We start from the raw sequence: 103,057 nt of genomic DNA, 5'->3' as shown, positions 1-103,057 counted from the left end.
AAATGTGATGTCCACAAATAAACGTAACGTCAAAATGGACCGTGAATGCCATCATAAAATAAACAATGCCATCATAAAATAAACAATACCATTCCCAGTCCCAGTCTGATCTTGTACCTAACTGATGACTGATTCCATGAACACGACACATTATTCCACAGTTGAACCATTCGTTGTTTCCTACACTGACAGACATTAAGACAATTTCGTTTCCATTCTTCTGAGAAGCCAGAGTGGCTGTTTTCAGTATTTAGGAATTTAGTACATTTCTCTTGGTTAAGTCCAGACAGCGAGTTGAACATACCCGTCTGTTATCGAAGCCTGGGGATATATTCCACCACGGCCATGTAGTCTATATCTACTGACGAGATATTCTGTTGTATCTTCTCTCGTGTTGTTATTATTTACAGTTTTTATTATGTTCATTGCATATGTGTTTGCAAACGCTACGTGTTTGCAAAAATATGTAAATTTTCTCAAGAAATAAATAATATTAAATGAATTTTCGGTGTACTTCCATTTACAAAGACATGACAAAGGGGGACAACTCCGCAAAGCCAAAGGGGGACAACTCTACACAGCGAATTGCGGCGCCACAGGATTGCTTCAGAAAGAGGCCACTACACACACCACTCGTTGCTTACAGAATAAATGTAAGCAGTTATCCAGGATCCTAAATATTCATATTTTCAGTTTTCAGTCATTAGAGTTTTTTTGTTTGTTGTTTAAAGCCGCACTCAGCAATATTCCAGCTATATGACGGCATTCTGTGAATAATCGATGCTGTGTCGGACAATCACATAAATGACAGCGTGAACATCGATCTACACATTTGGGATACGATGACATGCATTAACCAAGTCAGCGAGTCTGACCACCCGATCCCGTTAGTCGCCTCTTACGACAAGCATTGTCGCCTTTTACAGCAAGAATGGGTTGCTGAAGACCTATTCTACCCCGGATCTTCACGGGTCGAGTGAGTGAGTGTCATGTTATTGTGGAGGAAAGGCCGAACAAGCACACACACCACCCCGAAAATATACACAGACCATCCAGAACACACACACACACACACAACCACGCACGCACGCACAATCACATCTCACATTTACGGGTCAATTTTGTGCGGCGTTAAACAACAAACTTACAAGCAAAGCAAAAGGTACAAAATTTCATAATACGAGCCAATACAATTTTATTCTCAATAAATCGTATTTACGATACAAAAACATACTTAAAATGAACCGATGTTCACTTGCATCAGGACACCGGAGTTCAAGTTACTGATCATGATAAGAAATCGTCTGTCTGCAGCTAATCTGCTTGCTCGGCGACCACGTGTTGTACACCGTTATAGACAAACATCCAGTCTCTGAAATGAACATATCGTACCGAAAAAAATAGTTGTTAAGTTATCTCAATAGAAATTTAATAAAAAGGAGCCCAGAGACTCTTGCAGAAATCTAGACTTGCCAAACATTATAGACTTGCAAGGGCTGTATTTGATATATTTGTATCAGGGTCTGTAAGACTGACTAACACGGTGAGTAAATCGACACATCCTAGCCAGACGCCAATGGTGTTTAGAACGTAGAAACGAGGTGATCGCCGATGGCTTTGTGTCAGGTGAGGCCAGATTCAATGTGGGCTTTCTGGATAGGGAGAGAGAGAACAGTTTATTTTCGTGTCGAATGTTTTTTAACATTATTTTGCCAAAGTTGGCACTTTTTGATGAAATAAAATGATCCGGTCAAGCTGGCCTGTGAGACACGTCCATTAAAAAAGATATAAATGCATAAATAAAAAGTGAACGTGAGGCCTCGTAATAAACGTCACCCTAACAACAACGTACGACAACATGAAAGATTTTGGGCGAGATCAATGTGACTGCCAGAACGCCACTGTATATTCTCCGACCCGTGAAGTTCCGGGACTTCACCAATCCATGCTTGCCAAAAAAGGCGACAACGCTTGTCGTAAGAGGCTATTAACGGGATCGGGTGGTCAGTCTCACTGACTTGGTTGATGCATGTCATCGTAACCCAATTGTATAGATCGATGCTCGTGGCGTCAACCACTGGATTGTCTGGTCCTGATTCGATTATTTACAGACCGCCGTCAAATAGCTGGAACATTGCTGAGTGCAGCGTTAAGCAGGTGAGGTGAAATGGGGTTTAACGTCGCGTCCAAGATTATTGCACAAGATTATTGCATACAATATGCTGGCGCCAATAGTTGAGCCGTTTGCGCGTCATGCTGGTCCAAGTTTTGTCTTTCAAGACGATAACGCTCGTGCCCACCGCGGACGTATCTAACTGACTACCTACAGCAGCAAAATATCACCCGAATTCAATGGCCAATCATGCGCCCTTTTCCTGCAACATGATCGGAAGACGTGCACGCCGACGTCAAAGGCCAGGCCCTACGTTAGCTGAGCCAGCAGGGCGCTGCAAGAGAGGGCAAGTCATTTCTCAAACTGTCATAGGGAGATTCGAACGTGCCACGCCGTATATACGAGTGAGTGAGTGAGTTGGGTTTAACGCCGCTTTTTAACAGTATTCCAGTTATATCGTGTCTGGTTAATGTGGGAGGAAAGCCCGAAGTGATGCAGGTGTCTCAGACGTTTTAATTACCACTTCGGTGAAACCCACGTGCACGGGTATGGTGCTGACAAACCTAGAAACATAATAGGGGCGAACCTGGATTCGAACCCATGATCATAGGTTTCTGGCCAAGGGACGCAGCTCTGCATAGCTAATCGCGGCGCCTAAAACGACCGGGCCCTCTTCACCGTGGACATTGTTCTAGGTAACATAATATGACACAACATTATAAATAAAAGTTTTCAAAGATTATACAAATATTTTAAAATATTTAATTGCTATTTTTTAAACCGTTGTATTATGCGTCGCCGTAGCCGACGTTGAACATTACACGTCCTGACGTGGAGTTCCGGTTGATCTTCAGCAACCCATGCTTGTCGAAAGAGGCGTCATCCCGGATCGGGTTGTCAGGCCCGCTGACCCATTCAACGCAACCCAATTGCGTCGATAGATATTCATGTCTGTTGGTGCATGGGTGATCTGGTCCAGACTCTATAATTTACAGACCGCCGTCACATAGCTGTAATATTGCTGAGTGCGGCGTTAAACAACAAACAAACAAACTATAACATTTGCGCAAATCACATGATGCGGGTTCTAGCGTCGCTGGCGACACGTTTTCTGAAAATTAATTATTCACTTAACTGTCAAAATATAAAAAATAAAATAATTGAAATATGGGTTTAATGTAAAGATGAATAGTTCACAAACAAATGTGTCCACGCTTGTAAATAAAAGACGGTTTAAATGGATGTTAAGAACAAGGCAGATGACTTTGCATTGAAAAGTGCCTGATTTTATGACCGCTTCACCCCGCAAATTTAGACGTTGCAAACCGGGAAAGCTTCGGCAGTCAGGGCTATATTAAGGCGATATTTAGCAGTACGTGCAGCGTACGGACATTACCAGCACGAACTGGATGAAAACAAACGTGCAGATGTAGTATTTAAAGCGCTATTAGCCAGGTTCACTGCTAAATATAACCGCACGAAGTCACCTGACTGCCGCTCCTTACCCCGATTGTAATCACGTGATGAAAACTCGATGATGTTTATCGCAAGCAAAACGGATATTTCGTGAAAAGCGCACTTTGCAACGTTTGACATGACTGTAAGTAATATCCCTTATCGATGGAATGGCTTGTTTTCACGAACACGTGCAGCTATCGTCGTTAATTAATCATCGCGATAATTCGTGATTCTATCTCAGTGACGAGGACTAAATGCTTGTCGTAAGAGGCGACTAGCGGGGTCGGATTGTCGGATTGTCGGGCTCGCTGACTTGGTTTGACGCATGTCATCATATCCCAACTGCATAGATCGATGCTCATAATGTCAACCACTGGGTTGTCTGGCGGCGTCATACAAACTATTGAAATCGTTTATATATTAAAGACCAATGCCAAATAAACCCGAATCGGGATTCGAACCCACGCTCATAGGTTTCTGCCGTCCCCAAGGGACGCAACTCGGCAAAGCGACGACTGCGCTACCTATGTGCCTGTGTATTACAGCGAAACATGAACATCTTCCAAATAAAAATATATCTAAAGTACACAGAAAATAACCCCTTTGGTCACTACAGTATAGGGGCCGAGAGGGGACATCGCTTTCTCGCTTTCAATTGCGGGAAAGAAAGCGAGAATGCGAAAACACGAGACGAGAAGGCGATAGCATGAGACGTAAAAAATCTGGTTTCCGGCTCCCTATGCGCCTCGTCAACTTGCGCCAACTATTATTTCTCTCACATATTGTGCACAAGACAAGAAAGCGATAATAGCGATATAGTAATTTTACGTGCGCATCAGAGCAGTGGAAATCGAGAAACATGAAAAGCAACGAATATTCATCCCCGGAGTCAGGCACGTAGGAGGAGCATACATACGTACGGATTATTTGCTGCTAGATCGTAGTTATCGCCGGATACAGGATGCGTGTGTTTGTGGACGATTCTGATTCAATGCCATTGATGATAAGAGACGATGGGACATGGAGATAGGATATGAATTCTGTCTACCCCAACACCCCGCGTAAAGTTCAAATTTGAATACATGAGTACGCATGACAACACATCCTCGATTACCCAGGGTATATAATACAACCGGGGCCCATTCGCAGTCACAGCTTCATTTTGAGTCCGATCAGAAAGGCTCGACGCTACAGCAGTCCAATACAAATAAGTTAATGATTAAGATCAGTTTTGTGCCGTGTTAGTGTTAAAAGAGTGATTGAGATGGTGACTGAAACGAAGCTAGGGTTGCGAACGGGGCCAGGGTATACCCGTGAAGATCCAAGTTCAGCAACCCATGCTTGTCGTAAGAGGCGACTAACGGGATCGAGAAGTAAGGCTCGCTGACTTGGATGATGCATGTCATCGCATCGGTGCTCATGATGTCAATCACTGGATTGTGTAGTCCAGACTCGATTGTTTACAGACTGTCATATACCTGGAATATTGCTGAGTGGGGCGTTAAACAACAAACAAACAAAACTTAACAACATTATATAGATATAATACTCTGAAACACTGAGACAACACTGTTTAGGATTATAACTTCGATGTGTCTGTAACATACGCCCCACACGATGAATACAGGGGCGCCTGTTGAAATAAGGCCAACCTGTGGTCCTCATGCTCCAGTCTTGTAAAACGAAGAAGAAAAATATCGAATGACTATGAATTATTTTAATATCACGGTCAACTGACTAATGACCCACAGCCTCATATATGTGAAATATTTGGAGGGCACTGCAGAGTGCACTCTCAATAAATCCCTGACATACGAAAGACAAAGGTCTAAACTGTCCCCATGTGCATATCAAAGTCTGGACAGTGTGTTCAGGCCCATTGGGTTACTGTTTATGCCCGTGCTTTTTTTAACTGTAGACACCACAAATCCACCACAAATCAGCCCAGATCCACCTTCAAGTAGGTCCAGATCCATCCACATGTAGGTCAAGATCCACCTTCATGTACGCCCAGATCCACCTTCAAGAAGGTTCAGATCCATCTACATATAGGTCCAGATCCATCCACATGTAGGTCCAGATCCACCTTCAAGTAGGTCAAGATCCATCCACATGTAGGTCCAGATCCACCTTCAAGTAGGTCCAGATCCATCCACATGTAGGTCCAGATCCACCTTCAAGTAGGTTCAGATCCATCCACAAGTAGGTCCAGGTCCATCCACATGTAGGTCCAGATCCACCTTCAAGTAGGTCCAGATCCATCCACATGTAGGTCCAGATCCACCTTCAGGTAGGCCCATATCCCTCCACATGTAGGTCCAGATCCACCACAAGAAGGCCCAGGTCCATCCACATGTAGGTCCAGATCCACCTTCAAGTAGGTTCAGATCCATCCACATGTAGGTCCAGATCCACCGTCAGGTAGGTCCAGATCCATCCAAATGTAGGTCAAGATCCATCCACATGTAGGTCCAGATCCATTCACATGTAGGTCCAGATCCACCACAAATAAGCCCAGATCCACCTTCAAGTAGGTCCAGATCCATCCACATGTAGGTCCAGATCCATCCACATATAGGTCCAGATCCACCTTCAAGTAGGTTCAGATCCATCCACAAGTAGGTCCAGGTCCATCCACATGTAGGTCCAGATCCACCTTCAAGTAGGTCCAGATCCATCCACATGTAGGTCCAGATCCACCTTCAGGTAGGCCCATATCCCTCCACATGTAGGTCCAGATCCACCACAAGAAGGCCCAGGTCCATCCACATGTAGGTCCAGATCCACCTTCAAGTAGGTTCAGATCCATCCACATGTAGGTCCAGATCCACCGTCAGGTAGGTCCAGATCCATCCAAATGTAGGTCAAGATCCATCCACATGTAGGTCCAGATCCATTCACATGTAGGTCCAGATCCACCACAAATAAGCCCAGATCCACCTTCAAGTAGGTCCAGATCCATCCACCTGTAGGTCCAGATCCACCACAAATAAGCCCAGATCCACCTTCAAGTAGGTCCAGATCCATCCACATGTAGGTCCAGATCCACCTTCAAGTAGGTCCAGATCCATCCACAGGTAGGTCCAGATCCATCAACGTGTAGGTCCAGATCCACCACATGTAGGTCCAGATCCATCCACGTGTAGGTCCAGATCCACAAGGTCAAGATATGCACAAACTAGGTCTGCTTGGGGATACAGCAAGTTGGAAAGTGTAGAATGCATGCATCTAACTCCACGCAACTACAATCGAAAGTCAAACATGAGTGTTGTGGGTAGAAAAAAAATATAAAATTGCCCCAATACACACCCCATATAAAATCTATATATAGTATAACACTGATCAAGACTGTACGTTGATAGGTATATACAGTATCACCGCGCCAACATGTTCACGTATCAGCGCAGAGAGCGGACCTTCAACCCCGTACCACAGATTACAATCGAAGCTCCACATTTTTAGCGGGCCCTGGCTAGACGTGTTCCAACATGGTAATGAATGTGCTTTATGCATGCGAGATAAGTTTAGAACATGCTATACGGCTTAGCGTTAGATCAAATCACCAGCCAGTATACCTGGTGTGTGTAGTGTGAATTATCTATTGGACCAACTGGGTAAATGTTTGTTTCAGAGTTGACCTAAATATGTGCGTTTTCTAGGTCAGATGACGAGTTACGGTCACCGCTTGACCCAGATGTAGAAAGATAGATGGCTTTCCCGTTATAAGCACAGGACCATGTGACTAATATTCTATACTTACCAAATCGCATTTGCGAATTTGCGAATTTCAGAAAATGTTTATTTTGCAGATTTTTTTTAATCTGGTGTTACTAATTTCTTCTCATCCCTAATAATCTTGGAGTGAGTGAGTGTGAGTGCGTTGGGTTTAACGCCGCTTTTAACAGTATTCCAGTTATATCACGGCGTGTCAGCTTACTGTGGGAGGAAAGCCCGTTTACCACTTCGGTGAAACCCACGAGCACGGGAATGGTTCTGACAAACCTAGAAACATAATCGAGGCGAACCGGGATTAGAACGAAACAATTCATAAAATTATAATTAAAATTGTTGATTATTCTTTTTATAAAAAACGTGAGTGGTGTGTACATTTTCATGTATGATTCTTCCTTTCAAAACACGTTAAAAGTATTTATAGTTACGACTTGATACATGTTGATATGTGTTTGTTTGACACCGCACTCTGGAATATTCCAGGTACGTGACGGCAGTCCGTAAATAATCGAGTCTGGACCAGACAATCCAGTGATTGACATAATGAGCATCGATCTAGGCAGTTGGGATGCGATGACATGCATCAACCAAGTCTCCGTGTCTGACCACCTGATCCCGTTAGTCGCATCTTACGACAAGTAAGGGTTGCTGAAGACCAATTCTGACCCGGACCTTCACGGGTACTACTTAATATATAACATCATTGGCCTCAACAATCTCGACCGTAATTGATCTGCCCGTTGATTTGTTTAAGCTTTACTGTTTGGGGCCTTGCCGTCGTTCCTAGTCCTTTCACAGAACCCGGATTATTGAGGTTGGTTGGTTTGTTGTTTAAAGCCGCACTCAGCAATATTCCTGCTATATGACGGCGGTCTGTAAATTATCGAGTCTAGACCAGACAATCCAGTGATTAATATCATGAGCCTCGTTCCACGCAATTTGGATCGAAGACATGTATCAACCAAGTCAGCGAGCCTGACCACCCGATCCCGTTAGTCGCCTCTCACGCCAAGGATAGTCACCTTTTACGGCAAGCATGAGTTGCTGAAGACCTATTCTACCCCGGAATCTTCACAGGTCGATTATAGAGGTGATGTTGAGACATGCATGCACGTGTTTGTGTGGCTGCTTGTATTCGTCCAGACATAACTGTTACATAGTGCTAGACCCGTGAAGATACGGGGTAGAATAGGTCTTCAGCAACCCATGCTTGCCGTAAAATGCGATTATGCTTGTCGTAAGAGGCGACTAACGGGGTTGGGTAGTCAGGCTCGCTGACTTGGTTGATGCACTTCATCGTATCCCAATTGCGTTGATCGATGTTCAAGATGTCAATCACTGGATTGTCTGCTGAGTTCGGCGTTAAAGAACAAACAAACACATCATAGTGCTAGCCCACTGCCTTAGACATTTCGGCTGATCTGTCCCTCTTTGGGACTCCTGTGTGTGAGTAGGATAAGCGTATCTATTGTGAGTTTGAGTATTGATTGGATTTCATTTTTCATTTTTAGAAATTGATAGAATTTCTTTGACTGCTCTGTTTATATACGTTCGAGTAGCTGTCCATCTCTCAGAATAGACTTAGTTTGGCCTTCGCTATTGCCTCTCTTGGCTTTTGGAGATCTACGACAGAAAGCGGATCTAACTGCAATTCTTGTTTAACCGAGCCCGGGCTGGGGCGTGGTCTTGACCATCTTCCCGAGGCAAGGGAGTTAACGGACTATATATGTCCAGTTTCCACCCTTGCCGAACTAGGCTGGAACTATGGTGTTATAAAATGGCTGGATTAACGAGTCTATGCATAGTTCAATCAAAATCGCGTAACGAAATCGACATCCGGTTCCCATACTGCAGTGCAGATTTCGGTCGATTGTAGGATTTGCAAAGCATGTGTACCGTCAACATGCCGTCAACAGAAATATTCCAAATCTTTTCATGTTTTTAATCAAGGTGGTCGCATGATTTGATGCACTTCGCAAAGTAAGACCCATTTTGATACAGTATATATCTTGATTATCGATCAGATCGTCTTGACTGGGCGCCGCCATTTTGTTTGAAGCAAATGTAAGTGATATGTGAGGTGGAATCCGATTTGCCAATAGGAGGGACATAAAAGGGACATAAAAGGGACATAACTCGTAATAGCCACTGGTGGCGCTAGGATCGAGCCCAGAAATTGCAGCCTAGTCAGGCAAGGCTCGAAACTGGACTTTTTCAATCAGTTAACTCCCTTGCCTCGGGAAGATAGGTCTTAACATTCAAGTATCAAGTGAGCAATGGATTCAGGGTGATTGCAAGATGGACATACCTTGTCTTAGTGCTTTTTGAGCCGTGTCTCAGACGTGAGATGGCTACTTAAACTACCCTTTCATTTGAGTATGAATATGGCTTGTTGTGGATGTTGGGTTGATATGAAATCATGGACCTCATTTTATAGTCTTAAAAGTACTTGAAGCATAACACATTGACGTCGGAATTCTGGACTGGCTGAAACATACAATGTGTCCTTTAATTACAATTTTGATTGCTTGAAATAGATAAGGTAATTAACAAACAGGAATTAGATTGGACAGGCTGAAATTAGTTTTTATAGGATGTGTGACCGTGACACGATTATAATTGCGTTAATTACGTCAGTTTAATTATAGTTTCTTTTTACAGCTGTTGTCTGGATGTCTGATGAGGTTTTAGAACAGGTGTCACGTGACCGTGACACGATGATAATTGCGTTAATTACGTCAGATTAATGATAGTTTCTTTTTACAGCTGCTGTCTGGATGTCTGATGAGGTTTAAGAGCAGGTGTCACGTGACCGTGACACGATGATAATTGCGTTAATTACATAGTCTGGATGTCCATACAATGATCAGTTAGTAATCCACAGCTAAAGAAAATAACAGAATGGACTTTAAAGTAGACACTGCCGATAGCATATGGTTGATGTTAATTAGCTTTGCAAGGTGAGCTATCGTCAGCTGGGCCTTGACATGATCGGTAATAAATATTGGACATTTCAATATAAGTAACTGCAAATAATTAATTACATGATAGATATGGCAAGTATGTACAAAATATATACATAAATGTGAAGTATTTATTAATATATTGAGCAATGTCACAGAAGCCTCGGGTGATTACAAGCTTTGTCCTCATAAGCAAATGATGAGGGTTCAAAGTTGTTCACACAAGAATATTATAATGTTCATATGATGTTCGTGGTATGATATATTGGTGACACGTACACGAATAAATTGTTGGTGTCCGTGGTCACCTAGCTTGGGAGTCTGTTATGTATATTTGACTGTTGTCGGATGAAGAATACTGTACAAACCGTGATGTGATATAAAAACAGTAGCTGAATAAGGATTGAGTGAGTGAGTTGAGTTTAACGCCGCTTTTAACATTATTCCAGTTATATTACAGCATGTCAGCTTAATGTGGGAGGAAAGCCCGAAGTGATTCAGGTCTCAGACGTTTACCACTTCGGTGAAACCCACGAGCACGGTTGTGGTGCTGACAAACCTAGAAACATAATCTGGCCAATCGGGATTCGAAACCACATTCATATCTGGCTTGCCCCAGGATTGCGACACGGCACATCGAACTGTGGCGCCTTAGACGACTGGGCCACCACGGAAACATAAACCCGGGGGGTGGAGATGGTGTCGATAAGGGAAATTATGACCCACGGTAGGGTGACAACATAGATCCATGGGGGTCCATCCGGGTGCTGCTGCAAGGGGGATGGCGTCTATCATTGCCTACAGTGCACATTGCCATACAGTTTTATCCAATAAAAATCACGCACCGGCGATTTTTGTATATTTTGCCGATATCCCTCTCTGGCTGTTCGTTCATTCCGTTCTTGTTCGTTCTTGGCCTTGGCTTTCATGGTGGTTCGGCGTGCGGGACAGCTTTCGGCGTCATCAAAATCCGACCGCGTCGGTGGTGTAGTTGATAGAGCGTCTGCACGGAGAGCGGAAGGTCGGTGGTTCTATCCCGGCCGCGTCATACAAAAGTACGTTAAACGATGGTAAATGTTACTATTGGACGGATTGTATGATGTGTCTGAGAGGGGTATCCATGGAAACTGCAGCATGGTATCTCAGTGAGCTAAACACTATGGAACCAGCATAAATCCATGCACACACATGTACCTGCACGTCATTATGAAAGAGCGATAATCTTGAAATACGACGTTAAACCCCGTCCGTTTCCGAGACGTTTCATAACAGAGACATGCCTTTCCCAAATGTTGTGTAACAACAAACAAGGTTTATACCTACAGTAGTCCTTTGTTGTAAACCCAGTTACGTAACGTAAGGCAATTGGCTGCAGGTCGTATTAAAACTGTCAGGGACCGTGTCAAAGCGAGAAGAGGGTTTGGATTTCTTAAACGCTCGAGGCGTGAAAATAATTGCTTGAATGGACATGAACGAACCTACACGAACTTGAACAATTCTTCAATGTAGGAACAGAGATACATTGTAAACAAATAACATATAACAACCTCAAACAACGTGGTTTAAATGCCCGCAAAACAGCATGATTCGCATTCAAGATGACAAAATGGTATTCGTTTCAGACTAACTCGGATATGCTGTGGAATTCTAAACAAAGGTTCAGAAGACTTTTGATAAGACCCCCACCCCAAGATCAAAGTTGACATGTTTGGGCGTTACGTAATGGCTCTCACATCTGGACAATGGCCGAAATTGCTCATTGTATGGTAAGTTTAATCAGTGTAATTGTCCTCAACCAGTGCTCTCAAAACTGGTCGGTTTACAAGGATCGAGACGAACAACTGTGTGTGTCATGCATGTAAAACATCGTAAAACTCAAACCACACGCATGTCATCAAACAACGTAAAACTCGAACAACCATGTAAACAAACAACGTAAAGCTCGAACAACACGCGTATAATCAAACAGAATAAAACTGGAACAACACACATATAATCAAACAACGTAATGCTCGAACAACCATGTAAACAAACAACGTAAAACTTGAACTACACACACATAATCAAACAACATCAAACAACACGCATATAATCAAATAACGTAAAACTCGAACAACCATGTGAACAAACAACGTAAAACTCGAATAACCGTGAAAAGAATGTAAAAGAACGTACAGACATGTGAGTCTTATCAATACCAGTGTGTGTGAAATAATCAATACCAGTGTGTGTGAAATAATCAATACCAGTGTGTGTGTGTGTGTGTGTGTGTGTGTGTGCGTGCGTGCGTGCGTGGGTGTCTGTTTGTGTTGTGTGTGGGTTTTTTGACAATGCGGATGATGGCATATTTTTGTTAGGATTTTAACAATATTTCTTTTCTCGAATATAATAAAAAGATTGTGATCTTTTTTCTCATCTAATATAATAATACACCATAACCTGTCATTTATAACTTTGGATAAAGTGGATAAGTTATTACACTTAGAAACAGTCTTTTTTCATAGTTCATTTTTGGAGATGTTAATTACACAGAATTAAGTGATACAATTTTACTGGTCAACAGGTATGCAGTTCTCCTTTGCCTTCAATAGAACAAGAATTGTGGCCATATCTATTGAGAATAAACCTGGCGGTGTTATTAGCAATCAGAAATATATCATCCTTTTAGATTTTAAATCTTTATCGAATAACGATTGAGATCATTTTGGTGCGTTAATGAGTCGAGGAGGATAGGAAAGAAACGGGTTTGATTACATCAGCAAGAATCCGGAACCAGATCGGGTTAGTTTATTTATATAGGGGAGTGAATTTCTTTTGTCCGGAGCTACTTTTATATTCTGAAAAATAACATTACAATTTATTCAAATGCTACAAATATTACGACTTAAAGTTATAACATACACCACATCCAGTTTTAACCGATGAGCAACATTCACCGAATCACACAAATGATATGTCTAATAATTGAGCTAACACCCTTTCACAGAAAATGAAATCGTCCTATGACCTCTAAGTGACGTCACAGGTCTTTCATAAGGCAGCCATCGTTGTAGCCAGTTTACCGGTATTTCGTCTAGGCTGTTTGAGGACATACATGTGAGTTTTTATTAAATCCGTCCCATTTTCGTTAGCTCAGGTTAAATACTTGTGTGTTTTAAAAAATGACGGTCATGTTTTAACGGGTTTTTTTTAGACCTATGTGAAGTAAATCTGAAGATATCTCGAAATTTCGTCGAACGCTGCCTGTTGTCTTCTGTTCAATGACAAAACTGACAGACCGGCTATTTTCGGAAATTTCGTTATTACTATTCGTTTGAATACATTATTTTAATTGTAAATTACTTACAATAGAGAAATTATGTCATATTTGGATGTTTGTTTCGTTAATATATGTATACGTGACAGCTTTTAGAGAAGGTCACGTGGGTGTTTGCAAGGTCATGAATGAACCACGTGTGAATTTGCGTAAAATACGTAGTATTTGCTGTCAAAGATGTGTACTTAACCGTCTAGGGTTGAATACAGCTTGAGTTACGGCGTTGTGGAAAGCAGAAGCCATTTGTTGGATTAAGTCATGTCGATTTTAATTCAACAATAGGCCACATCATTGTGAGCTAAGCCTACCCGGAAGATAAGTGTATGCATAGAGTGTGGGTCGACCAGTCCACAGAAGTGACTGGAGAGGCCCAACAAAGCCACACAGCTACAGAAACCAATCCAAATTCGCTAGCAAGATTTAACCGTTCGAGCATACTGGCATGATACTTTTTGAGTCCATGATCTCTGCAATATTGTTACTAAGTTGTTCAGATGTTATTTGTCTGACGTTTTGCTAAATTATTAGATACTTGTAATAAAAGTTTTCATAAGTAAGTGTCATTTTCAGTCACCGAAGTTATATGAAACATGTTTGTTGAAATGTGATCCCAATTCATGTGATGTCACTGACGATTTTGATATTCAATTTTGTGGTTTAATCATATTGAATCTACAAAAGAAAGCAGGGTCAGTTTTGGTTTATTTTGAGCTTTATCCCAAGCTTTATTCCCATATGCGGTTTCAAATAGCCATGCTTCATGTGCCGCTTTAATTACAAGCATCAAACAAATATGTCGGACATGAATGAGGTATGAGGAAACTGGTAGAGGTGTGATGATTCATCTAAGAAGGTCATGTACCAATACTTTTTTGTAAAGTATAAATGTCAACATGGTCAAGGGGTTTTAGCCATAATGTTAGAAGTTAAAGGTTTAGGGGTCCTTAGATTCAAATACAAACCGCAAGGACCCACCCACCCATCAATTTCAAACACCAAATACAAATTGATACGTATATTTGAGGATAGCATGAAAAATTTGTAAACATTGATGTTTTCTGCTGGTATGCGTCATTGTGCTGTATCATACCTGATTTGTCAGGCTGTGTGTGGTATTGCGGCAAGGTGAATCATTACAGCCCTAGATAAGGATCGGGTGGAGTTTCCCTGACAACTTTAACATTAATAGCAGTATTTTGTTGCCTACATTATTCTCATTAAAAACAATTTATTTTGAATTTTCAGTTTAGAAAATGGCAGATGTACCAGCTGGAAATGCAGAGAAGGGGAAGAAGATTTTTGTTCAGAGGTGTGCCCAGTGCCACGTTGTAGAGAAAGGGGGAAAGCACAAGACTGGCCCCTGCTTGAATGGGCTTATTGGACGCAAGACCGGACAGGCAGCAGGGTTCTCCTACACAGATGCTAACAAGAGCAAAGGTGACCTTGAAACTGCCTCTATCTACATCTCCTTTCATGTATTAAGTCATGATCAAGTTGAATTTCACAATATTACCACTCTGTGCCAAAAACTTTTGAGTCTACTGACTCGAACTTTGGTATTAGCATGATTACTAGCTTGCTTAACAGACCTAACAAAAATGTACTGGATTCCAGCTTCGGATTAGTGCCAAAAGTTCCAGATTGTTATACTGTTATATTCAAACTTTATTGTAACTGCTTAAACTTAAATTAAACCCTGGAAATTTAACATTGTAATCTAGATTATTCCAACTATTTGTATTCAATTGTTGATACATGTAGTACAATATAGTTAAAACCACAATGACATGTCATCCAAATTGTTGAATTGTAATCAATGTACGTGCATGTAGAAAGAATGTGAACAAAAAGCTGGAGTTTGGTTTCAATTGATTGCAGAAGCCTTTCCTTTTTCTTTGTAAATCATGCTAAGTGTGCTTGTAAATCATACTAAGTATACATGTAAATCATACTAAGTGTATTTTCATTTTGTTTTGCAGGTATCACCTGGTCCAAGACTACCCTGTTCGAATACTTAGAAAACCCCAAGAAATACATCCCTGGAACAAAAATGATTTTCGCTGGACTCAAGAAGAAGCAAGAGCGTGCCGATCTTATTGCGTACCTGGAGGAGTCGACAAAGTGATAATGTCAACTCTAGGAAATTATGAACTGTACAGTCTTATATCAATTTGCAACTAGTGTGTCCGCGGATGAACTGGTGAACATGTCTTATCTCTATCATTTTAACCCCGCAAAAGGAGGCTGTGCCCCAATTTTGTGGACTTTAGAGCATTGGTTTTCATTAGCTGTCATACTTAAATTTTAACTCTCTTGATTTTTAAGTTATTGCCAAGTGGCAGATATAGAGCGAACAGGTGTGAATGTTTGTTGCAAAAAAAATATTAAACCAGATCAACATTTTAAAACTGATTTTGGTTGTTTTTCAAGCTAACAGAAAATTTAAACCTGGTCAAATTAAGTTTCTGCTTTTTATCCAGAACATATTACACTATGCTGCATAGAGAGGGATAGACACCATTGGTCATACCCAACAGGTGCATAGCTTATTGCGGACAAGTGGTTTACGTAAAACTAGTCCTGCCAGATTCTCACTAGTCTCAGACGAGTAGCACCATGCAATACCACAGCATGCCAATGAGACATGTACTAAAAGTGCATAATTAACTTTATCTCGAAATCAGAAAAGATGTGTTTTTGTGATCAAGTCCATCTCCAAACACATCTTATGAAGACATTGTTTGATTATTTCATGGTGAAATAACCAGGCCCTGATTTCTTAAGTCATAAAACAGAACACTTTTCTTTTTTTTAATTTACTGACAAAAACATCATGGCAACACAGGTACTGTTTTTGATCTTAGACAATACCTCAAAAAAGTATGGAGCTGCAAGATTAAGTAAACGAGTTAAGTTTGATGTTTCATGTGAAAATTTTCCTTAAAGTCTCTACTTGGCATGATCAGTAGCGGGTATGACCCCCACGTGCCTGGATGACGCATTCCACCCCAAGTCTCATGCCTCCAGTCAGACGTTGGATCTGTTAATTGGTCAACAACCACTCCTGATGCAATGCTGCTTCCGGTTGGCATAAACCTTGTACAGGAGGATCTCGTGCCTGTACGTGCCGCCCCAGAATATCCCAAACATGTTCAAGGGTGTTCAAATCTGGGCTCATTGCTGGCCAGGGTAGAGTTGTTGTTGCATTGGCCCTCATGTAATCCATGCGAACGATGAGGCCTGGCATTGTTATCCACGTACTGAGGATGCTTGTCAAAATGAGGAAGGACGACTGGCCTCAAAACGTCCCGAATGTACTGAGCCCCTGTTAAGTTACCCCTTATGGCGTCCAAATCCAGCCTGCAACCAAGAGAGATACACCCCCAAACAATTACTGAGTCCCCGCCGTATGCAACAGTCGGTGTAATGTTCCTGGGGGTGTAGGCCGTGTTCCGGTGCCTTCAAACTTTCGTTCTTCCATCAGTGACGTGGAGCAGAAAGCAACTTCGTCTGACCAATGGATCCATCTCCAAGTTCTCAGATTCCAGTTCTGTCGCACAATACACCATGCTAAACGAGCAGCTTTGTGGTGATCTCAACAAGGGATGCTTTATGACTCATCTAGCCCTCAGTCCTCCTTTCAGCAGGTTCCTGACGGTTCTGGTGCTGAAACGATGATTGGGCAACTACAGCTGTTTCAGACGAGTACTTGTTAAAAAGAGTTTTGGCGTATGAGACGAAGGAGGTCCCTGTCTTCGCGAAATGTCGTCACAGGAGGTCCCCCGGATCGACTAAATGGCTTCCGATAGTGTGATGATACCCCAAATTCCGACCAATGGCATTACAAGACATTCCTGCGTTATGCATGCCGTTATTTGCCATCTGGTGGCGTTTGATAATCGCCCTGTGCCATGGTCACACAATGTCATGGAATAACTGTTTAAAACCAAGCTTAAGAAAGCAATTTTAACGTTTGGATATATTGCTTTTAGAGATACTCGAGGGTAGCATGCTGCAGGGGCATACCATGCATGGCACGTGAGCTTTCATCATGCATGACTGTTTACACCATCTCGAGAAAACATTCTTCCCGACTGTTACAAATATTGCGACCAAACAATAATGAAATATATTAGGGTATGCCTAACTTTTTTCTTTGTGTGTATATATGCATGGTCACACAAATAGTCCTGGTGATTCAGAAACATAAAGGTATCCATCTCAATAAGAGGACGTCGTCAGATTTATCTGCTTCATGGTAGGTGGAGTTCAAATGACATTCACCACAATCAAAGATTGAATTTAGATTTTGGTCTTGGTTTTAGTCATGTTGCACACACATTCTTATTTTAAAGCGAATGAGAGTGCATGCTGCAGTCTGAAAAATGTTAATGACTTTCAGAGCCAAGAAATCTTTTTCTCAATCATAAATTTTAAAAACATGCCATTTAGCTTTGTGAAATGGGATTACCCAGTTCATGTTAATTAAATCCTGTTTGATCAATATTTATTGGAACAACTTTGATTTAGTTTTTCCCATATTCTGCAAATCAGGCAAGGTTCAATTATGACTGGAGCATGTGGTGTCCTCCACTGTATCATGACATCAATGCTATCCAGGGTGACATGTAAACTGTATATTAAACACCACTGGTTCCAAATTATTTTTCTGGACATCCACTACTAAATATTAAGACCCGCAAAACCTGAAAACAGAATGTTTATCTCCTGGATGGCACCAATTTATCTGAGAGAGTCTGTGGCGCACTCAGAGATATGTGTTGTCTCTCCCATCATGCCACCAGTTTCAAAAAGGGTTGGGATAAAATAAACTTAATGTTTTTCACTTGGTGTAGTTAATGACTTAATTCAAACCAATGTTGTGGTACCTATGCCGTGTTGAGGACTTGGGTGCTAAATCTGTTGTGGTTTGGGGGCACGGGTGGCCCAGTCGTCTAAGGCGCCGCGATTCGCTGTGCAGAGTTGCCCCTTGGGCATGCCAGAAACCTATGATTTTGGGTTCGAGTCCCGGTTCGCCGCGATCATGTTTCTAGGTTTGTCAGCACCATACCCGTGCTCATGGGTTTCACCGAAGTGGTAAACGTCTGAGACCTGCATCATTTCGGGCTTTCCTCCCACATTAAGCTGTTATAACTGGAATACTGTTAAAAGCGGTGTTAAAGTCAGTCAGTCAGTCAGTCAGTGTTGTGGTTTAGTCTGAACCCCTCCCAAAACTTTCGTTGGATTAATGCAAGAACCCTATGCATTCTTCCCTTCAGAATGTTCAGCAATATAGGTTTCAAAGTTCACATGCCTGACAGAACAGAAGGTATTCCTGCAATGTCACTTTAGTGGCAGGGCTCAAGAAGAATTTGACATCATTTATCAACTTTCAAGAAAAAGAGGCTGGGCAAGTTTATATTCACAAGCATCAACTGGACACTCCACTGCAACTGTTCCTTGAGTTTTGCAATGCATCATTTGTGGGTTTTTTTCTGTATAAGCCCACATGGCTAATGAAACCTTTGGTTGATTTCTCTGCACTCTGCTGAGCATATGCCTGTAGGTATTTCAGGGTTGAATGGAGATCCCGAATCATGTGAATGATTACGTGGTCTTGTCATTAGCAAATGTTGCTGTCACATTGTATAACAGACACCCCCGGAGGACATCTGGACCTTGAGGCACCAGCTGTATGTTCTGTAATCACAATGATGGTCTCCATTAAATGATGACAAATCTACTGGCTACTTTCACCGCCTCTGTGGCCTAGTGGATAGAGCATTTGCCTGGAGAACCTGGTTGTCCCAAAAGATGTTAAAAGATGGTACTTGTTACCCTGTCTGGCCTTCGGCTTGGAGGGGGATAAAACAAGGACTTATCACCCAGTCAGTATCATGTATTTGAGTGGCGTATCCATGTCAAACTGCAGCATGGCATTTCAGTAGGCTAGCACTATAAAACCTGCATAAGTCCGGTCTAGTACAAGCACACACACCAATATACATGGTATATGGTCTCTGTAAATATGAAAAACATAGGATGTTTAAGCTTTTTATTTTTTGCCATTTATATACACAATGAGAAAACAATAGAATCATTTTGTACCTATCACGTAATACACTGTCAACAACAGTTTTACACAAATATTTACACCTCCATAAACCTGACTGAACAGTCACAGCGCCAAGACTGTTCTGTTGACGAACTTGATCCACACACCAATCTCAGTGCTATGACTGTCCAGTGGAATAGCAACTATGTTGCACAAAAATAAAATATAGCTTTAAAAAATGTATGATAGTGTGTTCTTTTACCCAACTAATGTTTGTTTATTTGGTGTTTAACGCCGCACCTAGGAATATTCCAGCTGCATGACGGCTATCTGTAAATAATCAAGTCTGGACCAGACAATCCAGTGATTAAAAACATCATGAACATCGATCCATGCAATTAGGATGCGATGACATTCAATGACAAAGTCAGTGAGCCTGACCAACCGATCCCGTTAGTTGTCGCCTTTTACGGCAAGTTAAGCATGGGTTGCTGAAGACCTTTAGAAAATTCTATCCCAGATCTTCACGGGATGATGCTGCTTTTAATGATAAGATACACAATGTCAGCCAGCAATGACAAGGCCTAAAACAAATGAAATACAACTATGACCAGGCCAAATGTGATTGAATGACACAGACAAAATTAACCAGTTGTGTGAATGAGACAACCAGCAACAACCTTTGTCCGCCAGCGACATGGAACATCGAGAATTACATGAAAAAATGACCCAAATTAAATATAGGAATACATATATTGACTGAAGCATCAAGTATTGATACACAAGGCTGGTTTATTCTGACAGGGCCAACACCTTGTAACATCTGTACCTTTGACACTCCATACCGACTGACAGACAAATGACTAGTTCATGCACTGAAACTTAAATACAACAGAGATCCAGGTAAGCTACATATTTGCGTAAAAGAATCAAAATGTATCACAACTACCCTATTCATTTTAAGTTTTGTCTGTTGTTACACTCCACACAGAGCTATATGATGGTGGTCTGTAAATAAGTCTGGAGTCTGGACCAGACAATCCAGTAATTGACATTATGAGGATCAATCTACGCAATTGGGATTGATGACATGCATCAACCTAGTCAGCAAGTCTGACCACACGATCCCCTTAGTCACGTTGTGACAAGCATAGTTGTCTTTTTACTTAAGGGCGGGTTGCTGAAGACCTATTCTAACCTGGATCTTCACAGGTTTTCATTTTAAGTAGTTTGCTTAGAACTCTTAAAAAACAACAACAGTATAACACTGTGTACTTACCCATTGTAAAATGTATCCTTTTCAACTATTCAAAGAAAACTATCAATACTCAATGTATAACACGTGAGCAAATACACATGGGCTAAAATGGTACCTGGAGCCCTGCTACAACAGTTAATTTGTACAATATAGAATATTGAAACTGACATCATTCCACAATTACCACATCAAAATTATCCTCCATTCAATTTCACACATCCTTGTTATCATCCATGCGTTATTGCGTTATATACAGATGGAGCAAACATTCCGACATGATGCAGGCCCTCTCATGCCATAACTGATGGCCCTCTCATGCCATAACTGATGGCCCTCTCATGCCATAACTGATGGCCGATGGCCCTCTCATGCCATAACTGATGAACATGCACTATCCACTCCTCCAAATTAAAGATGACACAATCTCATGTCATCATCATGATAAATATTCAGTAACATGTTCAGCATAACCTTTTATCATCAGGGTACTCAACTATCCTAAGGCCGTTTTTTCAGTTTGGTTTACAGATTCCCCCCCAAAAATAATCAGTTTGGTAGAAATAGAAAAGAGAAAAATATAATAATTATGACATGAGTAAGTTTTTACGCAGCTTTTAGCAATAATCAGGCAATATAGCAGTGGGGGACACCAGAAATGGGCTTCATACATTGTGCCCATGTGGGGAATCGAACCTGGGCCATTAATGTGACGATGGCTTTAACCACTAGGCTACCCTACAGCCCCAATTATGACATGACAGTGCAAGGTACCCGGAGGTGGTTGAGTTACTACCCTCACTGCCAACATTGCATTGTCATCACTGCAGAAGTGAGGAAGTTCTGATGGGAAACTCATCTTGTTACCATGTTGCAAGATTCCATCATTTATTAATTTCATATAAACATATTTCACGGTGGTGGTGACAAAAATATTTTTCAAAAAATGATTTTATGAATAACAAAATAATTATTTATATTTCACCTCCGTATTCCCAGTATTGTGGCCGGCGCACCTGTAAACCAAGGCCTAACTTCCTTAGACATCCCCTTCACAATAGTTTTCTCCACATCCTGCCTATCTCACTTTGATGGATAATCGCTGGACTTCCTCATCGTAGGATCAGGGAAGTCACTCATCTCACATAGGAGGGGGTGGTGGCGGTTTCGGAGGTTCGTAATTTGGAAGAGGGGGTTGAAAGTTGTAAAATGTGTTCCCTGAGTTGTAATCTGGCTGCCCAGTGCCCCGAGGGGCATGGCTGGGGTAAGACATTACAGACCCCTGGGGGTACAGGGCACTAGCCTGAGGGTACAGAGCACTAGCGTGGGTGGCAGGGGCCGAACTGTAATCCATGAATTGTGTGGAATCTTTGGGGGTGCTGTCCGAAGTCAGATTGAACATTCCAGAGGTGTTCGTCTTTGAGGGAGCAGGAAGAAAAGATGCAGCTGCCAAGGGGCTACTTTGGGATACACCATGGGATACGTTCTGTTCAGGCGGTGGAACACCTCGAAATAAGTTCTGGTCTGGTGATGGTACACCTTGAAATATGTTCTGGTTTGGAGGTGGAACACCTTGAAATATGTTCTGGTCTGGTGATGGTACACCTTGAAATATGTTCTGATTTGGAAGTGGAACACCTTGAAATATGTTCTGGTCTGGTGATGGTACACCTTGAAACATGTTCTGATTTGGAGGTGGAACACCTTGAAATATGTTCTGGTCTTGTGGTGGAACACCTTGAAACAGATTCTGATTTAAAGGTGGAACACCTTGAAGTATGTTCTGGTTTGGTGGTGGAACACCTTGAAACAGGTTCTGATTTGGTGCTGGAACATCTTGAAGGTCACTGTGTGGTGAGTTTGTGCTGACTGCTGGTCGCTTGCCTAGTTTGAAAGAAGCAGACCTTTGTGTAATCTGAAAAACAGAAATAAACTATATTTAGTAATAGGACAACAAACACCACCACCACCAACAGAAACAGGCACTCCAACAACACATTCTTCAGCGGATCCTAAAACTCAGAAGAACACACATTTTTTACATTTACATCATAATTAATCATTCAATATCATAATTAATCACTCAATACCAGACAGAATTCCCTAAAATAACACATAAGGTATCATGACATTTATTAAACTCCAGCCATGTCATTCCATTGTTCTACACAAGGTTCTCTCCTTTGAGCAAGTACTTGTTCTCAATCAAGCTGAAAGCCATGAGCAGCTTTGAATATACATAGGGAGGCTTTCCTTTCTCTGTAAGACCTACTTTGGGGTTTACAGTTTTCAAGTAAGACCTAACATTTTAGTTTGAATCATAAATACGACCTGCTTTGAGGTTTCATTTTTGAACTATGTCAATTAATTTGCATTTGATGTTGATTTTGGATTGTTTAATTTCCAGCTCAACAACTGTGTATGAAAGTAGCATTAGCAGATAAACAATATGTGTTTTCATGGCAACCATTTTGCCAAGCCGAAGTACAAATATGGGACTGGAAAAAAATGAAAAGTATTCATACACAGTGAAAAGTCAGTTATCAGATTACAACACAAATTCCTTTTACAATGTGTCATAATGTAACTCTGGCACACATTCCCTTCCATACAAAGCAGAGTGAGTGAGTGAGTATGGTTTTACGCCGCTTTTAGCAATATTCCAGCAATATCACGGCGGGGGACACCAGAAATGGGCTTCACACATTGTACCAATGTCAGGAATCGAACCGGGGTCTTCGGCGTGACGAGCGAACGCTTTAACCACTAGGCTACCCGACCGTGGTCTAAATGATCATGATCTAAAATGCGGATGCAACTTTCAGTTGATTGGTTGTTTTACGCCTCACTCAGCAATATTCCAGCTATATGATGGCGGCCTGTAAATAATCGAGTCTGGACCAGACAATCAAGCATCGATCCACACATTTGGGATCGATGACATGCTTCAACCAAGTCAGCGAGCCTGACCACCCGATCCTGTTAGTCGCCTCTTTCGACAAGCATGGGTTGCTGAAGACCAACTCTACCCTGGAATCTTCACGGGATGGTTTGTAAAGGTAAACATTATTTCCGACACTGGTACAAAGACACCTACATTGATGGCACTGGGGCTGTGTGATGATGATGCCGAGCCAGGAGAGCTGACTTGCATCTGTCCCTGGGGGGTCAATTTCTGGACAGACTTGATCATCTCACTGACCTCTCCGGCGTTGCTACGGAGGCGGAAGGACAGCAGAGCCTGGGTCAAGGCGTTGGACACCTGGAGTGCCACAGCAGCCTCATCTTCTGTGGAGATCATTGAGCTGGACTGAAACAAAGAGACAAGGAGACATGATAGATATGCTGTGAGAAATCTTGAGATGAAGATAAGGTCATCTTCGATTATGAAGGGTGATATATTTTTTAGTATGATAAACACCCTGGACACAGGGTTTTGGAAGCAACAGCACCAGTTCCAACTCTCTTATCGCTAACTTCACACAGAATTTCTCTCACTCTTGAGCTTGAAATCAACAACCAATCAAACAAGAGTTAATAATTCCTCTAGAAAGCTTCCTCTATTGCATCACTGCCATAAATCCTGCACTAAATCACATTATAGAATTGTCGACTAAATACAGCATTTAAAGCTGTGGTGTAACAGAGCAGGATATTTGCAGGAATGATGGCTCTTCTGAATAAGAGTTTGGTACTTAATCATAAACTCAAAATTCCAGGCTGTTCTCAGGCTAATCAATGTATTGAGGACCTTTTTAAGGTACTATTACACATAAGGACCTTTCAAAATGAGCCTCAATATTCAGGGTTATTGTGCCTATTAATGATGTACTGATGAGTTATCATTGGGATGTGTGACCACCTACCAGAGTTTGCAGCATTTCTCCAATCTGACCACCAACTGCTGCTGTAGCGTCACCCATCTGGAACAACACATTAGAATTAAAAGCAACATCTTTGGCAAGCATGTAACAAGTTATGATGAGACCAACCTATTGATATTCAGTTGAAGGGGTCGGGTGGGGGTTATGACCTTGAAAATAAGGTCAAGGTCACCATTATCAACATGGTTCGCTAACAACAATTATGTGCAGACTGAGCCTGAAACTAAGTCTCCTGCTGTTGTCCTGGTAACAGCAAACCAGATTAAGTCTACAGCAAACGTTTAGAGCCAATCTCATTGAAATCAGATCTTAGTTCTCGCTACCACTAAACAAAGATCTGAGGACATCCCATTACGGGTCACGCCAGACCGACCTTGCGCGAACTCTGACCGACCAATGGATTGACCAATCAGAAGGGAGCTTTCTCGTGCTTTACGGCACGAATTTCAATTTGGCGACTACGCTTCGAAACATATTTTGACAAATTTTCGATTACTAATTTGAAACCTGAACAAAAGAACATTCGGGAATGGCTGATAGATGATCTAGATGGTATGGATTCAGTCATTAAACCCGTAACTATCATTCGGAATACCCCGTGTAATGCATTTCAAGGTAGAAATCACATTCCGACTGTCACTTTCATAATCTGGTAAGTGACGCTCTGATTAGTCGGATGAAAGGTCGTTCTGATGCGCCCCTTATAGGATGTCTTCAGATCTTAGTTCAGCGGTCTGATTTTAATAAGATTGGTTTAGAGCAAAAACTAAAACTAAAACTAAAACTAAAAAGGCGTTTACACTACCAAGTTAAATCAAAATTATACTATTCATAAAAATTCAAGATGTTGTGTAAACAATGCCTTACTTTATGCCTAGCTCATACCGGGTGACTTTGACCTTACATGTCCCCAAGTCACATGTCATAAGCAGGTGGTTGTGGAAACCAATTGCGACGACAGAATTCAACCTTCAGGGAACATAAAGCAGTCCCCTTAACAGAAGACTGTTAAAATAGGCAGCCTGCTTGAACCATATGGCCCGAGAGCAAAGCAATAATATTTTCACACTTATTACATCGAATGGAGAGCGGAAGGTTTGTGGTTCGATCCCATCTGCATCATACCAAATACGGAAAAAGATCATACTTGTCGTCAGCCTGTCTGGTGCTCAGCATTAAGGAAATAAAACAAGGCCTGGTTGGATCAGAGTCAGTATACTGTGTCTCAGTGGATTATTGAAATTAAACAGCACAATGGTATCTGAGTGGGTTGCATTATAACATCGGCATTGGTCTGGGCTAGTACAAGTGTGCACTCACATGCATACACTCAATCACACAAACATACTTCACTACACTATAGGTGCAATACTCTTGAACGCGCCGTTCAACCTCATTTCACCTCACCTAGTACTGGTACATCTAACACACAGTACAGTACAGTACATCTAGCACAGAGTACAGTACAGTCAATCTAGCACACAGTACAGTCAATCTAGCACACAGTACAGTCAATCTAGCACACAGTACAGTACATCTAGCACACAGTACAGTACATCTAGAACACAGTACAGTACATCTAACACAGAGTACAGTACATCTCGCACACAGTACAGTACATCTAGCACACAGTACAGTACATCTAGCACACAGTACAGTACATCTAGCACACTGTACAGTACATCTAGCACACAGTACAGTACATCTAACACAGTACAGTACATCTAGCACACAGTACAGTACATCTAGCACACAATACAGTACATCTAACACACAGTACAGTACATCTAGCACAGTACAGTACATCTAACACACAGTACAGTACATCTAGCACACAGTACAGTACATCTAGCACACAGTACAGTACATCTCTCACACAGTACAGTCCATCTAACACACAGTACAGTACATCTCGCACACAGTACAGTACATCTAGCACACAGTACAGTACGTCAAGCACACAGTACAGTACATCTAGCACACAGTACAGTACATCTAGCACACAGTACAGTACATCTCGCACACAGTACAGTCCATCTAACACACAGTACAGTACGTCAAGCACACAGTACAGTACATCTAGCACACAGTACAGTACATCTAGCACAGTACAGTACATCTAGCACACAGTACAGTACATCTAACACACAGTACAGTCCATCTAGCACACAGTACAGTACATCTAACACACAGTACAGTACATCTAGCACACAGTACAGTACATCTAACACACAGTACAGTACATCTAGCACACAGTACAGTACATCTAACACACAGTACAGTACATCTAGCACAGTACAGTACATCTCGCACACAGTACAGTACGTCAAGCACACAGTACAGTACATCTAGCACACAATACAGTACATCTAGCACACAGTACAGTACATCTCGCACACAGTACAGTACATCTAGCACACAGTACAGTACGTCAAGCACACAGTACAGTACATCTAGCACACAGTACAGTACATCTAGCACACAGTACAGTACATCTCGCACACAGTACAGTCCATCTAACACACAGTACAGTACGTCAAGCACACAGTACAGTACATCTAGCACACAGTACAGTACATCTAGCACACAGTACAGTACATCTAACACACAGTACAGTACATCTAGCACACAGTACAGTACATCTAGCACAGTACAGTACATCTAGCACACAGTACAGTACATCTAACACACAGTACAGTCCATCTAGCACACAGTACAGTACATCTAACACACAGTACAGTACATCTAGCACACAGTACAGTCCATCTAGCACAGTACAGTACATCTAGCACACAGTACAGTACGTCAAGCACACAGTACAGTACATGTAGCACACAGTACAGTACATCTAGCACACAGTACAGTAGATCTCGCACACAGTACAGTACATCTAACACACAGTACAGTACGTCAAGCACACAGTACAGTACATCTAGCACACAGTACAGTACATCTAGCACACAGTACAGTACATCTAACACACAGTACAGTACATCTAGCACACAGTACAGTCCATCTAGCACAGTACAGTACATCTAGCACACAGTACAGTACATCTAACACACAGTACAGTCCATCTAGCACACAGTACAGTACATCTAGCACACAGTACAGTACATCTAGCACACAGTACAGTACATCTAACACACAGTACAGTACATCTAGCACACAGTACAGTACATCTAACACAGTACAGTACATCTAGCACACAGTACAGTACATCTAGCACACAGTACAGTACATCTAGCACACAGTACAGTACATCTAACACACAGTACAGTACATCTAGCACACAGTACAGTACATCTAACACAGTACAGTACATCTAGCACACAGTACAGTACATCTAGCACACAGTACAGTACATCTAGCACAGTACAGTACATCTAGCACACAGTACAGTCCATCTAGCACAGTACAGTACATCTAGCACACAGTACAGTCCATCTAGCACAGTACAGTACATCTAGCACACAGTACAGTCCATCTAGCACAGTACAGTACATCTAACACACAGTACAGTACATCTAGCACACAGTACAGTACATCTAGCACACAGTACAGTACATCTAACACACAGTACAGTACATCTAGCACACAGTACAGTAGATCTAGCACACAGTACAGTCCATCTAGCACAAATAAGTACATCTAGCCCACAGTACAGTACATCTAACACAGAGTACAGTACATCTAGCACACAGTACAGTACATCTAGCACAGTACAGTACATCTAGCACACTGTACAGTACATCTAGCACACAGTACAGTACATCTAGCACACAGTACAGTACATCTAGCACACAGTACAGTACATCTAGCACACAGTACAGTCCATCTAGCACAGTACAGTACATCTAGCACACTGTACTGTACATCTAGCACACAGTACAGTACATCTAGCACACAGTACAGTACATCTAACACACAGTACAGTACATCTAGCACACAGTACAGTACATCTAGCACACAGTACAGTCCATCTAGCACAAATAAGTACATCTAGCACACAGTACAGTACATCTAGCACACAGTACAGTCCATCTAGCACAGTACAGTACATCTAGCACACTGTACAGTACATCTAGCACACAGTACAGTACATCTAGCACACAGTACAGTCAATCTAGCACACAGTACAGTACATCTAGCACACAGTACAGTCAATCTAGCACACAGTACAGTACATCTAGCACACAGTACAGTCCATCTAGCACACAGTACAGTCCATCTAGCACACAGTACAGTACATCTAGCACACAGTACAGTCAATCTAGCACACAGTACAGTCCATCTAGCACACAGTACAGTCAATCTAGCACACAGTACAGTCCATCTAGCACACAGTACAGTCAATCTAGCACACAGTACAGTACATCTAGCACACAGTACAGTACATCTAGCACACAGTACAGTACATCTAGCACACAGTACAGTACATCTAGCACACAGTACAGGACACTTACCCCTGGAGCTGCCTGGGTGACATCAGCAGCAGACTGTGGCTGATCCATCCTCATCAGCTTCTCCTCAGCCTTTGGAATTGCTCTGTAAAAATAACATTATTCAGATTTCTTCACTTAATCAAAAAACATTGGCTGTCAGAGAAACAAAATGCAAGTCATTTTTTTTTTATCACACTCTAACTTATTTTGATGAGTGAGTGAGTGAGTATGGTTTTACGCCGCTTTTAGCAATATTCCAGCAATATCACGGCGGGGGACACCAGAAATGGGCTTCACATATTGTACCCATGTCGGGAATTGAACCCGGGTCTTCGGCGTGACAAGCGAACGCATTAAGCACTAGGCTACCCGACCGCCCCCTTATATTGATGAATGAACTGTACTTTCTACATAATGTGAAAAATAATGCACACATTCCTTTAACCTTTTGAACTTGTAATTCTTAAAAAAAAAGGAACCTTTTTTCACATTTTATTCACACTCAATACCATCAAAAAGAGTGGCTACCCATTATCAATAATTCACAGGTATGCACTAGGCTCCTCCATCACCCCAGGAATTCATTGGACCATATGTGATGTCGTCTCTATTTTTAACCAATGAATTAAGCAACATCCTTGTTCCAGCAAGAGAGCAACCGATGGATACACAGACCAATGAACACTCACACGAACAGAGAGATGTGTGCACATCGAGTGTAACATGTACAAAACCTTTTGGTATCTGCTCTACACACTGCATCAAGTCTTACTTCTTTAGCTGCCTGAATTAAGACACACGTCACCACCACAACACAAATCAGCCCAATGTATTCACGGGTGATGGAGGAGATTAGTGTGTACAAACCTGTGAAATATTGACAATGGCGGTTATCATATCATTATGATTGAAGCAATATGTATCATCATCATCATACCTCTGAAGCTTATCCCTGGATAGTGGATAGTGCCCCTGTTCCTCTCTCCGTGGATAGTGCTCATGTTCCTCTGTCTGTGGATGGTGCCCATGTTCCTCTGTTTGTGGATGGCGCCCCTGTTCCTCTCTCCGTGGATAGTGCTCATGTTCCTCTGTTCGTGGATGGTGTCCATGTTCCTCTCTCCGTGGATGGTGCCCATGTTCCTCTCTCCAGGGATGGTGCCCATGTTCCTCTGTTCGTGGATGGTACCCATGTTCCTCTCTCCGTGGACGGTGCCCATGTTCCTCTGTTTGTGGATAGTGCCCCTGTTCCTCTGTTCGTGGATAGTGCCCCTGTACCTCTGTTTGTGGATAGTGCCCCTGTTCCTCTCCCCGTTGATAGTCCCCCTGTTTGTCTGTCTGTGGATGGTGCCCATATTCCACTGTCCGTGGATGGTGCCCCTGTTCCTCTGTCTGTGGATAGTGCCCCTGTTTCTCAGTCTGTGGATGGCGCCCTTGTTCCCCTCTCAGTGGATAGTGCCCCTGTTCCTCTGTCCATGGATGGTGCCCATGTTCCTCTGTCCGTGGATGGTGCCCATATTCCACTGTCCGTGGATTGCATCCCTGTTCCTCTGTCCATGGATAGTGCTCCTGTTTCTCAGTCCGTGGATGGTGCCCATGTTCCTCTCTCAGTGGGAAGTGCCCCTGTTCCTCTGTCCGTGGATGGTGCCCATGTTCCTCTGTCCGTGGATGGTGCCCATGTTCCACTGTCCGTGGATAGCGCCCTTGTTCCACTGTCCGTGGATGGCGCCCTTGTTCCTCTCTCCTTGGATATTGCTCATGTTCCTCTCTCCGTGGATGGTGCCCATGTTCCTCTGTCTGTGGATGGTGCTGTTGTTTGTCTGTTCGATGATAGCTACCTTTGTCATCATAACGGGGGTAGTTTCCTTGGTCCTCTTGAGGATAGTGCCCATATTCCTCTCTCTGTGGATGGTACCGATGTTTGTTTGTTTGAGCGTAGTTACCTTGGTCATCAAGCTGTTGATAATGACCTTGACTGTCAGTCTGTGCGTAATGACCTTGGTCATCAGTCTCGTGATCATGACCTTGGTCGTCAGTTTCTTGATAGCAGCTTGGGTCATCATCTGGTGCATAACTACGTTGATACTGATAGTATGGATCAGTTGAATATGGGTCAGGGTCATACTGTCTGGACTTTTCTTGGTAGCTGCTGTCAGTCCCTTCCCTGTTAAGAAAAGGCAGTCATGCTAAAAAAACACAAAATTTGTTCCCTTCATAAAGAGCAAAAACCATCAAAGAGAAAAAAAATTAAAGCAATTAATCAAAAGTTTGGACAAATTAGCAGACATACATTTTACTTCTTGATATCATCTGATAAATAGCATGTGACCTGTCTTCAAAGATTGAGTGAACAGCCATGACGGAGCTGTCAGTATTAAAAATGCCAAGGCAACAACAAGGCATTCACGGTGGGAACACAAGTTGAAATTACTCATGAATTTGCTCAGATCACAAACAAATCAGCCCCATAATAACAGAAATCATTTGAAAAAATGTTACCCTACGCAGTTTTCCCATTGTGCAAACCCAATTTTGACAATGAAAAGCTCTAAAAAACATGTTCAATAGACTGTTTTCGACGAAGTTTTAGCATACTAGCGTATGGGGTCTTTCTCTCTCTAATGTTTTTTTTCCTATTAATGAGTCAAGGAAAGCAGCATAAGGCTTGGTAAATCTGAGTACCATCCTTGTGCCTCTTCTGCAGCTCCTCCAGAGAACATCTTCCGTGCTCTATCTTCTGCATCTCCCCCAAACCTCCTGGCAGTGATGTTAACCTGATGCCTCAGTCTCATCTTCAGCTGTTCTGACACTCCTGCAGAGTACACACCAAGTGGGACATTTATCACTCAACAGATTAAACTCTAGATATGTTAGATCTCAGAGTCAACCCGCTGTAAACAGTACTATGAGTCTAGTGTTACAGGTGAAGGTCGGTGAGGTAAAATGGAGTTTAACTGCACTTATATAGTAACCTGCATGATTGTATGTGTATGGCTGATATTTTGCTGGTCTGGACTTTTACAGTGTTAGCCCACTAAGATACCATGCTGCAGTTTAACATGGATACCCCACTCAGACACAGTATACTGACTCCGAGCTGACCAGTCCTTGTTTTAGCCCTTCAATGCCAAGTGCCAGGCAGGGTAAAAACAAGTACAATCTTTTAATGTGTTTTGGAGTGATGTGGCTGGGGATCAAATCCCAATGAAATCATCTTCAGGACTTCATTCCACATAAGCTGACTGTTATCAATACACCACTGGATTGTATACATTGTTACACCATCACTTGTGAATACATGATCACTATCATTAACCAGTGAATCTAGCCAGAGTTCTAGCGGGAGGGAAAGTACTGGGTGCTCAGACCAATGAACACTTCACACCAATTACATTGCACAAACCACAGTACTTCTCGTTCAACATGTGATACTTGTGACCATCTACTCTAAACATTGCTTGAATGCAAGGCAACGGTAGGGTTTGCTCAAACTTCATGCACAGAGTAGGGCCCATTTGACATCCATGGGTTACAGACTCATTGCATAACTTGACATACAATAGAAATAAGTCACTATAGCACCAAATACCGGCTCTATATTGTCAGTGTTATTTTTTTTTTTATGTTTAACGGCACACTCTGCAATATTCTTGCTATATGATGGTAATTTGTAAATAATCAGGACTGGACCAGACAATCCAGGGATTGACATTATGACCATTGGTAGACACAACTGAGATACGATGACATGCGATCAACCAAACATCAGCACCTGATCCATTTTGTCCCCACTTATGGCAAGCATAGGTTGCTGGGGACGTTCATTCTAACCCAGAATCCCCAGGGTTTCCACGTGTATATTCATGGGTGATTGAGGACGCAGTGGACAGTATTGATTATGTGAGCTGACATGATATGCTATAACTTAAATAGTGTTAGAAGCATCACAACACACAAGTGAGTGAGTGAGTGAGAATGGTTTTACGCGGCTTTTAGCAATATCCCAGCAATATCACGGCGGGGGACACCAGAAATGGGCTTCACAATTTGTACCCATGTCGGGAATCGAACCAAGGTCTTCCGCGTGACGAGCGAACGCTTTAACCACTAGGCTACCCGACCGCCCCCACAACACACAAAACTAAACCACAGCTGACAGTATGAAAAGTGAACATTTGTTTGTTTGATTAACCCTTCACTCAGCATTAATCCAGCTATATGACGACAGTCTATAAATAATCTAGTCTAGACCAGACAATCCAATTATTAACATCGATCTATGCAATTGGGAAACGATGAATTGCATCAACCAAGTCAGCAAGTCTGTCCACCTTATCTCATTGGTCACACGGATATTGCATCCTCTTCAGTTGGCTTGCACGTCAGCAGCGTTCAAAATACCTGCCTGCCCGACCGTCCGAGACGGGTTGATTTAAACTCGGGCTGCCAGATTTTCAAATCCCCCTGCCCGACGGTCGGGTTATATTTCATAGGTGAAAATATTCTAAATATTTCCCGATGATAAGCAATAATTCACATGTAAAGATGAATGATAAAATGTAACCAAAAAGAAACCCCGTTAGCTTTTAGACAACCTAACATTTAGCGATGCGCTTATGCTACAAGCAATCAGTTTCCATATTTTCAATTAAATTATCCTGAGAAACATATGATTATAGTGGGCAGGCAGGTTTTGGTCAGGGCTGGCAAGTATTTCAGCTAGCCAGTCCTGTGGTCTGGCTGAAATTTTTAGGAGTTTCATACCCTGACGTCAGGCATTGAGGACCTTATATACCCTGGAGCTCTGATAAGGCCAGCATCACACAAGATCAGATACGTACCTGTGTCTTGTGCTGGACGCACATCATGTTTTGATGGACCTCCATATCCAGGTCTGTGGAAGACAAAATATGTATTGGATTAATGTATTCCATGAAATGTCCGACCATTTGAAAACAGTGAGACATGTGAATGAAGAAATTCTCATAAGTAATTCAATTAAGTTTATCACCATGACCATGGTCATCTGTATATAAACAGTCTTGTCAGACCAAACCAGTGGTTGAAAGCATGAGCAGCAGTAGCCACAGGACTATAATTGTCACCTCATTTGTACAGTATTTATAGAAGGGTGTGGAAAATCAGTGTCTGACTTGCCGGCCTTCTTACATGTGATCGTGTGTAGTAGTGGGACGATACATCCATGCTTTGATAACAAGATACCATCACACTCGCACACTAAGTAAAAAGTATTGATTCTTACTTAAATCTATTCATTAAAGGGCAAGTTCACATGGAAATTAACCTATTTTTCTTGTACTTTTTCCACATTAAAAGTGTTAACCTAGAAGTGTCATAGACAAAAATATAAAAATATCACAATTAATTAACATATTTTTCGCATTAAAACGATTTATATTTTTCACATTTACCAAGTGTTCTATTTCCACAACAAAAACACCATGGCTTATGCCCCTTGCAATATGACGTCATTGGTGCCAATTGATAAACATTATGACGTCATCATGCTTTGTTAGAGCCGATTCACGTGGTGTAGGTCTAGGTGTGTGATTCTAGCGTCTCAGATGCCAGCCAGCATAGTGTTATGCTGAGTCACCACTGCGCCGGAGTGTGTCGTAGGCCATGTTGTTTTACCGCAAACTGGTACTTGATATCTTTTGCGTTGAGAATAGACAGGGTCCCAGTTGAATTGGCACCAATTACGTCATAATCTAAGGGGGATAACTCAGGCCTGTTAAGCTCGAAAAACAAAGGCCTCATAACGGCATATCATTTTCACACTATTGTGAGCTTCCTACTTTCACTGTGAAAAAAATGAGTGTATATTTTCAAACACAGATACTAATTAATTCTAAAATTGCGTTTTGTTTAGAAAAAGAAAGAAAGTGATTTTTGCGTGTACACTTCCCCTTTAATCAATGTTACACCAAACACTAATTACTAGTGAAAATGAGTAGTGATACTGATGCCATACTTGACACTGCCTACTGTAAATCGTCAGTGTGCCAGGTATTTGGTCATCCTGTCTATGAAAAAGATGGCTTCACACCATAGATTAGACCACATGCAAGTATCAGGATACGTATCGGATCATGAGCCGGATACGTATCAGATCGCACAGTTGATTTAACATCCCAACCCTAATTGTGCAACAAACAAAATCAGTTCCATTTGTCTGTGGACAACTTTATCACTTAACAGAACCGAGTCACCTCTTATGACCAGCAGAGACGGTTGTGGAGCAACTCCATCCTCAAATCCACAATGGCTGAATTTTTATTTGAATACACCTGTCATATCTTCCACATATTTCTATACATAACTTTCTTTAGTTTCAATCTCTGGGTTAACCCGTAAAAAGTTGCTAACAAATGTTTCAAGCACACAATGGTCAATATTGGCCAAACAATATCTACCTTAACTGACAAAATTCTATACAAAACTATTTCAACAAATATTTTACATGCTGATATAATCATACACCATATATAATAATATGATATAGTCATATTCACCTTGAAGATTTGTCTGTGTAACCTAGGCCTTGATCTGAATGACCTTCAGAAAAGGGGGGATGCTGAGGAGGGTGTTGTGAAGGTTCTGTAGTACAAAAACATAACATGTATCAGGTGTGAGCCATCTCTATCAATCAGCATAGCCAGCAGTGTTCCCGCTGGCTTTTGAAACTGCCAGTCCTGGTGGAGCGGCAACTCTAAATATTACAAGCTGAACAAGCTGAAAAATATACTTATATAGATATTGCCAATGTCTTGTTCAACAAAAAATATTTATAAGGTACTCAGATCTTAGAATTAGCCAATTTGTTTACAAACAAGTTACAAGCCTGGTCAGTTGTTTTGTAGAATTTTCCTATTCGGAATATTCTATAAGTAATACGTTACCACTGTTATACCGAGGCTGTTGTCTCCCACAACTGCTGCTATAGCGAAATCTACCACAGAGATCTCAATTACCTCATGCAGCACGTGCGTAGCCACCTAGCTGCCATGTGACACCCTTCACTCTTGTCTCCTGCGAGAGCAAGTGCTCGGGGGATGGACGGGCGGGCAGCAGCCCAGTGGTAACGTATTACTTATAGAATATTCCGAATAGGAAAATTCTACAAATTACATTAAGTAATACGTTACCACTGTTATACCGAGGCTGACTACCACAGTAGGCGGTGGGGAGCACCTACAACCCGAATCCTGACTGCTAGCGTTCCTTCCGACCAGCGGAAGTAAACACCAAGGCGGAAGCACTCGATGCGCATGCACCTAGCTAGGCGTTACCCTATAGGAATACCAAAGCACTGTCAAGCGCATACCGTAAGGCTCAATCGTCATTGCCAAAACGATTGGTGACTCCAAACGGCCCCACTGGATAGGTATTTCATCGCCGCAGCGGATGAGAACACTGTATCCGCGTGAGCTTAATCTTAGATCAGGTTAAACAGTCGAAAAGAGGGAAATTAATTTCATTCAGACCGTATATCCCAGAGCAAGCCTACTTAAAGTATGCATTAGGCGCGTGACCTAATTCCAGTATTTGTAAGCATGCATCACAAGGTTGGGATACACGACAGACAATTAAAGACATAATTGTCAAAATACAAATAAGGACAAAGCACACAAAAAGCCGCCCTCACCTGTGGTGTGAGTGCGCTGGTTTGCGGGACCCCAACTCCTGTACCCACGGCAGTGGGAACAATGGAGTCGACCCAGATTGACCACCGTGCAAGGTCAGACGCCTGAGGAGTTCGGAATTGCGCTGGGCACACCCCTTAGGTGCCCGCTTGCGCCGCGATCCGCGGGCCAAGACGGTGCACACTCTCCACGACGGCATCAGCGACCTGTTTGAGGTAATGATTGGCAAAAACCGAGTCAGAACGCCAGTAACAACCTCGTAATATTCTGCGAACAGAGATATTCGAGTGTAGGGCAAATGTTGCCGCTAGCGCCCTGATCTTGTGCGGGTTTGACCCCGCTACCGGTAACCCCCGAGACCGGTACGCCAGATTGATGACAGAACGAAGCCACAACGCAATCGAGTTGTGAGTTATGTCAACCGTGCGATTAGGGTTACACGATATGAACAGACGGTCACGCCCTTGTCTACGTTCATTCGAAGCCTTAAGATAATACTTAAGGGCCCTAACCGGACACAGCGCTCTGTCCTCAGTATCAGCAGGATGTAAGATTTCTTTGAGTGATCTTACAGTGAATTCTCTCTCCGTTTGCCCGACTCTCTGATTCTTGGCGACGAAGCCCATGAGCAGGCCCAGGCGGACCGCACCTTCGTCACCCCTATCGAATCGTACCTTGGCGACATCGAGTGCATGAATTTCGGATACACGTGCCGCCGTGGCAAAGGAGAGGAGAAATGCTGTTTTCCAAGTCACATGCCGGAACGAAGCACTATGCAAGGGTTCATACGGAGCTTCCGTAAGTGATTGCAACACTAGGGAAAGATCCCAGGCCGGTGCCCGAAGGCGGCCCCTCTTAAGATCGTGCTGTTTGAAACCCTTGATAATACCCCGTATCTTTGGAGAGACTGGTACCCATAGCAACGTCCCGTACCGTAGCAACGGACGAGACATAGTTGGCAATGGAACCCCCGGAGAGTTTCCGGGTCTCTCGCAAGTGAGACATGAAACGAGCAATATCCTGCACAGATACCTTATCTGGCGAATGAATGTGATGTTTACAACACCACTTCGTGAAAATAACCCAACGTGCATTATACACCTTCTGGGTAGAATCACGATGCATACTAACGTATGCCCGAGACGCCCGGCGAGAAAAAACTTTACTCCTCAGACGCTCGGTGACAACATCCACGCGTGCAGATTGAACTGCCCTGCGTTTGGATGAAGCTGACGGGTGTGAGGGTGGATCAAGAGATCCGGTCTCACAGGCAGTGGAAGTGGCGACTGCGTGACCTGGGTCAGCAAGTCGGGGTACCACGATCTGTTCGGCCACATGGGCGCGATCAGTAACATTCGACAGCGAACTCCTCGGAGCCGGCTTAGAATGTGTGGTATCAACGCTGTCGGCGGGTAAGCATAAGCGACCAAGCCCGTCCAGTCTAACGCGAGAGCATCGTGATCGATGGCCCTCGGGTCCGGGACTGGTGATACAAACAACGGGAGTTGATTGCTGAACCGCGTTGCGAACAGGTCGACCATCGGACGACCCAAACGTTCGCACAGCCACTGAAACACTACTGGGTTCAGCATCCACTCTGTGGGGCTCGGATCCTGAGGCCTCGATAGAGCATCGGCCAGTACGTTCCGCACACCTGGGATGTGACGGGCGCGTATCTGGCACGGGACACTGTCCACCAGAGCGTAAAACTCGAACGTGAGATCGAGTAGCGAGTGACTGTGGGTTCCCCCCAGTTTGTTCACATAGGACACTACCGTCGTGTTGTCGGTCGCCAGCATGAGCCGGGCGTCGACGAGACGATGCTTCCAGTGATTGACTGCGTTGATCACTGCCTTGAACTCGAGACAAGTGATGTGAAGACATAGTTCGTCTACGCACCACAGCCCCGAGCTCACCTCCCCCTTTAGATGGGCGCCCCAGGCCACTAGAGAGGCGTCTGTATACAGGGTCAACGTGGCCCGGTAGGGACGCATAGAGACTCCTGATAAGACAATGTAAGGGACCGTCCACCACTCCAGATGCGGTCGGAGCCGATCCGGGAGGGCGACGGTCGCACAGTTCACCTCCGTTGCTAACAACTGGATTAAAAACCGTTGCAGCGGGCGGAGTTGGAGACGACCCCGTGCGGTGCAGTCCTGGGCTGATACAAGTAGCCCTAACAGCTGTTCCCAAAAGTGAACAGTCTGTTGCACCGCTAAGACTTTGGCAATCATCGCCTGAATTTTGTGCCACCGGTCTGGGGGGACAAAGAGGCGATGGGACACCGTGTTGAACCGACCTCCGATGAACAGAAAGTTCTGAGAAGGGGTTAACTCGCTCTTGGGGAGATTGATAATCCACCCAAATTGCTCCAAGAGCCGACGTGCAAAATCGAGATGGCGTGACAGGGTGTCCGTCATTCGATTTGCTACTAGCGAGTCGTCCAGGTACGCGAAGTACCGGACACCCCTCCTGTGGAGGAACCCCACTATGGGGGTGGTTAACCGGGTGAACAGCCAGGGAGCGGACGTGTGAATCATTCTGAGTTCGGCACTGTCCTACTTGGGAACGAGAAATATCCTGGAGTAAAACCCCGGTGTTATTTCTGGTAGAGCTAACTCCCGTACTGCCCCTTCTCCACCAACCTGCCGATGGCATCGGCGAGGATGGGAAGATCGGTTTCCGAATCGAAACCTGCCAACGGGGCAACGGTGAGCGGCGGATTCGCTTTGAGATCAAGCCGATAGCCGTACCGAATCGTGTTGACCACCCACGGGTCGTCGAACACTTGTTCCCAATTCTCCCAGTAAGTCTGGAGTCTGGCTCCCACTGGGGAAGGAGAGGGGGCCCTGACAGGTTCGCCTAAGGGCCAACCGAAGTTGGCGCTGTCGGCATACGAACCCCTCCAATGAGAGTCACCTGGAGGGGCCCTTGCCGTCCGCCGACGACTTGGGCTTCCCCCAGTTCCCCGTCTTCCCGCGAAAAGGCAGCTGATTGCCCATACCGGAGCCCTCAGGGCGGGGCTACTTCCCAGAGGAAGAAGAACCCGACCCCTTAGACCTACAGGCCGCAGCAGCCTGGGGCGCACTCCGGTTAGGAGCAGCACCCAGGCGCCTATGCAGGGACCCAACAAGAGCAAGTGTGTGCCGAGAGTCCTCGGCAACGTACTCCAGGGAAGCATTTAAACTGAGCAGGCAGTTGTAAATGCGCTGGTCACGGTAAGTGTCTCCGTGAGACATGGAGTGCCGAGCGAGGGTGTCCAGCTGGTGCAAGGTAGCTTGCTTTACCGTAGCAGCCGGTGGGGCACGGACACCCAACCGCTCAACATGGGCCTCCGCAGTAGGACCAGCCTCGGGAAAGGCAAGGTCATGTACCGGGAATAAACCCTTTCTCCACGACGTCGGAGGCAACGGGAGACCCCGACCGGAGGCCGCCGCGAAGGCGTTCTCCAAGGAAGGCTTGAAACCGCGCAGCAAGGTCGATGCGGGGAAAGCCGTGTCGGAAGACTCATCGTATACCTCGGAGGAACCCACAGTCGTGGATTCCCCGCGGTACCGGCCGGGGCATGTCCTCAAAGAGGTCATAAACCATGGCCACGCGGTCCTAAACCGATAGCGGGAGCAACGGTTCGGGGGAAGGACCGGTGACCACGGGAGCCGCCGCCGTACCGGTGGACCCCGCGTCCGACCCCGCGGCCACCGAAGTGGCCGGGGACGGAACAGCCAGCGGCCTATCCTGAGATAAGGCCGCCAGCTTGGAGTCCACAAGTTATGCAAGTAATGCAGCGACGGAATCCCCGGACAGCACACGGGCCGCCAAGAGATCCGCCGCTTTACCGGTGGACCCCGCGTCCGACCCCGCGGCCACCGAAGAGGCCGGGGACGGAACAGCCAGCGGCCTATCTTGGGATAAGGCCGCCAGCTTGGAGTCCACAAGTTTCGACAACAATGCGGCGACGGAATCCCCAGACAGCCCGAGGGCCGCAAGGGGATCCGCCGCAGCCGAGGAGGTGGTACCCGCACGGGGACCCCGACCGGACGAACCGGCCACCACAGTGGTGGAGACGGACTTTACGTACAGCCGGTACCGCTCAAACTCCGCAGGCCCCAGACCTTCGCACAGGATGCACCGGGTGTCCCCGCAAGGAACCCTGCACCGCGGGCAACGATCGTGGGGATCCCGGGACGACAAAAACTTTCTGCACACCCCACAACTCCGAGGAGCAGGGGTAGAGGGGGTGGATACTGGGGACATTTCCATGTCAGACATTGATTGTTTGCTATAAACAAAGAACAAAACATGGTTACAACGCACGCACCACAATGATTCACAAACGAACATTTTCACAAGAAAATAAACGAGCAATGTGAACATATAACATACACATATAACTTTTATTAAAGAAATAAGTTATGTTAACACCCAAAACATACAAGAACAGGGGAAACGTAAAACACAACGTGCATACGCGAACCCCGCAAGTATATAGAAAAAAGGGCGGGAAAAATTTTCCGTTTGGCGGGAAAATTATAACCAAGCGTAGCTACCGCAACGACCCATAAAAGCACAGTTTATTAGAGAATAAACTATAATAAATATCACCAAATCTTCAAGGAACGCTTCAGCAGGAGAAAACACGTCTTGCTAAGCAGACGAAGGAGACAAGAGTGAAGGGTGTCACATGGCAGCTAGGTGGCTACGCACGTGCTGCATGAGGTAATTGAGATCTCTGTGGTAGATTTCGCTATAGCAGCAGTTGTGGGAGACAGCAGCCTCGGTATAACAGTGGTAACGTATTACTTAATGTAATATGCAAAGTAGTTTGTGGCAGTGGTCAATGTCATACTGTGTCGGATTGTGCTACACACTGGCAACATATGACATTAGTGTGCTGGGATACATATTTCATGAGTGCACTTAAATAAAATAAATCACCCACACATCCTTTTTCCACCTTTTCATAGTTTGAAATCTTTGTTAGGCATTTAGAAGTTGGGTGAACATGAATACATGACACTTTTTTATGGATAGCAACAATAAACATGATAAAAGAAGTTGCTATCCATAAAGAAGTGTCATGCATTCATTTCCATAGTTTGTTTTCAATATTTCAACAATTAAAACTGTGCCACTTCTTGTAAGACCTAGCTGTATCTAACTGGACTGAAGGGTATTCTTACCAGCTTCTTCTTCATCCTCGTAGTCATACTGCTCCAGGTCGACCTTCATGATGACCTCTCCCCTCCCATCCTGTGCCTCAAGACCCCGGGCCAGCTCCTCTGCAAATGCTGATTGCTGAGACTTCTTCCCCGCAAACTTCCGGAAGTGCTCGTAGGTTACGGGGTGCTTCTCTCTCTGGAGGGGAAAAGACACAAGGGTTAGCTGTCTGTCACGAAACAGTCAACTTTCCACAACAACCTGCATCACCCCCTCCCCTGCATCCCCTCCTCCCCACCTTCCCTGTATCCCCACCTCCCCTGCATCCCCTCCTCCCCTGCATCCCCACGTCCCCTGCATCATCACCTCCCCAGCACCACTTTCCCTGCATCCCCACCTCCCTTGCATCCCCACCTCCCTTGCATCCCCACCTCCTCTGCATCATCACCTCCCCAGCACTAAGTCCCCTGCATCATCACCTCCCCTGCATCCCCACCTCCTCTGCATCATCACCTCCCCAGCACCAAGTTCCCTGCATCCCCACCTCCTCTGCATCATCACCTCCCCAGCACTAAGTCCCCTGCATCCCCTCCTCCTCTGCATCATCACCTCCCCAGCACCAAGTCCCCTGCATCCCCACCTCCCCTGCATCCCCTCCTCCTCTGCATCATCACCTCCCCAGCACTAAGTCCCCTGCATCCGTTCCTCCTCTGCATCATCACCTCCCCATCACCAAGTCCCCTGCATCCCCACCTCCTCTGCATCATCACCTCCCCAGCACTAAGTCCCCTGCATCCCACCTCCCCTGCATCCCCTCCTCCCCTGCATCATCACCACCCCAGCACTAAGTCCCCTGCATCCCCATCTCCCCTGCATCACCACCTCCCCAGCACCACCTCCTCCCCTGCATCATCACCTCCCTAGCACCACCTCCCCTGCATCCCCACCTCCCCTGCACCACCACCTCCCCTGCAACACCACCTCCCCTGCACCACCTCCCCCGCATCACCACCTCCCCTGCATCCCTCCTCCTCTGCATCATTACCTCCCCAGCACTAAGTCCCCTGCATCCCACCTCCCCTGCATCCCCTCCTCCCCTGCATCATCACCTCCCCAGCACTAAGTCCCCTGCATCCCCATCTCCCCTGCATCATCACCTCCCCAGCACCACCTCCTCCCCTGCATCATCACCTCCCTAGCACCACCTCCCCTGCATCCCCACCTCCCCTACATCACCACCTCCCCTGCACCACCACCTCCCCTGCACCACCACCTCCCCTGCACCACCACCTCCCCTGCAACACCACCTCCCCCGCACCACCACCTCCCCTGCACCACCACCTCCCCTGCACCACCACCTCCCCTGCACCACCTCCCCCGCACCACCACCTCCCCCGCATCACCACCTCCCCCGCATCACCACCTCCCCTGCATCACCACCTCCCCTGCACCACAACCTCCCCTGCAACACCACCACCCCTGCATCACCACCTCCCCTGCATCACCACCACCCCTGCAACACCACCACCCCTGCATCACCACCTCCCCTGCACCACAACCTCCCCTGCAACACCACCACCCCTGCATCACCACCTCCCCTGCATCACCACCACCCCTGCATCACCACCTCCCCTGCAACACCACCACCCCTGCATCACCACCACCCCTGCATCACCACAGCCCCTGCATCACCACCACCCCTGCATCACCACCCCTGCATCACCACCTCCCCTGCATCACCACCTCCCCTGCATCACCACCTCCCCTGCATCACCACCCCTGCATCACCACCACCCCTGCAACACCACCACCCCTGCATCACCACCTCTCCTGCATCACCACCACCCCTGCAACACCGCCACCCCTGCAACACCACCACCCCTGCATCATCACCACCCCTGCATCACCACCACCCCTGCATCACAACCTCTCCTGCATCACCACCACCCCTGCAACACCACCACCCCTGCATCACCACCACCCCTGCATCACCACCTCCCCTGCATCACCACCACCCCTGCATCACCACCTCCCCTGCATCACCACCTCCCCTGCATCACCACCACCCCTGCATCACCACCTCCCCTGCATCACCACCTCCCCTGCATCACCACCTCCCCTGCATCACAACCTCTCCTGCAACACCACCCCTGCATCACAACCTCTCCTGCATCACCACCACCCCTGCAACACCACCTCCCCTGCATCACCACCTCCCCTGCATCACCACCCCTGCATCACCACCTCCCCTGCATCACCACCTCCCCTGCATCACAACCTCTCCTGCAACACCACCACCCCTGCAACACCACCACCCCTGCAGCAGCACCTCCCGTGCAGCACCACCACCCCTGCATCATCCCCTCCCCTGCAACACCACCTCCCCTGCAGCACCACCTCCCCTGCACCACCACCCCTGCACCACCTCCCCTGCACCACCACCTCCCCTGCAACACCTCCCCTGCACCACCACCCCTGCACCACCTCCCCTGCACCACCTCCCCTGCAACACCTTCCCTGCACCACCACCCCTGCAGCACTCACCATGTACTTGAGCTTGTGCTTGAGGCCAATGATGTGGGAGACCACCGTGTTCTCGTCACACTTGGCCTCACACAGGTTGCACACACACATTGTGACGGCTTTGGGATCCAGCTTCTGGAACTCTGTCAGGTACTCCAGTCCTGCAACAACAACAATCATCATCATCATCATCATCATCATCATCATCAACATCAACAAAGACACCACCACCATCATCACAATCATCACCATCAGCATCATTTTGATAACATCATGATTCAATACTACAGTCACATAGTTCAATGCAAGTTGACTCATCAAAGCCATAACATTAATTACACAACCATAATATTATGAAAATGAATTAATTCAAATTTGGTAATTTTTAACTCACATTTGCTGCAGAAATGGGGCTGAATGGCCTCTGAGCAGGTCCAGAAAACTCCCCGTATTGATAAACAAATGTCCTTTTATCTCTTCAAGATTGTGTGTATTTGTTCTTTTACACCGCACTCAACAGTATTCCAGTTAAAACATGGTGGTGGCGAAAAATCGAATCTAGATCAGACAACCCATGGATTGACATTGTGAGCAACGTTTCACGCAGTAGTGATATGATAACACACCATCAGCCAAGTCACCAGGTTTGCCCGCCCAATCCATAATATATTAAGTCACCTCTTATGACCAGCATTGGTTGATGGGGACCAATTCTACCCTGATATCCCCTATGGAGTTTATCTCTACAAGGGGTAAACCCAAGTCACTCACCTAGTACAGTACAGTCTGTAACTGACTCAAACAGTTTCTCGATCTTGGATGTTCGATTCAAAGATATCATGCTTGGACGGATTTTCTTCCTGCTTTTCAGGATGATCTTAGCTGTAAAACAAGAAACAAACTGAAGGCCATGCTCTAAACATTAGAAACGTCACGGTTAATCGTCTTCCTGAAACCGTTTCATTTCGGCTTGTTTCAATGATATCAAAATATATCAAAATATACAATGCAAAGTCCAACTGTTCCAACAGAACAATTATCTCCACAATAATTCCTGACTGACATTAATTGCATTATTTCCTGTTTTGCATTGATGTTTGTGACCGTAAAACAATGCTTGTCATTCTAATTCCAGAAATGTGTGCCTTATTTGGAAGACATACTGCGAAATGCAACATTTGTGACCCACCAGGAGAGAAGGGACCTTATTGGTGCTGGGATACAATTGTGCTGTGACGTCACAAAGAGGTTTGACGTCAACTTACTTCTGTGAAGATCGCCATGTGTGCATACTGTACAAAAATATGTTATTTTTTCTCTCGTTGGTTAGTAATGTAATAAAAACATTATTTCAAACTTTTTCAGCATTCATGTCTACTTTCAATTCATCATTGTTTCTAAAAACTGCAATTATTACATAAACAGTTACAAGCCAGAAAATGAGTCCAAATGTTTGATGTCATGTATGTCTGGAATAAATTTGAATTGAAGGTTATTAATTGTATCTTTGTGTTCTGAAAATACTGTGGTTTTAAAATAAGATGAAAAGTCAAAATGTGATTTTCCACCCATAAGGTCCCATATCTCAGGGTTGGTCACATTTAATGAATGAATGTTTAGCGGGAATAACTAATACCAGCTTGCAGATTTTTCAACCGTCTAGGTTTTCTAATCAAACTGTATTCTGGTCATCTGGTCAACCGTTACGACCCTACTAAAAATGCAGGAAACACAAGTTTCAGATACATCTTCAGTTATCCAGGGTATAATATTTTAAATATAGGATAAATACCCTGGACCAGCTCACTACTACAGCATTGTTTTGAGTCTAGTTTGAATGATGAACCACCAAAAATGTTATCCTATCAAATGACACTGTTTTTCATGAGTAAAACAAGCGGTGATATACATTCTAGTACACAACTGTGTATCATCTCAACTTTATCTTGGAATGCCTAGCGGAGTCCCTGTGTCATAGTGTTGGGGTACAGGTATGACGACATCAGCCTAACAAACTCAAGGTTTTTTATAAGACAAGTCCAGAGGACTAGTGTTAACCTTATTTCACTAGTCCTATAAGTTTGTAACGAGTCCTGCTTGAACGAGACATAAATGTTTACAATATTTACACTTTCTTTCAGTTTTATCCTGTTCCAATTTGCAGCACAATTGAAGCATTGAGAACTGCTTTAGAATTACAGCCCTCAAATGCTACTGGATTCTTACTTGTCCTCAGCACAATTTACTAGTCTTGGGCTAGCAGACTAGCGGAAATTTCGAAGGCTGTACATACTGCAGCAACAGTTTGTAAATGAGAGATTTGTTTGTTAACGCCACAGCAATATTCCAGCCATACGAAGACATCTGTAAATAATCGAGTCTGGACTAGACCAATGATTGATATCGCGAGCATCGATCTATGCAGTTGGGATACGATGGTATGCATCAACCAAGTCAGCGAGCCTGACCACCTGAAGACCAATTCTAACCTTGATCTTCATGGGGGCAAAGTATGATTGATAAAGATGGATGTTTTCATCCTGCTACTCATGAACAAATACAATACCTATTACTTCACAGTATTATTGAAGCATTGCTGTGAAACAATATGTCTACTGTACACCTGACAGTGTTTCATGATTGACCTGTTTACTTAATCGTAAATAACAAATCAAGTAAATATTTTCTAATCCTCTGAATGAATTCCAATATTTGCTCTCAAAGTTCAACAATACTTCACATACTGCTATATTTTGAGACGCCTCTGCCAAAATGCTCACGAATGTGTATTAGTGTCAGAAGTGTTGATCGGACAAATTAATGCATACATACTTTCATTAATGTTGTGTTTTGATCATGAACTGCTTCAATTCTTTCTCAAAATTCTGTATGCCAATCCATACAGACACATTTGAATAAGAACAGAGAGGCAGAGAGGCAGAGACTTGTGAAACTGTCATCACATTTTGCGAAATAGCATCAATCGTAGATTTCGGAAAGTGATTCTTTTAAACATATAACATCAACGTTCATTTTGGGCTTCTTGCATACTCGGCATTGTATGCTTTTCATTTGTCTTTCCGGAACGATTGCAGGGAGTGGTCTCTGTTGAGTTTGATTGACAGCTGTCAATCAATTTCCATCAATCAATCTTTCATACTTACTTCCTTTTTTAGCAGCTTCAACATTCTGTAAAAAAACACAAATCATAGTGTTCAGTTATCAGATTATTATCTCAAAACTGACGGATACAAAACCAAACACCTACCTCGCCAGCTCTCAGCAACTGAAATAAAACTGTGTTAATTTAACCAAATTTACATTTATTACATTACATATTATTACATAATTAACTTAATATAAGACGTAGAATAAAGAGACCATCATTTACTACTCTGGGCAAAATCAGTTGCTAACATTGCTAAACAAATGTAGGAGTCATTTTACAAACAGCCAATTTCATATTGTAAATAAATTTTGAATATATGTATTCTTGACTTTGGCACAAAAGCCTACATAAATTTTAAAAATATTCTATTTTCCTTCTCCCATATCTGGTAAAACTTGTTACAAGAGTGTCACTGACAAAGACACGCACATCATGTTTTTCAGAAGAAAATTTGTACAAAACGGACAACATCTTACAATTTTCTTCTAAAAATTCATGTAGGTCTTCAAACATATATTGCCATAGTAACTTTGTATGCATTTGTCACAGAATATATAATAAAAAAACTGGTTTGAACTTCATGCTACCTTAAACTGTTTTGAATAACTATGCCAATTGTGGGCTTTTGTTTATCGTGTTTCAGCTATGTTCAGCAATATTCCAGCAATGTTTTATAGGGGCCAGGAAATAATTCAGTCTGGTCAAGAGTGAGTGAGTGAGTGAGGTTTTACGTCACTTTTAGCAATATTCCAGCAATGTATTATAGGGGCTAGGAAATAATTCAGTCTGGTCAAGAGTGAGTGAGTGAGTGAGGTTTTACGTCGCTTTTAGCAATATTCCAGCAATGTATTATAGGGGCCAGGAAATAATTCAGTCTGGATAAGAAAAACCAGTGATTGATAGTAAGAGCTCTTCCCAAGCCATTGGGGTACAACAACACATGACAAGCAACTAAGTTGCTATGCTTACAAAGCTGAGGCTCCATAAGTCCCTGTGTACTTAGCATGGGGGCCTAGCTTCGGTTGCTGGTGGATTATAGCCGGTGTTTTAAACAGTTGTAAATAATATTGTTGTGCTAAAGTATATTGACAAATTTGCTTTTAAATATAACTTTGTATTTATGACGCACTTGTATATACAAAAAACAATTCTCGTTGCTAAATAGCTGAAATAATGCAGATATGACATTAATAACTCACTCACTTTGCTAACAACCAACCTATAAGCCGCGCATCTTACAACCAGCAAAGGTTACTGGGGATCTATTCTAACCCAGAATCCCCACGTGGGCAGTAACATTTGTGCCTCAGATAGAGTATTTCAAAGAGAAATTTGATCTTCCATTCAATGAATTCGTCTTTTAGTTGCATAATTCACGTTATAGCAAGAAAGTTCTTGACTTAATATCACCAATTTTGGGACGTATTGTGCATCAAACAGTCACGAAAACACACACAAAATAAACGGACACAAATTCATTTTCTCTCTACATCGAAATGTGACAAAAAATAATTTTGTGACATGAAACATAGATAATCTTCTACTCTGTGTAACGTGCAATGTCACGAGGTTTTATAAAGGACATATAAGGTCATCGTGAGGTCATGAATCTGTGTGCTGTTGTTGTAGAACACTGCACTATGTCCAACTGAATCGCTTGACCAGGTGCATTCAGTTACAGTATATATATCAGGGTATGATTTCATTGTTTTATCACATCCACTAGGCGAAACCTAGTGAATTAATCAGGTTGCACCACCAAATTATTGGCTGCACATTTTATCATAAATTGAAACACTGTATTTTCAGTTATTTTGAACAGTAACTAAATTCAAACTGAAAATGAACTAGAATGTGCTCTAGTATTTTATTTTGAGGAAATCTGTATTATGGCTTTTGACATCTTCATATCCAGTATACAAACTTAAACCGAAGTTTCAAACTATCTGTTTGTTGTGATTGTAACCACCTGAGTGACTGTTCTAGTGGTATTTGTGAAGAATTAGTTCCACAAGTTCGCTGCCTTCAGCCCTATGCATTTCTTTATTTTAAGGAACTTTTGTTTCCTGGATTCTAAAAGATTTGTAGCCGGTTCTAAAAGAATTAAGTTTTCCACTGTTATCAAATATAACTGCTGCCGTGCACTTGCGGTGGGAAATGTTATCTGCACTTGGTGCAACCTGGCAATACAAGTTACCTGCACTTGGTGCAACCTGGCAATACAAGTTACCTGCACTGGGTGCAACCTGGCAATACAAGTTACCTGCACTTGGTGCAACCTGGCAATAAAAGTTACCTGCACTAGCAATGTTTTACCTGCACTGGTGCAGCTTGGATATAGCGAAATCAATCCCTGTATGTATAGGACATAACTTGGTTATATCGAACAAGGATATAATACATTATCAGTATAAGGAAGTATTTAAAAAGTCAACTGCATTAGTATATATTATCATATTAAATTCACACGAGTAACAATTTCTTCAGAACGAGTTAACGGCTATATAGCGTGCTGATATTTTATCCCAAAGAAATATAAAACTCAATATAGTGTAACAGGAGAAACGAACCGGTCAAACTCAATCGGTGTCGGTCATCATGAGCAGTGAATCAAACAACGAACATGTAGTAATCCCATTATCTCTACAGTATATTACAGACATTCATATAGTAATCCCATTACCTCTACAGTATATTACAGAACCTCATTTAGTGACAGTAGCAATCAGAGGTGAATCAACACTTACACCAGTCACGTATGTTTATCGGTGGAATATCAACATTATCTTGACCATCATGAGATGTATTTTCAAGGATATATGTCTTAAGACTACTCATACTCACTACTGAATCCTTACGCTGCGATATGTATTCCAAAAGGTTGCCATGCCCTTGAGTACAAAATACTTCCATGATCTCTTGCACATGTTTAATAGTTCTTTACCATGTTTACAGTTCTTTACAAAATACATACATTCGGTTCACGATTGGTATTATGGATAGTGGTAGAATCATCATGGCGGACAATGTTTTGCAAATAATGAGCTATGGACATACAAACAAATTTCAACAGTCGCCTGGACTTTGTTATAACAGAGACCATATACCGAGATATATATGTCTCTGGTAAAACCATGGTTTCCTTCATCAGATGAATGAAGTCTAATCATGGCTCTTAACATCATTTTCAGTTGATTTTAGTTTTATTATATGGACTATTATTAGCTGAGCTTTCTAGACCAAACAAAATTTTATTAGACACAGGTTTCGGACAAGTGGTTGAAGTTGCAGACTGCTGTGTGCTGTGGAGAGGGCGTATGGTGGGGTTACTCTCCTGTTAGTGATGAGTCAGCAGAATATTGAAATGTACTTCTGTGTCTACATGGACATAAATTATTGAAATATTAACACATCAACTTCCTGTAATGCAGGTTCTATTTCTGCATCAGTATTCATGAAGAACACAGTCAAGTCATACAGTTAGAAATTGACACTAGTCCTATTGTCCTTGCCAAACTGCCCAATAGTTAAGGTATCACAGGGACAAGTAGAACTTTGCCACTATTAAAGGTTTTGCTATATGTCGTCATTATATGGACTAGTGGACTAAAACAGTTAGTTTCTATCGCTGTTATCAGGAATGCTTGATCAAGTTATATAACAACATGTGGAATTCTTTTCTTGTGATCCCTTAAGTCTGCACAAGAAAAGAACCTGTTTTGAAAATTTCGATTGGGTGTTTATCAAATCTGGTACAAATGACATCTATTCACCGGAATAGAATTTGATACCATCTTAAGGAATGCATCAAAGTAACAGGTTTTAGTTGACAATAAACTAGAAGATTCCTGTAAAAACACAGTGATAAGAATTGAAGACTGAAAAATCAAATTCATCCTTACTCGCTAGATCTCACAAAGCAAGATCACTTGTTTTTACTTTTCAATTCAGATTACCTTATCTCTGATGCAAGGTACTGGCCATATGTTGCCATGGTAACACTTCACAAAGCTTGCACAATCTGAGTATGTGGCATCAGATTCTGGTTGCTCTGTCAATATGTGGTAAAACTCCCCATAGCTACTGTATTATCGATGTGAGAAAGCAGTGTTAAAATTGAACGTAGGTCTGGGGTCCCTGAGATGTCAGGTTGTACTGTTTTAACAATAATATAAAGTCAAGGACCCCTTAAATTCAATCCTCAATTTGGAACACTTGAAAGTGTCACATGTACATACATTTTACTCTCAGTGAGATCATTATGCTTAAACAAGAGCCCAAGGACCTTATCACTGAGGAGATCCAGCTTGGCCAACAGATAGGGTGGGTCTGTATCACTGAGGAGATCCAGCTTGACCATCAAATAGGGTGGGTCTGAGGGTCTTGATTCACATAAAGACCTTACTAAGATTAACCAATTATTTTGTTATACCGAAATTTAAGTGCCGTATTTCACCTTTTCACAGTATTCTGTTATATCACAATTACAATTCAGCTGAGATCTTCCTCAGAAAGATAAGGAAACAGTGTACTGCTACCTGCAGACACCATGTTGTTTTCTAGCAGATAGAGTCAATATTGATCACGTGACAGGTTAATAGTGGTCTTGTGACAAGTTAATATTTGAGGTCAGTGTCTGTCACATGATCTGGGCAAACCTTTCCGGGTCGGTTTTCCACTGTTAGGTCAGCATCGAAACATTAGTATATTGTTTCATCACAATATGGATTAACCAATGAAATTCAAAGATTCTTAATAAAAACACAGCAAGCAAACATTTAGGATCACAATGTGCAGCTCGACTTGTGACTGACAAAAACACAAGAACAAACTCATTCTTAGTGAATTTTGCAGGCTGCTTGTTCTAAAGGTGAGCAAAAGTATACTACCAAGTTGTAAGTACTTTCATTTCATATCTTAATGCAGAACAAAATGCAGGACTTGGTGAGAACTCAGTTATATAATACTTGTTAGATTTAGCAGTGATAGCAATTGGCACTAGTCCTGTAGTCTGTGCCAAACTGACGAATACTTAGGTATCATAAGGACTGGTAGAAATTTGCCATTTTTAAGGGTTTTGCTATATGTTGTCATCATAAGGACTAGTGGAATAAACATGTTAGTTTCAAATGCTGTTTAGAAGACTATTTGGGAACCCACTACAATTCATTCATAGACAATCCACTGTTACAAGCACATTTCTTTAAGCACACGTAAAATTTCAGTTGGAAGTCAGTTCCGCAGCAACACTAGTACTTCAGTACTGAACTAATATTTCCTTGCACTATACACTTAGGGTGCTGTTGTTATAGTCAACAAGCAGAGCTGCACCTTGCTGTCTGACAGATGCACACAGGCTTACGTTTTTGTGTTTTGATCCAGACAGATGGGACTGGAAGGTGACGGCCGATGTGCATCTGGCATCACACAGCTGCAACAGAATACACATTTATGTCACACAAATAATGATACTATTACTTGCACAACTGATGATAGATAGTTAACAGTGAAGAGGACATCTGTTGAAAATCGTAAGACTTTTAGTGAGGACAGCAATTAGTCAGGATTAATGGCAATGCTGTAGTATTAGCGGGAATCATAAATGTAAACTTTGGGTTGTATGATTGTGGCTTTTGGCTCCATTTGGTAGTTTCCATAAACTGTCCATTTAAAAAATATCACCTAATTATGTTGGGCTTCTCACCTTGCAAGTGAACTCGGATGGAAACTGACATTTGCCAACATCATCGGGGCGGAGTTCTCTGTCTGAAGGGTTGACCTTGGGAAAGGTCATGTTGGCCTCCTCCAGCATCTTGTCTGTGATGCCAGCCTCCTTCAGGTACCTCGCCGACCTCGAAGCATCCTGCTGCTGAGGGCTGGTCACACAAAGACATAAGTAAAGTATGTATTGGGATGATGTTGTGAGGGAGTTTAGTTTAACGCCGCTTAGGACAGTATTTCAGTTATATCACAGAGTGTCAGTTTGATGCGGGATGAAAATCCAAAGTGATGCAGGTCTCAGACCATTACCACTTAGGTGCTGACAAACCGAGAAACAATTACAATCAGGGTGAATTTGGAAACCAATCTAAATGCCCTGATTAAATCTTAATTCCATTGAAGAAATATATATCCTATCAACGTATCAGCTCACTCACCCTCTTAACCTCCAGGGCTCGCATTTCAGTAAACCTTAAATTACCTGACCTTGACTTTCAATACCATTTAACCGACCAATAAAACGTCAAGATAAGGAAAAAGAAAATGGGTAAGGGAAGCAACTTGTATTACCTAGAAACCAAAGCCACCACCAGTTTTTATGGACATGAAAACATCCTTTACATCAAAAAGATTTCTGAGGGCTTTCTTTGAATGTCAGCCAGTTTTTCAATGTTGAATTTCTCGCAAACTCTATCATAATCAATGGCACTGGACACTATGTTGTTGATATCGCCAACCCAACATTAAGGCTGCTTTGTAACTTGCATTCTGAGGTTAGAGGTGAGGTGAAATTGGGTTTAACGTCGCGTCCAAGATTATTGCACTTATATAGCGACGTGCATGTACGTGTGTGTTTGTGTGGCTGCTTGTACTAGTCCAGACTGATGCCGATTTATAGTGCTAGCTCACTGAGATACCATGCAGTACCCCTTAATGCCGAGCGCCAGACAGGGTAACAACAAGTACCATCTTTTAACTTCTTTTGGTATGACACGGTCGGGGATCGAACCCCGGAACCTCTGCTCTCTGGGCGGACGCTCTACCACTAGACCACGGAGGCGGTCTGGTATGTTTGACCTGGTAGGGTAGCCAATCAAATTGGCCAAAGGAGATCAAGGGAAACGTAATGTAAGATCGCAAAAACCTTGTGACTGGGTCCAGGAGTTAGTGTAAGTTTACCTAAATGCTAACCCTGGAAATACAGGACATGCAGCTCACTGGGTCTTGTGCTTTCTGAGAGGAAGATTATTTACAATTTTCTTTTACTGGCAACAACAAATCTGAATCCAATCGTATGACATTTCTAGACCTTGTGGTTTCTTCCAAGAATATTCAAAGATTTCAAATAAAAAGTCACTTAAAATACCCAACATATTTCTGTTTTATTAACTCAACAGCAAACCTATGGTAGATGATGATGCTGGACTCCCTAACTTCAGACTCTTCCTGGCCATGGTTGAGAAGAAGAAGAGTAAACAGATGGACAGATGTACTCTCAGACCTTCTCACTAATGAGCCAATAAATGTGTAACCATACTGGATATTTATGGTAAACAATGGTTACCATGGATACCCATAATCCTGTAATACCTGTCATGTTCCATGATCATCGGTTCCTCTTCTTGATTCCTATCCTGGCAGCCTGAGATCTCAGCAGAGTCCTCAGTTCTTGCACCTCCCCCATACTGTGACACTCCATATCCGGACCCTCGACCAAATGCTGACCCTCGACCATATCCGGACCCTCGACCAAATCCTGACCCTCGACCAAATCCTGACCCTTGACCATATTCTGTAACCCCACCTCTTCTTCCTGACCCTCCTCTGGAGCCAGACCCTCTACCATTACCTGATTCTCCTTCATACTTTGACCCCCCCTCATAGTCTGACCCACCTCTGTAGTCTGCCCCCCGACCATAAACTGACTCTTCTCCATAGTTTGGTCTTTCTCCACTACCTGACCCCCCGGTTCCATAGACTGAACCGCTAAGATATCCCGACTCTCCACTGTGCCCTAACCCCCCTCTGTTCCCTGATCCCCCTCTGTTACCTGACCCCCCTCTGATCCCTGAACCCCCTCTGATCCCTGACCCCACTCTGTTCCCTGACCCTCCTCTGTTCCCTGACCCCCCTCGGTTCCCTGTCGCTCCTCTGTTCTCTGCATCTCCTTGGTTCACTGACCCCCAGCCTTGATCACTACTCCCCCTGCCTTGTCCCTGATCAGCTGACACCCCCTTTGCAGCTGCCGAATACCCCCTGCCCCCTTGTCCAAAGGCAAACGGCTTGTTTGTGTCTAAAACAAATGGGAGTTTGATATCAGTCAGAAAGTGCAGGACATATTTCCTACAAATGTGAATGAAATTCAGTGTTTTTCATGACACATATATCCTTAATATTGTTTTAGCACTAATAAATGCTAAAAATCAACTTTAATCGACATTTGCATGAATTACTATTCACCAGGTGAAGAGGAAATAAGTACCTCTGAACGTCACTACAAACAACAAAGAAGTTCTCATCTGCAAACGTTTCATGTCTTTATCTTTTTACAACTTCTAAAAGCCTATCAAAGACGACCAATATGCCAACCATATTCCAAGCCGGTATTCCACCCATATTCCAGCAGCTTGAATCATGTGGAGCAAACAAATGTTGCCAAAATGAGCAATGAATCCTGCTGTTGGGGTGCAATCAATTTCATAATATCATACCCTTTTCTCCTGTACAGTAAGCAGCACATCTAATTTCTCTTTTTTATAGAATAAATTTTCAACAACAAAATTTAATTATCACAATAACATGCCTTAAAACAACTTGAACCTGTCTGTCTGTTTGTCTTGTCCTAGTCTTGACTTGTGCAGGTTTTATAGTTCTTGCCAACTGAGGCACCTTGCAACAGTTTAACATGGATACCGACTCCACACCAACCACTCCCTGTTTATCCCCTGAATGCCCTGCCAGCACCAGGGAGAGTAGTGAGTGAGTGAGTATGGTTTTACGCCGCTTTTAGCAATATTCCAGCAATATCACAGCGGGAGACACCAGAAATGGGCTTCACATATTGTACCCATGTCGGGAATCGAACCCATGTCTTCGGCGTGATGAGCGAATGCTTTAACCACTAGGCTACCCTACCACCACTACCAGGCAGAGTAACAATAAGTACCATTTTTTAACATCTTTTGGAATGATGCAACCAGTGATCAAACCACTGACCTTCCACTCGCCGCGCGGGAGGGAGGTCATTTTGATAAATAAGCCAGGGACACACACATCCCATTGGAGAAGCATCATCAAGTGAAAACAGTTTATGAAAGCTAAACGCTCCACGTTGTCATAAAAAATGGCAGCATATGTTCTGAGATGAGGAGGCAATAATTCTATTTTGAACATTTTACTGAGCAAATATGGCAAACAAATCAGGAAATACTGGGTAGATTTCCCCCTGGCCAACCTTCAGCTGGTGCGTCATCATACTTGGTGCTTCCCCGGCTTTTTTCGAACTCAATCTGCTTCTGTGTGTGCATCAAGCCCTTGGTGTGGCGTATGTATTGCTGAGGAGATGGACATTTCAATTATTATCGGAAATTCTTGAACATTTTATAAGCTAAGAAATGGAAAACATTTGTGAATGCTCATATATTTTCCCTTGCAACAAATGACATGCTACAGCAAGTCCTAGTTTATTATTAAAAAATCAAACATTTTAAGACAAAATAATCATAATTATCATCAATAGAGTGAAACAGTCCTCGAAACTATTTGTAATATCATCACAACAGTGTCTGAATCTGTTTGCAATATCAAAACAGTGTTTGCAACTATTTATAATATCATCACAACAGTGTTTGCAACTATTTGTAATATCATCACAACAGTGTCTGAAACTGTTTGCAATATAAAAACAGTGTTTGCAACTATTTGTAATATCATCACAACAGTGTCTGCAACTATTTATAATATCATTATAACAATGTCTGCAACTATTTGTAATATCACAAGTGTGTCTGCAATTATTTGTAATATCATCACAACAGTGTTTGTAAATGTTTGTAATATCACAAGAGTGTCTGCAACTATTTGCAATATCATCACAACAGTGTTTGCAACTATTTGGAATATCGTCACAACAGTGTCTGCAACTATTCATAATATCATAACAATGTCTGCAACTATTTGTAATATTATCACAAAACCGTTTGCAACTATTCGTAATATCAACACATAAGTGTTTGCAACTATTTGTAATATCAACACAACAGTGTTTGCAACTATTTTAAGATCATCCCTTCAGCGTCTGCTACTATTTTTAATATTATCATGATAGTCAATATACGCTCCATTCCACAACCACTATGTATAACAGGCTCTCAACACATACATACCCCTTTATCCTGAAAGGATATTTTGCATGTGACACAGAATGTTTCATCATCATTGACACCCTCTCCAACTGCAGAAGCTGGTGGCATGGATGTTGCTGCTGCTGCTGCAGCTTTCTGGGGCGGTGTGGATCCTGACTGGGGCTGTTGTTTTGTTGTCGACTGAGGTTGGTTTGCCAGTGACTGTTGTGTTTCTGTTGACACAGGTTGTTTTGCTGATGGCTGTGGTTTTGTTGTTGACTGGGGTTGTGTTGCTGGTGACTGTTGTTGTTTTGTTGTTGACTGAGGTTGTTTTGCCAGTGGCTGTTGTTTTTCTGCTGATTGGGGTTGTTTTAATGGTGGTTGTTGTTTTGTTGGTGACAGTGTTTCTTTTGGGGATGACTGTTGTTTTGTTGCAGACTGGGGTTCCTTTGCTGCCAAGCTGGGATCCTTTATTGACAAGGACCCTTTTGTTGCTGCTTTAGATTGTGTTGCTGTTGCTGCTTTAGATTGTGTTGCTGTTGCTGTTGCTGGTTTCACATTTGGCCCAGAACTCCTGTGAGAATCTGCAGAAAATATTTTCAAAATGTACAATCCAAAACTTGTATGTCGACAATATGTGTTCCTATGGCAAGATCAAGATGTGACATCTCAATCATTTTTAAGATGCAGACAGTATGAAATGATATGGTGAGGTGAGGTGAAATTGGGTTTAACGTTGCGTCCAAGATTATTGCACTTATATAGCGACGTGCATGCACGTGTGTGTGTGGCTGCTTGTACTAGTCCGGACTGATGCCGATTTATAATGCTAGCACACTGAGATACCATGCCGCAGTTTAACATGAATACCCCAATCAGACACAGTATACTGACTCCGAGCCGACCAGTCCTTGCTTTAGCCCCTTAATGCCGAGCATCAGACAGGGTAACAACAAGTACCATCTTTTAACGTCTTTTGGTATGACGGGGCCGGGGATCGAACTCCGGACCTTCCGCTCTCCGGGCGGACGCTCTACCTCTAGACCACAGAGGCGGTCTGAAAAGATATGCCCAGTTTTAACAATAATGTCATGAACAGGAAAATACAGAATGTGAGTACACATGCTGGATATAGTCGCTGAAGATTGCTCATATTACCATTTTGAAGGGCTTGTTCAGCTGTCTGCTTGAAGGTTTCCAGCACATCGTTGGTGTGCATAAGCCGGGCATGGATGACTCCCCGAGTATGAGCCCTGTATTGCTGCAACCAAGCAAACAGAAAACATCACTGGACATTTCAGTAACTACGATTGTGACCAATGATCCACACCTTCGGGCTACACAATCAACGGAGTCTAAATCAACAAGCTAGGTTTGCTTTAACAACTGTTACACCAACACTAACTAGTAGTGAAAATTAGTTGTAGAAACGAATATTTTCATCCACTGCACCATACTTGACACTGCCAACTATAAATCGTCAGTGTGCCAGGTATTTGGCCAACCTATCTATGAAAAAGATGGCTTATGCACTACAGACAAGAACACATGCAAGTGTCATGATAGGTATCGGATGGTTAGCAAGGTATTGTGATACGTGTCAGATTGCTCAAGTGGAGCATAGTCCCAGCCCTAGAGTCTAATCACTCGATCATCTAGTCGCCTCTTACGACTAGCATCGGTTGCTTGTTACCTATTCTAACCTAGAATCCTATGTATATGTAAAAAACATTTTCTCACTAGAATCATCTCAATTGTACACATTTACAGTAAACACCAAACAGGTATCATACTCTTGTTTTCGTGGCTAGAATCTTACAAATGTAAAACTTGGTTAAGAATCTCTATTACTGTGCATTACATGCAGAAGGTGAGGTGTGGTGACATGGGGTTCAACGTCGCGTCCAAGATTATTGCACTCACACAGCGACATGCATGTACGTATGTGTGTGTTTGTGTGGCTGCTTGTACTAGTCTGGAATGATGCCAATTTATAGTGCTAGCTCACTGAGATACCATGCCGCAGTTTAACATGAATACCCCACTCGACACAGTATATTGACTCCGAGCCGACCAGTCCTTGTTTTAGCCCCTTAATGCCGAGCGCCAGACAGGGTAACAAGTACCATCTTTTAACGTCTTTTGGTATGACGCAGCCGAGGATCGAACCCTGGACCATCCGCTCTCTGGGCGGACGCTCTACCACTAGACCGCGTAGGCGGTCTACATGCTGTAGGGCTATACATGGAATAATGAACTGACAGAAAGTTAGGCCCATACCGCTTCATTGGCGAAGAAAGCATTACAAGGTTCACAATAGCGGGACTCTTGGCGACTTCCCTTTCCAACCAATGAAGGCGACGGGCCTGGCTTGGAGATCTGGGATGAAGATGTTGCTGTTGCTGTAGATTTAGTTGCTGTAGATGTTGTTGCAGGGGACGTGGTTGCTGCAGAAACTGGTGCTGTAGACATAGTTGCTGTAGATGTTGCTGGAGGTTTAGTTGCTGTAGATACTGGGGATGGAGTTTCTGCTGCTGTAGATGTAGTCTTTCCAGCTGGAACACATTCCTCAACTTTGTCAAGCTCTTGGGTCTGCTGTTTACAAGACGGAAGGTCTGTAGGTTGACCTGTGCTGGGTTGATTGGACTGTTCACTTGAACTACCCAGACCTTAAATAGAATACAGATTATTGTTTTGCTTGTTCCTTTGTAGCTTAATGCCACACTCAGCAATATTCCAGCCATATGATGGCGGTCTGTAATAAATCAAGTCTGGACCAGACAATCCAGTGATTGACATCATCAGCATCGATCCCACACAATTGGGATACGATGACATGCATCAACCAAGTCAGCGCGCCTAACTACCTAAACCCATTCATCGCCTCTTACATCAAGCATAGTCACCTCTTATGGCAAGCATGGGTTACTGAAGACCTATTCTACCCCAGATCTTCACAGGTCAAATACAGATTTTAACGAGAAAGCAACCCAACAAGTACTGACAATGGACTTGGAGGTAAAATGGGTCATATGTTTCTGAATCGCTTTTCAGATTCAATTTCATTTACATTTTATTTTTTATGGCTGACCAAACCTGTAAATGCTCTAAATTCTTGTCTGAGTATGCCATGTGAAGACAAAACCATACTAATAAAGATGACGACATATGAAATACATCATAGTCTCTGATCATGCTTCTTGTTGTTCATCATGTTTTTGTTGTTGGTATTTTTGTGCAGGGATAGAAATGTCATTTTTTTTCAAGTGAGTGAGTGAGTGAGTTAATATTCAACGTCACATCGGCAATATTTCAGCCATATCGTGACGAAAAGTATTACATTATTTAACACATATATCTAAACTTTAGAAAGACCTGTCATCAAAGGAAGGTACAATAACTAGAATATCACAGAGTCTATTTAAAACTAGTTGAGGAACATTTAAAAGCAGAAAGAATTAACAACACAATATAAAAATGGGCTAGAGATCGTCAGTAACTAAAGAGAGATCACCATACCAGGGACCATGGGGACTTACAGTGCCTTTGCTTCCTGCAGGTTGGATTTATATCACTTCAGTCACTGGCGATATTTTACCAGTTAAGCATATTAAAATTCTGGCATGCATATAAATACTTCGAATGATGTGAGACTTACATACCCTCTTAGGGGGACAATAATTTTACACTACTTCAACCCCCCTTGAGGGTACAGCCACTAACATAATAAGTTATGAATTTGCACTGCCAATTTCTAAAACAATACAGTAAATGCATCAATTTTATTAATAAGTTCTATTTCTTTTAAAAACATAGTATTAAAAGAGAAATAACTTTACTAAGAAGGTCCTTCACTGTTTTTACACTGAAATATTTATCCCTTGTGATGGAAAAATCAATACAGTCAAGCAGGACATGCTTGACCGTGATTCTTTCATCACAAGGGACACTAAACGGAGGATCCTCGCCTTTTAACAAATACTCATGGGTATATCTCGAGTGGTCAATACGACATCACCTTCAAATCTGGACTGACAACCCAGGTCGATGTAAGCGATATTTGGTTTAATATCTCATGTAATTTATTGATACCTGCTATGGCGTCCCACTTCTTTTGCATTAGATCTCGGATGTAAGATCTAATCACGGGTTTAAAAATCAGTGTAATGGATCAGAAGTGGTGTCACAGATTTGTTGAGTGCTGCTTTTGCAGCAGCCATTGTGTTACCAATGATACCAACATGGCTTGGTAACCAACAAAAGACGATGTCATATTGGCCAGTAGCAAGATCATTAATTAATTTGAGAATTTGGATTAAAAGTGGATGTTTGGATGACTTATATTTTTAATCGCCTGAAGGCATGAAAGAGAATCCGGAAAAATTATGAATTGTTTATGTTTACTGATATATTTTAGCGCTGTAAAAATGGCATTTGCTTCTGCAGTGAATATGGAACTGTTGTCAGGTAATCGTGAAGATATTGTTGCACTAGCAACTGCACCACCATCCTTAAATTGGATCCATCTGTAAATTTAGATTTATAAGTGTCATAATTGTTTCTTTATTGATTGTATGCTTGTTGGTAAATTAATTGGTTAGTATCTGATTTCTTTAGTTTTGTTAATGTAAGGTCTACGTCTGGCTTTACCATTTGCCAAGGAGGAGATGAGAAAAGCTGAGTAGGAGCTATATCTTGGAGTTTAATAATAGAAGCTGACATTGCAGGTTTTATTCTGATTCCGAGTGGTGGAGTGAGTGTTGATTTCTTATTGTGTACCAGAGGGCATGATACTGATGTTCAGGTGTGCACTTTGGAATTTGCATGTGCAAATAAGAAGATAAACAATATGTTTCAAAGATGAAAAGAAAACATAATTCTGTTGCTAGCGCATGTTCATCAGTTTCCATGGTTTGTCCAGTTTACATGTTAACTACATTCTCACTGGCTTTACATTGCACACATCGTCACAAGGATAGTAAGGCCACACATTTTTACTTTTATGCTTCACAGATTTATTCCAGCTTTTCCACACAAGGTTGGCCAAACTAAAAATAAATAGCTATGTCTATCATTTATTTACTTATACGAAGGTCATTCTGCTGTGGAGTTAAAACAGCAGCTGTCTTCTTGAACAACTGATAGTGATGTAGACATTGAATTTATACATAACCTTTTATATTGTATAAGAGAATATATAGTACTAGCAGGGAACAAAATAAAAATAAATATTTATTTGTTTCATTTATTTCTTGGACTAGCTGCTTTTCAGTAGGGTCGGTGGGGGCCCGTAAAACGAAAAACAAAAAATGTGTGAAAAGGTGTGAAAACTTCTACAGGGGTATTATCACCTTGGCATTATAATATTGATTCGAAGAATCATTTTAAATTATCTCACTGATTTTAAAGAAAACTATAGGAATTTTAGATTTACAAAGATAATATTTTCTAAATGCGTAAGAAATCAACATACATGCTGCCAAACCACGTCCAAGGTCACTTGGTGGTATCTTACTTGTAGATTCTTCGGCAGGTGTAGTCTTGGTAGATGCTGATGCTGTTTTACTTGGGGATTCCTTTATAGATGCTGTTGATGACGTGTCTTTGGCACCAGGAGCTTGTTTGACATTTGTTTGCCCTGGTTCATCTTTGACAGTTAAATCTTTGTTGTTAGTTGACTCTCTATTTACAGAAGTGGACACAGAACTTTTCTTATCAACAGAGTCACTCTTATTTTTGTTGGTGTCTGGTGTAGGTTTTGCACTTGAGTTACCTCCCCTTGGAATGCCTCTTGTATTGTTTTGTCCTCGGCCTCTATTTATATCTACCTTTCCCCGACTCGTATATCCATGACCACGATGGCTTTCATGAACCAATGCACTTCCTCTCCCTGCAGATCCTCTGCCACGATCTGGTCCCCCTCGACCATGCAAAGTGAACCCACGTCCACGATCACCTCCTCGTCCACGATCACCTCCACGTCCACGATCACCTCCTCGTCCAGTGGCTACTCGACTTCGTTCAGCACCCCGACCAAAGTAACCAACCCCTCGTCCACCCCGGCCATATCCCACTTGAACAGGAGCATATTCACTCCACTCTGGTTCCAAATGAGGATGATCACGATGAAGTAAAGCTCTTTTCGGAGGTGGTTCATATTCGTAATCATATTCTCTAGCATACGGCTCAAGCTCTCTTACTCGATTATATGGATCATGATAGCCGTGTGATGGTACACCAGAACCGCGTCGCGCTGGTACACCATACCCACGGCGAGGTGGTCGGGATGGACGCGGGTAAGGAGGTTCATCGTCCAAAAGTCCTCTTCTTTTCAGGCTCTCAAGTCTGTTTCGCGCCATGGCAATGGCTTGTTTTTCAAAGCCGCTCATGTTCACAAACTCGATTATTATTATTGTTGTTTGGATGTTTGGCAGGACCCAAAAGGCACTACAAATTCCCTATTCCATAGACTATTATTATTAAAGTAAACGCGAATCAGATATTGAACCTCTTGTTCATACATCGTCCACCTTGGTAAACCAATTATGCGTTAACAAGGCAGCGGTGCTTCAACGCATAGTGACATGCAAAGACGAATGAATCAGATGGTGCATTTCATTAATTATCAAAAATCTCAAAACTCGCGTCTGCCTTCTGCGGTCGCCTTCTGTCCAAATAACCGGAAGTAATCCGGTTACGAGTAAACTGGTATCCATTGTATGTTGCGCAATCCCTACACGAAGGCTCCTCACAGGGGTGTCGTTGTCTTCATATTGTCGGTGCAGTGTGAGAATGGAGTTCTAGTTGCATATCAGGGTAGCAAAAAATATATTTTACTAGTAGCCGTGAAATTATACACGAATACACGATATTCTAAGATTTAAACTAAATAGATATTCGAATACATGACACCTGTATGGATAACAACTTCTTTTTATTTTGTTATCAATTGAAAAATGTCATGTATCATGTTCTACCAATTTCTGAATGACCTTCAAAGACTAAACAAATACTCAATTTATATATTTCATTTCACCATGCATTCATTTTATACATATCTTGTTCTAACTCATTTACCAAATAAACACTGTCTTGTTATTCATGAGTGCTTGCATATCCGTTGTACCTTGGAAGCTACACTAGAATATATGACATACTTCATGTTTTATTTTAAAGAAAACCAAATCGTATAATCACAGAGTGAAGATACGGTGCCATTTTCACTCATCTGATGCAATTTCAAAATGATGTCCTGCAATGACACGTGATGGTTTTACGATAAACCACAAGTAACAACTAAGTCATTCTTATACCTATACAAAGTCATTCTTATACAAGTATACACAAGTATGTATGGCGGCCATTCGGTCAAAAAATACAAAGTACGCAATTCAGGACAAATATTACGAATAAAGAACTAAATGTTACAACTACTAAAGGTCATAATACAATATTAATAGTCAAATGTTACGAAAAGACGTCATAAGAAAAGAATGAACAATGTGTACGAAAGAACGTCATCTGGCGTTCTTTATTGTCAATGTCCTTTCGTGCTCACTGACGTTCTTTATTGAAAACGTCCTTTCGTGCTCACTGACGTTCTTTCGTACACATTGTTCTTTCTTTTCTTATGACGTCTTTTCGTAACATTTGACTATTAATATTGTATTATGACCTTTAGTAGTAACATTTAGTTCTTTATTCGTAATATTTGACCTTAATTGCGTATTTTTGTCCTTTTTTTCAACTTCGTATTTTTTGACCGAATGGCCGCCCATAAGTATGCTGTCGTGTTGATGGTCCATATGTAAGAGTGTGTCTACCTATAGATCTTGATATGGCAGATTAAAACTTATGACTGAAACTGGCAGATATAAGAATGTATATCATACCATATTGCCACATTAGACTGTGTCTGTCATAAAAGATGCCTGCATGTTTTACTTGTTTGTAAGATCCGTGAAGATCCGGGTTAGAACAGTTCTTCAGCAACCCATGCTTGCCGCAACAGCTGATTATGCTTGCCGTAAGAGGTGACTAACGGGATCGGGTGGTCAGGCTCACTGACTTGGTTGATGCATCGGGATCGGGTGGTCAGGCTCACTGACTTGGTTGATGCATGTCATCGTATCCCAATTGCGTAGATCGATGCTCGTGATGTCAATCACTGGATTTGTCTGTTCCAGATTCATTTATTCACAGACCGCCGTCATATAGGTGGAATATTGCTGAATGCGGCGTTAAACAACAAACAAACAAACAAACAAACACAACTTGTTTGTGAAACCTACACTGCTGTACGGGCGACATAAAGTGCCCTACTGCACTCACACTTTTACAAACATAACGAAGTCAGAGAAGATTGAAATTATTCATGTGTTCAGCTGATATTTATACATTGTTTATGCACAAACCAAGGAATTGTGATGTTTTTTTCTCTTTGAGTGTTACATATTGTATTAATGTATGCATACGTGAGATCTGTATTAGCTCTTACCACGGGGTCTACGGATTAGGCCTGTATATAATGCAGCCTGTTCTTTGAGTAGACTGGTAAACCAATTTATTATTAAACCATGTGAATAATCCATCAAATAACATTAAACAAACAAGCAAACAAACAGCAAGAATAAAACAGCATTTGTTCTTGTTGTTTAATGCAACAGTGCAATATTCCAGCTGTATGACGGCGGTCTGTAAATAATCGAGTCTGGGCTAGACAATCCAGTGACTGATATTATGAGTATCGATCCATGCAATGGGAGACGACGACAAGTAAATACCACTTTCTTCAGGAACCACTTTCAATCAATGACGCCATGATTTTCAGAGTCATTAAGATCACGAGGATTATAAAGACAAAACTTTATAAAGGCAATATTTGTCTCTTTTTGTAAGTAATATGTTCATCATGTGTCGTGACCTGACAGATCTGACATACCGTATTCGACGTAATAAGCGCACCGCTCTAATAAGCGCCCACGGCGATATTTGCTAATATATTGGCTCGTGAACAATCCCAATTAGCACCCTTTCCGATTGATCAATGTACACCATACTTATTTATTCGCTGATAATACGCACTCGTGTGTTAAATGCACCCTTAAGTATGGGCAGTTAAATTCTGGAAAAATATATCTCTCCTATATAAACATTTCAGGCTGTCAGCATAAACCACGACATTTATCTTTCAACTCTGTTTTTTCGACAAAATGATATTCTAATAAGATCCCCCTATTTCTAATTTTGAGAGCCCCCTGGGCGCTTATTACGTCGAATGCGGTGTTCACTTGTGCCGGTCACTAGGTCATACAGATATCAACGTTGTCAAGTCACTCTGAGATGAACATGACAAGGAAAGACATGTCCTCTCTTTATCTTCACCCACATCTTTATGATATGCAGGCGCGGACATATCTTTGGTGTGTTTGCACTCAAAATACCAAAATGCTAGTGCACAATTCGGGAAACAATTTGCTTTTGTTTGCCAATATATAGTCAAATAATTGTTATTCTTGTTGAAAAAACCATGACACTAATTGATTTTGTCAGTTGTTTCTTTAAATTGTGTGGTAGGGGATGCAGGGTGATATAAATATTCAATATGATGCTGGTACGCATCTATCGTCGGTCTTATGATAAATTGGAAAATATGCAGATACTCTGTTAACTAGCCATTTTATTTCTGCTGAAACCTCAATGATTTTTGTTTGTCACAAATTACACATTCGACTTAAAAATAGGGGATAATGTATTAATAAATAGATTGTTGAATACCATGATTCTATCATTTGCTGCGATGCATAATTCTTAAATATTGAATTTGGAAGCAGCTCGCGGTCACTATGTACAGTATAATTAACGTGTTCTGTTGGTTTGCGTGGCAACTTCGTTTTTGATGCTGCAGGGAAGACAGGACCCCAGTCTGTGATTGGCTCTTTTAATAGATTCAAGGGCAAGTAACTCTACTTTCGCTGGTTACTTCCGAGAAAAATCTTCAGCTGATTTGTGAGGACAGTCATTGACAAATGTCCCGTTAAAAACGTCTGTCACCGCTATCAATCATCGACAGTTTGTTATGCGAATGGTAGGTAATACATGCCAATGAGGTGACCACGTGTAATGTTATAAGGTGACGAATAGTAATTGTTGCCACAATTAACACCTCTTCCTCAGTCATTTTTTTTTGCAAATTGTAGGCCACGAAACATCCGTTGCGGTACACTGCTAGGTTGAGAGATTACGGTAGCAATGTAGCATTACACCAATATATATGTTTGTGCCGGACCTTCTTTCTCCAGAAACAATTGCATCTGCCTTCCCCTCTCAACGGTTGGATATCTGGACCAACTTGAGGATATCATACAAAAAGAAAAATCCAAAGGTTCCAAGAAAATGTAATAAAATACCTGAGGACTGTCATCTCATGGGGTGCAGGCTAAAACGGCACCTCAGCAAAACGTCACCGATTTCTCTGGCGAAAACGGCACCGCATTTGGCGAAAACGGCTACTATGTGTCGGGCGAAAACGGCACCTCTATTTTTAATAATGATAAGAACGATTTTTGTAGTAATATATATGGTTTATTTACATGGTATTTGATGTATTTACATGTTATTGGATGTATGTGATGTATTTACACGGACAGGTAAGAAGTCCTCGGCAATCTGAAAATATGAATAAAAGTTAAAATACAATATTCGTTCTGTTACAAAATTGCGGTTATTCTGAGAATTTATACAATAGCATAATGTAGTTTAATTTATTATAAGTAGTACCTCGAAGTCCAAAGTCCCCGGCTCTTTGGGGCGCAACAGTTCCCGGGTTCAGTTTGCCATGCGAATGAGGGTTGATACTGGTGATACTGGCGCCCGATTTGTAGATGTTTTCAACAGCTTGTTCCTTGCCCGGTGACGTTTTGCTGAGGTGCCGTTTTCGTTATAACCCCATCTCATGTAGTGACCATTTGTGTCATACAAACTGGGGCTGGGATGAGTCCAAATTTACTACTCAGGTACCCGCAGTAGCCGTCTGATTGGTAATGGTTTTACTGGGGCCAGGAATAATCTATTTTCATAGCAAGATATACACGTATAAAAGGATCAGGTCATGCATACACTAAGTATACTGAAGCTTCATCTTTTATAAAACATATTAATGTCAGAAGGAGTGTGTGAAAGAAATGCGAACATTAGTTACTTGTGTAGCCATGAATTTTTGTCATTAAACAATATATCAAGTGACTAACCATGGGTTTGGGTAGTCCTGTGGGTACCCGGGTCCTACTCAGTGCCCACCCGACCCGGGTACCCAAGTAAACCACTCCAGCACTAATACAAACCAAATATTTTCATACAATGTCACTCAAAAAGGAATGTAACTGGCAAAAAACAAACATGTATGTACAGAACATAAATGGGGGATCATGGATTTGATGAGGCCAGTTGGGTAACCTAGTGGTTGGAGCGTTTGCTCTTCACACCAAAGACCCGGGTTTGATTCCCGAACATGGGTACAATGTGTGAAGCCCATAGACATAAAAAAAGCTTGAAACATTATTTTGGGATTGGTCATCTTATTATTTTTCATTTGAGTAAATCTGTTTTTGTCTGTTTCAGAGTCACCATGGCAACTGCCTCCCCATCTCATGTTAGCAAGGAGAAACTTACTGATGAACTGTCTTGCTCCTTGTGTCTTGAGTGTTATAAACAACCCAAAGTGTTGCAGTGTCAGCATACGTTTTGTCTGCCATGTTTACAGAGGCTCATGGATGCTTCCTTTCCTAGTATGCAAATCACTTGCCCACTCTGTCGAGAACAAACCTTTGTACCTAATGGAAACATTGAGGCTTTGAAAACAAACTACATCGTGGAAAGCCTTCTGACTTTCATGGCCCAGTGTACAAGCATGGGCGGACACAGTGACCTTGAGTGGTCGGGCCAAACTGTTGCGAAATATTGCCAACTTTGTCAAGAGGAAAGGGAAACTGACATTTTTTGCGACGACTGCAAAATGTGGCTGTGTAAATCGTGTTCTGTGCCACACAACAGGCTCCCTGCTACGAAGTCGCATCGAACCATGGCTGTTGCTGACATTGTTACAAAGGCCAAGGACAAGTTGAAGGTCGTTGAAAAAGAAATGCAAGGCTTGGAGGAGGCGATAGAGGAACAACACCAGAAGGTTCTCATGAATCAGGAATTTCTGTCGCAACAGGCGGGTAAGGTTGCATCGCAGATTGAGGCCTCATGGCGGAAGGCAGTTGACATTATTACGGAAAAGAAAGTTGCTCTCATGCAGGACATAGCTTTGAGTGTGTCACAAATTGATGCTAAACAACAAAGCAAGATCACCCTGTTGCAGGAAAATGCACAACGTATAAAGGAAGGCTTGAGTTTCGTGAAAGATGTAAGGAAGAGTTCCGACGCTCATCACATTACCAATATGTTCGGACATGTTGAAGCGGTGAGGCAGACTGTGTCACATGATTCTTTGGCTGAGGATGATTTCGAGAAATGTCAGATTGAGTTCCATGCTGTCGAACCGCTGTCTCAAGCGATAAGTAGCTCATCGCTTGGACACATCTTGTGTGGAAAATCGTCAGTGGATGATTCCCCCGTGTACCCAGACAACGCTGTGACAGTAGGCGAGCTGGTCCATCGTCTTGCATATGGGTACTACATTACCGGAATAGCTTCAGCATATGATGGTAGTATCTTTGTGGCTTCCAACTGCAATTCTCTTAAGAAAATCAAGAAAAGCATTTGTGAAGAAGAGATCTACCACGTTGTGAAGCCGTGGGGGGTTGTCAAAGCTCCAAGTAGTGAGCTGATCCTCACAGACTGTGGGAAGAGTCTTGGTGGGGGGTCAGTCAATATTCTTGACTTGGAGGGCAAATTTGCCAGAGTGATCGCAAATGGTCTCTCTCTTCCTCGTGGAGTTGCAGTGGACAGTCACGGTCGCATCCATGTCTGCGATGAAAATGATCGATGTGTTTATGTGATGACACCGGAAGGAAGAATTGTCGCCATTATCAAATATTCTTGGGATGGCAAGTTTCTGTTTGAGGCGCCAAGGTTCATTACCATCAACAAGTATGACTACATCTTCATTTCAGATGGAGGAAAGTTTGTGAAAATGTTCGACAGTAATTTCCAGCTCAAATGGACATACAAGTCTCCATTTGCTCGGGCTGAGTTCTGGGACATCTTAACGGCTGACGTGGGCGTACTTTATGTTGCGGACTGGAATCATGGCATACATATTCTCTCAGAGGAAGGAGAGTTCCTGGGCCTGCTGAAACAGCCATTTAATGATATTGTTGTCAAGGAACCCACAGCGTTCTGTCTCAATTTCAACAGATCCTCGCTTTTAGTCGGGACATCAAATGGAGAAGTATTTGCTCTTGACACAGTTGAAACAGAATAAAGATGGCCTCTCACAATGCCGTTATCATTGCCATGCCATGAATATGTTGCAATGGGACTAACTTGGCTGTCTTCCAGTCTCAGATCTGCACCATCATAAGACCTATTGTCTCCTGTCTCCAAAGTCTAGCTGATGTATCTAGTTGCTGAAAATCCATTGGCGGATTCAGAGGGGGGTACACACTGCCCCGTTTTTTTTATACCTTACATGTTAACTGTGCCCTTGATCAAGTCACTTAATGACTTGTGTAATATGTATGCACAACCATTTTCAAAATTCTGGATCTGCCTGTGAACTTGTAAAAATGTGGCCCTACTGCTCAACCCATGGAAGTCATACAGAATAACAGCTGTCATAGTTGTAGCTTGAAGCTTTGACCAATATGGCTGAGATCTGACTGAACACAAAAAAACTATAAAATAGAAATCAGAATTGGAGGACTTGAGGACAATTGTGACTAGGAACACAAACTTTGGGTGATCTTGCCGGGCTGTGACCCAGTTTTTGAGCTGGATTGCCAAATATAGACAGAATTATTTTCATTGCGATGGAAATCATATTCTTGAAGATGTCACTACATTTATTATACATGTATTGGGAAATTCAGCTTATTTTCAATGCTTGTACATACCAGAGCAATAAATTTGCATGATAAACCAGTTCTCATTTGTATTCCTTGTATTATTCTTATACTATCACTTGGGATTGATGCTCATATTAATCACTGGATTGTCTGGTCCAGACTCGATTATTTACAGACCGCCGTCATATAGCTGGAATATTGCTGAGTGCGGCATTAAACAACAAACCAGCAAACCAACTATTAATTGGTTCAAGGTCAAGTTTTTACGAGTCAACAAGGCTGGACTCCCACATTGAGCCGAAATGCTTTCATGTAACTGAAATACTACCAAAGGTGGCTTGAATTGCAACTCTCTCACTAACTAGAGTGAATATTCTTAATTCAGTGTTACCTAATATCGCATTACCTACCGTCACTGCAAGTCCTGGGCTTAATAACAGATTTTGCCTATTTTAATTGAGTAACATTTTTTCCAAATTTAAGCCCAGGGCTCAAAAACCAAACAGGACTTAAATTGATATGAGGAAGGAACATCCCTCATGCACAGCTTAATGACACAATTCTCACAAATGGAATGAGAGAGCAACACTTCAACATAAGACATGATTTTCTTTTACAACTTGAAACTGGAGTCAAAAACATGTTCAAAAGTGAAATGACAGCTCTCAATAAGTAACAACAAATGCAGTTATGCCTGTCTGTCATATGCATTTAAGATGTCCATGTGAGTTTCCAGAATATCACCTATGTTAGGGGTCCAGAGTGGCTTGTAAATGTAGAAACCTCTAACAGAGCTTAAGGTGCAAGTTGGCCACACAGAAGCATGCTACATGCTACCATACATGTTGGGAGTGCATCTGGTGTGGTCTGTTGGACCATATGGTTTGTCTGTTTGTAAGCCCATGGGCTAAATATCGAGGGGGTTGAAAAACGTGCAGCCCCGGTAATATAATTGAGCTCCTATATTCCTAGATTCCAGGTGAATTGGTCCCCAGCAACCAAAGCTTGTTGTATGAATTGACAATATGGAAAGGGTGTTAGGTAATTACCTCAGGTTATAGGCCATTTCATACATGCATGACAACACACAAATATTTTCTAAGTTTATCATCACTTTACCGGTAAAAGTACATCCTATGACTCGTATTTATTACATGAAGCCAGAAAAGCAGTTTTCTAACATGTCCGACAGAACTTTAGTTGTTTGGTGTTTAACGCTGCGAATGGCAATATTCCAGCTCTATGACGTTGGTCTGTAAATAATAAACTCTGGATCAGACAGTCCAGTGATTGACATCATGAGTATTAATCTACACAATTGGGATACAATAACATGCATCAACCAAGTCAGCGAGTCTCAACACTTGATCCCGTTAGTCGCCTCATACGACAAACATAGCCATGTCTTATGGCAAGCATGGGTTACTGAAGACCTTTTCTACCCTGGATCTTCACGGGTCCAATCACGACAAAGCTGAATGTTATTGAAGCAACCATGTATACCACTCAAACTAATTAGACATTTTTGGACAATGTGGCATGAAAATCTGCACTGGGGGTGAAAAAAAGACAAAACACTGACTACAGTGAGAAAATAGTTTATTTTTCAAATCAACACAGTCATCCTCAAAATCATATACGCATCAATTTTCTTATCACATTACAGGTTCACATCTTTGGTAGCTAAATCTGTAAAAGTTTTGCTCTGTCTCTGAACCATGAACTGTCTGTTAAACATGTTTGTGAACCTTGCAGTTTCATAATACGGTTTTAGGTTTGTGCTTAAAACTTTAAAGGCATTTAGAAAATGCACTCTCAGTCAATTTAAGTAAATAAACATTTGAGAGATACTGCAGATTGTAATGCAGCTATTCATTGCAATCATGGGTTTCATACACTCGATTAAGACAAACAATATTACATAAACTGACAGGATTATTTTCACTTGGATGGCACGAAACATAGTATCAAGACATTGATTCGTACATATCATTTGCAATTAAACTTTCAACAAGTCACACAAATATATTCAATGAAATTTTGATTATTTAAGGAAGAATGAATAATATTGTATAAGCTTAAGATATACCTTGAAGATACCTCACACTTTAAATATCAAGATGGCTGAATGTGAAAGCAAAATGGAACTGATTGTCTCCCTTTATCCCAAGTTATCTCCCTTGTGAACCAAACTTGCATTTTTATATTAACAATAATATATGCATGCTAATGCATTCCAATTGTTGTGAACAATATATTTTAGTACCAATTCATTTCTGAAAGGTATTTCATCAAAAACCACAATACCTGATCACGTAAAACATTTTCATGCGAACATCAAAAGCATACACACCGAGCACTAGGATGTCGTTCATAATATGTACAGTAATCTTTCGCTTATTCAACCACCATACATACAAGCATACATATATCCCCTCACTGTAACAAATACAAGTGTTTTTTTGTCACCATGTTGAATCTTCTGTCATGTAATGTGATTATTGAGTTTGTACAAAGTGTATTTACACAATATATAACAAAGCTGGATTATTTCGTAATGTTTCATGAGAAGAGATGATGTTTGAGTTTCCACAGAGAAAAACCTTTCTGAAAAATGTCATTACTTAACATGCTTAGCTACTGGTCATTTATTAAATGGGTGGGATGGGGGTTGATAAGGGTCATAAAGAGTGAGTGAGTGAGTTGGGCTTAACACCGCTTTTAACAGTATTCCAGTTATATCACAGCGTGTCAGCTTAATGTGGGAGGAAAGCCCGAAGTGATGCAGGTCTCAGACGTTTACCACTTCGGTGAAACCCACAAGCACAGGTATGGTGCAGACAAACCTCAAAACATAATCGGGGCAAACCAGGATTCGAACCCACAATCATAGGTTTCTGGCGTGCCCAGGGGATGCAACTCTGCACAGCGAATCGCGGCGCCTTAGACGACTGGGCCACCCGTGCCCCCAGGGTCATAAAGAAATGACAGTAAGAGGGGGCCCGCCAAATTAATCACAACATGGGGGGGGGGGGGGGGGGGGGGGGAGGAGGAGGAGGAGGAGAGAGTGAGGAGGAGGAAGATGAGAGGAGGCATGGGAGGCATGAAAGAAAATGACCCAGTTCTATTGTTTCAAATATAAAAATTTAGATATTCCAACATTTCTTTGAGAGGCATTTAGAGTGAGTGAATGAGTATGGTTTTACGCCAATTTTAGCAATATTCCAGCAATATCACGGCGGGGGACACCAGAAATGGGCTTCATACATTGTACCCATAAGGGGAATCGAACCCAGGTCTTTGGCGTGATGAGTGAACGCTTTAACCACTAGGCTACCATCCGCCCCCTGAGGCATTTTGAACTCGAAGTAAGGATAAGATCGTTCCTAATTGTAATGAAATTGTTCATCCATATATCTTATCCTTATCTATTTGTGTAGTGTGTTTTGAGACGGGTGTAGTGGAAAAACGCATTTGGGGGTCCATGATAAAATGTAACATCAAATGGGGGCTGTATCAGCAAAATATGATACAGTGCTGAGACCAAGGCCCCTACCACCCAAGACCACCATAATAAATGACCAGTCCTTGAAAGAGTTCAAAACAACAACAGCTTGAGCATGTCCTGAATGTTCTATGGAAACAAAGTACAGATACCTTTGGCAGTGACAATTTACAAAATATGACAGTTTTACTGAAAACAAGAAAAGAACAACATTTCATACTTCGTTTTGACAAACAAAATTCACGTATCTTTGAGCCTGTAGTATAGTAGAAACAACTTAGTTAATATTTTCCAAAGTTAAGACCGGGATGAAAGTATGTCTACCAATAAATCGGCAGGACAAAATCTGATTTCTGGTATCAATGTTTTACTGAACATTTTGTAATGACATGTACCGGTACAGCTCGTCTCAAATGAAGGAATGGGTTCTACATATGGTATCTACCCCTAAGGGGAATCAAACCAGCTTGTCTCGACAAGGAAACACCACAACCACCCTGCTACCCTCTGTCCCTTCATCGTTCAATCCACCTTGTCAGAACACCACCAGAAACTCAACACATGATTGATGATGAATCATTGCCGAACTTAATATTCTGGACGTAAAAAAAGACATGATATTTAATGATATATACAGATATATACAGAGATTACGTCTGCACCAATGATATATTCCATACGAATAGTTCTCACACAATGTTATGATGGCGAAATAAATTACATGATCTATGGCCATGCCCATTAGAGCAGAGATGACAGTATCGTAGTGCTTGTGAACCCTCCAACTGTTTAGTCACATGTCGTGTTACCACAGGGAGAAGCAGGTACCTATTTCAAGTCTAGCTTGAGATGGTGTGCCCAGAATACCACAGGTACTGAAGCTTGCCGTCACTAGACAACAAAACTTTGATGATGCAGTCCTAAACCATCTTTCCGAGGCAAACGTGTCCACTAGCCTGTATCAAAGCGTAGTTTCTACCCTAGCCATATCAAGGCCACTTTTCTTGGCTCGACCCTGGCGCCACTTCGCGTAGATCACAAGTTGTGCCCCCTGCAATATCCAGCAATATCACGGCAGGGACACCAGAAATGAGCTTCACACATTGTACCAATGTCGGGAATCGAACCCGGGTCTTCGGCGTGAATGAGAGAACGCTTTAATCACTTGGCTACCCGACTACCCCTCAGGTCTTCTTTTGACTAGTATATGTTCACTTTCCATGTGGATATCAAGCTTACTTGTAAAAAAAAAACAGTTATCACTGACTTAATATAATTAACATTTTTGTTAAAAATATGTGATTTCTAAGTGTGCCCTTTAGGCTTCAGGAACCTACTTTAACCGTGCCATTGTCACTCTCTACAAGGAATATCCCCCTATATAACTCGGAACCTCCTGTTGAATATGACACTTGAAGTTTGCATCATGCAAGTCCAACTTTACCAAACATGTTCCACAAAAACAATATTAACACTGACAACTATTTTGAAGGAGATGAATTTTCACGACAGACAAAGCCCTGTGACATAAGCCCAAAATGTGAGCTAACAAGTGCCAAGTTTGACATCTTACCATAAAAAAAATAGTTATTGCTGGATTGAATTTAATCACAAAACTTATACTGACTCTGAGCCAACCAGTCCTTATTTTAGCCCCTTAATGCCGAGCGCCAGACAGGGTAACAACACTCCCATCTTTTAATGTCTTTTGGTAAGACGTGGCCGGGGATCGAACCCCGGACCTTCCGCTCTCCAGGCAGACACAAAACTTAAGGACACCTCCTAGTTTGTTTCGTGTTCCCTGCACAACTTCATGAACCTTGTACTGCGTACTCCCCCCCCCCCCCACTATCTGCCTCTACAGGATATTGTAAATATGACACAGTATGTAACAGGCGTGTCTAGCAATAGAATGTACACTTTTCCCCTTCGTTTCTTATCATTACATCTAACAGATTTTAAAAATACAGATCTCAGAAAGTCTGATGTTCAGACCAGCAGACACCCTTATTAAACAAAAGATGAATCGGAACAACCAGGAATCAGAGTCACATTGTCAAAGACACAAAAAGGGAATTAATTCCCATGTTGCGGCAGGAAGTGTATTGCTAATGGCAAAAGTGATTTCGTGTGGGGCTCAACACTGCAGCTATGACATCGTTGCCTTGTCACATTGTTGTGTGACGTCATAGCATTGTGACGCCATCAATGGAATGTCGCTACAAGTTAGAAATTGAGGAAACGTGAAAGTATTTATCCATTTACTCAAACACCTGCACATTAACCTATAGAAAGGGCATGCATACTATACCCTTCTTTTTTATAAATAAATCCAGCAGTTTTTAAAGGTACCTATCCTAGAAAGTCCATAATAAAATTATTATCAGCATGAATTATTCCAGCTTGCAATGACTGAAATTGGGCATTAACCCCTCCCATTTGTAGCCTCTTACGACAAGCATGGGTTGCTGAAGACCTATTCTCACTCTGTCTACTGTTAAATAATTTTATGGTTTACAAATATTTGTTAAGATGTTAGCTTGGGTCCATTGAAATAAACATTAATTTAAGTAGCTCAATACCTTCTAATTTCGTTGTCACAAATGTCCTTGGGTTGGTCAGTTAAGTGGGCAAACCCCCCAAAATGCTAATACTGCACTGTGTTGGCTGTTCAGTGTTTTCAGAGTAATACATAAGGCTAAAAAATAAGTCTTGGTTCTCAGGCACGGCCTCATCATCATACAGTCTGCCACAAGTTTCGTTTTTATTTCCATTTTCAAACAAATTAAAAAATCCTAATACTTTAAAACAATGAGATCCAATGTAGCACACAGTTACTTCCCTTTAAATGTGCACTCCTTTACTGTGTATCTCGTGGTAGTATGGCGGCAAAAGGAGTTTGTATGCTTGTTTATGTAGGGAGGCCTTTTCCCAGGTTGATGGTACACAACTGTTTATTTGGTTACATACTAGCTTTTACAAGCAAAAAATCCCAAACCACCGCCAGCCTGCAATATATTTTCAAAAGTCATTGCCTGAGAACCAATGCTTCTATTTTTTTAAACTTAAGGGCTATAACTATTCACCAATACCTACGTTATCATCGATACTTAGGTACATATGATACTTGAATCGTCAGTTTGTGAGATCATGATATGTTATAAATAGAACAGGAACTGATAGAGTTACCTCCCTTAATGGCAGAAGCAGCATAGCGCCACCTGTAAGCATGGTAAAACACAAGGATGTGATAGCTGGATGTGCCGACTAACTGTCACATATAATAATCATCTCTTCATTTATAACTGTTTTGCTCTTGTGGTTTTCTTTGTTAAAGTATCTGAGATAACAATAATATATGAATGAAGAAAGGAGTTAGAGCTGTATTTCAGTATTTCATCATTTCTTATTATTTCATCTGGTGTATCATGACACCAGTAGTATCGTCAGTCTGTATCGTGATACAAATCGTATCGTAAGATACCAGGCAATACTCAGCTCAAATTATAGACACGTATTTAGATCTGGGATGGATTGTTCTGCCATAACTAAGATGCATTGTCCATAGTCTACACACAACAGGGATTTACCTTGACTTACAAAAGTGGGGGTCCCCCGACCCCCAATAACTAATTGTAAGGGTCCTGGGTCCCGTTCCACAAAGCGATAATAGCGGTAAGACGATCGTAACTCCCATACTTTAACATAGACTTACGACAGTCTAAGCGCTAAGATCGCTTTGTGGAACGGGGCCCTGTGAAGTATTAAAATGGTGTACTGTACATTTTGATAATTACTTCAGAGCCTGGAATGAATGAATGATCATGTGGACAGTGGTCATGATTGATAGATGAAATAACAGACACCCATAACTGCTGTTGATGCCCTGGAGTTACAATGAATATTACTGTGTGTCCTTAGGGACACAGTTAATTTTTATTCTACTTCCATTCTCTACATTTGTGCGTCATGTAAATACCTGATACAATAGACTGGGTCAGCTGCTCTGGGCAAAGTTAATGGCTACTTTATCTTAATATGTTATTCAAATATGCATTTCTTTATTTTTCTAACTGTTCAAATATTTAGCAGTTAATAAGAGATTACTTTAAAAAAAAAATCCTCAATAAGTTGCTCTTGACAAAGTTAATGGCTACTTTATCTTAATGTGCTATTCAAATATGTACTATTTTATTTTTCTAATTGTCCAAATAATTGGCGGTTAATAAGAGATAGCTTTAAAAAAAAAATTCCTCAATAATTTGAACTTTTTACTGACATCATCTTAGCATCTTATGTAGAAAGGAAGAGCAACTCATTGACTTATCAATCATGCTAAGTAACACGGCGACCACCGCTATGTAACACAGCGAACATACTTAATCTCATTACAACCATAAGGCATAAAATATTCTAAACTACTGACGGAACAGTTCTTGTATAGCATAAGTTTCACAATCATTTTGATAAAAATAAGCATAAATGACATGGCCTCCCTGATTATTTGTAGGCTAAGTTAACCTGCCTTCTTCAGCATGTGTCACATAAAGGTCACACAGGTCACACAAATATGGCCGCCAGAAAGCTGATGCCACTTGGAACCTGAAGTCATTCACTCTTCAACACGAAACATGATCTGACTTAGTTCAACAAAACTGGACATCTATAAATATAACATGTTTAAACAAGGATAATGTCAGGATTCACGTAACCACGGTAACTGTCAGCTGTCGGAACAGAATGAGGTAAGATATGATAACGACTACTACAGTTGGGGGGTCATTGTCACTGTAGCAATTTCTTCTTTAATATTTCGTAGACCATCCTTTTCCTGAAGTAGGGCATGTGTTCCTGCAAAAGAAGGGGATTTTTAAATAGCAAACATAATAATAATAATAATTATGTACATATTCATAATGTGCCAAAACCACTCTAAGTGAGTGAGTGAGTTGGGTTTAACGCCGCTTCTAACAATGTGGGAGGAAAGCCCGAAGTGATGCAGGTCTACGTTTACCACTTCGGTGAAACCCACGAGCACGGGTATGGTGCTGACAAACCTAGAAACATAATCGGGGCGAACCGGGATTCGAACCCACAATCATAGGTTTCTGGCTTGCCCAAGGGACGCAACTCTGCACAGCGAATCGCGGCGCCTTAGACAACTGGGCCACCCGTGCCCCACAAACCACTCTAAAGCATGCTCAAAGCCGTACATTATTACCCCGGCCAATGGATCAGTAGCATCACTTGGCATCATTTTCAGTAGATCATAGTGTCCGAGGAGACTAAGTGCTTGTTACAGACACCATGTATGAAGATCCGGGGTAGAATAGGTCTTCAGCAACATATGCTTGCTGTAAAAGGCGACTAAGCGTGCCGTTAGAGGCGAATAACAGGATCGGGTGGTCAGGCTCGCTGACTTGGTGGATGCATGTCATCTTATCCCAATAATTTTATTGCGTGGATCAATGCTCATGAAATCAATTGCTGGATTGTCTGGTTCACACTTGATTATTTACAGACTGTGGTCATATAGCTGGAATATTGCTGATTGAGGCATTAACCAACAAAGAAACAAACAAACAAATGTTGCAGACACATTGGGAACAATACATTATTTTGTTCAAAACTGAGGTATATTAAAGTTCTTATTTCCTTAAATCAGAGGCATTTTAGCCAGGTATGTTAACACTACATTCAATGCTATAACGTAAAACTAAATTTAAAAAACCTCTTCCTCTTTTTCGGTCCTAAAAAGCAAGACCATTAGCCATAAAATATTAATCATGTTAACATGAATAATCAATTGGTAATTTTTTTTTTACCAATTTGGGAATTTTTACTGCACACTTTTTACATTTGCTGCAGACTATATAAAGAGATAAAAGATGTCGCTCTGACCTCTGTTTCGAATGTGAAACCAGTCTAGTACCACCGAGGCCACTGGTGATCACCGAAACCCTCAATGTCTAACAATCACATATCATGCACACATGACAGCATGTTCACCTGTGTAAAACTGATGGGGGCTTCTCGTGTGATGTATTCAGCAAACTTGCAGGCAAACATTCCACAGTCACTACCATTCATCTGTTGGGGGATGTCCTGGAATAGATTCAAAACATTTCACAATCAAATTCAACAACAAACTGCCAGGTCACACAAATCAGTCTTGAAAGTTCCATGTCTTTCCCACGACTTCAAACCTGCTTTCAATGACCTGGGGTCAAGAAAGCAGAGCTACAGATAAGCTCCTAATTTGCGTAAAATACTCCCCAAAAATATTCAAAACCCAATTACTTTCAATTATCTTGCGTACAGAAACGCATGCATTAAATGAAAAACTCAAATGTATAAAAACAGCATGCGTATATACCCAATGAAGCTTTTTCAGCATGCGTACAAAGGAGCTCATTTACGAAACACAATTATGAGCTAATTTACTTTCTGAGTCAAGCCTATATGTTTAGAACAGTTATAAAACATTATTTTTTTTTTTTTTAAATCTTAAAATGTTTCCTTATTTTGGAAAAAAACCAACAGAGTGATGAACGGTTGAGTGAAAAAATATTGGTTACCCAATGAAAAATGTTGAATTGAAATAGAAACCCAAGAGTAAAAACTCAATTGCTCAAAAAGTTATCTGGAGCTCTGAGAAAGGTGATGCGCAAAAACACATGTTTAACATTGCATTACAAAATTATTGCACTTATATAGCAACTTGCTTTAACCAGTAGGCTACCCAACCGCCTCCTCTGGGGTTAGTTTTATTAGATATTCAGTCATAAAATGAACAGCCTACCAACATTTCTTAAATCAGATATTTGGCTATAAATAAGGTATTTAAGGAACAGAAATATCCACGAGCAGCTGTAGCAGTGATCCACACTGTTATCACATGTACTGGGGATTTCTTCTATCTCAGGATCCCCCTGGGCTGGACATGTCAAAACAGACGACACCACACAGATACAAGACACTAGATGTTTACCAGCAATGGGTACTAATATTCCAAGCACATTTTTCTATGTCTTCTGTAATTATCATCACAAAATACAAATAACATTACTTACAGATTCTATTTGGAATTCCCATCCAGTGAAATCAAAAGCTTGTTTTTTCTTGTCCAATGACTCGTCTGCAAGATATTTTCTGCAAACAAACACAATCACATTCATCTTCAGAGCATGTTAACAACAGCGACACAATTATAAAAAGTTTAAATTGTTGAATGAATCAATGTCTTATTGATTTTCAAGGATTGTTTGAACATGTTGAAAAGACGAGGAATGAGAAGAGCCCTGATGCCCCTAAAAATGCCCACATTTACAAGTTAACTAAACCTTTAAAATCTTGTCATAAATATTAATGTTAATGTGACTGAGGACCCATGATGATCCAGTTTAGAACTGTTTCCAGCAACAAATGCTTGTCGTAAGAGGCGATTGGTTGTGAAATCGAACGTGAGTACTGGTCCTCCATTTGTTTCAGAAGGCCATAAGAGCCATATCATATGGAAACGTATTCGTGCCACAGTCTTAATAGAATTTATCATCTACGTAGATAATACTTTCATCTACGTAAATGATACCTAATATACGTAGATAATATTAACATCTACGTAGATGATACTTTCATCTCCTTATGTTATATTATAATCGTACTTATCATTACTCAGACAGTGTATATCTGTGAATATCCGGGGTAGAATTGGTCTTCAGAAACCCATGCTTGCCGTAAGAGGCGACCAACAGGATCAGGTGGTCATGCTCGCTGACTTGGTTGATGCATTTCATCGTATCGCGTGGATCGATGCTCATGATGTCAGTCACTGGATTGTCTGGTCCAGACTCGATTATTTACAGACCGCCGTCATATAGCTGGAATATTGCTGAGAGTGGCTTTAAACAATAAACAATCAAACTCAGACAGTGTACCCATGAAGATCCGGGGTCAAATAGGTCTTCAGAAACCCATGCTTGCCGTAAGAGCCGACCAACAGGATCGGGTAGTCAGACTCGCTAACTTGGTTGATGCATGTCATCATACATCCAAACTGCGAAGATCGATGCCCATGATGTCAATCTCCGGATTGTCTGGTCCAGAGTTGAGTATTAACAGGCTGGAATTTTGCCGAGTGCAGCGTTAAACAACAAACTTGCTTTCTTTCTCCGTGCTCCGTTCCAAATTCAACTTAATGTGATTAATCTACATGTTACTTTGCTCTATATTGAAAACACATTACATCTACCTCCTAACTGTCTCTTTCTGTTCAGAGACAATGCTGAAACAAAACAGAACTTACTTCAAGCCCTGTAAACACTGTACATTTTTGCCTCCCATTGAATCGAAGTAGCTGACTTTCTTCTTTTTAATATCAATCACCTGAAAACAGAAGGGTTGGTGTGACAGTCCCAAACACTTGACATTTGTAACATGACACACGACATGTATCCAAATGTTATTAATGTTATCGCCAAAAAGTTGTAAATCAAAACAAATATTTTCAAGATTGTTCATGTTCAATAAAACATATGACAGTGTTAGAAATTGAGCATGACAGTCACAATTGATGGTCTTGCACACATTGATTATCATCAGAGACAATAATTATTCAGTATTCCAGTTTTATCACAGCATGCCAGCTTTCTGTGAGAGGAGCCTGAAGTGATGCAGGTCTCAGACATTTACCACTTTGGTGAAACACAAGAGCAGGGTAATGGTGCTGATAACCTCAGAAACATAATCAGGGTGAACCAGGATTCAAACCAAAATCATAGGTTCCTGACATGCCCAAGGCACGCAACTCTGCACAGCTAATTGTAGCATCTTAGACGACAGGGCCACCCATGCCCCCTCAAACCTTGTACTATTTACATGGAACATCAGTGGTGTCGTAAAACATGAAAATATGTTATCTGGCAAACTTTGAAATTTTTAAATTCAAATTTGGGAATTTTAACAACTTACAGCCATACACCAGTGAACTCCCAGATGAACCGGGACGAGAAGATAGTCATGTGAAAAGATGTCAATTTTCCGTGTCCATCTTCTCACTGCCGAGTGGCCACCGTTCATTAATTTGGAATAAAAGAATGTGTTGAACGCGTACACCTTGGGTCGATCCTCCTGCCCGCCTCTCTCTATTAGCATGTTCATGTAGAAGTTGATAATCTGTAAGACAACAATACCAGTTACCCAAGACAGATCAATGTTCAGGACATGTACAACTTGGAGAAATGGACTTGAACAACAATCGCAAGAGAATGACACAGTTGCATTAATCTTCACAGATGTTCCTTGTCTACTTAAACACAGAATATTTTATGAGATGAGAGAGCTACATTATCAGAGTAAAAGATCTGATTCTAAAAAGAATTTCTGATAAACAGGGGCAGTCTGGTAGCCTAGTGGTTAAAGCGTTCGCTCGTGACGCCGAAAACCCAGGTGGGTACAATGTGTGAAGCCCATTTCTGTTGTCCCCCACCGTGATATTGCTGGAATATTGATTAAAAACGGCGTAAAACCATACTCACTCACTGATCATAAACAAGCACTTAAAGTACAGGGACACCCAACCATCCTAACTGTTCTAGAATTGTACAGGGGATGATGCTTCAGTGAGTGAGTGAGTGAGTGAGTGAGTGAGTGAGTGAGTGAGTGAGTGAGTGAGTGTGAGAGTGAGTGTGAGAGTGAGTGAGTGAGTGAGTGAGTGAGTGAGTGAGTGAGCGAGTGATGGTCTTACGCCGCTCTTAGCAATATTTCAGCAATATCATGGCGGGGGACACAAGAAATGGGCTTCACACTGTAGTCATGTTGGGAATCGAACCCAGGTCTTCGGCGTCATGAGCGAACACTTTAACCACTCGGCTACCCCAACAGCCCTGATGATGCTTCAAGTCATCTCAGTAGGATCTTACTTCATCATTAAGCCAGTTCAGTCCATCTAACGTGGCCATGTCCTTCCTAGTAATCTGCAGTCGGTAGCCTTCCACCAGCACTTGGTCAGGGGGGAAGCCTTTCTTGGCACCGGCGATGATGTTTTCCATATCGCTTGTGATGTCTGCAACACAGGGACTTCAATAACAAACGATCCCAGGTAACCCTTTTACTAGCAACTCTACTAGCAATGATGTGACACCAACCAAATCATAATGAAACGTGATACTTTCGTTCACATTCTGAAAAAACATTTTCTTTTATTGTTATGCCTGTAAACGAAGGATAATGGATGGTAACTGCCCTGTTTGTAAATAAGTCATGTTTTGAAATGTACAAAATCTACTTAACATTCATTGGAAAACTTCCAATAACATCCAAAACAAGTGATAAAGATTTACGAGTTTGTCAACTTTTGCATTTCTTGTGGTCCAAAGATCTTCGATCCTTAAAAGATTGTGAAGCATTTCACTCTTTGTATTTTGTAAATGGTTAAGTGTGGAAATTAATTACAAATGACGCCAAATTATGAAATATCTGCATTCAATGTTAGGCATGCACGCATATTTTCTGCATCCCAGGGGATGCAACATAGGATGCAGGATGTTATGTCTGGTAAATCCCTGTGGCCATGAACGTGGGACCAACCTGGTAACCGTTCTTCCTTCTCCGGTTCTAGTGGCGGCAGTTCCTCTAACACCGGCGGTTCCTTATCTTCAAGCCTCATTCGTTCCTTAATCTGGAGCATGAGTATGAGAAGACTTTTTTAAATCTGTACACAGTAAGTCAACAGAAGTTTCACATTTTTTTCTCATGTCATAAGAAATGTACACTTCACAAGAAGATAATTCTGATCACCAAAATACTTACATACAAATGATAGAACTGTTACATTTATGGACTTACCATTTTCTCCAAATTCTCATCACGTTCTTTTCTCTGAAAAAATATAAAGATCATTTTAGACTAAGTGAGGGAGTAAGGTTTTAAGCTGCTTTTAGCAATAATCAAACAATATCACAGCGGGGGACACCAGAAATGGGCTAAATGGTCCCTAAACAATCCAGCAAATAAACTTATTAATTATCTTGAACCCATCCTGAATCTGTAAGGAAATGGTCAGTGTTGAGAACTGATTCAAATGTAATGATTGATAAAGGGTTTCAAAGCGCAATCAATGATCGTCTACCGATTGATTATAAAGTTAAATCACCAAAGATATGGCACTATACATGACATTTATCAAACAAAATATACTTAAAGATGTTAAAGCAGACTTTGTCTCCTTCATGTCGACTAAAATAACAGTAATCTAAAATAGCACAACCCCAAACTGCTTCTAAACCCTTCTCCACACTACCAGGAAACAGAAGAACATTGACATGCCTGTTGGTTGACTTCTGTGGTTTTTATACACATTTAAGACACATTATTAAAGTTTTCTACAATTTTTGGGACCTACCAGAGCAAATTTGTAACTGACAAAGTCATAACACCTAAGATAATTATGGTTGGTAAAAACTAAAACTAGCTTACCCTTTCTTCATGGACCTTGGCTATAATTTCGGCTTCAGTGATCTTCCGCCTCCTCTCTCTCGCTTCTGCTGAATAGCGACTTTTTCTACAAAGATTCATCATGGAATGAAAAAATGGAGGCTGCTTGTCATCTCTAGTGTATACAAGAGAACTGTGTGCAAATTCATGACTGGTAATGGTTTCATGATTAAGCCGACCATATTTGGAAAATTAAAAACGTCGCAGTTATGATTTCTGCTGATAAGATTTAGATTAAATTAAGAACGTGAGAACATTAATTTGAAAAGGAAAATAGGCAATAATTTGAAAGAAAGACATTTGTCATTTATTTGCAGTCATACTATTCATATTATTTCTATTCATATATCGTCTCATAGATATTATAGTACGGGCGGTTTCTACCATGATTCTAAGATGTGATTAATTCCAGTCGAGGTTTCAAATGTTAGACTAAGAGTCTAATCAACAGTTTGATGACCTCCAATTTCAAAGCATAGTAGGTATACACCAAATTCAGACGAGCACTTTGATTATCTTTGAGTGAGTGAGTTTAATGTCAGTATGAATACTTTTTTCGTCATATCGTGACAGCCTGAAGTGATGGAGGTCTTAGACATTTACTACTTTGGTGAAGATGTTGTTGTACACAACATTCCAAATGGCGTCTGGTTGTCATTCTACCAAGATTCACCGCATATCTTTCTTTGAGTTAACCATACACATGACCTCCCTTTTGAGCCTAAGTCCAAATTGTTTCCATGGAAATGGAGAAAAATTAAAATGCCCCAAATTTGTAAATAGCAAAAGGCAGCACTTCAGGATCTGTTTGTTTTATCTGGCAATTTTCGTTGAAAATTTTTGAACGGTTGGACCGGCACACAAATGGACAGACAGACAAGGCGTTGACTATTATATGCCGGGGGAATACAAAGGATTCAAAACAAAAGTATTGTGGAGAATGTGTTCAAGGTATGTTATAATAGAATGGAATACACCAGACCATCAAGGATGCCATGAGATGAAGAGTGTATTTCAGCAGGAATATCAGTGAGTGACCGTGGTGACAGTCAAACAAAGTAGTCAAGATTGGTGCTCTGTAAGTGTCGTAACCATTATTATTATCATGAGTGAGTGAGTATAGTTTTATGCCGCTTTTAGCAATATTCCAGCAATATCACGGCAGGGGACACCAGAAATGGGCTTCACACATTGTACCCATGTCAGGAATAGAACCCGGGTCTTCAGCGTGATGAGCGAACGCTTTAACCACTATGCTACCCGACCGCCCCTATTATTATCATGACATTAACCCTGCACATAGATTTCAGTACTTGTACTTGTGGGAACAATGAAAGTTTCCTTTTACATGAATTCTTGACCATCAACAACAATGGGAGAAAATCAACTCACAAGTCCTCTACCCATCCCTCGCTGGCGTACGGTGATGTCTGGAATTCATGAGATGTCCGGTCCAAACTGTCAACACAACAAATACATCAATATTTCTCCTACAGAATACACCATGGCTTGCCATACCATGCCTGCTGGTAAATAATAAAGGAGTGAGTGAGTGAGTGAGTTTGGTTTTATGCCGCTTTTAGCAATATTCCAGCAATATCATGGCAGGGGACACCAAAAATGGGCTTCACACATTGTACCCATGTTGGGAATCGAACCCAGGTCTTCGGCGTGACTAGCAAACGCTTTAACCACTAGGCTACCCGACCACCCCTAAATAATAAAGGAAAGAAGGATGGTAATATTTAACACACAGGTATAGTCTGTCATACAAACCCTGAAACAAATATATCAAATACAGCCCATGCAAGTCTATAATGTTTGGCAAGTCTAGATTACTGCAGTATCGGAAAATGAAGAAAGTCTCTGGGTTCCTTTTTATTATATTTTATAACTATAATTTAACAACTGTTTTTTTCTGTAAAATATGTTCATTTCAGAGACTAGATGTCAGTCTAACACAGGTATTGCCAGATAGATATAATTGACCACAAAACATACCACAAACTTGACATGGTTTAAACAAAAGTTGAGACACCAAATTTAAGGCCTTTTCAGGGAATATTGAAATTACAGCCTTTTCAAGGCCAGGACGCCAAATTTAATCCTTGCCTCCAATTTCAAGGCTTCTAAGGCACATTGAAATTACAGTTTTTCAAGGCCGGACCTTCAAATTAACAGCCTTTTGAAGCATGCGTGTCTTTGCCAACATGCCGGCCTGATATGATGATTATACATCAACATCCACAACAAGTTTCTATATACTCACATGGGTGATATCCTTTCTGAGATCTCATCATTCTTATCATCGGGAATCACAACTGCAAAAGAGCAACAACAACATTCATATAATAGAAAATACACATATATCAAACAAGGAACTCAAGAACCAGAGATCAACTGATCTCATTATTCAACACACCTCAACCAAATTAATCATTCAACTATTTCAAGTTATTTTCTGGTAAGAAATACACTCAAAGTTCAGGCTGTCAGTGGTTGATTTTCCCCAACCTAACATAAAACCCCCATCAATAATGCTATTGGGCTGTAGGCTTCTGAGCATGTGTAGTCTGGAACCCCTATATGCATGCCAAGGAGCACCTCCCCCCCTACCCCCAGCAACACCAGCTATATGATGCCGGTCTGTAAATAACTGAGTCTGGACCAGACAATCCAGTGACTGACATTATGAGCATCAATCAACTAAATTGAGATACCATGACATGCACCAACCAAGTCAGCAAGCCTGATCCCTTAAGTTGCCTCTTAGGACAAGCATAGTCGCCTTTTACCGCAAGTATTGGTTCCTGAAGACCCCTTCTAACTCATGGGTCCAAATATTACTGAGAGTCCCCGGGACTAAAACATAAATAGGCCAAAGTTAATCCACTGTCTGACCACAGATTTACATTGTCTTCAACGATTGTGCATTAACAATTCTGTTGTCCTTTGTTTTGACAATGAACATGAACAACAATTGACAGAATGCCTACCTGACTGTTGGTGAACTCGAAGCTTAGACATGTTCCTCTGTTCTTTCCCCGTCCGCGACAACGGCGTTGACTGGAACACCTCCAGCGCATTCTTCCTCCGTGTTGTCAGAAGTGTGCTGGAGATGGCGGGACGAGGAGTAGGGGTCTTAGCCTTCAGCTCAGAGGCAAACACACTGTTGTTGCCAAGGAAACTGTGACCAAGGATACTGTTGTTTCCCCTAGAAACCAGTATCAGATGTCTTTGATGGAATTTTGAAATTGTATATGCATAAGATCTTTTTCTTTAACTTCTTTATTATAGACAGGCACACAATATTAGTTCTTATTCCAAACATGGCACCCACAGAAGGAAGTAAAAAATTGTCTGCCTGTCAAAAATTGAGTTGGCATTAAATGGCAGTATTAACTTTAAAACTTAAAAGATGCATCGTGTGTTTGTCAACTGCAGATGAAGTACCTGACTAATGATTTTTCTATTCTGCACATCTCTTATTAGCTGTTGCTTCATTCAATAAAGTTCTGTTGTAAAGATTGAAGTTTTCTTCTTTTCTCTAGCAGGGCAAGTTGAAAGTCAAATTGGTCAAGGAGAATTTTTAAGTTTACTTGCTCTTGAGCAAGTAGAAAATTCTGGTAATTGTATACTAGTACTCCTGCACTTCTTACGATGTGTCTACAGGGAACAAATTCAACTCATACACCATATGATAAAGCAGTTCTAAAATAACTTTTATCATGATGATTGATTAAAATATTTTTAAAAATAATATATACTATTGTGATGAAATAAAATCTTAATTTATGGAAGCAGATTTGTTATTGTCCATTGCCGAAGACAGAAAGCAACTGATTTGATATATCCCAATGTCAACAGAGTAATCCAAACAAGCATGTCATTGACACCAGTGACGTGAAATATGTTGTTTTGCCTCTGAGCATTTTCATATATTCTGAAAGTTACCTATCGATATTTAGTTGATGATTATCGATCTCTAAGATCTATATCGATAGCCAGCCTTTGAACTTATTTTTTTCAATGTTTACTGGAATGAAGTTTTTGAACGTGAATTATCACTCTTCAATGATAAAACCAGCACCAATCTGTTGCTTACCCAAAATCGAAGGTAGATGGTATCTTCAACTTGGCGGATGAAGCATCTGCGGTCTTATCTCGGTTTTCTTCATCCAGACGGACAGAGGGGGCAAACGTCTGCAGCAATTCACGATATCGTTTCTTCTCATCGAGGCGAACACTCTGGAATTTGAACAAATCAGGTTTTCCTTCAGAAAACATAGATACAAATACAGCCACCACATAATTCTTAACAACATAGTGAATATACAACACTCTTCCTTATCTTCACAATCTCACTAATATCAGATCGTTTTCTCTACATGAAGATATGAGAACACCTCCATAGGAGTTCTAATCAGTCAATCAGAGTTAAGGCTTTTAAAAACCAGACAAGCATATCTGACAAACAAATAATAATGGGGAGTTCTGAATGCAAAAACATAAAGCTGTGCTATTATATTGCTTTGGATATTCCATAAATCCTGTCGTTTCTGAGTACCGTGGCATTTACACGCATGCGGAAATACCATCGTGGGTATATTTGTGTTCTGTTGCAGTTTTCAATTGCTAAAATTGAAATTTGGTATGTCATGAAGCTGAATTGTTTTAGAAAGAAGACATCTGATTGGCTGAAGAATCCATGATTCCTTTATTCAGATTGGGCTTTCAACATGTTCAAAGTTGGCTCAGAGTTCACTTGGCGCAACCTTCTATGGATGCACAAATCTATTTGGATTTTTTCTGTTTAACCAGTGCATTGAAATGAGTTCTTGACATCTCCTCGACTTTGTTCAAATACGTACAGTCTTTCAGTGCCCATGATTGGCATTTGGAAATTATGTATTATGTACATAATATCAGCAGTGTGGCCCCAACAAATTGTCTGTAAATAATCAAAAATGGGGCAGACAGCCTTGTGACTTACGTCACGAGCATTGATCTATGCAATTAGGATATGTTGACATGTATCAAGCATGTCCGCGAGTCTAACTACCCGATCCTGTCAGTCGCCTCTTTTGACAAGCGTGAATTTCTAAAGACCAATTCTAAGCTGGACCTTCATGGGGCGTGTCAATACGTCATTATTGTGTCTGAGATGGATGAGTGGTAACAGATATGCACAAACAAATACACAGCTGAATGGTTGTTGTCACCTCTTGTGCTGTGAAGAGGCCTCTACTGCGGGGGACAGTCGGGGTGACCTGGCGGCGACGGCTGGACCGAGACAGCTGGTCAGTCTGGACCTCCTGGTGATGGACGCTCTGCTCCCCATTCACCCGGGGAGTCTCATTCATAGATGTGCTGCAGGCTGTATCAAGGAATGTGACAGTTGAAGGAATGTGTCAGTTGAAGGAATGTGACAGTTGAATGAATGTGTGACAGCTGAAGGAATGTGTGACATTTGAAGGAATTAGTGACAGTTGAATGAATGTGTGACAGTTGAAGGAATGTGTGACAGTTGAAGGAATGTGACAGTTGAAGGAATGTGTGACAGTTGAAGGAATGTGTGACAGTTGAATGAATGTGTGTCAGTTGAAGGAATGTGACAGTTGAAGGAATGTGTGTCAGTTGAAGGAATGTGTGTCAGTTGAAGGAATGTGACAGTTGAAGGAATGTGTGACAGCTGAAGGAATGTGTGACAGTTGAAGGAATGTGACAGTTGAAGGAATGTGTGTCAGTTGAAGGAATGTGACAGTTGAAGGAATGTGTGACAGCTGAAGGAATGTGTGACAGTTGAAGGAATGTGACAGTTGAAGGAATGTGTGACAATTGAAGGAATGTGTGTTAGTTGAAGGAATGTGACAGTTGAAGGAATGTGTGTCAGTTGAAGGAATGTGTGACAACTGAAGGAATGTGTGACAGCTGAAGGAATGTGTGTCAGTTGAAGGAATGTGTGTCAGTTGAAGGAATGTGTGAAAGTTGAAGGAATGTGTGACAATTGAAGGAATGTGTGACAGCTGAAGGAATGTGTGACAGTTGAAGGAATGTGTGACAGTTGTAGGAATGTGTGACAGTTGATGGAATGTGTGACAGTTGAAGGAATGTGTGACAGCTGAAGTAATGTGTGACAGCTGAAGTAATGTGTGACAGTTGAAGGAATGTGTGTCAGTTGAATGAATGTGTGACAGTTGAAGGAATGTGTGTCAGTTGAAGGAATGTGTGACATTTGAAGGAATTAGTGACAGCTGAATGTATGTGTGTCAGTTGAAGGAACGTGTGTTAGTACAAGGAATGTGTTTCATTTTAAGGAATGTGTGTAAGTTCAAGGACTGCGTGTCAGTTCAAGGAACATGGGGAATGTGTGTCTGTTCAAGGAATGTTTGTCTGTTCAAGAACTGTGTGTCTGTTCAAGAACGTTGTGTCTGTTCAAGGACTGTGTGTCTGTTCAAGAACGTTGTGTCTGTTCAAGGAACATGGGGAATGTGTGTCTGTTCAAGGAATGTTTGTCTGCTCAAGGACTGTGTGTCTGTTCAAGAACTTTGTGTCTGTTCAAGGACTTTGTGTCTATTCAAGGATTGTGTCTGTTCAAGGACTGTATGTCTGTTCAAGGATTGTGTCTGTTCAAGGATTGCGGGACAGTTGATGGAATGTGGGACAGCTTAAGAAAAATAATACAGTTCCAGGACAGTGTTTCAATTTAAGAAATGTGTGTTCAAAGAATGTGAGTTAAGGGAACATGTGTCAGGTCAAGGAATGTGTGAGTTAAAGGTGTGACAGTTCAACAGAACATGAACAGAACAAGTTTCTTCATTCAATTGTACCATGTTTACACAGACAATAAAAAGACTCTTGCGGGACAGATTATTCCTGATCTAAATATCTGCATCCAACATAAAGGTTAAAACTGTTTTACATGTTTCAGAAACTCACAGATTAGTTCTATGCAGTTTGGGGCTAGAATCTGCAAGCAATCCTTTGAAAAAGAAACTTTCTGACAATACTGAGTGTGCATGACAAGTTAGTTTCAGATGCCAGTGAAACCCCTAATTGATGACACAGTGATAACTGTTGATACTATATACTGCACTCACTCGAAGCAGCTACCTCTGTATGTATAGGTGGTCGGCCATGAATCTAGAAGGAAAATCATATACAAGGATGAGAATGTATTTTCAAATGATTTTTTAAATGTTTTTGTTTAAAAAACACATGGTTTTATAAAAAAAACACACACTGAAAGTTAGCAGGGGTCTTGGGAATGGCATGTATTACAAAAGTGACCCTTCATGTAACGAAATGCATGGAATTCCGCAAATCCGCAGAAAGTTCTCATCCCTGGATACATGTTGAAGAAGCTCCATGTTTCTGCCTCCTCTCACATTCCCCTCACAATACCTGACACAATCAGTCTCAGTGAGTGGGGTTTAAAGCCACTTTTAACAGAACTCAAGCTATATCACGGCACGTACCTAATGATATACCCAAAGTGATGAATGTATCAGACACTTACCACTTGGGTGAAACCTATGAGCATGGGCATGGGTATACCTAGAACGTAATTAGGGTGAACCGGGATTCAAACCCTGTCATAGGTTTCTGGCATGCCCAAGAGAGGCAACTCTGCACAGCACATTGTGGTGCCTTAGATAATGGCCACTTGTCTCAGACACTAAAAGCTGTTTGACACATTGACTTTTCATGTTCACTGATGCAGTCAGAGACTCATCTTCCCGAGGCAAGAGAGTTAACTGACTTTAAAAGTCCAGTTTCCACCCTTGCCGAACTAGGCTGGAATTTCTGGGCTCGATCGTAGCGCCACCAGTGGCTAATACGAGTCATGTCCTTTCTATGCCTCTCCTCTGGACCAATCAGATTCCACCGATCATAGCACTTGCATTTGCTTCAAACCAAATGGCAGCGCCCAGTCAAGACGTTCTGACCGATAATCAAGATCTATATTGTGATAAAACAGGTCTTACATCGCAAAGTGCATCATATCATCTGAGCAGCTTGATTAAAAACATGAAAAGATTTGGAAAATATCTGTAAACGAGTTGGCGGTGCACATGCTTTGCAAATCCTGCAATCAACCGACATCTGCATGACAGTTTACGAACTGGATTTCGATTTCATTGCGCGAATGTGATTGGACTATGCATAGACTCGTCAGTCTAGCCAAAATGTAACTCCGTAATACCAGCCCAGTTTGGCAAGGGTGGAAACTGCACTTTTATAGTCAGATAACTCCCTTGCCTCAGGAAGATGTCAGAGACTTTATCCACTCGCCCGAGGTCCAGCAACATTCAGACCAATCTAGTAAGCTCAGCTAATATTAGACCATATGATAACACTAAAATGTGTAAAAATTGATTCTAAGAGCCAAGTTTGGTCAATATGTCTAGGGCACAAATAGCTGACGAAGAACAATTAACAAGTGAAGCTGCTTACAGAGGCAGAAATTAAGGGGTGAGTGGGTGGGGCATTAATTTAAAAACATAATGTAACCATGGTAACCTTCTCATAAGGCACACGTACCTGAGTATGTACAGAGCCTCCATTAGTGGTGGGCACTTTGACAGTGGGCCTGACTGCTGGATGCTGCTCCTGGTGATGTGGCCGCTGCCGCCATCGACTGTTTTCTGGCAACTCCCGCACACCAAAATCTGAGGAGAAATTGCCTGATCCTCGTTGCCGTACCCACTGGGCCATCTTGTTTACTGGTAGCTTCAAGTAAGTCCAGACTGTACCAGGAATAAACACAGAAAACTGTCTCATCATTTTATTCACAACCAGGTAGGTATCAACCAGAGGGTGAAAAAGTAGTAACTGAACCACGCACTGTAGCTCACCTGAATATGTAGTCGACACAACAGTTTAAGGTGTCAACAAAGCGATCCACTTAACTTAAGTTGCTGTTGTAGTCACATCCCAGTTATGTCACGGCGTGTCAGCTTAATGTGGGAGGAAAGCTCGAAGTAATGCAGATCTCACATGTTAAACACTTTGGTGAAATCCATGAGCATGGGTATGGTGCTGACAAACCAAGAAGCATACTCAGGGCAAACCAGGATTTGAACCCACAACCATAGGTTTCTGGTGAGCCCAAGGGATGCAACTCTGCACAGCAAATTGTGGCACCTTAAGACGACTGAGCCACCCATGCCCCCACTATCATAACAGTGAGTGAGTATGGTTTTATGCTTTTAGCTACATTCAAACACTTTAACCACGAGGCTACCCCGCTGCCCCTACTATCATAACAAGCCTAAATTACCCAATCATAAACATTCAACACAAACTGCTTGATAGCAATGGCCACCAAGTTGGGCAGTAATGAATATCATTTACATGCTGAAGCCAATCAAAGTAATGAATCAGGAAAAACATGATTTGAGTGAGTTGATTTTAACGCCACTTTTTACATATTACAGTTATATCGCGGCGTGTCAGCATAAATGTGGGAGAAAAGCCCGAAGTGATGCAGGTCTCAGACGTTTAAAACTTCGGTGAAACCCACAAGCACGGGTATGGTGCTGACAAACCTAGAAACATAATCGGGGCAAACTTGGATTCGAACCCACAATCATAGGTTTCTGGCGTGCCCAAAGTACACAACTCTTCACAGCGAATCGCGGCACCTTAGCAGCGTTAGAAATTGGCACTAGTCCTGTAGTCCTTACCAAACTGCCCAATAGTAAAGGTATCCTAAGGACTAGTAGAAATTGGCCCATTTTAAGGGTTTTGCTCTATGTTATCATTATAAGGACTAGTGGACAAAATCTGTTAGTTTCTAACCCTGCTTAGACAACTGGGCTACCCATACCCCAGAAAAACATAAAACTTACACGATGAGCCTGTGGATTCCTTCTTAGGTCTCTTAACTTCAACAATCTCAATATCGGAATCTTGACCATCACTGAAACAAAGTGCATACATGTTTAGCAATGAAGAAAACAAAAGTTGAAGGAAAAACAGCCTAATACTATACACGACAAAGCTAAACGCTTTTATTCTCATAACAACCTTTGACTTCAGAAAAATATACAAAGTCATGTGGAGATAATTTGTGACAAAATAACACAACCAAACTATTGTTGAAAAAGGTGTAAGGTTTATTAACATGATATTTCAATTAAGAAACCAAATGTTGATGCATTACTCAGCAGCTCAGGGCTCGAATTAAGGAACTTGATTTAACTTGCACCCAGTGCATGTTGACATGTAAACGTAGTAAGTAGCTGCACCAGACAAAACCAGGTTGCGCTCTGATACCAAAATGTATCATGCACCTAATCGCCAGCACACAAAGTCAGCGATCTAACCCACTCAGCCACCGGGGCTTCCTAAAAAATGAATGTCTGACAACTGGTAGTCTAGATCACGTACTTTGAGTACCCCTCTGACAAGTGTAAATTGGCACGGCTCCCATGGCCGAAAGCTATGAATACACAATGCCATTTAGACTACTAGCCTCAGTGGCTGAGTGAGTTAGATCGCTGACTTTGTGTGCTCGCGATAAGGTGCCTCACTCTGGTAAGTGTGGGGACGGACGGGACTCAACCCCAAAAAAGTACGAGAATCCGTACTTTACTAAGAAAGTGTTATCCCAAATATAACATTTGTTACTCTTAAATACAGTTTCAGCTTGACATTGAGTTAAGGTACTTAAACTTCAAAGCGTATTGCGTTTTCACAATAAGTTATCTGCGCCTCCCAATCAGAGTCGGCGAGTAAATTGGGGTAGGGGGCTAATTTCTAAGGTAAACTTGTTTTAACATTTCACAATTATGTGTGTTTTAAGAGATAATGTGAGTTTAATTTCATTAATTTTACTTCAAAGCATATTATGTTTTCACAATTAGTTGTGTTGCGTGTAGACTAAGGTGGAATATAGTTGGAGTAGAGGCTAATTTCTAATGTAAACTTGTTTTAACATTACAAAATTATTGGTGTTTGCAAGTTACCATGTAAGTTTAATTTAATTTATTTGACCGAGGTCAAAAAAAAAATAAGGTGCCGTTTTCACCAGGCAATAGTAGCTGTTTTCGCTTGAGGCGAGATGACGTTTTCGCCAATCAGTGCCTTTTCACCTGGTGACGTGCCGAGGTGCCGTTTTAGCTATAACCCGTAAAGTTTTACATCAACAACCCTATTTTAATTTCAAGCTAGTAACCTGAGTTCTGAAAAACATGTCAGTGAGCCTGACCACTCGGTCTACTTAGTGGGCTCTGACAACAAGCATAGATTGCTGAAGAACAATTCTAACCCAGATCTTCACTGGTTTTGTATACATGTAGCTGTGGTTATCTCTGACATGTTAAGTGTCTTGAATTATTTTCATAAAGTCAAAGGTGTCTATAGTTATACTTGAGATAGAATTTTTATTTATTTCAAGAATGCAAGACAGGCAATATACGTTTCACGTGGGCTTTAAAAATAATTGCGTAACCTATTTCAGCGGTACATGTACAAAATGCTACATTATAGTTTGGGTGATCAAACTCCCAGTGGGTCGTAATGAAACACCTTTTGGAAATACATGAGATGCTTATGTGGACAATTGATGAATGGCTTAACCCAAACACCTAATGTTTACAAACTGATGGAAAACGGCGCTGTTTTCATTATGATGTTTTGTACACAAAGTGACACCTGCAGACAACAGCCACTTACGTTTCATCAGCAATTCTTTTGCGTTTTCTTGAAACACTGAGGTTTGGTTCCTCGTGGGATGGTTGGAAAATAAACGACTTTATCTTATCGGACACTGAACTGAACATTTGTATTGTGTACGGTGTCAGACTGCATGGAAAATCCCTTTCTCGCGCGAGCGCAACCGGAAGTTTAAATGTCGGCTTTCTTTACAAAAGAGCATACAGAGTTACGTCCCTTGAAAATAGTTTTCTTTGAGTGGTCCGGTTTTCAGTCCACATAAGAATCATTATTGTGTGTATGTTTTATCGTTTCGGACCACCACGGATATTATAATTAGTTTATTATGCAAATATATTATATACAAATATATATTGTGTTGATATTTCGATTCTACAGCACTCAAAAAAAATGTTGTTGTTGTTTTTTGTTGTTGTTGTTTTGTTGGGGTTTTTTTGGTTGTTTTTTTTGTGTGTGTTTTTTTGTTTTGTTTTGGGTTGTTGTTGTTGTTTGTTTGTTGTTGTTGTTGTTGTTTTTTTGGGGGGGGGGGGGGGGGGCGTGTGGGTGGTGCTTTACTTGGTTTACTTGGCTTAAAGTAAAATTAATCATGATGGTTTAAGTTTAGTTTTTGTGATTGTTTGGGTAGGCTTTTGATATTACAAAGCGCCCAAGTGGAATCCCCATTTTTTCAAATTCCTGGACCTGCCCCTGTCTATCATGTTAGGATAGGATAAGTTTTATTCCATACTGAAAGGCCTCAGGCCCATAGTACAATTCTGTTTTCGGGAGTGGTTACAGATCCGTTTAACAGGTCATATTCTAATTAACATAACATGATAAATGAACATTGATAGATTTTTTAGAGTATCTTTATCAGTTGTTGACATGATCGTTGTAAATCTTTGTATAGTGGGATGTACATACATGTGTATCATGTTAAACTAACCACCCGTACTTGACTCCGTATTGCAAAATTATGAACGTAGTTGTAAGCCAATTTTTCAACATATTGCGGTGAACGTTTATTACATTATACATGTGGCGGGAATGTTGGTGATACTTATGTTTTGGGAAAATAGATCATCCTCCCTTCTGAATGAGACAATTCTCGGAGTGGGAATACAGCCCTGTTGAGGACTGCGAGGAGACACCGTCCCTTCTGAATGAGACAGTCCCGGGGTGGGTCGGTAGCCATGTTGAGGACTGCAAGATGACACCATCCCTTCTGAATGAGACAGTCACGGAGTGGGTCGGCAGCCATGTTGAGGACTGCAAGGAGACACCATCCCTTCTGAATGAGACAGTCACGGAGTGGGTCGGCAGCCATGTTGAGGACTGCAAGGAGACACCAACCCTTCTGAATGAGACAGTCACGGAGTGGGTCGGCTGCCATGTTGAGGACTGCAAGGAGACACCATCCCTTCTGAATGAGACAGTCACGGAGTGGGAATACAGCCTTGTTGAGGACTGCAAGGAGACACCATCCCTTCTGAATGAGACAGTCTCGGGGTGGGAATACTGTCTTGTTGGGGACTGCAAGGAGACACCATCCCTTCTGAATTAGACAGTCACGGAGTGGGTCGGCAGCCATGTTGAGGACTGCAAGGAGACACCATCCCTTCTGAATGAGACAGTCTCGGGGTGGGAATACAGCCTTGTTGAGGACTGCAAGGAGACACCGTCCCTTCTGAATGAGACAGTCTCGGGGTGGGAATACAGTCTTGTTGGGGACTGCAAGGAGACACCGTCCCTTCTGAATGAGACGGTCACGGAGTGGGTCGGCAGCCATGTTGAGGACTGCAAGGAGACACCATCCCTTCTGAATGAGACAGTCTCGGGGTGGGAATACAGCCTTGTTGAGGACTGCAAGGAGACACCGTCCCTTCTGAATGAGACAGTCTCGGGGTGGGAATACAGTCTTGTTGGGGACTGCAAGGAGACACCGTCCCTTCTGAATGAGACGGTCACGGAGTGGGTCGGCAGCCTTGTTGAGGACTGCAAGGAGACACCGTCTCTTCTGAATGAGACAGTCACGGAGTGGGAATACAGCCTTGTTGAGGACTGCAAGGAGACACCATCCCTTCTGAATGAGACAGTCTCGGGGTGGGAATACAGCCTTGTTGAGGACTGCAAGGAGACACCATCCCTTCTGAATGAGACAGTCACGGAGTGGGAATACAGCCTTGTTGAGGACAGCAAGGAGACACCATCCCTTTTGAATGAGACAGTCTCGGAGTAGGTCGGCAGCCTTGTTGAGGACAGCAAGGAGACACCGTCCCTTCTGAATGAGACGGCCTCGGAGAGGGTCGGCAGCCATGTTGAGGACTGCGAAGAGACACCATCCCTTCTGAATGAGACGGTCACGGAGTGGGTCGGCTGCCATGTTGAGGACTGCAAGGAGACACCAACCCTTCTGAATGAGACAGTCTCGGGTTGGGAATAGAGCCTTGTCGAGGACTGCAAGGAGACACCGTCCTTTCTGAATGAGACAGTCACGGAGTGGGAATACAGCCTTGTCGAGGACTGCAAGGAGACACCATCCCTTCTGAATGAGATAGTCACGGAGTGGGAATACAGCCTTGTCGAGGACATCAAGGAGACACTATCCCTTCTGAACGAGATAGTCACGGAGTGGGAATACAGCCTTGTCGAGGACAGCAAGGAGACACCATCCCTTCTGAACGAGACAGTCACGGAATGGGAATACAGCCTTGTCGAGGACTGCAAGGAAACACCATCCCTTCTGAATGAGACAGTCACGGAGTGGGAATACAGCCTTGTTGGGGACTGCAAGATGACACACTACCTTCTGATATATTGAGGGATTCATGGCGAAACAATTTATGCACCCTGCCTTGTCCGGGAAACATATATGAGGACATCCTCGGAAGACGGAGAGGACATTCCCGTTTCTGAAACACTCGCCCAACTTATGTTGATTAATACCCCCTCAATGAAGTGGGATGGGGGATTTATGTTTGGACTCCACCCGGTCATCCAACTTGGATACAAGGATGACGTTTACATACATCATTAGGGACAAGCATCATAGTTTCACCTTGACTTACAAAAGTAGGGACCCGTGAAGATTCCGGGATAGAATAGGTCTTCAGCAACCCATACTTGCCATAAAAGGCGACTATATATGCTTGTCGTAAAAGGCGAAAAACGGAATCGGGTGGTCAAGACTTGGTTGATGCCATCGATCCTAATTGCGTGGGTCGATGCTCATGATGTCAATCACTGGATTGTCTGGTCCACACTCGATTGTTTACAGACCGCCGTCATATAGCTGGAATATTGCTCCGTGCGGCGTTAAACAACAAACAAACACAGTTATGGCCCCTGGTTGATCATTGAACACAGTGTACATGCAGTAAACGCCAATTTCTTGAAAACCACTGCCTCTAACAGATGATATTTAATTGTAATTGTGAAGATGTTTTCAAGTTCGAAAGCCGTCTTTGAGAATTAGTATTGTCAGGGGTTGATGTATGTCCCTTCAAATTGTTTTAATTTCTTGTTGAGTTTGCTTGAATGAGGCTGGCGTTCAAGAGCATTGCTTCATATATTTTCATGAAACTGCACCATGCAAGTGATGAACTGGTGCCTTTTATGATTTGGAAAATGTCTTTATCTTTTGCTTTTCCAAGTCAAGACGTTCAAATTTGGGCATGTTTATGTCCGGTTCCAAACTTTACCAAACTTTGCAATTGTATTAAGCTAGTTCTATAGGACTGGAGCATATTGTTTTCACATTTATGGGGTATTATTTGTTTACAGTTGTAAATATGCAAAGATGCGGAGGATATGGATGATTCTGTCTTCTTGTTTTTAATGGTGATATCGAAAGGATGGGGATCGTAAATCTCTGTGGGAGCTTGCGTTTTGTAGTGAGTGAGTGAGTATGTTTTACGCCGATTTTAACAATATTCCAGCAATATCACGGCGGGGGACACCAGAAATGGGCTTCACACATTCGGGAATCGAACCCGGGTCTTCGGCGTGACGAGCGAACACTTTAACCACTAGGCTACCCGACCGCCCCTGCGTTGTGTAGGATCTGAGGTGGAAAATCGAGTGCACACTAATCCATTGACCGGGGTAATAATATGCAACGCTTTGAGTATGCTTTAGGGTGTAGATTTGGGCCGCTGTAAATATGCACATTATCATAGGATCAATCCATTGTTGAATACTATTAGTCCTCGAATAGATGTCTACGGGTCATATATACTGGCCTTTGTTCGGAGCCGACTTCTTCTATTCAAAAGCGATATGCTTTGGTTCCGAAAAGCAACATCTATGAAAAGTTCAAATTGCCCTCTGACATTCGATGCCGACTTTAAGAGTCAAGACCCGAGAACCTTTTATGGTTTTAACATATACTTTCTATCATAAAATGAATGCTACATGACGAAATCAAATAGATCTATTAACAGAAACGTTTCTATTCAAAGCAAATAGTCTCAACATTGGGGATTTGAATACGAATAGTTCGATCTTATCATTCACAGTATAATATCTCAAACTGAGGAATACTTTAGAGTGAGTATGTTTGGTTTAACGCTGCTTTTATCCGTTTTCCAGT

General features: G+C 42.0%; 4 protein-coding genes across 4 annotated transcripts; 2 read left to right on the top strand and 2 right to left on the bottom strand.

Moving 5' to 3' along the window:
- The first annotated feature begins 13,261 nt into the window (after positions 1-13,261).
- LOC124142629 (cytochrome c) lies at positions 13,262-15,990 on the top strand. Its single transcript, XM_046511200.1, has 3 exons — positions 13,262-13,362; positions 14,828-15,019; positions 15,562-15,990. Exons 2-3 carry the CDS (start codon positions 14,836-14,838, stop codon positions 15,705-15,707), a joined length of 330 nt encoding a protein of 109 aa, XP_046367156.1. The 5' UTR covers positions 13,262-13,362; positions 14,828-14,835; the 3' UTR covers positions 15,708-15,990.
- Positions 15,991-19,623: 3,633 nt separating this feature from the next.
- On the bottom strand, positions 19,624-64,478 carry LOC124142679. Its single transcript, XM_048386028.1, has 20 exons — positions 63,272-64,478; positions 60,079-60,467; positions 58,957-59,059; positions 57,841-58,382; positions 56,910-57,009; positions 55,046-55,748; positions 53,439-53,610; positions 53,097-53,165; positions 47,730-47,754; positions 45,337-45,447; positions 44,587-44,726; positions 42,066-42,240; positions 35,755-35,839; positions 34,060-34,112; positions 31,901-32,030; positions 30,159-31,382; positions 29,243-29,324; positions 24,759-24,815; positions 23,990-24,202; positions 19,624-22,807 (listed from the first exon to the last, which is right to left on the bottom strand). The coding sequence occupies exons 1-20, from the start codon at positions 64,185-64,187 to the stop codon at positions 22,034-22,036; spliced, it is 6,063 nt and encodes a 2,020-aa protein (XP_048241985.1). The 5' UTR covers positions 64,188-64,478; the 3' UTR covers positions 19,624-22,033.
- A 3,292-nt stretch (positions 64,479-67,770) lies between these two features.
- LOC124142626 lies at positions 67,771-71,886 on the top strand. The gene is made up of 2 exons (XM_046511199.2): positions 67,771-67,885; positions 69,418-71,886. Exon 2 carries the CDS (start codon positions 69,425-69,427, stop codon positions 71,222-71,224), a length of 1,800 nt encoding a protein of 599 aa, XP_046367155.1. The 5' UTR covers positions 67,771-67,885; positions 69,418-69,424; the 3' UTR covers positions 71,225-71,886.
- A 2,772-nt stretch (positions 71,887-74,658) lies between these two features.
- On the bottom strand, positions 74,659-98,653 carry LOC124142625 (sentrin-specific protease 1-like). The gene is made up of 18 exons (XM_046511198.2): positions 98,488-98,653; positions 96,660-96,730; positions 95,350-95,555; positions 93,906-93,948; positions 92,028-92,182; positions 90,911-91,053; positions 89,802-90,019; positions 89,075-89,126; positions 88,198-88,263; positions 86,788-86,872; positions 86,158-86,190; positions 85,900-85,990; positions 85,233-85,375; positions 84,283-84,486; positions 83,618-83,697; positions 82,386-82,464; positions 81,322-81,417; positions 74,659-80,163 (listed from the first exon to the last, which is right to left on the bottom strand). The coding sequence occupies exons 1-18, from the start codon at positions 98,592-98,594 to the stop codon at positions 80,098-80,100; spliced, it is 1,938 nt and encodes a 645-aa protein (XP_046367154.2). The 5' UTR covers positions 98,595-98,653; the 3' UTR covers positions 74,659-80,097.
- Positions 98,654-103,057: the final 4,404 nt, after the last annotated feature.

Source organism: Haliotis rufescens, unplaced genomic scaffold (assembly GCF_023055435.1).
Source record: "Haliotis rufescens isolate VD_foot unplaced genomic scaffold, xgHalRufe1.0.p SCAF_10, whole genome shotgun sequence".
In the NCBI taxonomy this organism is placed as follows: Eukaryota; Metazoa; Mollusca; class Gastropoda; order Lepetellida; family Haliotidae; genus Haliotis; species Haliotis rufescens.
This window is presented reverse-complemented; position numbering and strand designations above follow the sequence as displayed.

Excerpts from the sequence above, each read along its gene's own strand:
- LOC124142629 (XM_046511200.1), top strand. The coding sequence starts at position 14,836 with ATGGCAGATGTACCAGCTGGAAATGCAGAGAAGGGGAAGAAGATTTTT. Across the intron at positions 15,020-15,561 it reads AGATGCTAACAAGAGCAAAG|GTATCACCTGGTCCAAGACT; the intron begins GTGACCTTGAAA and ends TTTGTTTTGCAG.
- LOC124142679 (XM_048386028.1), bottom strand. The coding sequence starts at position 64,187 with ATGAGCGGCTTTGAAAAACAAGCCATTGCCATGGCGCGAAACAGACTT. Across the intron at positions 58,383-58,956 it reads TGAACAAGCCCTTCAAAATG|ATTCTCACAGGAGTTCTGGG; the intron begins GTAATATGAGCA and ends TATTTTCTGCAG. Across the intron at positions 35,840-42,065 it reads CGAGGATGAAGAAGAAGCTG|AACCTTCACAACACCCTCCT; the intron begins GTAAGAATACCC and ends TTTGTACTACAG.
- LOC124142626 (XM_046511199.2), top strand. The coding sequence starts at position 69,425 with ATGGCAACTGCCTCCCCATCTCATGTTAGCAAGGAGAAACTTACTGAT.
- LOC124142625 (XM_046511198.2), bottom strand. The coding sequence starts at position 98,594 with ATGTTCAGTTCAGTGTCCGATAAGATAAAGTCGTTTATTTTCCAACCA. Across the intron at positions 96,731-98,487 it reads AAAAGAATTGCTGATGAAAC|TGATGGTCAAGATTCCGATA; the intron begins GTAAGTGGCTGT and ends ACTTTGTTTCAG. Across the intron at positions 85,991-86,157 it reads ATGAGAATTTGGAGAAAATG|ATTAAGGAACGAATGAGGCT; the intron begins GTAAGTCCATAA and ends CTCATGCTCCAG.